This window comes from Macrotis lagotis, chromosome 4, assembly GCF_037893015.1.
Source record: "Macrotis lagotis isolate mMagLag1 chromosome 4, bilby.v1.9.chrom.fasta, whole genome shotgun sequence".
Lineage (NCBI taxonomy): Eukaryota > Metazoa > Chordata > Mammalia > Peramelemorphia > Peramelidae > Macrotis > Macrotis lagotis.
This window is the reverse complement of record NC_133661.1, coordinates 257,292,341-257,436,519: the sequence shown is the minus strand read 5'-3', so window position 1 is coordinate 257,436,519 and position 144,179 is coordinate 257,292,341. Positions and strand designations below refer to the sequence as shown.

Genomic DNA, 144,179 nt, shown 5'->3' with positions numbered 1-144,179 from the left:
TCTCTTCTCCAAACTAAAAATCTCCAGTTTTTTCCAGAAAAGGGTTCTTAACCTTTTTTTTTTGTGGCACAGGACTCTTTTGGCAGTCTGGTAGAATTTTTCCCTCTTGAAATAATGTTTTTAGGGGTGGCTAGGTGGTGCACTGGATAGAGCACCGGCCATGGAGTCAGGAGTACCTGAGTTCAAATATGACCTCAGACACGTAATAATTACCTAGCTGTATGGCCTTGGGCAAGCCACTTAAGCCCATTTTCCTTGCAAAACCTAAATAAATAAATAATGTTTTTAAATACACAAAAAGCATAGGATCAGATTATAGAGGAAACCAGTACTATTGAAATGTTTATTTAAAATTTTTTTTAAGTTCATGGACTACAGGTTTTAAGAATCCCTGTTTTTATAGAATTTTAAAAAATATTGTTCCAAACTGTCTCCTTCTTTCTCCTTCCCTCCCTATCCCACATTAGACCAAGTCACCATTTGACACAGATATTTAACACCTTCGTGTCTCCTTTGAAGAAGAGAAACCACTCTTACAACAAAAATACATAGACAAAGAAAACAAATTCTAATATTGATCTTGTATCTTAAACTGTACTACAACTCACAGTATCCTAGAGTTCTGCTATATTAACACTTAACAAGAACAGTAGTAGTAGTAGTAATACTACTACTAATAATAATAATAACATATGGCACTACATGATTAAGTACTTTAAGATTATTTCATTTGACCTTCCCAATAACCCTGAGAGTTGCTATCAGATTTTACAAAGGAGGCAAACCAGAGCACTTGCTAGGTAGATAAGTGAGACCAAATTTGAACTCGGGTCTTCCTGACCCTAGCCTTACAGTTTTAGTCACTTAGCTACCTTACAGTTGACATCTACTAGAGAAGAAATGAACCTCTAATTATGTCTATAAAAGGTTAAAATGAGACTGTCCACATAAAGCTCATGCCATACTTTTAAATCTTCTTTTACACAGAAGAAGAATGGTAGTTCCACAATTTATTCAGGAAAATAAGTCGCAATAATCTCCTAAAAGTTCTTCCAAGCCATTTTCTTTCATCAAAAGTACACTGTTTTTGTTTTCTGTAACTAAAGGAAGTTATGATTGTACTGTATGGCCTCATTCTAGTATTAAAATTGTCTGTCAGAGGTTATTTCACATTCAGTCTCGTTTCTCTCCAAAGTTATGGGAAGCTAAGTTATAGTTATTTTAGGGAAAAATAAATTCCAGAGGGCAATTCTTGGAATAATTATCATGGAATAATGCATACATGCTTGAGAGAGCTGGTAAATGTTTAACTTGCTAGATAAAATAAATGTATGCATGACATACTTTTAAGTTTAAACTCCTTTTTTAAGTTTAAATAGTCAACAAAATCATAAATCAAGTTCAGATTGATAGCAGTTGCCAGGCACAAGGTAAATGGTCACACTGAAATTTAATCTACCAGGTCCTAGAGATGGCTCTATCTTACCTCTGGGCAAAAAAGGGTTAGTAGAGAAACTGGGATACCTAAGGTGGCAAAGATAAGAGTGTCAGGCCTGGAGTTGGGGGGATCAATCTTCCTGAGTTCAAATATGGTCTCGGACACTTACTAACAGTGGGACCCTGACAAACCCTGTTTGCCTCAGTTTCTTCATCTATAAAATGAGCTAGAGAAGGAAAAGGGAAACCACTCCAGTATTTTTGCCAATAAAACACAAATGAAGTTACCAAGACAGGAACACAACTCAACAACACAAAAGAAACCGAAAATACATTGTTCAACTGTTAATGAACTCTCTAATAGAGATATTCACACTGCAGTAGGGATTGTCAATCTCAACCTCTAATTCACTTAATAACAACAATTTGATATGTTAGGTAAATATATAATTAGAATGATAGGTTTTTAATCTTGCATTTTACTAGCTGTTCTTTGTCTTTTCAATTTTTGGCAATAACAAAATTAATAGAAAAGTGAGACTTGGAAAAGTACAATAGGTGTTTAATAAATATTGCTTGAGTAAAGGTTATAAAAAGTTACATCCTCATTGATTCAAATGAAGGAAAGTCCTGGGGATTACATTCAAATGAGGGGAGGTCTGTGATACCTAGGAAGTCTTAATAAGAGGTGCTAGTTTTATACAGACTAAAGTTCAATCCTAGGGGAAAACGTGAACCCAGAAAGGGGTGAAAGCAGAAGAGGGGTATGTCAGATTTTCTCTGGCCCTGCCTCCAAGTTAATCCAAGAAACTCTCCAAAATAAAGCTTAGATATGGCTCCTATCAATAGTCTTCCTAAAATCTGGTAATAGTATCCCTTTTAGAAAAGGTACTCAATGAACTAAATAATCTAGGTGTTTGATATAACATCGTTTCATGTTCTCTACTAAGAAATTCCATAAGGTGTAAGAGAATCACAGGTATATATTAACAAATGTGTGAAACATCTTCAATGCCCCCATCATGGGCATTATTCTCTCTTTGGAAGATAAAGATAACTTGTGGGACTGCTAAATTGATATTTCACATTCACCTTGTACCTAAACAATCTAAAGAAGTCAAAAAGTCCAGACCTGGTGAGGCAAGGGCAAGATTTCCTTTGATCCTTTAGCTACAGGTCAACTTTACCATGATAATCTCTAAGAAGCAATCTAAATCTGTTGGACAGGTAGCACTTGAGTGAAGAAATCTTAAGGTTAAACACCAAAACTGGAAGCTTCCATTTCTTAGAATTCCCTTCTTGTTGCCTTGGGCTCTTAAAAGGAAATGGAAAGCAGAAGAAGATAGCCAAATGCTCAAGAGTCTATCTCAGCTCTGCCTAGGCCAACACATGTTCTCACTGCCTTGTGATTGTGCTACAAGTTCCTGGTGCTTGGGAGAAGAGGGAAGAAAAATCCCTTTTCTAGAAGTACAATGGAGATCCAACTCTATGAAAAAAGAGAACAGTGGCATGATTTCTACATAATGCCCAGGAGAAAGTTCACAAAGAAGAGTTTAATTATCTTTGTGAGGTGTTCTTGTCATGGAGACCAAATTGAAGTTCTTGGTATCATCCTAGCATGTCTTTCAGCAAGGAGCCAAAAGAAAAATCTCTGGCATCAAAAAGTTTACATTTTACTTGATAGAAATAACATGAATCCAGATAAAGTAAATTCTTAATAAATATATGTAACTAGGGGTGGCTAGGTGGCGCAGTGGATGGAGTACCAGCCCTAGAGTCAGGAGTACCTAAGTTTAAATCAGGCCTCAGACATTTAATAATTACCTAGCTGTGTGGCCTTGGGCAAGCCACTTAACCCCATTTGTCGTGCAAAAACATAAAAAAGAAACCAAAAATAAATACATGTAACTTCTGGGATGTGGAGGTGAGATAAGGAACTATGGATTAGGATAGACCTTATATAAGAGATGACACTTAGAAACTGAGCTTTGCATGGAAACAATGAAAAGACTATCAGACTGCCTTCTGTGGGGAGGGAACTGAGATTAGGGAAAAATTGTAAAATACAAAAAAAAAAAGAAACTGAGCTTTGAAGGAAGCTGGGGATTCTTAAAGGCAGAAGTGAGGAAGAAAGACTTCAGAATGCCAATGCATGGAAACAGAAAAATGGAATAGTCAGTAAGCCGCTTTGGTAGTATAGTATATATCAGCCCTTCAGAGTACAAACCAAAGATGAAAAAATTATAATTAGGAAATATCTAACAAGATGCATGAAAATACAGTAAAACATGAATAAGGCTAACCTATGGTTTTCTAAGTCAGTGTGCCACTGTCAAAGATACTTATGTTTGGTTTAGTGGCCTCTATTTCTATTTGAGTGACAGCCCTGTTATAGGGTATGTGACAGAAAGTAATAATGAGATAAGTCTGGAAAGATAGACTGAAGATAGATTTTGGAGGATTTTAAGTTCCAAACTGAAGAGCTTCTTGAGCAAGGGACTGATGGGGAATATCATGTTGACAGCTGTGTGGAGGATGGAGTGAAAATGGTAGAGATTGGGGGCAGGGAAAACAAAAGATTATTGTAATAGACCAGGCAAGTGAGCAATGATAAGGGACTGAACTAGGGTGAGTGGATGAGAGATGGAGACAAAAAAGTTTATGCAAGTAAATTTGACAAAACTTTGCCAAGTGACTATGGAGCGTGGAGGACAGTAAGGCATCAAGGAAGACTCTAGGGAAGTGAGTGTGTGTGTGTGTGTACATATATATTGGAAGAATGTTGGTATATTTGATAAAAGATTGGAAAAAGGATATGATTTGAGGTAATGATAATTCTACTTTGGACATATTTGAGATTTCTCTGGGACATATCTAGTAGCAGAGCCAGGGTTTGAACTCAGGTTCTCTAAATCCACAATGTCTATAGTCCCTATTCTTGCACACCAAACCCCTTTCCATGACACAGCTTTCTCATCTGTGAAACAGAAGGTTGAATTGGATTATGACAATATTCCCTTCTAGCTCTAAAATTCTCTATATCAACTTTCTTCCCTCTAGTTGTCGAGCATTTGTTGCCCTCCAGGGGGCAAGAAAAAAAAAATACTATATGGGGTAGTATGTGCTTGAAGTAAATGATCGTCTATAAATCAGCTTTAGTTTTATATCTAAAGAAAGTGTTTAAAAGGTGTAGTGTAAGGCAAAGTATTTTTTTCTTTTATTTATTTTTGAATTTCATAATTTTCCCCCTAATCTTGCTTCCCTCCCCCACCCCCACAGAAGGCAGTCTATTCGTCTTTACATTGTTTCCATGATATACATTGATCTAAATTAAATGTGTTGAGAGAGAAATCATATCCTTAGGGAAAAAAATAAAGCATGAGAGATAGCAAAATTATATAATAAGATAAATTTTTTTAAATTAAAGGTAATAGTCTTTGGTCTTTGTTCAAACTCCACAATTCTTTCTCTGGATACAAATGGTATTCTCCATTGCAGACAGCCCAAATTGTCCCTGATTGTTGCACTGATGCAATGAGCAAGTCCATTAGGATTCATCATCACTCCCATATTGTTGTTATGGCATACAATGTTCTTCTGGTTCTGCTCATCTCACTCAGCATCAGTTCATACAAATCCTTCAAGGCTTCTCTGAATTCCCATCCTTCCTGGTTTCTAATAGAACAACAGTGTTCCATCACATACATATACCACAATTTGTTCAGCCATTCCCCAATTGATGGAGATTCACTCAATTTCCAATTCTTTGCCACCACAAACAGGGTTGCTATGAATATTTTTGTACAAGTGATGTTTTTACCCTTTTTCATGATCTCTTCAGGGTACAGAACCAGTAGTGGTATTGCTGGATCAAAGGGTATGCACATTTATATTGCCCTTTGGGCATAATTCTAAATTGTTCTCCAGAAAGGTTGGATGAGTTCACAGCTCTACCAGATTTCCCACATCCCTTCCAACACTGATCATTGTCCTTTCTTGTCATGTTAGCCAGTCTGAGAGATGTGAGGTGGTACCTCATAGATGCTTTAATTTGCATTTCTCTAATATATGATTTAGAACAATTTTTCATTTGACTATGGATCACTTTGATTTCCTCATCTGTAAATGAGGCAAAGTCTTTTAATACAAATTGGTGTATTACCAAACTCCTGGGAGTGAGTTCCAAAACAATTGCACTTAAAATTTTAAAAGTTATGAAATCTTTATTTACTGTATATCTTACTTTTGTATAGAGTATTCCTAAGGAGAATACATAGCCATGTGTCCACTTAAAGCTTTAAAAAAAGACTTTTTTAAAAAGATAGGGTAAATGAAATCTAAGTCAAGTTTTTCTTTTATTTCTCTGGTAAAAGAAAAATACATAATTTAAATGGAATTATTCTCTAAAACCTCAAACTTGGAACCCCACTATTAGGCTATAATATTGTTAAGAGATATAAGTGCAACCTCCCCACCACATGCCTAATAGTTTCCCTACATATTCCCTCCCTAAACTTGTATTCAAGTACCTGTGTTTGTAGCAGAACAATGTCCATTACTAATTTGCCTTCCTATGTAAGTCTTGTCAGTCTATTGATAAATGCATGAATGTAGCATTTTAAAATACTTAGAATGTACAAATCACTATTTTTAAACACTGAAAATATGAATAAAAAGGCAAGAAATCCCTGATCTCAAGGAGCTTATATTCTTATAAGGGAGACGAGGTTTCAACTGTGAGATGGAAAAATCCCTGAATCCTTAAGGTACAATAACAAAACGATTATGTTACCTCTTCTTTAATGTCATTTCCACCAACAAAATCATATGAATTTCTGTTGACAAACCATCTGACAATGCTATGATGGCTGGGCTAGAAGCAGGAATGAATAGTTGGGCTGGGGGGATGTCTTCTATTCCCTTCTTTCTGTTGGTTGCAAATAGTCAGCAACTGTTGCTAATGGTGATGAAGAAGATGGTTCACCTTCTCCACAATGATTTTTTCCTTCCATGATAGCTGTAAGAGATAGACCAGAAGCTGGTCTGCTGATTCATTAATTATTGCTGTTCCAAAGGCTCTTTGGTTCAGAGGTGTTACCAGGTCAGGGTCAGAACAGAAATGATGGTCAAGGTGGTGTGGTGGTAGTAGCTTGACTTGTGTGACATTTGCGGCTTCCTATCTCACCCTCAGGGTGCCTTGCTGCTTCAGTTAAACTGGATTGCCTGCCCCAAGTGCTAATAGGGTGGCAGAGATGACTGGTTAAGGAGTCCCAGTGGAGGCTCTACCCAACATACTTAGAAACCTTCCTCTGGTTCTCTTATTGTTATGTGGATATTGGTGCAATGTTTAGCTATCCCTGTCTTGTTTTTCTAATTTTCCTTTCAAGTTCTACATCTTTTTTTTCTGTTGTACATGTAATACAAGCTTTGGGGATGAGAACATACTATTTTAACAAAAATTTCTGGGAAAACTTGAAAGCAGTTTAGCAGAAATTAGATCCAGATCAATATCTTGTATCATATACCAAGATAAGGTCAAAATGGGTAAATAATTTAGAAATAAAGGATGTCATGAGCAGATCAAGGAAGCATGAAATATTTTGCCTATAAGAACTATACATAAGAATTTATGAGCAAATAAGAGCATTTATGAGATGTAAAAGGGATATTTTGATTACATTAAGTTAAAAGAGTTTGAACAAAGCCCAATGTAGCCAAGAACTAGAAGGAAACTGAGGAAAGAATTTTTACAGCAAGTTTCTCTGACAAAGGAGGGAAGAAGAGAATTGGAAACTCAAAATTTTTTTAAATGAATGTTAGAAAAATGTACATGTAATTGAGAAAAAATAAAAAGAGGGGGAAAAGTTCATGAACCTTCTGAAATCTAGCTATGAATATCTTAGGAGTCTATGATTCTAGATTTAGAACCACTGAATTTGAGGAATGTAAATTAGTCGAAGTTCTACTTCACACTCATCAGATTGGCAAACTTAATAAAAAAGGGAAATGACAGCTTTTGGGGGAATTAAAGAAGATAAGTACACTAATACTCCATTGATGTAGTTAGGAACTGATCCAGCTTTTCTGGAAAGCAATTTGGAACTGTGTCCCTATTTGTTATTCAACTGCATATACTCTTTATCAATTGGTAACTACTATAAACCAAAGAGAGCAAAGAATGAAGAAAATCTCCTATATGTACAAGCTTTTTCCCCCTAGTTTAATATTTCCCTTTTCACTAGATTTGTGCAAAAACTTTTTATATTTTATATAATCAACATTGTCCATTTAATCTTGTATGACCCTCTGTATCTTTTATTTGGTCATGAACTCTTCCTCTTTCCATAGTTTCTCCCTTACTTCTCCAATTCATATCTAGATTATGTATCTGTTTGAAGTTCATCTCAGTGTACAGTATGAGTTATTGATCTAATTGGAATTTCTGCCAGACCGTTGTTCAATTTTTCCAGTCACTTTTGTTAAAGAGTGAACCTTCCCTCAATAACTGGAGTTTTTAGGTTTATCAAAATACAATCATTTGGTATTTTTTACTTTAAGTTTCTCATGTGCATTTTTAATGTTAACTGAGCTTTCAAAATCTTTCTGAGACCTAGTTAAGTGGACATTTGTCTGAGCCCGGTTACATTGTCAAAGTGTGACAATATAAGTATCTCTCTCTGAGAAGGGAGGAATTATGAGAGTTTGGGAAGGTGAGAAGTTACTGAAGCAATTTTTGTAGGCTAGAGGAAGGAGCAGCAGCAGTGAATTGGCAATCTGTATGTAGTTTGACAATTAGGAAGACACAGAGATGCTCCAGGAGGTAACTTTGAATGGAGATTAAAGTAAATGTACTGCAACAGCCAGAGCTCTCTTCCTTTATCTCTTCAAATCAGAGTATGTGACTGTAATGAACTTTTCAAGTATTTAATTCCTTTTCTCTTTCTTGCTATCAGATATTCCTATTACTTTTTTTTTTTAGGTACTCCTATTTCACCCAGACCTGAAGTGTAGTGGCCATCACTCCAGGGCCTAGACCCACTACCAATCAGCATGGAAGTTTCAACCTGATATTTCCTGTCACCCCCAAGGTCTCACCCCATTGATGCCAGGCTTACTAGAGATACCCAGCTGCAGCATGGAATCCCCAACCTCTATCAAGCCTCCAGCTTCAACCTTTATAGTATCAGGGACCCCTGGTCTATGCCACCACTCCTGTCTAGACTTCTCTATTTCTCACATTGTTACTGTTTCCTAGCATCTCAGAAATTATTTCCCTTTTGACATAGTTATGAGCCGTCATAACCGCCGTGTGATTTAAATCAGTTATTAATTTATGAATATCAGGAGTGTAACTGACATTTAAAGAGTTTGAGAGATGTGGTTTCTGGGAACTTAATCATTTTATTAATAAGGCTAGCATGTTATTAATAAAAGAGGTCAGTGGCATTCTCAAATGCCGAAGACCCCACTTGCCAGAGAGTTCACAGTTTATGTGCCCTTGGAAGAACAGTTCTTAAAGAAGGCAATCAACCCTGATTGCTTAACAATTAATGAGAGAATGAATATTACATTAAGAAGTTGCCTTAATTACAATGAGGGTCTTGAAGTATGTGACACTGTGCACTAAAATCTTGGTCAAAGAGACATCAATTTCCAAATCATCTATCTAATAAAAGGGAGAATTCATATTTTCCCAGACCTAGCTGAGTATACACAAAGAATAGGAATCTACCCTTTTGCCTAAAATTGCAATTTCTTTTACTGTCTTTGATCAAATATTAGCCATCCTGGCTAGGTAAATCTTTGAACAATATTTCCCAGACTAGTTGATTTCTGAATGAGGAAGTAGAAAAGGGGAAAAAACTTGGTCCTCATACAATAATTAGTTTTTAATACAAGAAAGAAATGAGCTAGTGAATGACTGGAGATTGGTACAAAAAGGAAGACAGAGGTCTAAAAAAGCTATTATTTTAAATTTTCATTGGTGGCTCTGAGCTATACTAGATTATGATCTTATGATTTTGATCAGTAATACCTTTTGGTTACATTTCCCAAAAGCAGAATTTAAACTGGATCTAGGATTTTTCTTTTGCCACTCAGGTTAATGCCATAAGCCAGGTGGTCTGGTATAGGGAACTTGTGTGTGTTTGTGTATATGAATCATGTTGTCTTCTTTCCATTGTTTTTCCTTGAACATGCTTGGTAGAGTAAGAATATTGACTGAGAAGTAGCTTTGTCAAATGAGAGAACAAAGTCCTGGGTGGTTTGGGAAGACCAAAGATTCTCTGGGGGCCACAGACAGAATCAAATACTCCTCCCTTTTACATTCTACCTAAAAATTTCAGGATTTTCCAAACAGCACACCAAGAGGTTTTTTTGGTTGTTCATCTGTTTCAGTCATGTCTAATTCTTCATGACTCCTTTTTGTGGTTTTCTTGGCAAAGATACTGGAATGGTTTGCCTTTTCCTTCTCCCTCTCATTTTACACATAAAGAAACAAGCAAACAAGGTGAGGTGATTTGGTATATTAGGTTATTTTTTAAAATATTAATCACTTTTAGAAATTCCTATAGTTTTCTGGATTTTTTTTGGTAGTTACCACAATTATTATAGGTCTTAAAAACATCTGGAAGGCCACCCCATATTTAGGGAATACCTTTTTCACTTGGACTTGGCCTAATGCAAGGAAAAGAATGCTTCATTTGTGGTTTAAAAAAAATGATAGCCCAATGGATAAAGCAGCAGCCCTGGAGTTAGGAGGACCTGAGTTCAAATCCAGACTCAGACTTAATAACTAACTGTGACCTTAGGCAAGTCACTTAACCCCATTCCTTTTTTTTTAGGTTTTTTTTTTGCAAGGCAAATGGGGTTAAGTGGCTTGCCCAAGGCCACACAGCTAGGTAATTATTAAGTGTCTGAGACCGGATTTGAACCCAGGTACTCCTGACTCCAGGGCCGGTGCTTTATCCACTGCGCCACCTAGCCGCCCCCTTAACCCCATTCCTTGCAAAACAACAACAACAACAAAATAATTGTGAATTTGTATCTTGGTTCTCTCATGTATGACCTGTATGTGACCCTGAGCAAGGGAAGAAAATAAGCATTCAATAAGCACCTGTGCCAGCCACCATGCCAAGTCTTTTCAGGTATTATCTCATTTGATCCTCACAACAACCCTGGGAAATGTTTGGTTGGTTCTTGTCCTTCATTATTGAAGAAGACTAAAATGACATCACTATGTTTGAGACAAATTATAGTGTATCTGATTATGGCTGATCAGACCAATATGAGCTCAGAATGTTCTACCACAGGTTGGACACAAATAGTTCATGTGAACACCTGGGGTGGGTACTCTAAACTTGCAGATGTCGCATTTCCTTTGAACTACTTCAATTCTGCTTCCTCATAGAGGAAGCTCATGCTGGGCTGTCCTGTGCCAGTGTCTCCCATGCTGTACAATCAGTTCTAAAGTTCTTCAATGAGACCTTCAGGGGTCCTAGTATCGCTTCTTCTGACCCCCTTGTGACCGCTTGCCGTGTGAGAGTTCTCCATAAATTTTTTTTTTTTTTGATGAGCATATGTCTGGCATTCTAACAATGTGTCCATCCAATCTTAGTTGCACTCTTTGTAGTAATGTTTAACTAGAGAAAGGACCTCTGTGTCTGGTTTCTTCTCCTGCCAGGTGATCTTCAGAATCTTTCTAAGACAATTTAAATGGAAGCAATTCAGTTTCCTGACATGGCACTGGCAGACATTATAGCAAGGAGTGCAATACAATGGCTCTGCAAGCCTTCAGTTTGACAGTCAGTCTAATACCTCTTCTCTCCCATACTTTCTTTCGAAGTCTCTCAAATACTGAGCTAGCTCTAGCAATGCATGTGTCAACCTCATTGTCAATTTGAACCTTCCTGGAAAGGACACTGCCAAGGTAAATGAACTTGTCTACAGCACTCAAAACCTCCATTTGCTTATAATCAATGTTCCCACATATGGATAGTGAGGTGCTGGCTGATTGAGCAGCTGGGTTTTCTTGGTATTAATTGTTAGACTAAATGAGAAACATCCTAATAATACCTATTTTCCAGGGTATTAATTTTATCTAACAATTAATACACTGGGAAACAGGTACTATTAGGATCCCCATTTTACAACTGAGGAAACTAAGGCTGAGAAAAGTAAAATGACTTGACCAGGATCACAGAGTTAATAAGGTCAGAACTGAACTCAGAACTTCCTGACACCAGACACAGTGTACTTATTCACTGTATCGCCTAAATGCAAATTATTTACTCTCTCTAAGTCTCGAGTTGTTGGAAATTGGATGAAATTAGCTCCAATGTTGCTTTCATCTGTATGTTCCCATGACTGGTGGATATATACTGTTTCACAGTAACAAACATCTTTAGTAAGTGTTTATCTCCTTTCATGCCTCATTTGATGTGAAAAAACAGTTGAATGACGTTATCTTGTGTTTACAATGTTGTGTATGTATGTATGACATAATGCCAAATTGCTGTTGTCTGCCTTTCCAAAAAAAAAAAACAAACCAAAAAAACAGTATTTTTAAAATTTCATCAATTGTTCTTTGGTTTAAAAATATTTTTTAATCTAAAATTAGAGTAGTATCATATTATATAACTAATCATGGTTGGTATTCCTTTTTTAATATTCTACCCCCATTCTTAGCTTTGCTCCTTGGGTGTAGGCTTTCTGTTTGGTCCATCTGCTCTAGAGAAATATGTTTCCATTCGAACCAGGTAGGAAAATGGCAATAACCCCCTCCTCTCATACCTGCCCAGCTGTCACAGCCACTTTCAGACTACTGACAAACTAATCACCTACATAGAGATCCCAATTTGTGCTACCTTTGTCATTAGAACTTAAGAACTAATAATTTTCTCTTCTTTAGCTCTGTGTCCCCAGTCAGCAAAAAAAAAAAAAAAATGACACTTTGGGGGAGGAGGAAATAATTCAGTGTCAAATTTCTCCCCCTTCTATTGGGTTGTTCCTTTATGGTCTTCCCAGCTGCACTGGTGAAATGGAGTACATTCATCAACAATACAACAATTAATCTTGTTTATCATAAAAGTATCTTAGAAGACAAAGTAGGGGGCAGCTAGGTGATGCAGAGGATAGAGCACCAGTCCTGGTGTCAGGAGGACCTGAGTTCAAATTTGGCCTCAGACATTTAATAAATACCTATCTGTGTGACCTTGTGCAAGTCACTTAACCCCATTGCCTTGCAAAAACAAACAAAAAACAAAAACAAGAAGACAAAGTAAACAAGAAAATAAGGAAACAAACAAAACATGGAGATATCTCTCACATCCTGCTAAAGGCATCAGATGTCTCCCCCTCACCCCCCACAAAGAAAGAGAAGTTTGTAGATGGGAGAAGAAAAAAACTTATTAGCTCTGACATGTTCAAGTAGTGTGTTATCTGCCCATCTCTCTTTATGCATTAGTTGATTATGCTCCCCTGATCCTGAAGTGATGGTGGTTGCTGCCTTTTCTAGTAGCTTCCCCAGCTTTGCATGACTCTTGGCTGCTGTCATGTTCTTCCTACATCTTTTGTCCCCTGTCTTTATATTTTCTTGCTCTTCTTTTCAGGCAATCTATTATGCTTTCCTGTTCTGTGTGCAAACTTGAAACTTATTCTTCTCTCACAGGGTTTTCTGCTGCCCTAATAACTTAGAAGAGGAGGACCTAGTTTATCAATCAGTGTCTGGGCTTTATTAGGCAGAAGGTTAAGGAAGGGCAGTATAAAACAAGTACTGTTCTATGTTGTTTTCAATTATGTCTGATTCTTTGTAACCCATGGACCATAGCATGTCATTTCTGTCCATGCAATACTTGCAAAAAAACAAAAAACAGTGGAGTGGTTTGCCATTTTTTTGCTCCAGTAGACGAAGACAGACAGAAGCTAAGTGACTTATCCAAGTTCACATAGCTAGTGTCTGAGGGTAGATTTGGATACAGGTCTTCCTGACTCAAAGCCCTGTACTCTATCCAGTGAGTCACCTACTGTGAAACTATGGACTGTTTTATGTAGATTGGACTAATTTCCTTTTAAAGAGAAGATATAGCAGCTCCTGTAGTTATTATTTATTTGACTTCCTTGAAGGCAGAGGCAAAAAAAAAAAAAATAGCCCAGCCTAAGGGGACTAAATGTTGTAAATTTAATAGAATTGCCACTGATCTGAAGAGATACATTTTTCTGACTTAGTGTGACAGTTGGTAAATGTGGAAACAGAAGTAAGTAAACAACATTTTATCAGAATGTTATCTTTTTCATCTTAAGTAAAGTTGAATTTATTACATTTTATAACTAGAGTATTTTCAATGTACTCTAATCACTGGACTAGCCTAAGTAAGTGCTTTTGACTTTCCCTGCTATGAGAATCTGGCATATCCTTCAATGGTCAGGGTTATTCCCTAGAAACAGACCAGAGAAAATTTTTCTAGTTTTATGAGTTCTTTATTTTAGAACCAGAAAATTCTACTGTGGAGATATCTATTAGGAAGTATGGAGATCTGTCCATCTACTTTAGCCCATTCAGTTTATCATTTTCTTCAGAGGAATGATATGAGGGCTTTTTGTGTTTTGTTTTTTTTTGCTTTAAGAAAATCGATTAGGCAGTTGTATGGTAGCATCTGTGTGAGTGAAGGCATGGAAATAAAGTCAGGAAAATGTGAAAGTAGAAATTACAAGACTTGACAAGAGATGATATATGTCAAATATAATTCCAAGATTGTGAGCTTGGATGATCAGAAGGTTGGAGTGCCCCCAACGTTAATTGGAAAGTTTCAAAGAGAACTAGGTTGGGGAAAAGGAAGAATAAGTTCTGTTTTGGTCATAGTGATTTTCACATGTCTAATAAGTAATATAAGATTGGAGATCAGAAGAGAAGTAAAGATGAATGAATAGATTTGAAAGTCATCCACATAGAAATGATAATTGAACCAATTGGAAAGGATAAGATCAACATGGAAACAGTATAAAAGGAGAAGAGTAGGAAAATGAGAATTGAAGAAAAGCTATTATGTTAGCATTTAAGAGCTCATTGGGAAATGAATTAGAAGAGAGTCATTTTAGCTAAGTTATAAGGTCATAATTTTGAATGATGAAGGTCTAGGAGAAAATGAGAAGAGAGGAAAGCATGGATTGTTGACAACTCTCTTGAGGATTTTACCTATAAAAGAGAGGAGAGATGTAAAATAATTAGCAGGGATGATAGATAAGTGAAAAACTTTTTTTTTTTGCAAGGCAAATGGGGTTAAGTGGCTTGCCCAAGGCCACAGGACTAGGTAATTATTAAGTGTCTGAGACCAGATTTGAACCCAGGTACTCCTGACTCCAGGACTGGTGCTCTATCCACTGTACCGCCTAGCTGCTCCAAGTGAGAAACTTTTAAGAATGAGAGAGAAATATAGCCATGCTTATAAGCAGTAAGAAAGCAACCAGTAGATTGTGAGAGATTAAAGAAAGAATGGAGATGATAGAAGAGGCAATCTGCTGGAGAAAATGAGATGGAAAAGAATCCCGGTGCCTATTGAATTTGTCTTGGCAAGAAAAAGGGCCATTTTTTCATGTGAGTCCAGTGAAGAAAAGAGAGGGGGAGAAGACATTTGACTGACATTAGATGAAGAAAAAGTGAAAAGAGGGAGGCCTTGGTACATGATCTCAATTTTTTAAAGGAATATGAGACAGCTAAGAGAGCAGGAAGAAAGGAGACAAGGAGAGACGAGAAAGCCTGAAAATGTGACTCAGTGTCTGAGATGTAAAAAGGATTACTTTGCTTTAGTGAGGGTCCATTTGAAATGAAATAATATATATTTGTAATGAATCCAGTCAGCACTGATTCATGATTTTCTCCTTAGTTTTTGCTGGTGCTGTGTGTTGCTCAACTGGAATTTCCACTGAAATGACATCATAGCTGTGTTCTTTGAGAGGTTCAAAGTCCATATTCTATCTACAAACTGCTAAATTCTTCATCTCTCTCTCTCTCTCTCTCTCTCTCTCAACTTTGTAGTCAGACTCCTCCACAATTTCAGCTCTCCCTACAATCCACAGGCAGCAGTGTGATGATGAGTCAGTAAAACCTGAGTTTGAATTCTGCCTCAGACATTTACTATCTGCATGACCTTGAACAAATCACATTCAACCTCAATTTCTTCATCTGTAAAATGGGGATAATAGTACCACCTACCTCACTAGTTTGTTGTAAGAATCAAATAAGATAATCTCTTGTAAAATGTTTTTAAAATGGGGGGCTAGGTGGTACAGTGGATAGAGCACCAGTCCTGGAGTCAGGAGGACCTGAGTTCAAATCTGACCTGAGACACTTAATAATTACCTAGCTGTGTGCCCTTGGGCAAGCCACTTAACCCCATTTGCCTTACAAAAAAAATAAAAAAATGTTTTAAAATGTTAAAGTCTATATAAATACCAGTTATTATTAGTATTAGGAAGTAGCTAGGTGACTCAATGGAAAGAAGAGTCAGGAAGACCTGAGTTCAAATCCAGCCTCAGATACTTACTAACTGTGTGATCCTGGGCAAGTCACTTAACCTCTGTTTGCCTTCATTCACTAGAGAAGGAAATGGCAAACCACTCCAGTACCTTTGCCAAGAAAACAGCACAAAGGTGTCACAAAGAGTTGGATACAATTGAACAACAAATCCTCCTCAGCATCAGCATTTTTTTTAGTTTCCTGACCTTTTCATATGCAGTCATGTCCAAATTTCCTTTACTTTAGCTGAGAATGAGTCAGTAAGGCCAAAAGAAACTTTGCCCCACAACCTTACAACAAATAAATTTTAACAGCACTTGGAAGTTAATTAGACTGGGGTGGAGAGAGGTAGTAAAGTCAAATATGACACTAGAAGTTTCACATAACCATCTTTGTTTGCATGTTGTCTCGACCATTAGACAAGGTGAGCTTCTTGAAATCTGGGACAGTCTTTTTTACCTTTCTTCCCATCAGCATGTAGCACAGTACCTGATTCAATAAAAAGTTTAGTGACTGTCTACCTGATGATCAATGGGTTGGAAAGAAAGATCTAGGGGTTTCCTGTAGATTTGCTTCATAGAAAAGGGATTAAGGGAGAACACTAGTCTAAAATATCCTCCGTTGACTCCTAAACATCAGTAAGTTCTGTATACCAATCATCCTGTAGAACATTTAATTTGGTTAGTAGAATAGACTATGGCTCTAAAATGAATTATTTTTCAAAAGAATTCCAGAGTCCTTTGAATATGACTATTAATGTAATCATCCATGACATTTGTTAACCAGAAATATAATAATTTAGATAGAACCTGCTGTTTTACATTCATCAAAGATTTCAAACCTAGGTCATATCAGACTGAACTTGATCTTTTTTTTTAAGTTTTTTTGTAAGACAATGAGGTTAAGTGGCTTGCCCAAGGCCACACAGCTAGGTAATTATTAAGTGTCTGAGGTCAGATTTGAACTCAGGTACTCCTGACTCCAGGGCCAGTGCTCTATCTACTGCACCACTTAGCCACCCCCTGATCTTTTTTTAAGATTTATTTTTTTTATCAGTAAATCAGAAAAGTATGTAGACACAGACTGCCCACCAAAACATTTGACAAGGTATAGTTTGCTTTTCATGGACAAAAAAATTATATATATATATATATATATACATATATATATATATATTTATATAGGCAAAGGTATGCTGGGTAAATGTTTAACAACCAGCTCTCTGGAAAAACATATATACCTGAAATTTTTAAGTTGAGCTCATTAATAATACTTTTCTCCATCACCTTATGTCTCAACAATCAAAAAAGTAATCAAGTCCTAAGTTTCAGTGTTCAGCAATTTCTGAAGTGTATATGCTCACAATGAAAAATTTAACAATTCTCTTGAGTAAAATCAAGTTCACTGCACATAGTAGGTAACTGACAGTTTAGTAATTTGAATTTGAAACTGATTAAACAAACTGATCTGATTAGTCTTTAATGGGATAGATGAAGCTTTCTATTGGATCTCTTGGGCATCATAATTCCTTTGCCATTCAGATTTTTAATTATTTGAATTGGCATATATAACATGATAGTCAAATTTACTGATGACACAAAGCTGCAAGTGATAATTAAAACTTTGAATTAAGAAGCATAAAAAAGAATCTCAATGGATTAATACAATGAGATGGTTCAAAGATGTTGAAATTAAAAGAGAAATAAAATGAAGCAAGGTCTAGCTAGAAGAAAAATTCTCTGAAGTATTTGTGGAGGTTTTGGCAGACTACAAGTTCATCTTAAAGCTGACAATGTTATGACCTGGAAATCAAAAAAGGAATGTGATTTTAGGCTGCAAGAAAAGAATCAGCCTCCAGTATACCAAATAATAATTTCATTATACTCTATGCTGGCTAGACTTCATCTGGACTGGCATACTTTGGGCAGTATATTGATAAACAAGAGAGTATATAAAGGAAGACAAACTAAAGTTCCTCTATTATTAGTAAATTGTAATTTGTAAATTGTAAATTTGTGAAATCTGTAAATTCACTGAAAGAATTTTAAATATTAAATCTACAGGATATAAAATTTAGAGGGACATTTCAAGTATTTATAATGATGATGATATGCATAATGAAGAAGAATAAGAATAATTCTGTTTAAGCTTAATTAGTGAAAGTTGTAAAAAGACATATTTAGGTACAATGGAAGGTTAGAAGGAATGGGTTAGGAGACAACTGATCGAGTTCCCTCCACTTAATGAAATTATAGCATATAAGGGGTTACAACAACAAACTGTTAAGATAGTGATATTTGCATCTTATAAAAGGCATTAGACCTTAGCTTAGACCATGAATGATCTGTTTGAAAGAAAACAAAACTGAGCAACCCATTCTCAACTTGTAAGAAATATAAAGAAATGCTATACTTTGCTTCTCTTATACTAAGCATGGACAAGTGAGTCCATCAGTTTGATGGAATTAAAAGATGACTTAGTCATTGACTAACTGAAGGACTGGTTGATTCATAGTGGCTTCTAAAAAAGTTAATGGTCTCTGCAGATGCTTTATAAGGAGCAAGTCAATGGAGATATCTAGTAAAAATGGGCATGGTGACAAGGACAGGGAATTTTTTTCATTATCCTCCCCTCCATGGCAGAATCTCATGGAGGGGAGTTCAATTTTGAACACAGCTATGAGGAGGATTCACTCTTTGATTTTTTTCCCTTGAACTTCTTCTAGAGTACAGTGGGGTAGAATTATTCTCCCCACCTCCACCCCCTCAGCAATAGTATTTTGTGGCACAGGGTAACTTGCTCAATATAAAACCCTACACCTAGCAGTGAAGATATCCATAATATCCAGTTGTGGAGCAGAGTTGAACTACAGAGAGAATCAGGCTCGGGGAAATTTCTGAGTGACTTACCCCATAGAAACACTTTGCTCAGGGGAGAGCAGCAAGAGGATGCCATCAGAAGGGAAAGAATATTGGGGGTCTGTAGCACTAGAGATGTGAGTTGCCTTGACCATTTATGTTTATTCCCATCATATATATTCCTATTGTTATTGCATTTATGGAAGAGTGCAACCATGGTTTGTGGAGGGAATGTTTTGTTCATACTGTGTTTTTTATGCTGCTTTATTCATTACCTTTGATTCAAATAAATTATGTCAAAGAATTATAAATAAATGTACCAGATGGAACTTGTGAGTTATAGTTTTTAGGAGTGTGGACCTAAAGAGTGCCTTGAACTTAAGAGTGGACATACCCTGTAGGACTCAATCTATGTGTTCAAGTTATAAGGATAACCCAAGGAGGAGAATGAATAGCCTTGATTTTAGGGAGTTTTCTTACAAACAGAGATATCCATAAGAAGAATGTTTTTCCTTCCAGAGTAGTAAGCTCATCTTCGCTAGTGATTGTTTTTTTTATGTTATTTTACTTTTTTTCAATTATATGCAAAGGAGGTTTTCAATATTCATCTTTTTGTAAGCTTTTGATTTCTACATTTTTTTATCTCCCTCCTCCCCTCCTCCCCTCCTCCCTTGGACAGCAAGTAATCTGATAGGGTTATACATGTATAATCACATTCAACATAATTCCATATTAGTCATATTTTCATTAGTAATTCTTAAGCAGACTGTTTAACCATTTGCTTGAATGTTGTAAATGAGGTTAGACTCAATAAATTCTCATGTCTCTTCTAATTGATATTCTGTGAACTCTAGTTGTCATAGCCTCTTGATTTTACCCTGCATACATACCCACATTATTTTCCTAGAATAGGACAATGAAAGAGATGGAAACCATAGTATTTGTGCTATTTAACTAGTAATAACTTAGTAAAGTTGAGGTAAGCATAAGAACAATGACTTTGGTTTTTAAAATAGAGTCTGTTCTAACTTAAGGACTACACCTGAGTAAACTGAATAAACTTTGCATTTTTTTTGTAGGTGCCAAAGAGCGTTCTGAAATCTATGAAGCATTTGAAAATATCTATCCCATCTTAAAGGGCTTTAAAAAAGCCTAAGGATCGTTTCTTATTGTTCAAAGACCCTTAGAAGAATATTAGTTTGTATATCCACAAAACTTATCCACTAAAGTTAGATTTTTCTATTATTAAAGCTAGCATAATACTGAACCAGTTTGCTAGTTCATGACTATTTACAATATAAGATTAGACTTTGAATGGTTCATTAAAGTATGCTACTGCTGTCATAATAGTCATCTTTTCTGAAACCTAAACGTTTCTTTTTCAATAAATTTGTTTAAAGTGTCTAATGAAAAAACAACTTTCTTGTGCTGTCAGAACATTACTTTTGTATTTTATTTTTTGAACCTGAAAATATAAATTTAAAATAAAATAAAATGTAACTTAGATTTTTGAGGTTCAGGGTTGACGTTTTCTTGTTTAAAAATTCAATGTGCTTGCCTTTTTTGTTGAATATATAATAAACTATAAAAATAAACAGTCTACAAAAATGAGATTTATAGCAATATGTGAAGGGAATGTATGAGTGTTTGTTTTGTCCATGTGGTGTCCACATGAATCCGTCTAGACATGGCTCCTAAGAAGGCAAGATTTCTCTAGAGTCTCCGCCTCCTTCTTCTCTTTTCCAAAGAAGAGACAGATTCTTGTCAGGAAGAGAAATACTCTGGTCACACTATTCTTCCTAGAGTAAGTGGTATATTAAATTTAAATATGTCTGTTCCTTTAAATACTGCTGGTCTAAGGAAAATAATTTTTAGGTTCAAGGTGCACTGTTTCCATCCCTTAGTGGGAAAAGAGTGCCCCCAACTATATATCCAAGATGTAACCCACCCCCTTTTCCTACCACATGCCAATTCCTCAATGAAAACATATAGCAAATACTAAATAAACTCATCCAGATTGGTAGAAAAACAAATCAGAGAAAATATACATAGGAGAATTTGTGTATCAGACAAAACACAGAGTAAATGAGCTCTCCCATTGGGAGCCAGATCTCACCCAAAGGGAAATTGATTAAAGTCTCTGGTAGAGGGAAGAGGGACATTGAAGAAAATCTGGAATTGTGTATCTTCTCCCTAGAAACTGGAAGGCCATACCACCCCCTTCTCTCCCACACACATACAATCTCTCTTTTCTCCAACTCTCTTCTCCTCTGCCCTGCCCTTCATGCAAGCATGAAGCATTGATTAATCAATCTCCACCAAGTAGAAGAGAATCCCATGTAACTGACCTTTTGTTTAGTTTTCACGAGTAAACTTCAGATCAATACAAGAATAATTTATTCACATGATATAACTGAATAGACCTTCAAAGGATTTGTGATTCTAGTCTATTGTAATATCTAATTGATGCTCATGGGGTTTCAGCAATTAGAGGCAGAGATCCTGTTGATGAACAAATATAAGACATGACAATCTAAACTAGAAAATTGAATGTCTTTCAAGGACAAAAACTCTTTACAAAAATTCTAGTAAATAACAAAAGTTGAATAAATCTTTAATTTTTGATAAAAAGGTAAATTAATATTAGTATTGCTAAGGCATATGCAATTATAGTAATTTAAATCTAATTTGATGAAAGAAATTTTTTTTCAAGATTCAACAAAAAGTTTTAAGATAGTCTTAAGTTTTAAATATCAAAGTAGGGGAATTATATGTTTCAATGATTTGTCAGGGACAATGATATGGAAAATATAGATATGCCAAGTCAGCAGAGTTATACTTTTACAATGCTTTTTTTGAGTATATTGGCAATCAAACATGGCATGAAACTTGCTGTCAAGATAAATTGTGGAAGTCATTCTGGTAGTCCAAACTCCATTATGATTTTATTGATTTATAATATTCATTACATGATTTTTTGCTTCCATATAGAAATAGCATAATTCATTTTTTAGTCACTAGAATTTTTCATTCATGATATTCTGATGCAAGGAAATATTGTAATTGGAAACAAATTTTGTAATCCTTTTCTGCACTTAACCTTTATTTTGACCCTGATCCTTTGCAGTCACACCTCCTATTGGCAATCTCTCCAAAACAAGACCCCAGGACCACTCCCAAAATTCCATCTCTCCAGTGGATCCTGAGGGGATATTTAAGGAGAAACAGGAGTGTTTTTTATCTCTTACTGCCCTTATGGCTCCATTAATTAGCCACTGGCATGCCTAGTTAGGTACAGCCAAAATCATGTGGCCTTTAAAGAACTGAATTCAAGGCAATTAGGATTAAGTGACTTGCCCAAGGTCACATAACTAGTCTCATATGTTAAAAATTATATTTAGAGAGATGGCTAGGTGGCACAGTGGATAGAGCACCAGTCCGAGTCAGGAGGACTTGAGTTCAAATGTGATCTCAGACACTTAATAATTACCTAGCTGTGTGACCTTGGGCAAGTCACTTAACCCCATTGCCTTGAAAAAACAAAAAAAAAGGAAAAAAATGATATTTAAAGAAGTTCTTTTCTGGTGTCAGGGACCTGGAGATTGAGGAAATGCCCAGTGGTTGGTGAATGAATAAATTGCAGTATGTGATTGAGATGAATTGCTTTTCTGTTTTGGGAAATGATGACTAGGATGCTCTCAGTAAAAAAACTTACATGAGGGGAGGCTAGGTGGCGTAGTGGATAAAGCATCGGCCCTGGAGTCAGGAGTACCTGGGTTCAATTACCTAGCTGGGTGGCCTTGGGCAAGCCACTTTAACCCCATTTGCCTTGGAAAAAACCTAAAAAACAAACAAAAAAAAAAACATGAGTAAATGCAATGAGAAATGTACTTTATACAGGATGATTAGCTGTGAATGACCTATGCTTTCACAGCATGGCAGTGACACAAGAGAGCTTTGAAGGACTTATAAAGAATACTATCCATCTCAAAGAAAGTCCATGGTGTCTGAATAGAGATTGAAACATGTTTTTTTCACTTTATTTTTCTTGAGGTTTCTTTTTTTTTAGGGGGAGGGGTTATGTTTACTTTTTCAACATGATTATCATAGTAATGTTTTTCATAGCTACACAAATAACTATACCAAGTAGCTTGCTTTCTCAATGAGGGGGTGTGGGGTAGGAGGAGGGGAGAGAATCTGAAACTCAAGGTTTAAGAAGTGATTGTTGAAATTTGTTTTTGCTTGCATGCACTGGAGGGAGGGGGAGAAATAAAATTGAAAAAAAAATTGCCCTTATTACAAAGGACCAACACCATAGCATATTTCTTTGAAACACATGGAAAACCAACTAAGAGACATTCAGTCTTATTGTCTCAAGAGATAGTAAGGTACTTAATTCCTGCTGCCTGGCACTCCTTTCTTCCCTATTGAGAAAGAAAGTATAGTCATTTGATATGCTTTTCTAAGATCTCTCTAAACTGGCTTCCACCTTCCCTTACAAAAGTCCTCTTTGTCTCTATATTAGTGGCATGTCCTATCTTTGGAAATAAGTCCTGAAGGGAGGGAGAGGAGGTACAGCTTGGATTAGTTTATTCAGAGGGGAAAGGAATCTTAGATTCTAGAGTCTAGAAAATGAGCAACTGATGTTTTTTTTTTTTAGATTTTTTTGCAAGGCAAATGGGGTTAAGTGGCTTGCCCAAGGCCACACAGCTAGGTAATTATTAAGTGTCTGAGACCGGATTTGAACCCAGGTACTCCTGACTCCAGGGCCAGTGCTTTATCTACTACACCACCTAGCCACCCCTAGCAACTGATGTTTTTCCAGTTGTTTGAATATGACTGTGTGAATAATGTTTTGTAATTGTGTTTATAAAATTTCTAGGTTTTCTTGGGAGATAGATTGCCCAATATTTTATGATGTTGATAGTTACTTATTTTTTCTTTAAAAAAAAAAGAATTTATTTATTTATTTATTTATTTTGAATTTTACAATTTTTCCCCTAATCTCTCTTCCCTCCTCCCACAGAAGTCAATCTGTTAGTCTTTACATTGTTTCCATGGTATACACTGATCTAAGTTGAATGTGGTGAGAGAGAAATTATATCCTTAAGGGAAAAAAAATAAAGTATAAGAGATAGCAAAATTATATAATAAGATAATGGGTTTTTTAAATTAAAGGTAATAGTCTTTGTTCAAACTCCACAAATCTTTCTCTGGATATAGATGGTATTCTCCATCTCAGATATCCCAAAATTGTGCCTGATTGTTGTTGCATTGATGGAATGAGCAAGCCCATTAAGGTTGATCATCACCCCTATGTTGCTGTTAGAATGTACAATGTTCTTCTGGCTCTGCTCATCTTGCTCAGCATCAGCAAATCCCTCCAAGCTTCCCTGAATTCCTATCCCTCCTGGTTTCTAATAAAACAACAATGTTCCATCACATACATATACCACAGTTTATTGAGTCATTCCCCAATTGTTGGACATTCACTTAATTTCCAATTCTTTGCCACCACAAACAGGGCTGCTATGAATATTTTTCTACAAGTGATGTTTTTACAGACCCAGTAGTGGTATTACTGGATCAAAGGGTATGTACATTTTTTTGCCCTTTGGGCATAATTCCAATTTGCTCTTCAGAAAGGTTGGATGAGTTCACAGCTCCACCAACAAAGTATTAGTGTCCCAGATTTCCCACATCCCTTCCAACATTGATTATTGTCCTTTCTGGTCATATTGGCCAGACTGAGAGGTGTGAGATGGTAGCTCAGAGATGCTTTAATTTGCATTTGTCTAATAATTAGTGATTTCGAGCAATTTTTCATATGACTTTGGATCACTAATCAATCCTCATCTGTAAATTGCTTTTGCCCATCCTTTGACCATTTGTCAATTGGGAAATGGCTTGTTTTTTAAAAATTTGACTCATAATTTAGAAATGAGTCCGTTGTCAGAAATACTAGTTATAAAAATTGTATCCCAATTTCCTACATTTCTTTTGATCCTGGTTACAATGGTTTTGCCTGTTACTCTCCATCTCTTCCTTGGTTATAAACTGCTTCCCTTTCCATAGATCTGACAGGTAAACTATTCCTTGATCTCCTAGTTTGCTTATAATATCCTTTTTTTATGTCTAAATCCTGTATCCATTTTGATCTTATCTTGGTATAGGGTGTGAGGTGTTGGTCTAATCCTAGTTTCTTGACCCTTACTTTAAATGAAATTTCTCTTTCTATCTTTTGCTTCTGAACTTTGCTGGTAATATTATAGAAATGCTGATTTTTGTGGGTATTATTTTATATCCTGCTACTTTGCTGTGACTTTGTTTTTAAAAATATTTTGATAATTGAATTTTGCTATAATTGGTTTCCATTTTATATTATGCAGCTATTCAGGCAGTTTGGCTAGAGTGTAGAAGGGTCATAAAGGGAAATAATAAGATTAATCCTGGAAAGGTAGATGTGAACCAGACTGTGGAAGGTTTTAAAGAGCATGACCCAGGGTGACTAGGTGGTACAGTGGATAGAGCACCAGCCCTGGAGTCAGGAGTACCTGAGTTCAAATCTGGCCTCAGACACTTAATAATTACCTAGCTGTGTGGCCTTGGGCAAGCCACTTAACCCCACTGCCTTGCAATAAATAAATAAACAAATAAATAAATGAATGAATGAATGAATGAATGAATAAACAAATAACTAAATAAATAAACAAGCAGGCAAACAAATAAATAAAAATAAAGAGCATGACCGAGGGATTAATATTTTATTCTAGAAGAGAGAAGTATCAAAAATGTTTAAGCAGGAGAGTGACATTACTAACGTTTTCAAGTTTGAAGGCTTAATTATCACTTGGATTGCATCTGCACCACCAGCATGAATAACTTCCTCTATAGAAGCTAGAGTTACTGGTATTGTAACTCTAAGAGCCAAATGGAATGTTGAGTAATGTAAGGTTGGGTTGGCAGTTTTAAGATTGACAAAAGAGAGAGTTGATGGTGGTTTTTGAGAAACAGGAGAAGACAGACAAGGATTAGGAAAATGCCTTTTTTGGAGAACTATTTAACTCAAAGCAAAAAAACATAAAGAGAATTTCTTGAGGAGACTGGAAAACTTGACTGTAATTGTGTGAGAAGGGAGTTTGAAAGAAAACTAAGACAGGAAAAAAAGGAAAATATCTTTTTTGCTAATAATGTCTTAACTTTTATCTTGTGAAGATGATGAAGAGAATTCCTGAGAACTTAATTACTATCCTGAGTAAACTGTGTTTTTATAAGTTATCTGCAGTTATGAGAGTTTCAGTAACTCTTGGCTGTAATCTTCCCCTAACTAAAATATTGTTAAAAAAAATTAAATGTCTTTGTGTTATTGCTATTATAACGTAATTAAATTATAAATCCAGCAACTAATGTTTATTTAAGCCTAAAAAGTAAGCATTTTAATATGAAATTGTAAAATAGGAAGCTTACTACAGTTTATCAAGTATTAAGAGTTAATAAACTGAGATAGAGGTATTTGGAACTTTTTTTTTTGCTTTTTGCAAGGTAATGGGGTTAAGCGACCTGCCCAAGGTCACACAGCTAGGTAATTATTAAACTCTTGAGACCAATTTGAACTCAGATCCTCCTGACTCCAGGGCCGGTGCTCTATCCACTACACTACCCTAAATATGATTTTTTTAAAGGTTTTTGCAAGGCAAATGGGGTTAAGTGGCTTGCCCAAGGCCATACAGCTAGGTAATTATTACGTGTCTGAGGCCAGATTTGAACCCAGATACTCCTGACTTCAAGGCTGGTGCTTTATCCACTATGCCACCTAGCTGCCCCTAAATATAATTTTTAACATATGACATTAATTATGTGATCTTGGGCAAGTCACTTAATCCGAATTGCCTCGAATTCAGGACTATCTCTGATCTTCCTGATTCATTTCTGGCCACTGAACCTAGATGATTCTAGAGGAGAAAGTGAGGTTGGTGACTTAGCATGGCACCCCTCACTTAAATACAGTTCATGTGCTTGTCATGGCATCACCTCCCTGATGTCAATCTTCTTTGTGAAGGAAAAATAAACATCATCATCAATTTTTGACCTGGATCCATAGAAATTGAATCCCCACAAAGTTTTCTGAGATCTGTTAATTTCTTCCTTGCTCTCCAGACTTTCTCCTTCACCATTCATCCCCACATAGATCTGGATCTGTGGAATCTTTGTTCTCCCAATATCCTTTCTGGTACATTTTTTTCCCTCTAGGGTCAGGAAGTTCCAGGGACAGCTTGCTTTCTCCTCCCCTCTGCCTTTAACACCTAGCCTGGGTTAGATTCCCATTTCTACCCCACTGCCTCTTGTGATCAGTTAATCAAGGCATAGGTTTTGATAAGAGCAAGTAGCCAACATGCAGAGGGGAGAGTCAACCCTTTCTTTTCTCATCCTCCTCACCTCTTCCTCTACTTGTACTGTCTTTTTTTTGGTAATGTAGATGCCTTATTTTTTGGATAGATATTTTTGAAGCTAACATTTATATTTCTTTTGTTTTTTTAAAGGTTTTCAAATTTTTTTCCTGGGTTAGACAAGAAAGTTTAGATTATGATCTTGTATCTTTTGGTTGGTTTGGGTGTTAGGTTTGATTGCATTTGTTTATTTGTTTTTGTTGTAATAAGTTTTTTAAATGGGGGAAAAAAAGCTGTTCATGGATAGTTAATAATATAACAAAAATTACAGTTCCACCTAAATTAAATTACTTATCCAATGCCATACCAATCAAAGTACCAAAAAATTATAGAGCTAGAAAAAGAGTAACAAAATTTATCTGGAGAAACAAAAGATTAAGAATATCAAAGGAATTCATGAAAAAAATGCAAAGAAGGTGGCCCAGCCATACCAGATCTAGAACCAGTCATCACAACTGTTTGGTACTGACTAACAAATAGAGAAGTGGATTAATGGAATAGATTAGGTACAAAAGAAATGTTAGTAAATGACTATAGTAATCTATTGTGATCAAAAATTGCTGGAAAAATTGGAAACAAGTATGGCATAGGCGTAGACCAACATCCCTCACCCTAAATCAAGGTAAGGTTGAAATGGATACAGGATTTAGACTTAAAGGGTCTACCATAAGCTAATTAGAACAAGGAATAGTCTATTTGTCTGAACTGTGGAGAAGGAGAAATTAATGACCAAAACAGAGATAGAGAACATTATAAATAGCAAAATGGATAATTTCAACTACATTAAATTTAACAACTCTTTTTTTTTTTGCAAGGCAATGGAATTAAGTGGCTTGCTGAAGGCCACACAGCTAGGTAATTATTAAGTGTCTGAGGCTGGATTTGAACTCAGGTACTCCTGACTCCAGGGCTGGTGCTCTATCCACTGCAACACCTAGCCACCCCTCAACTACATTAAATTTAAAAGATTTTACACGATAAAATGAATGCAACTAAGATTAGAAAGAATGCAGAAAACTGGGAAACAATTTTCAGGGTTAGTGTTTCTGGTAAAAGCCTCATTTCTAAAATATATAGCGAACTGAATTGAAGTCATTCCCCTGTTGATAAATGGTCAAAGGATATGACCTTCATCTTTCAGATGAAGAACTTAAAGCTATCTATACTCATAAAAAAATGCTCCAAATCATTATTCACTTGAGAAATGCAAATTAAAACTAATCTGAGGTACCATGTCACATCTATCAGATTGACTAAAATGACAAAAAAAAAGAAAATGATCAATGTTGAAGGGGATGAGGGAAAACTGGGACATTAATGCATTGTTGGTGGAGTTATGAACTGATCTAACCGTTCTAGAGAATAATTTGGAACTATGCCTAAAGAGCAATAAAACTAAGCCTACTCTTTGATCAAGCAATTCCAATATGAGTCTATGTGCACTAGCTAACATAAAAAGTCACTTTGGGATGATAGTAATGATTTTCTCTGACTCTCTCTCTGATTTGGCTTCCTTTCCCCTTTATTTAGTTTGAGCTCTTTAGGGATTGGCAACTTTCCTCAGTCTAAAATCATGGCTTTAATTAGATTATCAATTCTAGGAAATTCTATCCCTTCTAACTTCTCCATGATTGGGTTGAGGTCACTTAATAAGGCAGGTATGGCTGATTAGTTCTTTACTCAAAATATTGGAAAAGAATATACAGTAATCCAAATACCTCAAAGCAACCAACACAAGCATCTGTGAATCCTTCCCAAATGAGAGTTTGCCAGCTTCCTTTGTCATTAGGCAAGTTCAAACTTGAAAGCTCAGTTTTTCCTTTCAGCCCAGAGAGCCTTCTGGCAAGCAAGCCAAAATGCAGAATCTCAGTGCAATTTGATTCAAATGCTCAAATTCAAACATCCCTTCCCTGTTGCCCTAGAAAGTGAAGGAATCCGTCGCTCACAAAATCACATTGCTAGGGTGGATGAGGGACCTTAGGTCATCTTTCTTCTTTATTCTCGTCTGTTCAGATCCTTGCCGTTACATACTTTTTTTTTCCAAGTATGCCTCTCAATTCTTGAAGGGTTCCTCTGACATTCACCGCATACTTCCGAGTATAGCTTATGCCCAAAGATATGCCACCTTGCCATTAAGGTCTCATCACGAGAAAAATGCTGAAAGGCAAGGAGAGGCAGGCTTGCATCATTTCCTCCATACACTTCTCTGCCTAAATCCCATGAAATTGTTCTCTCCTCCCCCCCTAAGCCTCGGGCTCAGAATGCTAGGATTTATTCATTTTGTGGAAGCACAGCAAAGAGGAGGAAGGCAGAATGAGGAGTATTATACTCATTTTATCTTGTATGGTTTTTGGTATGTCTGGTGATGGAGAAAGGGTATAGCATAAAAGGCTGTGGAAAACTAACCACACACTCAAAGCTAGCCCTAACCCTTATGTGAAAGATGGTTTTTTAATCTCAGTTTCCACTTTAGGATATAACATTCCCTTTAGTCAGTCTTCAATTCTTTTCTGAGAATAGTTTATTAAACTCCTTGTGAGGGATGGATCAAAGGAGATAAGGAAAATTGTCTGAGAAGCCTCTACCAAGCTTCTGAATTTATTCTATGCTCCAAATTAATTTGTTCTTTGTATTTGGAAAGCTATAAAAATATGTATCAATATCTCATTTGTAATATGTCTGGAAGTGGCAATGGGGAGTGAGGAATAATCCAATTACCCTACTAATACCAATGAGTAAAAGTACAGTCAATGCTAGAAAAGATGGTCAGAGAAGCCGTATCATCAAGAGGGATCCAGACCCTAGTGTGTATAAGAAAGTGGAATGAGCAAGAAAGGAAGAGGTTCAAACTCTTTCCTCTCGTGTATGGTGTAGGCATTTCAGAGAGCACAGTGAAGCATTTGAAGGGAGTTGGGTTGAAGGGGGATTAGGAATAAGAAAGCCATCAGTGGAGAATGGAGAATTGTTGGGGAGCTTGACTGGAAAGGGGGAAAGAGGTGGTTTGTGGAAAGTGCCAAGATGGGAGGCAAGTCAAATACTGAGGAAATGTAGGTGGTCCCTACCTGCCTGGAGTTTGATAAAAGGGCAAGAGAAACCCAAAAATTGTATGAACAGAAATGTAAAATAGACTTTGGAATGAATCATGCTTTATTAGAGAGAAAATGGAATCAACATATTTGGATCTCATTCTCTAACAAGTTCAACAAAAGTAGATCTGCCCAGGCATTCCTTGTAGCCTCAAAGTTCTGTACTGGTCATATCAATGAAACTCTGCTCCTACTTCCATGGAAACTATTTTTCTTTATAGTGAGGTTGTCATTGTGGGATTCAAAGAAAAGCAGAACAGACATCTCTAGCCCCACCATCCTATCCTTCTCCAAGGGAGATTTTTATTTCCATCAGTAGGAAGAGTAGGAAGTTGGAGCTGGATTTCACTATGTTATCTTAAGAGAGGGGGTATACCATGATAAAATTAGACTATTTGTTCCTTTAAAAATTGTTAGTCCAAGAGATTGGGTTAGATTGGGTCCAATTTAACTTCTGATTGTTGTTTCTCATTATTGGGGGGGAGAGAGGGATACCATGTTCTTTATCCAAGATTTTAACCCTCTTTTACCTAATACCAGATCCTAATACAAAGAAGAACAAAGGAGATGAGGAAAATTGTCTGAGAACATACATAATGAATATCAAAGAAACTCATTTATCTAAATCATAGCAACATGGAAATTGAAAAGAGTATACATAGGAGAATATATATCACATAATATAGAATGATGGAGATCTTCTATTGGAAGCAAGATGACTCAACTCAAAGAAGACAGTTCCAGGCCTCACCTAAGTGGAACCCCAAAGTCTCCAGGATCAGGGACATAAAGGAAACTGCCAGTTCCTCTCATGCCTTACCAAGATCTTTTCCTTTAGCAACCATCTTCCCTCTCAAAGCTAGAAGCCAGTGAGACCAAAGTAAACACAAAAAGGCTTGAGTTCTCTTGATTTGCCAACTCCACCCTAACACCCCACTCAGGGCAGGGCATTATCTCCACTAATGAGAACAGAGCTCCATACCATTGGTTTTTGGGAGAGGGGTTACACTTGGTTTCTGCTGGTCTCTGTCTCTCATTCTTCTGCTCAGTCTCCAGCTAAGTTGTTGCCTGGACCTTAGCCTGCTCTTTAGAGCAGATAGCATTTGTGTCTCCATTTTCTCCTCAATATGGTGGCTCATGATACATTAGACATATAGGATTGTGGTGGTGCTGGGCAGCTTGGCTTCCCTTGACTCTTCCCATTGAGATATATATGTAAATTAGATATTGACAACCTCTGGGAGTTTGGTCTTAAAAAATAATATAATTAATCTTAAACATGGTGTTAACCAGGGGTGGCTAAGTGGCGCAGTGGACAGAGCACCAGTCCTGGAGTCAGGAGGACCTGAGTTTAAATGTGGCCTCAGACACTTAATAATTACCTAGCTGTGTGACCTTGGGCAAGTCACTTAACCCCATTGCCTTGCAAAAAAAACCATGGTGTTAACCTTCAGAGCTTGATCTCAAGAAAGAACAAAACAGGTTAACTATTATCTTATTATGTAATTTTGCTATCTCTTTTACTTTATTTTTCTTCCTTAAGGATATGATTTCTCTCTCATATTCAACTTAGATCAATATATACTATGGAAACAATGTAAAGACTAACAGATTGCCTTCTGTGGGGGGGGAGAAGTGAGATTAGGGGAAAAATAGTAAAATTTTAAATAAATAAATGTTTTTTAAAAAGAAAAAAGAACAAAACAGGTTAACATACACATTTATTAGTATTTCTCTAAGCACCTCTAAAAGGTGTGCTTGGGGGTTTGCCTAGAAAAACAGATCTCAAAATGGAGTTTTCACTATTAGAAGTCCATCAAGGGAGGTACAACTCAGAGGAGATAAAATTCAGGATGGGGGTGGGACAGTAAGGAGGTGGACATCAGACATTCCCTTAAAAGGAATGTGTTATCGGTTATACTAAAGACCTCCACTTAGCAAAGTGAACTTCTAGCATGTGGTTGACTCACAATGGCCTTTGTTATATATGGCCTATAATAATAAAAACTTAGCCTGGAATGATTGAAAAGGTTTTATTAACATCCCTGCAGGAACAGACTAGAATTGTGACAATTTCCAGTCTTATATATAATTTGAGAGGCTTTCTCCTCCCCTCTGAGCCAGCTATTGGTCTGAATCTCAGGAATACAATCTAATCTATATGCCTATCTCATACCAGTCCTTAATATGTTCCCCCTCCCTATTCATACGATGCATGTTATGCTGATGAGTCTCAGTTGTCACAGGGTATGTGAGTTACTATGCATGAACCTAATTATGGAAGCAGACTTTCATAAGGTCAGGAACCTGGACTAGTTGGAGCAGGCTTCAGTCTAATCTCAGGTCTGGCATCTTTAGCTCCCTAAAGGTCTCCCTTTAGAGGTTCCCATCTTTAGGTCTCTCAGTTTGGTGAATAATCAGGGTCAATTCCTTATTACCTCTTTCATGTTACTCCCACATTCCTGCACCTAGGCTTTGTGCCTTTCAGACTAATCAATAGCCAAAGACAGACCCCAGTCCTTGTAATGTATATCTTTAATGGCCTCTTCTTGCATCCTGTGGAAACTAAACACTCAGGAATTTCTCACACCCTTGTTACAATGGGGATAAGAGGTTAACACTCTCTCTCTCTCTCTCTCTCTCTCTCTCTATATATATATATATATATATATATATATATATATATATATACATATACATATATATATGTGTGATATATATACATATGTATGTGTGTATGTATGTGATAGCTCATTGGAGATTATATACTGTATCTTCTCATGGAATATAAACTACTAAACAATAGGCTCTATGAACAATGAGTTTTACCCTTTAAAAATATAAATATTTATATGTATATGACATATTTATTTTCTGTGCCTCTAAGAACAGAAGTGATTGAAAGGTCACCTTCACATAAATATTAAAGAGAATCAATCTCTTGGTAATCAGATCAAATGAGCAATTATAAAGGATAAAACTCTAAGCCTCCTCAATTGTAAAGGCAAACCTAATCTTTAAGAAACCTAACCTTCTGGTCTCCCTAGATCCATCAAAATAAGTCCTACCCCCATTTTTGTAAAAGTTTTTCAGCATAATTCATCCTTCTTTAATGGACAAGTACCAAAAGGGCAGCTAGATGACCCAGTGGATAAAGAGCCACCCATTGCTTGTCATAGCATCATCTCCTTGATATTGTAGTCTTTTTTAAGAATGAAGGACAATCCTCATCCTCATCATCACCACCAAAAATCCCATCTACTGAAGACCCCATCTTCTGACTGTGATAACAAATATGCTCCGCAAAAAGGCTTTTTGAGCTCAGTTCTACTGACTGACTGTAGGCCAAGATGAACAATAAACCCTTGAACAATTACCCTAAGCATGTTTGTCTTTTGTTAAAGCCAAACTCTAGGTAACCTTTTCAGCTCTTAGACACAAGTCTTTGACCCACATTGTATTTGTGTTTGTGTGTGTGTGTGTGTGTGTGTGTGTGTGTGTGTGTGTGTGATGTGTCTATGTATGTGAGTTCCTTTTCTTTCTATCCCTGATTGCCTTTTGTAATTTATTCCTCTATTTTGACAATTGGTCTTCCATATATATATGAATAAGTACATATAAATAAGTCAAACCATTGCCTCCATAACTTTGTTTGTCCTTTGTTCTTGAAGAGGACCATAATATTAGGAGGGTGTGTCTAGACTTGCAAGTGATTTGGATTTAAGTGAGGGGGGGCTGTGCAAAGTCACCAGCCTCACTTTCTCTTCTGGGTCCCATAGCAAAGTATTTATCAGGGTGACTGGAGATGGCCTAGGATACAAAGTGAGAGCTTGGCCTTTTTAAATTAGGGTTTTGTTCACATTTCTGCTTGACTGAGCCCATTCAGTGCTTAAGGCTAGGTAATAGAAAAGAGAAGCATTCTATTTTATTCCTCGTTTCTTTACACACAGATAGTATAACTGTCAACTACTACTATGCTCTGAACTTGAAATAGTTGCATTTCAGTAGTAAATGGGCTAGTCTCTCATGGATATAAAGAGAATTAACCCAGAGGAGGTCTATAAAGTACACATCTTCAGAGTCAGGTGATTACTGCTGTTTATTATTATTATTTTTTTTATTACAAGACAACCTTTGTTACTCTTCTTCTACCCTTCTTTTCCAAAATATGAACTCTTAAGAAAAGATGACTTTCTCCTCCTGGCCCAAGGAGGTCAATGCCCAAATCACTAACTCAAGAAATGTTGAATTCAAATTCCCCCATTTTCATCTTCCTTCAATGCCCTGGTGATCCTGGGTTCTCAAAGGCTATCAGAAAAGTATTAGTTATGTCAGCATCTACCAAGTGGGAAAGACATAGAGTATAGTATTAGCAGAAAAGATTAATCTCCAAATAAATGAGAATTAGGTGGCTAATCTGAAGGTGGAAGGAGGTACACATGGTGATAGAATAAGGTGAAAAGGGATTGAGATCTGCATTGGTGCCCAAATTGGACTCATCACTTTGTAATACCTAGTCTATACCTCTCATTTTATAGACAAGGAAACTGATTATTAAAATAAAAACAAACACTTGCCATACAGAGCTTTGTGTGTAAGTGGGAAGGTGAAGATTGGAGAAGACTAGTAGTAGTGGAGATAGAGGATATTATGAAACAAAATGAATAATCATAAGTGATCATACTCTTGTATGGCTGAGAATTCCTGCCATGACTGCTCATTGCTATAACTTATGTAAACAATCCTATCTTGGTGAGTCAAGAAGGGCTCAAAGGTACTATTTAGGAAGCAACTGATGTTGAACTCATGTTAACACCATGATTGTTGGCTAGCCCACTGGTATGAACTTTACCTCTGATCTTATGCAGCTTGCAACAGTTTGGTTTTTTCCTTCCTTGTTGTTGCTCAATTTTTTCAATCTTGTTCAATTCTTTGTGGCCTCATTTGGGATTTTCTGGGCAAAGATACCAGAGAGGTTTGTCATTTCCTTCTCCTGCTCACTTTACAGATGAGGAAACTGAGACAAACAGGGTTAAGTGACTTATTCAGGGTCACATAACTAGTAAGGTGGAGGTGGTGGAATTGAACTCAAGTCTTTGATTACAGTGCTGACACTCTATTCATTGCATCATCTAGCTGTCCCTCTCGCACATCTTTATGGAATTTTTTACCATAGCCCCTTTCATGGTGGCATTTCTCCAGAGGATATCAACATAATTCCACTGAGCCTGAAATTCCTTACTACCTTACCTATAGGCTAGTCCACTTATTACTATATGAACCCACATTTATTTTAGCCTCCAAACTTCCCACCTCTTTAAAAGTTTTTGTTGTAGTCATCAGACTATAAATAGAAATGTTATCAATTTTTTTTTTAAAAATCCTTACTTCTTCCCAGCATAACTTGAACCTCAGAGCCCATTTTTATGGGATAATCCTCACGGGTTGAGATTTATTATTCAATGCTCCATGCCTACATAGTTGGTATAAGTTTGAGAAAGGAGAGATCTTAGTCTTCTGGCTTCTAGCTTTTTTTTTTTAGGTTGTTGCAAGGCAAACGGGGTTAAGTGCCTTGCCCAAGGCCACATAGCTAGGTAATTATTAAGTGTCTGAGACCGGATTTGAACCCAGGTACTCCTGACTCCAGGGCCAGTGCTTTATCCACTACATCACCTAGCCTCCCTAGGCTTCTAGCTTTTAAAGCAAGTGTGTCCAACCTATGACCCTGGGGCCACTGGTAGCCCTCAAAGCCCATTCATGCAGCATTATTACATTTTATTATTATACTCATTGGTAATATGGGTTATATTGTCATAAATAAATAAATATTCTATTTTGAACTTGATAAGCTTTTGTAGGGTGATGCAGTCCAGAAGAGCTTTTTTAGAGAAAGGAGGTATGGTTCCTCTTTTTAGGTCTCTCTTGAAAGAAGAAGATGACTTGGGGAAGAAGTCAACAAGTAGAGGAGCCATCAACCTCTATTATGTCCATATTCTCAACTTGCTATACTAGAGACTTCAGAGAATTTCCCCTTGGCTAAGATAAAAGACTGTCTCTTGACTAGGCAGTCTTGAGAGAACTCTCCCAAAAAAAGCTCCAAGAGGAGAGTTCATTCGTTCTGGATTGTATGGTATATATTTTCCTGTGTATACATTCTCTGACTTCTATTTTGCTCTCGACTTGGATAGATGGGTTTACTTACCATTTGCTATATGTGGTGTTGTAAAACTGGCATCTGATAGGAATGGAGCCAAACCTTGACTTCATTGTTTGGGTACTTCTCCATTAAGGGGTTGTGATCAAGAGCACAGCCTAAACCTGAAAATTATTTCCCCTGAACAAAACATATTTAAGGGAAAAAACAGATATAGTTCTAGCCCATTACTTCCTTTCACTGAGGGCAGTGGAGTGGCCAGTCACTAGTTACAATCTCTTGCTTAACTTCCTGGAAGGAATTAAAGTTTTCCTTGGAGAAGGGAGGATAAAAAAGACTATTTTTGCCTCCCTAGGAGCCACATCTAGAGAGGCCTATGTGAACACAACCAAAACCTATTTGGCAAAACACAACATAGTCCCATCACAATACCCTTCACACTAGCTTAATTTTTGGATTGAGAACAAAGTTTGAAATGATAAGGAATGGACAACAGTTATATATCATTCCCTTTGAACTCCTTTTTCCCCTCCCTCCTATTCTCTCATTCAGCGATTAGATCATTTTCTACATGTCTTAAGTTTCTGTTTGCTACCAGAATTAGCATCTTTCTTATTTCCTATATGCTCTCCAAATATTATTTGATTTCCTACTCTTCTAGATAAATTTCAAATAATGTGCCTGTAGCCTTGAAGTATCTTTCACAAAATCCCATTTCAGGGGCACAGAATAACTGTGGTTATATTTCTCAATTATATGGCAAATTCCTTATCCCAGTACTTTCCCACCTACCTATATACTTATCATCCTCTCCTATTCCTATTTGTGCACTGTTATCAAACATCAAATCAAATGTTGATTTTATTTGGAGGATCTTGTCAAATTCTTCATTGTATTCCTCTATAACAGATGTTACACATAAGTTGCAAATATCTTCAAGATGTTTGTTTTGGTTATCCTTATCTTGAGCAAGGCAAGACTAGATGACCAAAAGGCTCTAGCAATGTTTTTTGTTGTTGTTGAGGTTGCTTTAGGGTATATGATGAAACTATTTTCCTCTCCTTTGTTTTTCTTTCTAAGGAAAACCTGTTAGTCCTCCTTCAGTCTAGCTCTCACTTCCTTTTACCTTGTTTTTGTTTATCACATGCCTACAAATATTGAAATATTTCAGCTCTTCCAATAGTAATGAAATTGCTGGTGCTCTGTTCTCCATTTCTATCAACATTATTGTAGACATTACTATAGGCATTTTTCATTTTCTTTTGTATCCAAACTTCTGTCTAATTTGCTCTACATCATGCAGCAAATAAAATGGTACCACTGATAAGACCACAATGTCTCTTACAATTCTATTCATTGCAAAATTCTGACAAGTTTTTGCCATGTATAGCAGCAGGTAATGCCAATGGCTAAAGTGTATCCTAAAAAGATATATAATTCATCTGGGAAGCCTTAAAAACAGGGTAGATGTTAAACTCTATGGTTTTGGACCCTTCTGCTGTAAAGGAGAATGACATAGATAAGAGGTTATTGGTTGGTTTGAGAATCTTTTTTAAGTTCTCTTTTTAGCCCATATACTTCTTCTATCTGTGCACTACTTACTGGCAAAAAAAATCTAACTGTCCTAATAAAAATTCATTTTGCTAAATTAGCCCCCTCTAAAGAACAGTCTTTTAACTGTGGAGAAAGGATTTAAGAAACCTAAAACTTAAATAATAATAATAGACAACATTAATATAACATTTTAAAGTTTGCAAAGTGCTTTACAAATGAAATTTAATGTCTCATTTGATCCTCATAATAGCCCTGTAAATGCTGTTATCATTATATCCATTTTACAAAACTGAGGGGAAACTGAGCAGTTAAATGACTTGCCTAGGGTTGCAGAGCTAATTCATCTTTTTTTAAAAAAAATTTTTATTTATTTTTCCAACCATATGCAAAGATAGTTTTCAACAATCTTTTTTTGCAAGATTTTGAGTTTTACATTTTTCTCCCTCCTTCCCATGACAGAAAGTAATCTAATATAATTATACATGTATAACTATGTGAAACATATCCATATTAATCATGTTATAAAAGAATCAAATTGTCATGAGAAAAAAATTAGAAAGAAAAAATAATACAAAAGACAACTTTTAAAAATTGAGGACAGTAAGCTTTGGTCTGCATTTAAACTACATAGTTTCTTCAATGGATATGTATCTTAGTTTCTATCACAAGTCTTTTAGAATTGTGTTTGACCATTGTATTGCTGAAATGAACAGTCCCTCAGTGTTGAACATCACCCAGAGTTGTACACCCAAAGTGTGTGCAATGTTCTGGTTCTGGGGCTAATTACTCTTTTCTTTTTTAAGAAAGATTTTATTTATTTTGAGTTTTACAAATTTTCCCCCATTCTTGTTTCCCTCCCCCCACCCTCCACAGGAGGCATTCTGTTAGTCTTTACATTGGTTCCATGTCATACTTTGGTCTCAGTTGAATGTGATGACAGAGAAATCATATCCTTAAGGAAGAAAAATAAAGTATGAGATAGTAAAATTACATAATAATATGACACTTTTCCCCCTAATCTGAAGTATCTTTGGTCTTTGTTCAGAGTCCAGATTGGGGCTACATTTTTTTTTTTAGGTTTTTGCTAGTCAATGGGGTTAAGTGGCTTGCCCAAGGCCACACAGCTAGGTGATTATTGTGTCTGAGGCCGGATTTGAACCCAGGTACTCCTGAGTCCAGAGCAGGTGCTCTATCCACTGTGCCACCTAGCCATCCAAGGGGCTAATTATTCTTAAAGCAGGTCTTTCCTACTCAAAGTCCAGTGCTCTAGCCACCGTTTCTTAATTTGATAGAATTCAGGTTTTCTCATCACTTTTAGTCAGATTTTTCTTTTGATTGTCTATTCATATGACTTCCTGTTGTTCTGGTCAAATTTTAATCAATAATGGAACTGAAAGAACCTTCAGGTGGCTAAAGAACCACAAGGATAAATTAAAAAAACAAACCTGGGGCGGCTAGGTGGCGCATGGATAGAGCACCGGCCTTGGAGTCAGGAGTACCTGGGTTCAAATCCGACCTCAGACACTTAATAATCACCTAGCGGTGTGGCCTTGGGCAAGCCACTGAACCCATTGCCTTGCAAAAAACAAAAAAAAACAAAACAAAAAAAACCCAAAACCTTTCCGTAGCTTCTTGGAAAGTCTGTGGAAGGATTAACAATAGACAAGGCCTCTGCTCGAGTTTCTGCCCCCCGCCCTGCAGTCGCTATTATTATCCCGTTTGGGGGAGGAGGGAAGTGCAGGGGTCACGGCCGCAGTAACACGCCTGGGCTCCCAGATGGGGTCATCTGTCAACGCCGCCTAAAAATAGCTCCGGGTCTCCGGCGGCGCGGGGGCGGGCCGGGCGGAGGCCACGCCCACCGCTTCCCCTCGCCATCCCCGCCCCTTTCCGCCCAGCCTTCCCCGGGGCCCCCCTCCGCCCAGGATGCACCTGGTTGAAAACAAAGTCCCACGTGACTGGCCGTGCTCCGATGCCATCATGGCGTCTCCCAGTGGGAAAGGTTCCCGGGCGTTGGAGGCTCCCGGCTGCGGCTGCCGGCCGCCCTCCCGGGGCCTGGTGGATTCGGTGGAGGACGCGGAGGGGCTGTACGTGGCGGTTGAGCGCTGTCCCCTGTGCAACACCACCCGCCGGCGTCTGACCTGCGCCAAGTGCGTCCAGACCGGCGACTTCGTTTTCTTCGACGGCCGGGACGGCGAAAGGTAGCGATCGCCGCGGCCGCGGCCCCTGGGGCCTCCGCCGTTTTCGTCTGCCCCCGACCCTAACCCGTTCCAATCCTGTGCCCCCCGCTCCCACTCCGCTCTCCCCGCCGAGAACTTGGGGGAGGGCGGCTGCGCGTCGCTGTGTACGTGTGGCCGAGAGGCTGGCGTGTGGCCGGCGGCGCCGGGACTCCCCTCCCTCCTCTCGCGGACGCCCCCTGCGCTGGGACTCGTGGAAGCCCCCCGAGGTCGGGGGGAGGTTGGCTGGCGAAGGCGCCCCCTCATCCTGACTTCTCTGCACCGGATACCCCGGGGGCTGGGAGCACTCCTGCCCCCTCCACCTCCTCCCTTTGTTCTCCGAAAGCTTTTTCTTTAGGTTTTTGCCAGGCGATGGGGTTAAGGGGCTTGCCCAAGGCCACACAGCTAGGTCATTATTAAGTGTCGGATTTGAACTCAGGACCTCTTAACTCCAGGGTCGGTGCTCTGTCCACTGCGCCACCCAGCCGCCCCCAAAGCTTTTTCTTGACTTTTTTTTTTCCCTACAGAGGGATTAGAAATGTTGGCGGTAGAACTCAGGCGGTTGGCTGAGGATCAGTGACCCGTGTCAGGCAACATAAACCAGAATTCCAAATCAGTACTGTGTGAACACAGTGGTTTTTTCCTTTCTTTTACCTCTTCTGCCTTTTATCCATTCTAATTCCTCTGGACAAAAAAGGAGTGCACTTCTTAGCCCATTGGGGCAGTAGCACCCCCATCAGTTGAAAATAATGTTAAGCCTACAACCCCCACATCTGTATAAGAGGCACCATGTATTGAGGGTGTTGGACCTTGACCTGAAATTTGAATGCTGCCTCAGACACTCACTAGCCATGACTCTGAGCACGTCGCCTAACCTCCACTGGCCTCAATTTTCTCATCTGCAAAGTGGTATTAAACATTGACATGCATGTCATTGATTTGTTGTATCAAAGAAGATAACAGGTAAAGTGCTTTCAAACATCTTAGCATTACAGAAATGCCAGTCGTTCATTTTTTCTAAATTATATTCCTGTGCTATTGTGCTAACCTACATAATAAATCACTGTAAAAATTTATAAGGATGGGATGAATTTCAATTCAGTGATTTTTTTAAAAATTATTTTATTATGTTAAGAGCAAATTTTTTTTTGGTTTGGTTTTTTTGGCAAAGTAATGGGGTTAAGTGGCTTGTCCAAGTTCACATAGATAGGTAATTATTAAGTGTCTGAGACCTGATTTGAACTCAGGTCCTCCTGACTCCAGGGCCTGCGCTCTATCCACTGCACCACCTAGCCGCAGAGCAAAATTTTTTAACTAAAGATGAGCATTTTTATATGTGACATGAGAAATTTTTTTAATCCCAGAAGCTTAACTTTTAAGTCGTACTAATTGTTATGGCTTCATGCTGTTAAGAACTAATTTGTTAATGACAGATATAAATCCATATTTTGAATATTCTGAGTAGTTTTTAATATTTTGGGGGCACTGGTTTCTTCTCAGATCTAATTAGATCATCATTTCTTAATTTCTTAATATGACTGACATTAGAATTAGAAGTTTTTCTTCGATTTTTTTTCAGTTTGTGCTTGTATTTATTATTATTATTATTATTTTAAGGTTTTTTTTGTAAGGCAGTGGGGTTAAGTGGCTTGCCCAAGGCCACACAGCTAGGTAATTATTAAGTGTCTGAGGCCAGATTTGAACTCAGGTACTCCCGATTCCAGGGCCAGTGCTCTATCCACTGCCCCACCTAGCCACCCCTATTATTATTATTATTACTGTTTTTTAAGATTTTGTTTATTTTAAGTTTTACAATTTTTTCCCTAATCTTACTTCCCACCCCTCCACAGGAGGCAATTTGGCAGTCTTTACATTGTTTCCATGGTATGCATTAATCCAAATTGAATGTGATGAGAGAGAAATCATATCTTTAAGGAAGAAGCAAAGTAAAAGAGATAGTAAGATCAGACAATAAGATATCATTTTTTTCCCTAAATTAAAGATAATAGTCCTTGGTCTTTGTTCAAATTCCACAGTTCTTTCTCTGGATACAGATGGTATTCTCCATCACAGATACCCCCAAATTGTCCCTGATTGTTGCATTGATGGAATGAGCAAGGTCATCAAGGTTGATCTTCACCCCCATGTTGCTGTTAGGGTGCCCAATGTTTTTCTGGTTCTGCTCATCTCACTCAGCATCAGTTCATGCAGATCCCTCTAGGCTTCCCTGAATTCCCATCCCTCCTGGTTTCTAAGAGAACATGATATACATATACCACAGTTTGTTAAGCCATTCCCCATTTGAAGGACATTTACTTGATTTCTAATTCTTTGCCACCACAAACAGGGCAGCTGTGAATATTTTTAGACAAGTGATGTTTTTACCCTTTTTCATCATAGCTCCAGGGTATAGGCCCAGTAGTGGTATTGCTGGATCAAAGGGTATTGTGTTGTTGTTATTGTTATTATTATTATTATTATCTTTCATTGTTCTTTGAGATATTTTTAAGCTGCTTGCCCATTTTTGTGTGATTTACTGGATTAATAAAATAAGGTCATAATATCTCTTAATCGATCACACACAAACTGAATACATTGCAATACACTGAAAGAAAATTAACAAAGTAGAGCCCTACTGTCCACCTTTTTGAGTCTTGAAATTTCTACTCTTCCCTTATGGGGTCACCTTGTCCAGTGTGAGTGAAGGCACCAATATCTATTGATCTTAGATCCTAGTAATGCATGATTTATTTACTTTATGAAATAAAAACATATATAATGGTTCTCTACTCTGTTAAGTTTATATATCACACTTTGGGTATGTTCAAGTGCTACAAAAACCTTATGAATAGAATGTAAGAAGTTTGCATACAACAATAGATTCTCTAAAAATAATTTTTATTTGATATCTAAAATGCTAGTTGAAACTTTTTTGGTTCCTGTTATTCCTCTAATATTGTTTACATTCAGGTCATTTTAACAGTCAACAAAAAAGCAGTGTGCTGGGTACTGGGGATGGAAAGAAACATATATGACAAATTAATGCAAAAAAATTCCTGGGAAGAAGGGGCATTGGCATTTGGAGGAAAAGAAAAGCTATGTATATAACAAGGACAGATAGGTTATACAGTAGATATACAGTAGATATAGTGCTATATAGTGCTATATAGATATAGATCTGAGTTCAAATTCTGCCTCAGATACCAGCTTTGTGACCCTGGACAAGTAGAAACTATGTAATTGGAAAATAAATAAAAATTTATAAAAAAAAAATTAAAGAAGAAAAAAGGTGAATGTCAGACAAAAAAAGTTATTGTTGAGGTAGGAATGGCAAGATTTTCCAGCTGATGGGGTTCTTGTGTGTGTCTCTCTGTCTGTCTAGAGAGACATTTAGGAATTGAGGGGGACCCTAAAGTTGTAATTCTGGAAGACAAAAGAATGGTGATACCAGCCTTTGAAGGAAATAGAGATTTGGTGGAAAGTTTAATGAATTCAATTTTGGACAAGTGGGACAATATTTGCTTCTTAGTGAATGTATAACAGGCATAGCATGATGTCATTATTTGTAATAATGGTTTTAACCCATCTAATTCTTTTTTTAAAAAAAAATATTTAAGGCAATGGGGTTAAGTGACTGAGGTCACACAGCTAGGTAATTAAATGTCTGAGGCCAAATTTGAACTCAGGTCCTCTAAACTCCAGGGCCCATGCTCTATTCACTGTGCCACTTAACTGCCCAACCCATTTAATTTTTAGCAATATCTTGTTGGAGTAATTTAGACTCTGCACATAGATTTGAAGAGTTATATATATATATATATACATTTAAAAGACTAGACTGGTTATTTCATTAAAACATAGTAATGCTTATGGAACACTATTAAATATTAGAATGTGTTACAATATAAAAATTTTTTAAAATTTGAAAACATGCTCTGCTTCTCTGTTTAAATAAGCAAGAACAGATGAATCTGTTGGGATTTCCCTGACACATGAAGTATGACCATAAGGTAATATCATTGACTTGACAAGTCATCTCCTAAAGTGAGTCTTATTCATTTTTGGTAAAAATAATAAGACCTTAAAACAGAGATGGCAATCCCAAGAGATAGTAAGATCAGACAATAAGATAACAGGTTTTTTTTTCTAAATTAAAGATAATAGTCCTTGGTCTTCGTTCAAATTCCACAGTTTTTTCTCTGCATACAGAAAATTGGGAAATTGGATTTTTTAAAAATTCTATTTGATACATATGAAGCACCTACTTTTTTGCAAAAAAAAATACTACTATGCTAAGTACTAGCAATACAAAGATAGCAACAATAATAATAACAAGCACAAATTTTATATAGCACTTTAAGATTACAAATACCTATACTTTATTAAAGATAAAGCAAATTTGCCCTTCAGGATTTGATGGTATAATAATGGTATATTAGAATTTTTTTTAACCTTTTTATGTATGTTTTATAATGGGGATCCTTTACCTTTATAGAATTATGTTCTTAAAAAAATGCAGGAAATGGGTGTTGAAAAGTTCTCAATTTGGGAATTAAAACACTAAGACATCCATGCCAAATCAGAGCCCAGATTGTTTAAAAGACAGATAAGGATCTGTAAGACACTGTTTTCCTTGTGTAAGTTAATAAGGAGTTAATGACATTTTACTGTATTTGCAAAAACTGAGGAAATCTATTGAATATGGAGATTTTCTTGCTATAATAACAATTATATGGAAGGAATTCTAGGGGGTTTAAAAATTTTTAGATTTTTATTTATTTTGATATTTCCTATTAGAGCATAGAATGTATGGTGCATTCTGCCCTGGCCTTTTTCCTATCTTTTTTCTGAAATGAAACTATTTTTCATTTCCTAACAACATTGGGATAATCAGGACTTTACTATTCTGGAAATTGAGTTTTGAAGAGAGGTGCATGGTAGACCTTATTTGTGATAAGCTAAAGTTTAGAAGTAGATATGTTACCTAGAATTATATTTGTTTTTAATTTGTATGGTTCACAAGCAGCCAAGTTACCCTAGTATTCTCTCTTTTTAAAAAACACATTTTATAATTTTTAGTTATGAAAAAAAATCTACCCTCTCCTGTCCACCCACCCCCTTTTGAGAAACCCTTGTTACAAACATTTATATTCAAGCAAAACAAATTTCCACATTGACCATATTTTTTTTTTTTTTTGCAAGGCAAGTGGGGTTAAGTAGCTTGCCCAAGGCTACACAGCTAGGTAATTATTAAGTGTCTGAGATGGGATTTGAACCCAGGTACTCCTCCTGACTCCAGGGCTGGTGTTTTATCCACTGCGCCACCTAGCCACCCCAACATTGACCATATTTAAAAAAAGAAGATGTTGAGGGGCAGCTCTATGGACCAGAGTTCAAATGTAACCTCAGACACATAATTACCTAGCTCTGTGACATTGGGCAAATCACTTAACCTCATTGCCTTGCAAAAAAAAAAAAGGTGTCATTCTAACTCGTACCAAAGGTGAATAGCCTGTTTAAAAATTTGAAGTCTTGAGTGGTCAGTAATTCTTATTTCTTTCAAAGTTGTTTGTCTTTACCTTTTTTGTTGTTATTGTCCTTGTGGTTCTTCTTGTACTGTATATACTGTATCAATTTATGCAAGTCTTGCCAGGTTTCCTTGACTTTTTCTTTCACTTTTGTTTTTTGTTTTTTGTAAGGCAACAGGGTTAAGTGGCTTGCCCAAGGCCACACAGCTAGGTAATTATTAAGTGTCTGAGGCTGGATTTGAACTGAGGTCCTCCTGACTCCAGGGCTGGTGCTCCATCCACTGTGCCACCTAGCTGCTCCATCCTTTATCACTTCTAATACAACTCTTTTTCATCACATTCATAATAATCACTTCTTCAGCCATTCTCCAATTGATAGGTACTCATAAAATTTTCATTCTTTGCCCCTCCAAAATGAACTATTTTTGCACTCTGCCTTTAATTTATCTATTTTTCTAATGCCCATTTCCTCCCTTTCCTTACTATTTCCCTCTTGAATAAAATATATTGTGTGTGTGTGTGTGTGTGTGTGTTTGTGTGTTTGTGTGTGTGTGTGTGTCTGTGGATTCTTTCCTCTTGGCAAGTTCAGAAGAGAGGGAGATTCAAATGTCAGATGCTCCCCCTATTTCCTTCACCCTCCTTGCATAGATATCCACTTATGCACCCTGATTATGTGAAATAATTTACCCTAACCTCCCTTTCCCTTTCCCCTTCTTTACCCATATGTTCCTCTTACCTCTTTCTATTCTTAGTATTATGAAGGCCTAACAGAACCACTGCCAGACCTTGTCTAATTAGACCATTGATGATTATACAACTCATTCAATCAATCCAAAGGGCCTACTATGTTCCATGTGCTAAATGCTGGGATACAGAAATCAATAAAGGCAGTTCCTGCTTTCAAAGAGCTTATTATATTCTAATGAGGGAGATAATATGCAAACAAAAATATTTAAAAGAAAGTTATATATAGGGTAAATAAGAAATAATTAGGCACTAAAATTTGGATGGAGTTGGGGAAGCTTCCAGGAAAAGATGGGATGTTGTAACTTAAAGGAAAGAGGTCAGTACTTGGAGCAGAGAAGGGTGAGAATTTCAGGCCAGAGAAAATACCCAGAGTAGTGGGATGGACTTTCTTTTTTGTGGAACAACCAAGGCCAATGTCACTGGATCAAAAAGTACAAGGGAGTAAGGTGTAAGAAGGTTGGAAAGATAGTAGGAAACTAAGTTATGAAAGGTTTGAATACTAAAGTATTTTGTATTTGCTTCTGGAAGTAATAGGAACTGGAGTTTGTTGAGTTGGGGAACTGGGGCAGTGTGATTGAAATTGTGTTTGAGATGTCTAAAAGGCAGTTGAAGATAAAAAGTTGGAGTCCCTCTAGAATTTGGATCAGGAAAGGTAGATTCAAGAATCATTAGCAGAGAGATGGTAATTAAATCCATAGGGGTTGATGAGATCACTAAGTGAATTAGTGTTGAGGAAGAAGAGGCCCAGGACCAAACACTTGAGGGACATGTTCAGTTAGAGGACTGGAAGAGGATTTAGCCAAGGGATTAGAAAAGGTCAGATAGGTCAGAGAAGAACCAGAAGAGAATGGTGCCTGGAAAACCAAAGAGAAGAGAACATCAAGGAGAAAAAAAGTGCCAAAGGATGCAGAAAGGTTAGGGAAAATGAGGATTGAGAAAAGTCTTAGAGATAGTAAAAGAGATAGAAAATGATGGTTATTGGGCCTGGAAGGATCAAATAAGCATTTTTATTTAGGATGGGGAGAGATGAGCATATTTTTAGGCAAGAGGGAAGGAGCTCAGTAGATAGGGAGAGATGAAAACTAAGTGGAAAAAAATGAAGATGACAGGGGCCAGGAGGGCAAAGGATGGAATGGGATCACTTGAACAAGGAAAAGTGGTCAGCCTTGGTAGGGAGTAAGGCAGCTTCCTATGAAATAGGAATAAAGGAGGAGATAGAGACAGAAGGCATATGAGTGATAGGAAATGACAAAGAGGGGAGAAAAGGGAAGACAATGATTCTTAAGTTTATTTTTCAGATCACTTGTTTTTGTTTTGAGATAATTTATATTTTCTTTATTCATTGTTTTAATTTAGTTAGTATCATTGACTTTTGTTTGGTTCATTTTAATTTTCAGGGAGGGTTTTTTTGTTTGTTTTTTTTTTTTTAGGATTTTTTGCAAGGCAAATGGGGTTAAGTGGCTTGCCCAAGGCCACACAGCTAGGTAATTATTAAGTGTCTGAGACCGGATTTGAACCCAGGTACTCCTGACTCCAGGGCCAGTGCTTTATCCACTGTGCCACCTAGCCATGCCCCCTCCAGCATATTTCTTGACTCTGATTTTCATATTATATCTGGATTCTGACCTTCTGGATTAGTTCTGTTGGCTGATTTTGGGGGGGATATTAACTGTTGTATTCTAGAATTTCAAAGGCTTGAATTCAAACTGTAAACCTACAAACTTTCACTGCTTCCAAAGTGATCTGATCTCAGGCAAAATCCGGTGGTTGTCTCCTGGTCTGCATGTTGCAAGTTCTTAATCTGGTTTTGGTTTTCAGCTACATTAAACCACCTCTGGACTCAGCTCCTAATTAGCCAGCTGGAACAGACCTACAGCCTGTCCTTCAAGATTCCTGTCCTATCCTTTGAGATTCCTTCAGACTGCATTGCAACTGAGGTCTTACTTTGTTCCCAGGCTTGATGCCACACTGCTGCTTCTTGCTTCTGAGCTTGTTCCTCTCATGCTCCAGTGCATAGGGGCCATGACCACTTCTGGGCACGGGTAACCCCAGTGTGCCCCAGAACTGATTAGCGGGTGACAGTTTCAATTGGCACCTATTTCCATTGGTGCCCTTGTATGGGTCTGGGACCTCTTCTTAACCAGGTGGACAGACTCTCCCTGTCAGGAAGTACTCCACTCAGCAAGATCCTGGCCAGACTCTGATCCTGTTGCAGTTCTCCCTGACCCCAGGGTCTGAAGTGCTCTCTATCTATCTTGTGTCAATCTGAGATATAAGTACGATTCATTGTAACTTTTTCTTGGATTTCTCCATCAGGATTTGGTTTAGTGCAGTTTCTAGATCTGTTTGGAAGAGGTTTGTTGTGGAGTTGTTGTTTTGTTGATGGACATCTCTTGGGTAAATTGACTAATCAGTAACTTTAGTTTTTCTTATTTTTTTTTTTTTGGCTTTTTAAAAAAATTGTATTCCAAATTTGCTCCTGAAATTACCTTATAGCAGAAGTCAATTTCTAATTTATTTCTACAACAAAATGTCAGTAACTTAAAAATAAGTTTTATTGATTTAGAAAAAAGTCGCTGACATTTACTGGTAATATTCTTTTTCTCAAAGAACCTCTTAAGTAACAAAGTACAGTTAAATAAAATACGCTGACACATTAATCATAGCTGACAGCATATGCCTCATTCTGTACCTGGTTTTTTTTTGTTTCTTTTTTTTACTATCTTCCACATAGCTGTCAAAGTTTAGATCCTGAGAGGAGGAAAGTTTATCTCTTCATTCATCCTTGGGTCAAGATTGAGCAGTGCTTTAATGTTATTTCCCTTTACATTATTTTGTTCATCTAATTATATAATTCTTCCCCCCTTTTCCCCCCTCTGAATTAGTCAAGTAGATTCTCCCTGAACCACACCTCTCCTTCATGCTGTTCATTAGAATTTTTGTGTCTTTTTTTATGCCCCTTTCCAGAGAGGATTTTGCTCACTCTTCATTATCCATTCTCTTTCTTCTTTAGACCCTCATTCTCTGATTCATGAATCCTAGAATTATCGGTCTTTAGTTTTTGTATTCCTAATGTAATCAAAATTTCTAAGTTATCTTATCCCTCTCTCCTTTAGGTGGTTTCTGCCCTTGTCTTACAGATTTTGTCCCAAGTATTCCTCTTTTCTATTGTGCCTCATTCCCAGAAGATTATCAGAGAGGACTGTGCCCCATGGTAGAGTCACTCATCTATCAGGTCCCCAATTATACAGTCCTGACATGATCTATACCTTTACCTAGTTACCTTTAGTCCACTATAAATCTGCTCCCTGGGTCTGTGTTCTCCCTCTCCCCCAGACAGCTTTGCCCCCAAGAGTTCTAAATCCCCTACCTTCCATAATGGGACAAGTGAACTTGTCAAGCATCATTTCCCAGACCACATTCAGCACAAGTTTCCCATCTCCCTTCACCCATAGAAGTATTCACCAATTTTTCAATCTTTTCCCTTCTACTTATCACCCACTCCTATGTAGGTCCTCTTTTTGAAACAATAGAGGTCACCTTCTCTGAAATACTAGCCCTCAGTTTGACCCCAGCACATCATACATTTCTCTTTAATCTTCTGTTCTTCTTTTTCCTCTCTCCCATTTCATGTACCCTCTCATTTTGTAATTTAATCCCACCCAAATTTTTTGATTCATCTATAGGCAGAGTGTTCTGTATACAGTGGCACAGACCCAACTTTTCGCTGTTAACTTCCACTCAGCTTCCTCCTTCACCCGTTTTCCTGATAGAAGTCTCTTATTGAGCTCTTTTGTAATCAGTTTGTTGCTATCAAGGTTCTTGTCTTCTGCATTTATTCATTCCTCCTTCATTTCTGTTGTTTAGGATGTTCAAAAATCAAATAATTTCTTCAGTTCTGCCTTTTTAAAATGTGTCAAATACATCTTTATTATTGAATGTTTATCTTTTTTTTTTCATTTAATGTTAAGCTCAAATTTTTAGGCTAGGTCATTTTAGGATGCATGTGAAGCTCCATTATTTTTCAGAAAAATGTTGCTCCATTCATCTGTGTTTTCTGATGGGCTCAGGATACTCTTGTGTTGTTTGATTTTACTTTCATTTGTATTTGAAGCTTTTTCTTCTGGTAATTTTCAGAATCTGTTATTGAACTGTTAAATTTAACCCGTGTCTTTGAGTTTCCACCCTTCTTCTTTCTTTCTTTCTTTCTTTCTTTCTTTCTTTCTTTCTTTCTTTCTTTCTTTCTTTCTTTTTTTGTTTTTGTTTTTGCAAGGCAGATGTGGTTAAGTGGCTTGCCCAAGGCCACACAGCTAGGTAATTAAGTGTCTGAGACTGGATTTGAACCCAGGTACTCCTGACTCCAGAGCCGGTGCTCTATCCACTGCGCCACCTAGCCGCCCCTTCTTTTTTCTTTCAATTGGAATTTCATTTTCTAATTTCACAAGTTCTGGGCAGTTCTCTTCTATTATGTTGTTAGGATTTTTTGTCTTGTAATTATATGGGAAAGCTGTGATCCTCAAGGTGTCTCCACACATCTTGTCTTCAAGATCAACGTTTTGGGGCGGCTAGGTGGCGCAGTGTATAGAGCACCGGCCCTGGACTCAGGAGTACCTGAGTACTCAAATCCGGCCTCAGATGCAATAATTACCTAGCTGTGTGGCCTTGGGCAAGCCAGTTAACCCCATTTGCCTTGCAAAAAAAAAAAAACTAAAAAAAAATAAATATATTTTACTTGCATAGTGAATAAATTTTAAAAAAAAATTTTGTTCTCTATTTCTAGATTGTCCTTTATTTTTGTATCCTTGAACTCTCAACCTATCCCCTCTCTTGTTTCTTTGGTATAGCTTGCAATTTCAATTTTTCTGTTCTATCTTAACCATCTCTCCTTTTAGGTGGTTTCTGCCCTTGTCTTACAGATTTTGTCCCAAGTATTCCTCTTTTCCATTGTGCCTCATTCTGCTCTAAGGATTCTCATTTCTCTTTTGAACCTCTCACAAGCAGTATGTTGTGGTTCCATGTTCTCACATTCAACAGGGTTCTTTTATCTCATCAAGTATTAGATCATTTTCCTTTGTTTTTACAGTATTTATTTATAGACCTGGAGGCCATATTTCCTTCTTTGGTTAATATTTTCCTATTAATTTATCTGCTTAGGTTCAAAGTCTTTGACTCTGCTTCTTCCTCAGATCTTTATTAATTTCACTCACTTCCTTTTCTCCTTGTTTTTCCCTGTTTTTCACTTTTTGACTCGGTCCCCTCTGATGGGTGGTTTCTTTTGGGGCTGGATCTTATGGAATCTCAGTCTTCTCCCACACCAGCCTGTGTTTTGTTTGGGGAGTAGGTTTAAGAAGTCCAGAGTCATTATGAAGACTTAAAGGAGGGCCTTTTCTCTCTATGAAAGATGACTCTGCTTTGCAGAGAAGTTAATAAAAACAATTTTAATTAAAAAAAAAGACTAAAGGAGTAAAGCCAGTAGAGATGGCTACTCTGGGAACCTTCTCTAAATGGTGGTTTGGGGAGGAACTTTCTATTTTGCCCTTCAATCTGAGGACTCACGGGGCAGATGCTTTTGAAGTGTGAGTGCCAAAACTGATGTGGTCTTTCAGGATCTAGAAGATCCTGAAGACATGATGAAGTCTAAAGAAGTACAGCCTGGTGGGAAATATTTATAGTTTGCCTAATATTGCAGACTCAATCATGCCTAGCTAGTTATTATTTATAATTTTTAATGTGTTGTTTTAGATTCTTTGCTAATATTTATTCAGTATTACAACATGACTATTGCTTGGGAGTTTTACTTCATCTGCTTTATCTTCTCCTTTGGTATGGATAATAGTATCACATATCTCATATTCAGGTAGTAATGCCCCTCCCCTGTCTCTGTCTCTCTTTCTCTTGCTTATTTTTTGAAAGTTTCATAGAGTTCAACTATAAATTTATAATGTCCTTGGATCTTTTCTTTAAACATTCTTTTATAACTTATTTATTTTCTTATTTTTCCAATTTGTGTTTATATTTTGGGACACCAGTGGTCATGAATGTTTGTTTCTGCTGTCTGTAGAGTGAAATGGAGTATCTTATCTTGACTAGATGAAAGCACATTGACTAGTTTCTCTACCTTTAGTTGAGATACAGTGTGGAACAGTGGAAAGAACTGGTTGGGGAATCCAAGGCACTGTCTATCACTGTTTAAGTAATCTTAGGCTTTTTCTTTGGGCTATGGTTTCATCATTAAAATGTGGCAGTTGAATTGTAATGACTTTGGGCTGTGGTTTCATCATTAAAATGTGGCAGTTGAATTGTAATGACTTTTTAATGCAATGTCCTTTTTTTTAGAAAGATTTTATTTATTTTGAGTTTTACAATTTTTCACCCATTCTTGCTTCCCTCCCCCCACCCCCCACAGAAGGCATTCTGTTAGTCTTTACATTGGTTCCATATTATACATTGATCTCAGTTGAATGTGAGGACAGAGAAAACATATCCTCAAGGAAGAAAAATAAAGTATGAGATAGTAAAATTACATAATAGCATAACTTTTTTTTTCTAATTTGACAGTAATAGTCTTTGGTCTTTGTTCAAAGTCCATAATGCTTTCTCTGGATGCAGATGGTTGTAGTGTCCTTTTAAAGGCTCTTCAAGCTCTAAAAGTATGAAATCTTTTGACCTTCAGTCTTTTCTTAGTTGAATGCTGATTTTTTTTCCATACATATGCATTTCATTGCTCTCTTTTAGGAAAACTTCGAATTCTGTAGTTTTTAAGAATGACTGTTACTTCTAGGAAACAAAAATTGTAGCTCTTAAAATCCAGTGGCTGTGAGGACTATGGTGCTGTTGATGTTGGTAAGTTAAGCCTTTCAAGGATCAATCAGACCCACAAAGATACAGAATCAGTTGCACAAGAAAATATGACCAAAAATGAAAAAATGATTCCAAAAACTAACACATTCTTGCTACAGAGCATCTCAGTTAGCCAAACAACAATCTTCAGAGGAACTAGCACCTAGAAGAGTTGTTAGTGATTCCTCTACAGATTGGCTTAGATGTCATGAATTTGTAAGAACTCTGGAGAAAACCTTTCTAAAACAAAAACTCTGGTGTATGGGCATGACAATACAAAAACCAAAATACTGAAAATTGAAATAAGGGAATTTTTATTGATTAAATTCCCCTTGTCATTCAAGGCTATATCAAAAGCATCAAAAGACCAAATGAGTATGTGCCTTCATTAGACTTTAAAATATCCACCCACCTCCAGAAAAGTCTTAGGATTTTTTTTTACTAGACCCAAAAGTTTTATTTTCATTGAAGAGATGAAAAACTCAATAAATATGTAAGTATATTGAAAAAGCATAATTCTTTGAGAATTACAGAAATTCCTAAATGACGATGACATACTACAGTATGACCTGATATCATTCCATCATGAAAAGCTAAGATGGATATAAACATGCTTCAGACCCTTAAAAACACAAAAGATTTAAACTACATAAAAAACTTGTTAGTTACAAAAGCAAAGTTAGAAGTTTTTTAAATTGACATATTTAACAGTAAGATGAGAAGATGTGATAAAGTATAAGTTCTTGTTGAATTAAACAAAGAATATGTATCAAAATTTTGTGAATTCAGTGCCAAATCATGAAAAATAAGAGATTGAAACACAAGAACACTTTTAATTTTAAGCATATAAAAAGTTGTAAGATTTACTAAATTAATGAATTTAATTATTTTATTTTATTATCTTATTTGACCCAGTTATTTTATATACTGCTATAAGCTATCAGTTTTGTTGGCATATTTTGAGCAGCAGAATAGTTGTTGAAAATTTTCTGTTGTGAATTATCCTTAATTTTAACAATTTGCTTTTTTCTCAGATTAACTATTTTATTATTGAGTTATTAACTCCTAATTTTTTAATTCAGTGGTTTTTTTGATTTGTTCCTTTTTTATTATGTTCCCATTTCTCTGATCTGTTCTTTCTCTCTTTTGTTGATAAAAATGTTTTGAAAGAGAAATTTCCTTCTAAGGACTGTTTTGGCTGCATCATAAAAGTTTTGTTTACTTTTTCATCATCATCTTTTGGGGGAGGGGATGAAATTATCTATTGTCTGAAAGAGGTATATTGTAATCTTCAACCATTGTAGTTTTGCTGTCCAGTTTTTCAACTAATTTGATTAAATATCTCTATCAGAATTTACCATACTTCCCCATGTGTAAGACATACCTTAATTTTAGGGGCCGACATTTGAAAAAATATTACATAAAATTATTGAACTCAAGTTTATTCATCATGAAATTCTGACTTTCAGGCATCTTTTGGGTAAGTCTGGTGTGTGGATGCATGTTCACTCTACTCCTTTTCATGAACCTGAAGCACCATTTGTGTTCTGCTTTGAAATCAGTCACTCCTTTTCATCAGCAATTCTTCTTTCCTCCTGCTGAACCATCTTTGTGGATACAGGAATTACACTGACCCTTTGCTCTTCCATCCATCTCTTCACTTCCCTCTCTAACTCAGGCCCTTTTGCTGGTCTTCTACTGGGGCGTCTTCTGTAGGGTTTCTTCCCAGAGCCAAGCTTGGATTGTTTTCTCAGTTGAAGGGGGACCACACTGACCTTCAACAGCAATTTCCATTCACTTTTGCAGACTGGATCACTTTGAACTTGAATTCAGCACTGTCTGAAAATCTTTTCTGAGCCATTTCTGGGCAAAACATGGCAAAATGTAACCTAATATACCAGTAACACTTGGGGTGGCTAGGTGGCACAGTGTATAGAGCACTGGCCTTGGAGTCAGGAGTTCAAATTTGGCCTCAGACACTTAATAATTACCTAGCTGTGTGGCCTTGGGCAAGCCACTTAACCCCATTGCTTTGCCAAAAAAAAAACCCTAAAAAAATAATAATATAAGGGTAACAAATGTGAATCAATGAGCGCAAAGACTATAAGTGGAGAAAAAGCAGAAAATGAAAGTAAAAAAAATCTATAACCATGATCACAAAAACAAGCGGGGCCGAGGGAGAGTGAGAAATGCAAGTAAAAAAATTTGTAACTACTGTATGAGACACTCACAGTTTTTAGACCCCAAATTTTTCAAAAGAGTGCGTCTTAGACATGGGGAAATATGGTAGTTTTCTTGGTGCATTTGTCTTAAATACTGGATAATGATTTCATTGTGCTTAGTGCCTTGAAGCATTATGTTGTTTTTCTGCTTATCTCTTTTAATTGTGTTTGCCTTTACTGTATTACCTTGTCTAAGATCTTGGGTTAATAGATTTAGTACTGGAGGAAGTCTTAGAGACTATCCAGTTTATGGGGAAACTAAATCACAGAGTGGTTAAGTGGCTTCCCCAGGCTCACACAAACTAATAAGTGTCTGAAGTGGGATTTGAAAGCACATCCTTCTGATTCCAGATCCATTATACTATTCACTACTCCATATTGCCTCTTGTGATTGCTTTCCTCCTTGTTTTTAAAAAATTCATCTTTGGGGGAGGGAGAAGGGGAGATTTGACAATGGCTCAAGCCTTGATATCTCAGAATATATTAAGATGGTACAGGAAGGAGTTCATAAAAGTAGACAGGGAAATTATTGTGTGGTTCTCTAGTGATGGGCAATGCTCTGAGGGTGTTCATGACCACTGGGAATTTTTAAAAAATCACCTAAAGCATAATGAATTCTGTTCTGGTATTTCATTTTTACTTTATGTGAGTCTTTGTTTAAACCATTAGTGAGTGAATGAGTGGAAAGGCATTTAAAGCTTTCTTACTGTGTTTTTGACATTGTGCTAGACATTGTTCATTATAGATAGGAGCAAACACAGCCCTTGCTCTCAAGGAGATCATATACTAATAAGAAAGACAACATATGCAGTAAGGAGAAGGGGTAGTAGCTAGGAGAGATGCATGGCAGTCTAGTTTAGAAATATCCAGAAAGTTGGCAGTGGCTTGGATTCTGGACAAGATAGTACAAATGTCCATTTTCCAGTAGGAGAAAGATGAATAGAGTGGAATTAGTATGGTTTGGAAATGACCAGGAAGTATATTTCTTGAAAATTATGTATTGTTTGATTTTGCCTCTTCCCATTTTATGGATGAATTCTTTTCATAGGATATGATTATCTTTTGTGCATTTCCCTTCATCAGATCCTCTTATACTTTCTTCTTTTTTTTAAAAGCCTCTGTTCCTCCTCTTTGCAAAAGGAGGCAGTAAAAAAATTGCACAGTAGTAATCTATAAATGATATAGTTTTCATTTCTCTGTATCTTTTCTCTTGTACTAGCTCGGACCCCAATTACTAATACTTGGCATTCTTTTAAATCTCCTTCCCCACTTCCCTCCCGTCCCCAGGGATCTTAAAGATTCAGCCTTTCAAATTGAAGTTTGGTTTGTGACTTTTCCCTTTCTTATAACTACCCAGTCCCCAGGGAGGAAGGGTATGTGAGAGGTGGGGAGGGAGTGTTTTTCCCAGTTGAATTTAATGCATTTCTGTTACAAACTTTGTATTTATTCAGCTCTCTTGTCTGGTTCAAGATCCACCTTTCTTTCATATAATCTTGGGCAGTTCAATTATGAGAAATAAGTTCTTCCCCAGTAAATTTTTTCTTTTTCTAAAACCAGCTTTCCCTATCCCCCATCCCTTCCTCCCCATTTTTGCCTTTAACTCTCAAGTTTGAAGACCTTAAGATTCTGTCACATCACTTGCCTTTCTGTGGATATATGTATTTCTTTTTCTTGTCTTGTATGTTTGTGTTTGCAAGATTATAATATACTTTATCTGGTCTTTAATCAGCAAAAATCTGCATTCTCTCCCTCCTGAGAATTTTTATTTAACATTTTAAAAAAACATCTTGAATTCTGTTTTCTCTGCTTCCCAATAACTCCTCCCCTATCCATTGAGAAGGCAAGCAGGATAACCATTATATATGTGGTTGTGTAAAATAAGCCCTAGTTAAGAATGAAAGAGCTCCTACACAACATGTATAGCTAAATAAGCAGGGCAAATTTCCACATTGATTATGTCTAAAAAGTCTAATTCTATATTCTTGAATTCTGTAATTCTATCAGGAGGTTAAAAAGCATGTTTCATCATTAGTCTTCTGAAATTGTGTTTAGTTCCTAGTTCTTTCCAAGTTGTCTTTATCATGTTGTTCTTTGTTCATCTAGTTCTTCTCATCCCAGTCAATCAGTAAATATTTATTTATTTGTTTTATTAAATGCCTTCTGTATACTATACACTGTACCAAGTGCTGGGAAGACAAGAAGAAACTAAAATATAAGATAGCACCTGTGTTCAAGGAGCTTACACCTTGGGACTTAAAGGAAGTCAGGAAAGTCAGTAATCAGAGCACAGAAGAAGGAACATTTTTACCCCTAAGAGGCAACCCAGAAAAGAGAGGTAGAATATGGGGTTGATGAAACAGTCTACTGTGTCAGTATCACCAGACAAAGAGTACCTATTTTTGGGGGGTGGGGGAGTAAGGTGTCAAAAGACTGGAAAAGTAGAAGAAAGTTAGATTATGAAGGACTTTAGTGCCAAATAGCATTTTGTATTTTGTCCTGGAGTCAAGAGGAAGCCACTGGAGTTTATTGAATAGTAGCAGTGATATGGTTGACCCTGTGCTTAGGAAGATCACCTTATTGACCAAATGGAGTCTAGACTGGAGTGAGGAGAGACTTGAGGCAGGAAGATTTACCAGTAGACTTTTGTAATAATTGAAGCTTGAAGTGATGAGGGTCCTCACCAGAGTGTGGCGATGAAGAGAGGAGGTGGTGTATTTAAGAGATGTTGCAGAAGTAAAATCAATCAGCTGGGAGTGAAAGATAGTGAAGTATTCAGGATGACCCCAAATGTGGGAGATTGGGCTGGCAGCAGAAGGTGGAAATTTCCTTGTGCTGTAACAAATAGAAATGATTACTTTGGAGCAGATGGATGCCCAGCCTGGCCCCTGGTAAACTGTACATAGGGGACATAGTGCACCCAGCAGGAGATTCAAGGCTCTAGCACACCCCTGGTCTAAGGTCTTCATTCTGCATCAGTTTGTACAGATCTTACACTTTTTTCTGAAATCATCCGCCTTCATCATTTCTTGCATTACAGTAGTGTTCTATCACATTTATATAGTATAACATGTTCAGTCGTTCCCCATTTAAAGGAAACCCCTTCAGATTACCATTTTTTAACCTCAAAAAAAGATTCTTCCCCTTTCCTTTCTATTTCTCTTTTGAATGAAATATATTTCTGTATCTAGTTTTTTTGTGTATTCTTATATGAGAATGAGGGTAAAGTGCTAGCCCCACTTCTTTATACCCCCATCTCCTTGTTTGTAGTGATATCTTTTTTTTTTAGGTTTTTTTTGCAAGGCAGATGGGGTTAAGTGGCTTGCCCAAGGCTACACGGCTAAGTAATTATTAAGTGTCTGAGATCAGATTTGAACCCAGGTACTCCTGACTCCAAGGCTGGTACTTTATCCACTATGCCACCTAGTTGCCCCTTGTAGTGATATCTTTTTGAGCCCTTCTCCATCCCCTTGCCCCATTATATAAAAGAATTTTTCCTAATCTTCCTTTTCTCCCTCACCTCTAGTGTATTCCTCTTCCCCTCTCTTTTCAGCCCTCTCTTAATATTAAAAATCAATATCAACCATTCCCAGCACTTGTCCAATTAGATTCTTTCTTTGACCCCTGAAAAGGTTGAGAAGGAAACATCTATTATTTCTATTTAAATAAAAACATTATCCTTGTTTAGTCCCTTATGACTGTTCACCGTATTTGCCTTTTTGTTTGTTTCTTTTCTGTGTTTGAACTTCAGAATTTCTATACAACATTAGTCTTTGTATCTGGAATTTTTGGAAGTCTTCTATTTAATTAAAAATCTTTTTTTCCCCCTTGTAGACTGAGCTTTGTTGGGTGAATTATTCCTGGCAGGAAACCTATATTCTTAGCCTTCTTGAATATCTTCATTCTTTTCATAGGGGTGACTACTAAATCATGTGTGGTCCTGACTGTATCTCCTCTCTATTTGAATTCTTTCTGATCATAATATTTTCTCTTTTCTCTGAAAGTTCTGGATTTTTGCCTTAATGTTCCTGGGGATTTTCATTTTGTGGTTTCTTTCAGGATGTGGCCATAGTATTCTTTCTATTTGTGATGTGGTTTTTAAGAGATCTGGCCAGTTTTCTTTTGATGTCTTGAAATACAATATTGAGACTCTTATTTTTGGTTACAGAGTTCAGATGACCCAAAGATTAATTATCCTTTTCGCTTCAGTTTCTTTTCCAGGTCAGTTTTTATGAGGCACTTTAAATTTTCTTTTTATTATGTCTTTTTTATTTTAATTTTTTTTGTCTGATGTTATCTTGCTTCTGTTGGGTTCACTTAAAGGGAGTTGGTTGCTTAGACACAGTTTTATGCCAAGCTATTAATTTCTCTCCACCTCTTTTTCCCATAGTTCTCATTCTTTTCCATCTTTTCCCCTCTAGCATTCTTATTTCATTATAAAAAATTTTTATCTAACTCTTGGTTCATTGTATTCCTGACTTTTAGTGAAATTTGTGTCAAAACTTTTTTTTTTCTTTGAAGCCTGCTTATATATATTTTGAGACCCATTCTTCAGAGTTGCCCCTATAAGCATAATAGTTTTTGTGGCTGAATCCTCCTTTTTTGGTTTGTTTTGCTCATTCTTCTATCTACTTCCTGGCTACATAGCTTATGTTAGGGCCAATCTCTGCACATTTAGGGAAGAGAATGTTTGGACTGGTCTCGCTGCTGCTGTTGCTGCTTTCCAGGATCTGAAACCTGGAAACTTTCAGTGTTCTCAGATGGTATGATCTCAGAGCTGTCCCCCTGGTCTGAATTCTGCAAATTCCTGACCCGGGTTTGGTTCTAATAAATAGCAGACCATTGCTGGACTCAGCCCTACAGCCAGCAGGGAGACCCCTGGTGAGGAGCGATAGGACTGCAGACTGTCCTTTGGGCAGGAATTCCAGCCCTGATTTTTCCTCCACAGGCTTTAGACTGGAACTGAGATTTGCCTCTGCTTCTGGAGTCTGGGCCACCCAGCTGCTGCTTGCTTCTGAGTTCGACCCAGCTCATGAACTGCTCTCTCCCCAGGAATACCACCTGGGACAGGTCTCCTCAATCTGTCTTGGGTCTGGGACCCAAGTAGGGAGGGAAGGAGAAAGCATCTGTTCCTGGCTTTATCTCTAGGTATAGTTCTGGGTCCACTGTCCTTAATATGCAAGTTCCCCTGTTTCCTACCCACTGTAATAACTTTGTCTCGGCTTTCACCATCAGGATTCGTTGGATATGTTTTCAGGTTCTGGGAGGTTGGGGAGGTCTGAGCTTAACACTGACAGTTTTTTACTTTTTATATAAATGATGCAGTATACATTCTTAGAAGGCTCAGAGCAGCACATCAAAACGTGGCGGATTTAATTAAGCTTGTGGTATGCAGTCTTAAGATGGATTCAGGAGAATTAGTGTAAAAGAGGTCATCACCAACTTGGGTGACTAGAAGAGGAAGTGATCAACATTGTGGGCCTTACAGGGATGTTTCAAAGGTCAAGGTTTGAGCAAAGAAGAATGTCACTACAATCATTCAGTCAGCATTTATTAAGTACCCACTGTATGCCAGCACATGCAAGCAAACAGATAAGGAGGCAAGCTCTGGAAGCAGGAGAGGCCAAGAAAGGCTTCCTGCAGAAGGCAGATTTTATTTAGAATTTAAAAGAAACCACAGAGACCAGGAGTTGGAGGGAGATCATGCAGGGACAAGACCCAGAGTTGGAGGGTCTTGTAAATGGAACAGCCAGGAGCCCTGGCAGTTATTCCAGGATCATCAAGTGCTAAGATAGGCAGTACTTCTTCACATCAGAGCAATTTGTGGGGATGTAGTGACAAAAGTGAAACTACACACATCTATGTAGTTCTGTACAAGTAGATTCGAGGAGATTTTGAGAACAAGTTACTAGGAAGGAATCAAAAAGGCTTCATTTAGAAGGTTTAAGTCTTGAAAAGCCTTAAAAGAAAGTGGGTATTCTAAAAGGTGAACCTGGGGTGGGTGAGTGAATTCCAGTATAAAAGCATGGAGATGGGAGCTAGGATGTTCATTTGAGGAGTGATAAGAGGGCCAGTTAGGTTAGACTCGAATGAACCTGGGCAAGGGTATAATAATGTGATAGTGATGGTTGGGACCAGGTGGGTAACAGCTTTAAATGACAAACAAGGAAAGGTGAGGAGATCTTGGGTTTTTGCAAGGCAAATGGGTTAAGTGGCTTGCCCAAGGCCACACAGCTAGGTAATTATTAAGTGTCTGAGACTGGATTTGAACCCAGGTACTCCTGAATCCAGGGCGGGTGCTTTATCCACTATGCCACCTAGCCACCCGGGGTGAGGAGATCTTGAAACACAGAGGTGGTTATATGAGTATAAAAAAAAAGAAGAAGAAATGGATTGAATCCAAAAGAGGTGATGGATGTAGAAATGAGTGAGAGGGGAGTTGAGTATTATACCATGGTTACAGGCACAGACAGATGGTGGTAATCTGGTTGGGAATAGAAGTATTCTGAAGAATTTCCTGCTGCTCCCTCATAGCCAACCTCAGATAGAAAACCTAAGTCCACAGTGCCCTGAACCCTCTTGGGCTCAACGTGTTCCCTGACAAAAGGCTACTTGCATCTTTAATTCTCCCCAGAGCAAGCACTTCCATCTGAACCAGCACAAGGCATCTTCTCCCTCCTTCTGCCAACTCAGTCTCCCGGCTATTATGTGGAGAACCTCTAATGCAAAGAACACCCTCCCTTTAACTTTAGGCCTCCCAACTCTGCAGCATCTCTCCTTTGTCATACCCTTCACATCCCAGTGGCTCTGAACTCCTTTGGATCATCATCCAAACCCCATTCCGCACCCCCACCACCCAATTCCTCATTCCCATCTCCCTCAACCCTCCCACCCCAATGCTTCATTATTACCTGTGGAATAGACTACAAGCTTTCCTTCATTTTACATCTATCCTTCTCCCACTACTTAGCTCATACTGAAATCTGGCTTCCCTCAATGACATCCCCCTTGGCCAACCATTCCAGAATTAACTGTACCGTCACACTCATCCTTGACTCACTAGTTAAGACTAGGGAGTTAGTATATTCCTTGTTTTCCATTGCCACTTCCAGATTATCCCCTTCCTTCCTTCCTTCAATAACCTCTCTTCCTTTGCAGTTCATACTATAAATATCTACCAATCACTGAAAGTCCTGATAGCACTTGTCTTTAGATACCTCCCTTCTTGCTTTGCTGGTCAAGTCCCTTCCTTCCTCAGTGAGTTTGGTACCTGGCTTATAATTTTCCTCTCTCCCCCAACTCCTGCCCTCAAACATATTGATTCTCCCTTAAATATCCTAACCATTCAATTCCTCAACTTATTCTGTTCTCATGAGCTACTTTTCTAGCCCCCCGCCCCAGTCACACCAAAAGGTTGTCATACCCTCAATCTTACCATCACTCAAAAATATACCTTCTCCATGTTCAAGAATTCAGAAATCCTCTTATCCTACCATCATCTATTGACCTTTCCCTTCTTGCTCTGCCTTCCCTTACAAAACCTTGCTTTTTATCCATTTCTCTAAAGCCTTGAATCTTCATTTCTTTCCCAGGCTATCTCCTCTGCACTATCCACTCTCTTCTCTTTCCTCCATCTTAACCATGTGAAACAATTCACCTCTACAGTATCTTCTCTTGAATCCTTAGCCCCTTTATCATATTGCTGAATATGCCCAGCCAAGCCTCAGCTTGGGATCACTCCCACCCTTCATTGCCTTGTCTTCTGCTAAATGAAAGGAGAGAAACCACATGGCCATTCTGACTGGATTCATTACAGATTGAAGTTACATAACCTCAACTGGGCCTTCACTGCTGCTTGGCAATATGATACCTCCTCCCCCATCATCTCATTCTCTACCTCTGGTCTTCCAGCTGTTTCATTTCCCTCAAACCTCTTATGGTTCTCCTTCCACCCCAACCCCCACTCTTTTAACTGAGAAGCTTGCTTCACATTTTATAGGAAAAAAGGAAAAAAACTGAGACCATTCACTGTGAACTCCCTCTTTTCCCCTCTCCCCCATCTATCATTCAGATGCCTTCTCAATCTACCTTCATCCTTTTTTTCACATAAATTGTCTTTGCTCCTTCCCAAGGCTAGCTACTCTCCTTGTTCAAGTGATTCCTTAACATCTCATCTTCTCACCAAACTGTCATCTCCACTCATTTATTTTCACTCAAATGACTTGTTTTCTATTACCTACAAACATATCCATGCCTCCTCTTCCATCCCTGCTAATTATTGTCCTATTTCTCTTCTGCTCTTTGTAACTAAACTCTTTGAAAAGACCATCCATAATAGGTACCTTCACTTTCTCTCCTCTTGCTGTCTTCTCAACTCCTTAAAATCTGACTTCCAACCTTATCATACCACTAAAACAGCCCTTTCCAAAGTTATCAGTGATCTCTTAGTTGCCAAATCCAGTGACCTTTTGTCAGTCCTCATTTTCCTTTATCTCTCTGCAGCCTTTGATACTCTTTCCTCTTCTCTCTAGTTCTGCATCACTCTTCTGGTTCTTCTCCCTCTTCTCTGACTACTCCTGTATCTCTTTTGCTGGATCCTCCTCCAGATTACGCCCTTATATTTAGACTTCCTTCAGGATCCCTCAGAGTTTTACCTTGGGTTCTTTTCCCCATGTATGCTACTTCATTTTGTAATTTCATTAGCTCCCATGGATAAATTCAATTCTATGCTGATGATTCTCAAATCTATCTTGCCTGTCCCAATCTCTCTGCAGACCTCCGTTCTTACACAGATGTCTTTCAGAGTTCTTAAACTGAATTCCACTAAACATCTTAAACTCGTTATGTACAAACCAGAACTTTCCCCCTAAATCCTCCTCCTCTTTTCCACCTTCCTATTACTGTAGAGTTCAACACCATTTTCCCATCCCTTAGGTTTGAAACCTAGAAGTCATCCTGGTCTCCTCACTGCCTTTCACCCCTCATATCTTCATATCCAAGCAATTGCCAAGGCCTGTTCTCTTTCAGAAGTCCTCTGCTCTGACACTGCCCCCACTGGAGTGCCAAGCCCCCTTCATCTCAGACATCTGCCTCAGGTCTCTTCCTTTATATTCCATCCTTCATTCAGCCACCAAAATGATGTTCCTAAAGTACAGGTCTGATGTCACTTTTCTCTACTCAGTAAACTCCAGAAGTTTCCTGTTGCCCCCAGGTGCAAATACCAAATGCTCTGCTTACATTCAACACCCTTCATGGGGGGGAAGGGAGGGCTGAGCCAAGATTGTGAAGTGGAAGCTGTTCCTCGATCACTCCAAATGCCTTCAAATATCTTTAACCAGTGACTCTAACCAAAGTCTTGAGTGGCAGAACCCACAGTAAGACTGGATGAAACAAATGTGCCGTCCAAGACAACTTTAGATCTGTGGGAAAGGGCTGTTACATTGGGGTTGGAAAGGGCCACAGCACAGCCCTGGTGGTGCTGGAGCAAAGCAGTTCCAGGTGATTGGGTATGTGGCAGGGGGGGTGGGGCACGTTTCCAGACCTCTCAACCCATGGATAGCCAAGGACAAAAAGTCAAAAGCTTCTATATCCAAAGCCTCCAAGAAAAATATGAATTGATCTCAGACTATGTGGGAGAACTCAAAAGATTGTGAATATAAAATAAGGCAGGTAGAGGAAAAATTGGAAGAGAAATGAGAATGATGCAAGAAAATCATGAAAGTTAAGTCAGCAGCTTGGTCAAGGAGATACAAAAAACACATTGAAGAAAATAACAGTTGTTTTTTGTTTTTTAGGTTTTTGCAAGGCAAATGGGGTTAAGTGGCTTGCCCAAGGCCACACAGCTAGGTAATTATTATTAAATGTCTGAGACTGGATTTGAACCCAGGTACTCCTGACTCCAAGGCTGGTGCTTTATCCACTATGCCACCTCCGCTCCAGAAAATTACATCTTAAAAATCATTTTAGAGCAAATGGAAATAGTCTTCCAGAAGACAAATGAGAAGAATGACTTTTTAAGGCACCACTTTTTTTCATGATTCAAAGTGGTGACTGTAGGTGCAGGCATTTTGCAAAGTGTATAACAAGATGAATCAGCAAAAATCCCAAATTCTACAATAATTAGCTTATTGCATTAAGAAATGACCCCCTGGTTTTTGAACATTGCATTGTTGATTAATCTGGGGTTAGTGTTAAGGAGTATGTTATACCAGAGGGTTGGTTCCTGTTTATTCATTTTTAATGGTGAGGACACCTGAGTTGTGCAAGCACAGAAAAACAATTAGAGGAATGCGAGGGGCAGCAGGGTACATCAGGCACCAAAGTGGGAGCGGTCTATCAGGAGTTCAGTTCAACAAACATTTATTAAGCACTTACTTTGTGCAAGGGCAGAAACAGAAAACAGTCCCTGAGGAGGGTGGAGATACTTGTATGTACACAGATAAATGATCACAGGCTCATTTGAGAAAAGCAGGAACACAAGAGGATTGAGCAACAAGGCCAAAATGAGCTTTGAAAGAAGCCAAGGCTTCTGAGGGAGGGAAGAAGGTGAATACAGAATGTTGAGTTTGGGGAATATCAGGAGACTGTTCTGATTGAAATATAGAATACCTGATGGAAAAGAATGTGAAGTAATTCTTGAGAGGTAGCTTAGGGCCAGATTATCAAGGGCTTTAATGCCAAGCTCTAATCTTTTATTTTGTCCTAGAAGCAGTATGGAACTCCACTGATTATTTCTGAGTAAGAGACTGACTTGTTTAGATTTGTGCTTTAGGAAGCGGCTTTTGTGGAATATAGTTTGGAAGCAGGGGGAGTAATAATAAGAACAATGTTAGCATTTATATAGTGCTTAAAAGTTTACAAAATGTTTTGTAAATATGCATTTTACTCGTATAACCCTGAAAGATAGGTGCATATTATTATTCCATTTTGCACAAGAAGAAATTGAAGCAAATAAAAGTTTAATGACTTTCCTAGCATCATACAGCTAGTTAGTAGGTGAGGCTAGATTTGAACTCAAGTTTTTTCTTCAATTCCAAGTCCAACATTGCATGTGCTACACTGCTTAGTACCCTTAAAATAGTAAAGATACTTCAAAAAGTACTTGAAGTGCATTTACTTGGAGGGTTCATTGAAAAACTTGAACAAGAGTTATACAGACTGAGAAGGGGTGTGATTGGTGTAGTTTGTACTAGTGGAAAAAGTACCTCCGTGAATTAAATAATATGTTCATTATATTATCAAGTATTTAATATATCCCTGTACCAGGGTTGGGGTGCCAATCCCCCTTCATCTCAGACATCTGCCTCAGGTCTCTCTCCTTTATATTCCATCCTTCATTCAGCCACCAAAATGATGTTCCTAAAGTACAGGTCTGATCATGTCACTTTTCTCTACTCCAGTAAACTCCCTGAAAATGGTTGTAAAAACCATAAAAACTGGGGACAGTGTGCCCTCTACCTTGGAAGCAGAGCCTCACCTGAACAAGGAGCTAAAATCGGGTTATAGGCTAGGGAAATGAGCAAACAATGGAAGAAAAAAATCTGACCATGGACAATTACTTTGGTCTCATGGAGGATTAAAATACACACTTATAAGATGACAAAGTTAAAAGCTTCTATATCCAAAGCCTCCAAGAAAATTATGAATTGATCTTAGACTATGGGAGAACTCAAAAGATTGTGAATATCAAATAAGGGAGGTAGAGGAAAAATTGGAAGAGAAATGAGAACGATGCAGGAAAATCATAAAAATTAAGTCAGCAGCTTGGTCAAGGAGATATAAAAAAACACATTGAAGAAAATAACATTTTAATGTTATGGAAATGCCAAAAAAATTTTCTTAAATAATGTTGTTTTCCTTAGTTCCTGTTTCCAAAAGACTTTATTTAGTTGTGTTCCATTCTTCATGACCTTATTTGGGGTTTTCTTAGGAAAAATACTGGGGTGGTTTGCAGCTCCTTTTACAGTTGAGGAAACTGAGTTAAATGACTTGGACAGGGTCATATAGCTACTAAGTATCTGAGATCAGATTTGAACTTACAGAGATGACTCTCCCTGACTCCAGGCCTGTCACTAGTTAGATTGTATACAAACGAGGACAGGAATTCATTAATATAGAAAACTATTGGATAAAGAAATTCCCTTGTGAGAGTAGCCTACAGTGAGGATAAGTGACATACCAGGGCCAAAAGACTTATCTTCTTGGTTTATAGGTTGATTCTCTCCTCATATTATCTTGTATACAATTACAGAAATTATTGAAATTATCATAATGGTATTATTATTATTATTATTAACTGGATCCAATCCTAGTTACTTGGTAATTATCCTCTCTAGTTCTTGTGTGTATCACAAGTCTTTTTTCCTGACTTCTTTTTTTTTTTTTAAGATTTTTCAAGGCAGTGGGTTTAAGTGGCTTGCCCAGGGCCACACGGCTAGGTAATTATTAAGTGTCTGAGGTCGGATTTGAACCCAGGTACTCCTGACTCCAAGGCCGGTGCTTTATCCACTGGGCCACCTAGCCGCCCCTCAGACTATTTTTTAATATCATTATTTTTAACGTAATATATTTTAAGATCTTGGAGAGCTGGGAACAAAGTGCTTTTATTTTAGATTTCAACCACTGAGATTTTATATCATGTTGGCCACAAATTGAATCATAGAATCATAGAGTTCAGAATGAATTTTGAATCATTCAAGATGTCTTATCTTCTAAACTTATCATGTATAATATCTTGTTTATGCCTTTACTAGATAACAGTTTAGGTGCCCTAAGGCTGATAGAACAGACACATACATACATACATACATACATACATACATACATTTATTCATTCATTCATTCATTCATTTATTTATTTATTTATGTGGTGCTTTGAAATTTTTAAGGCATAGTTTTCTAGGGAAAGGATATTTACCAGGGTTCATTGTGTGCCATGAAATTTCCTCCTAAATTTCCTCCTAAAAATCTGACTTTTATAAAATGCTTAAATACATCCTGTTCAATGATTAACTAATGACCTCTGACATTTTTTCTCTTTTTTTTGGATTGATATTTATTTTTCTAATTACATATTATGAAATTTTTTCAACATTCATCCACTTGCATATTTTTAAGTTATACAGTTTTCTTCCATCCTCCCTTCTCACTCCCTTCCACTCAGGAGTGAACAGTCTAGTAAACATTGTATATGATACTCTTTTCTAAAAGAACTTAGTTTAAAAATGTAGCTTCAATTTAGCATTGCCTCTTTTTAGACTGGTGCATCAGGAACATATGAGATCAAATATCAAATGCTTTGCAAATACTTATAATTAAAACAGTACATAAGTGTGAATGATTATTATTGATTATTAAGCTTAATTATGTAAAAAATATTTTTTTGGCTGACTTATGTGACTTGAAAACATAAAATGGAATCCTTTCTTCAATCTAGATTACCCTTCTTATTTGGTGTGCCTACTATAGAAAGGAATTGAATTTAAAAGTTTATTTGAACTTAAATCTTTTTTTTAATGGAAAATTAAACCCTTATAAAACTAAATGTGAGATATAGTAGTGTTTTGTGGATCATACTATTAAAAATTTAGTTACTTTTAATAAACAGATTTTTCTAAGACAACTGATTATCAACTTTTGTTGTTTTATTCTTTTTTTGTTTGGGGATTTTGGGGGGTTTTTTGCAAGGCAATGGGATTAAGTGATTTGCTCAAGGTCACTCAGCTAGGTAATTAAGTGTCTGAGGTCACATTTGAACTCAGGTCCTGACTCCAGGGCCGATACTCTATCCACTGTGCCACCTGACCGCCCCTGATTATCAGCTCTTAACAAATTCACCTTTCTTATTAAACTTTTATATAAACTAAAACAATTGTTTTTTTGTTTCTCACAGGTTTGTAGACAAGAAAGAGAGATTAAGCCATCTTAAAAGCAAGCAGGATGAATTCCGAAAAGAGTAAGTTGTTTATGTTCAGAATATTCATTTGCCACATTAATATCATGGTCTTGTCTATATATGTTACATGATATGCAAATATGTCTTTTGAATATGCTTTTTCAAAGTTGGGAAAAGGGGTCAAAATATGGTACTCTCTAAAGACATGAACTAGGAGAAAGATAGGACATCTAGGAAATTTTGGAATCATATCTAACTGGTAGAAAGAATGGTAAACATTTAGTAACAGGTCTCAAAATGATTTGGAGGTGGTTAAACAAAAGCTAATGGTAGTTAGAGCATCTCTTATTGAAATTAATCATTCTAAACTATTTTTATAGTATTTTCTCATACTAATTTCATACATGAAGCCTTTTCTTCAGTTAAATCAGTCTACTAAAAAGTTCTTAACTTTGGGGTTCTGATCTTATTTTCAATAATACTTTTATAACTATTTCAAGATGAATGGTTTCCATTATAATCCTATACGTTTTATTTTATGGGACCTTTAGGTTCATCGTGCCTAGATCAGGAAGACTTAAATTTAAAAGTGAAAAAAATATGCTTCAATCTGCATTCAGAGTCATCAATGTCAGTATGATTCATTGTATTGATCAGAGGAGCCAAGTCTTTCATAGTTTATTTTCTTTACAGTATCCTGGTTATTGTATAAAGTCTAGTTCTGCTCACTTTGCATCAGCTCCTACAAATCTTTTCAGGTTTTCCTGAAAGCATCCTGCTCACCTTTTCTTTCTTTCTTTCTTTCTTTCTTTCTTTCTTTCTTTCTTTCTTTCTTTCTTTCTTTCTTTCTTTTTCTGAATTACTTTGAAAATTTTTCTTTAGTCATACAAAACATTTTTATAGTAGTCATGTTGCGAAAGAAAACATTAAAAATAATCTTTTACTCAATGAGTTTTTAATTTTTTTATTCTCATTTTGTAAAAATGGTTTTTTTTACATTAATAAAATATTCTTGTTTAAGAGTAAACAAAACAGCCCTCCTCCCCATGAATATAGACTTGCTTGGGCAATAAAGTAAAGGGGAGAGAAAAAAATTAAAATTAAAAAAAATAATAATAGTAATAATAATAGGTATGGCCAGGTGGCACAATGGACAAAGCACCAGCCCCGGAGCCAGAAGGACCTGAGCCCACATCCAGCCCCGTAGACCCAACAATCACCCAGCCGTGTGACATGCAAGCCACCCGATCCCCACTGCGCTGCAAAAACCAAAAAGAAGGAAAAAAAAGACCCAAAATAAAATAAAATAGTAATCATAGTAGGGGTGGCAGACAGAGCATTGGCCCCATTTGCTCAGCACCCTACCCCAAATGATGATAATAAAAAATGTGCTTCAGTCTTTGTTCCAACACCAACAACTCTGTCATGGGTGGATCGCATTCTTTATGGTAAGTCCATCGCAAAAGTTGCTTCCATATTTTTCCAACGTTGCCATTGCTGATTGCAACTCCCTCCTTTCATATTTCTTCACTACCACGTACTGTATTTTCTCTCTCCTTTCACTCTGACTCTGCTGTAGGGTCGCTGAGTGGCGCAGCAGACAGATCCCTGGTCCTGGGGCCAAGAAGCCCTGAGACCCCATACCACCCCTTAGGCTCAGCATCCACCTGGCCCTATGGTCCTGGACAGGCCTTCCAATCCCAGCCTCTTGCAAGCAGTAAAAAAGAAAATGTGTTATATCTGACCACTCTCCCCCCATGGTCCATCCTGTCCTCCTTTATTCACATCCCCACCCCTTCCCCCTGCTTCCCGCTCCTTACTCCAGATGTCTATACCCCATTGAGTATATTTGCTGTTTCCTCTCCTAGTCACCTCTAATGAGAGCAAAGGTTCCCTCATTCCCCCTTGCCTCCCCCCTTCCATATCATTGTAATAGCTCATTGTAATAAAGAAAAATTTTGTTATATGAAATATCTTGGCCTATTCACCCTCTCCTTTTTCTTTCTCCCATTACATTTCTCTTTTATCTATTGACTCCATTTTTACACCATATTTTATCTTCAAATTCAGCTTTCTCCAGTGCTTCAACTATAAAAGCTCCACTCTACCTGCTCTTTTAACTGAGAAGGTTCATATGAGTATTATCAGTGTCATTTTTCTATACAGGAATACATGCAGTTCATCATCATTAAGTCCCTCATATTTTCCCCTTCTCCTCCAATCTCTATGCTTCACCTGAGTCCTGTATCTGAAGATCAAACCTTCTGTTCAGCTCTGGCCATTCCAACAGGAACATTTGAAAGTCCCATCTTTTTCCCTGGAAGAGGACATTCAGCCTTGCTGGGTAGTTCATTCTTGGCTGCATTCTAAGCTCTTTTGCCTTCCGGTATATTATATTCCAAGCCCTACGAGCTTCCAATGTAGCTTCTGCTAAGTCCTGTGTGATCCTGACTGCAGCTAGATGATATTTGAACTGTGTCCTTCTGGCTGCTTGTAATATTTTCTCTTTGACTTGGGAGTTCTGGAACTTGGCTATAATATTCTTAGGGGTTGGTTTTTTGGAATCTCTTTCTCGGGGGGATCGGTGGATTCTCTCCATTTCTATTTTGCCCTCTGCTTCTAGGGCAATCAGGGCAATTTTCCTGTAGTAATTCTCTGAAAATGATGTCAAGGCTCTTTTCCTGATCATGACTTTCAGGTATTCCAATAATTTTTAAATTATCTTTCCTAAGTCTGTTTTCCATATCAGTTGTTTTTTCAATGATATGTTTCACATATTCTTCTAATTTTTCATTATTTTGGTTTTGAAGTATTGAGTCCTGATTTCTTGTAAATTTAGCAATCTCCCTGAGTTCTATTCTTTATCTGAAGGATTTGTTTTCCTCAGAGAGCTTTCTTATCTGGCCAATTCTGCTTTTTAAAGCATTCTTCTCCTCAGTAACTTTTTGAACTATTTTATCCATTTGACCTAAAGCTGGTTTTTAGCATGCTGTTTTCTTCAGCATTTTTTTTGGATTTCCTTGACTGAGCTGCTGACTTCATTTTCATGTTTTTCCTGCATCTCTATCATTCCTTTTCCAAGTTTTTCTTCTAACTCCCTCATTTGATTTTCAAAGTCTTTTTTGAGCTCTGTCATAGCCTGAGCCCAATTTCTGTTTTTCTTGGTGTCTTTAAGATGCAGGAGCTTGTGCTTCCTCATCTTCAGCCTGAGTGTTTTGATCCTTCTTAGGCTCATATGCAAAATATTTCTCAATAGTCTTCCTCTTGTTTCCTCTGCTTGCTCATTTTCCCACCCTAAGCCAGTTTTTGGGGGTGCTTCCTGATCTTTTGGGACACTCCCACAAGGGTCTCAGTGTGTGAGGCTCTGTCCTCCCTCCTGGTCTGTGAATGACCATAAGCGCCCCCCTCTGCCATGGAGCTGAATGTGGTCAGAGCCCCAGAGTCCTGTTCCAGAGGCAGAGGACAGAGCTCTGCAGTCTCTCTTCACTCCCCTCCCTCAGCTCAATGGGCTCATGCCCTGGGGGCTCCTGCTTACCGGTTCCACCTGCTTCTGGTTTCTGGATCTGGACTGCCTTGGCCAAGCTGCTGCTTGCTGTGCGCCCTGAGGGCTGGGCTTCACATGCTCACTCTGGCAGAGGATCCCCCCCTTCCCCTAAGTTGTGCCCAGTGCTCCCCGGGGCATAGCTCAGGAAACTCCCCCGCTGCTGTGACCCAGGGCTCCCAGCGCCCTGGGGCTGCCTCCGGGAGGCTGAAGTTCTTTGCTCTGGCAGGCCACCCCTCCAACCGGGGAGCAGAGCCTTTCTGCTCTTTTCCAGGTTACCTTGAGTAGGCGAACTGCCTCACTGGATCCCTCTGTGGGTTCTGTCTCTCGAAAATTTAGTTAGAGTCCTTAATTTAAGTTTTATGAGAGAGAGCCTAAGACACGATGCCTTCTTGTCGCCATCTTGGCTCTTCCCCCCCCCCCCCATTGCAGTATCTTTGCCAAGAAATCCCTAATGTGTTCACATGGAATTGGACACAGTTGAAAGGGCTGAACAACAAAATTTTATTTCATGCATTAAAAGCATTGTTTTAAGAAGAGCCCCATAGTCTTCACCAGGGATCCATGACACAAAAAAAAATTAAGAATTTCTGACTCTTCAAGCAATAGTTCAGTTTATTCATCTTTGTAACTTTGCTTGTTTTTCCCCTATCATCCTTTACCTGTCCAAAGCCTATCCATTCTTCAAGGATCAAGTTGAGTGTTTCTTTCTTAATGGTACATTCCTAGACTATTCCAGTCCAATGATATCTTCCTTTTTCTAATTTCAGAAAGCTATTGCAGTCTCTAACACACTCATTTCAGGAAATTGTAGATCATTTATGATCCTGATATTTCCTTCATGAGGAAGTGCTGATTGTTTTGATACCATATTGTATTATCACTTGTCTTCTTTACTAGATTTGGCTTGTGATGACTTTTGGCTGCAAAATTAAACCAGTCTTCAAATATCACAGTTTGTCACTATTCCTTATATTGCAGAGATTATGCTTGCTGAAGATATTCTCAAGGAAATTACAAAAAAGGAGTAAAAATGTTTTGAATGATGATGCCATCTCTAGAATATGAATATAGCATCCCAGAGTAATTAATTTGAAAAAATCTGATTTTTTTATCTTTTATGCCAATTTATGTGTTAGTTTATATTATTATATTATTTATACTATTTATTAATGTGTTTATTATTATAAATTATTAATAATTTCATATTGTTATGACATCTATAATACTTGTTAACTGATTAGCTTTTCATTTCTTTATGCCTCCTGTTCTCAACTGGATTGTAATCTTCTTTGAAGATGATTGTGATCTTTTAAACCTATTTATGACATCTCCCTGAAAATCTGACACATTGCCTTACATACATAAACTGCTCAGTAAATTAATGGAAGAAAGGGTACATAGCAGGTCAAAGAGTATTAGTATAGAGGGTTATTTAAATGTTTACATATGAGGAACAGAGACAGAGAGAGAGAGAGAAAGAACACGAACGTATAATAAGAGAAAGTTGGGGAAGAGCTGAGGACTGCAAAGAATTTGTAGAAGACATTGATCCAGGAGATGAAGGTCTGAATCTGTTTAATGTTCTCATCTCCACTTGGGGAGGGGGGGGGGATGGAAATGAGCCATATGAAAAAATTGTTATTCTTTCAAAGCATCTTCTTTGTATTGGTGAAATAATTTTTCATAGTTGATTTTAATATTTGTTTTTCTCCTTTATAGTGTGCTTAAGGCCATTATGGAAGGAAAGTGGATAACAGATCAGTTGGTGAGTTTTGGAAATTTAAAAAGAATTTTATTTTATTAAAAACAATTTTGAAATTTTATTTAATTTTTGATTCTTTAAATTCGAGGTTCATATTTCAAGATTTTTTCTTTTTAAAATATTCATATTTTCTACAAGGAAGTCAACTTTGTTTATCACTAAATTTTTTTCTTATATATTTGAATATTTAGTAAAAAGTAAAACATTCACAAAAAACTTTAGTATTGCTTCTGGAATAGAGTTTATCACAATTTTTCTTCCTGAGTGTTTATTTTGAGCTACTTTTCAAATATTTTTCTACCTTCAGTTGAAAAAGTGTTTTTTCCATTCTTAACAGAGAGAATTAGACAATTTAATTACATTCTGGACCTTTTTTACTATAATTCCTTGTAACCAAAAGTTTTTTTTAAAAAAAATGTAAAATTGCATTTTGCAAATATTTAAATTTTTGCTATTTCTCATTACTATCCCAAAATTATTTTTCTAAGTATAAAATACTTGTTGATTGTTTTTAGTGTAGAGCTGTCTTTTAAGAATATTTTAATGGATCTATGATTATTCATGTCTGGCTTTTTAATTCAGAAGGTGGCAACTCAGGTGCAGTAAAGTTTATTTGACTGTAATAGAGTAGCTGGAAAATTTTAACACTTCCCAGAAATAGCTTAGACTTGTTCCATTTGGAGAGAGTTTCATTGTAGGAAAGTTATATTTAATCCACTTGTTTAATGGGGTGGCTAGGTGGCATAGTGGATAAAGTACTGGCCCTGGAGTCAGGAGTACCTGGGTTCAAATCCAGTCTCAGACACTTAATAATTACCTAGCTGTGTGGCCTTGGGCAAGCCACTTGACCCCATTTGCCTTGCAAAAACCTAAAAAAAAAAAGAAAGAAAGAAAGAAAGAAACATTTCCAAGTTAAAGAGATTTTTGGTCATATGACATGTATTCTCTGTCAAATTTGAACTTCTCAGATATTTATTGTGTGTTATTCTTTCAGAGATGGAAAATAATGTCCTGTAAGTTGAGAATTGAACAACTGAAACAAACAATATGTAAAGGAAATGAAGAAATGACAAGAAGTAAGAATTTTGACTGATAATTATATCACAATTGACTTTATATTAAGAAACAAATTCAAGTGGTATTTTCTCCTTCCTTTATTGCTAAAGTGGATATTTTGGATATTTTAGTTGATGTGATCATAATGGCAATGAGTTGAATTGAAAAGAAGCTTAAAAGCCATCTAGTCTAATTCATACCTGATTAGAAATGTTCTTATATCCCTCAAAAGTGATATGTAAAATTAAGAAATGAAAAGAAATAACATTTTGATCCCAGTAATTACATCAAAATTGACTTGAAAGGAACAAATTCAAGTGACATATATTTATTTCTTGGGTTTTTGTTTTTTTGGTAAAGTGTTTGATTGGAAATTTTAATGTAAGTTGCAATGGCAATATAACAACATAAAAATAAAAATAGAAGATTATCTAATGATGTGTTGCTTTTCTGGATTTAAAAATGATTTTGCAGTTATGTTCTTTATTCCTTTGGCATCAAGTTTTGTCTAGTTGGTAGTAGTTCTGTCGGGTGGCAAAGAGTCATGGCCCTTGCTCATAATCAGTTTGCAACAGTTGCAGTAGTTCTCTTTTACCATAATTTTATTGTCCTTGGATTTCTGTAGACCTTTAGATTGTTATTTAAGACTCAGCATCTGGTTCCGCATAACATGGGAATTGTCCATTGAGGTTGATCTTGGATAATCACTTGTTAGGGTCCTTGTAGGCAAGATTTCTTTCAGGTACAAATTGAATTAGATAATCTCTCAAGTACCTCCCAAGTGTGAAATGTTTTGGTGTGCTTTTTTTTTTAATTTAAGGCAGTAGGATTAAGTGACTTGCCCAAGGTCACACAGCTAGACAGTTAAGTGTCTGAGGTTGGATTTGAACTCGGGTCCTCTTGACTCCAGGACTGGTACTCTATCCACTGCATCACCTAGCTGGCCCCCATGAAATGTTTTTATAAAGTAGGTCATAATGTAAGGTTTACAGGGAAATTTCAAGTATCTTAAAAGAGTACTGTGCTTGGCAGACCGGTCACCCCAGTGTGATCCTCCTCAATTTTATATCTATACTTCATGGGCGTCATGCAAAATGGCACATATTCCACAACCTAATCCTAGAAAGTTGCCTGTAATACCAAGATTAAGTAACTTGCCCAGAATCCCTTGGACACTTTGACACCACGTGTCAAGGAATTTGGAAATTTTTAGCATTTAAACCCAAATGTAAGATTGGCTCTTTATCACTTCTCTGAGTATTGGATAGGTCAAAGGTATTTATCATTTGGTATATGGAAAAAAAGGGAAAAAACATCGTTAATAAGATTGAATAACCATGTTGAAAAAGAAGAAAGAATTTAATTACTACCAATGTTCAAATTGTACATAATCAGTTATGAAGGTAGTTCATATGATATTAGGATAGCTGCTGTGTTGTTATAAAAAGAAATCAAGGTAGTTATCAGAAAGATGACAAAGGACAATGAATTTTAAAATTGGGCAAAGTTAAGATCATAAGAATAAACTAAATAGCTTAAAAAGCAAAAGAGTAGGGGGCAGCTAGGTGGCACAGTGGATAAAGCACCGGCCCTGGAGTCAGGAGTACCTGGGTTCAAATCCAGTCTCAGACATGTAATAATCACTTAGCTGTGTGGCCTTGGGCAAGTCACTTAACCCCATTTGCCTTGTAAAAAAAAAACCTAAAATCAAAAACAACAAAACAAAAAAAAAGCAAAAGAATAAAATAAGAACAGAAAATCACAACATTTGGAGTTATGTAACTTGAATAAGAATGTTGTTGACAAATCCAAAAGGAAGTATAAAAGTAATTCAGTTGAAACATCTTCCATCAAGTTCTGACTTACGTTCAAGGCAACAGAAATCTGAATTGAACTAAAAATGAGAATTCAGTGATCCCAAAATAGAAGTGATTTTCATTCAGTGTGTATTTTTTAAATCTCCTTCAGGTTCAAGGAGTTTTACTAGTTAGTTTGAGATTGAGTTGAAAATCCTTCTGATTCTTGTTGAGTTGAGAATAGTTGAGAATTCCTCTGATTCTTATTATTTGACCATTAATTTGATAGCATTTATGGAACTCTTAAGACTATGAATTAGATAAGGTACTGATCTGCTACAGTGAAGGAACTTGTTTCAGTCATGTCTTACTCTTTGTGACTCTATTTGGGGTTTTCTTGGCAAAGATACTAGAGTGGTTTGCCTTTTTCTTCTCCTCATTTTACAGATAAGAAAACTGAGGCAATCAGGGTTAAGTGGCTTGCCCAAGGCCACACAGCTAGTAAATGTCTGAGGTCAGATTTGAACTCAGAAATATGTGTCTTCCTGACCCCAGACCCAACACTCTGTATACTGTATTACCTAGCTCCCCATCTCAGAGCTGTCACAATCCCAAAGTATTCAGGATAAAACATGTTTTTTACCTCCATATAAAGAGCTGATATGCTCAGTGCTTATTGAAGTCTGTTTTCTTCTCTTTATTTGTTTTCTTTCCTCCTTTATTTTTCTTTAAAACTTGCTGGAGGAGTTCATAGAATCCAATTGAACATAAATGAAACCTCAAAGTCTAATCTGTATATGAATAGGAATCTACCAAATTATTATTGAGCAGGGCCCACTGCCCCCACTTTTTGAATTTGTCCATGAAATTTTTGGGTTTTTCCTTAACCTTGACCCTAAATCTACCTTTCTAAAATTCCCTCTTTTTTCTTAGGTCTGCTTTCCTGCTGCCAATACAAATCTGTTCTTTTTCTCCCCTTCACATTGATTCAGATTCTTAAAAACAATTATCATGTCCATGTTCAAATCTTCTCTAGGTTACATACACATCCCTAAGACCTTTTACCATTCTGGAATTTTTTATTGATATTCCTTGATCTCTCGGAAATATAGAAGATCCGTCAAGCATTGTTACTTTCTTTATCTTAAATTATTGATGAGACTTTTGTATTCATTTTTTTTAAAGGTTTTTGCAAGGCAAACAGGGTTGAGTGGCTTGCCCAAGGCCACACAGCTAGGTGATTATTAAGTGTTTGAGACTGAATTTGAACCCAGGTACTCCTGACTCCAGGGCCGGTGCTTTATCCACTACGTTTATCCACTACGCCACCTAGCCTCCCCTTTTGTATTCTCTTTGAGAATTTCCTACTCATCTTTCTTTAGTTTGATTTATCTTCTTGTATTTTAGGCTTTACCAAAGTTTTTCCTCTTGAAATCTTTAGTATTTCACAATTTGGATATGTACCCCTGATGATGCCCCAGTTCTCTCTGTTCTGAGTTGGATACCCCAACCTTTTCTACCATGAGTTCATTGAGCTCCCAAGATTTTCGTTTTGGAAAAATTTGTTTTGAACAAGCTCTGTGTATCCTGTGACCGACATGTTTTCATCCTAAGTTCACTGCTCCACCCACCCCAGTCACATCCTTGATCCTTGTATTCAGCCCGAAGTTTCCTCAAGTATCCTAAGTCCAAATGCTCCCCTAACTACATGCTTGCATTTATGAAAAACCTGTTTGTTTACCTCTCCTCATTCAAGGCTTCCACCCCAATTGCTAGGGTCTTTTCTCTGGCTGCTTCTCCACCTCTCCACCTCTTGGCTCTCAGTCTCTCTCAGCTAACATCCCACCTTCTACAGGAAGCCTTTCCCAATCTTTTTCCTTCTCTTGTACAGATTTGTTTCTAAATCATTTCCTCCCTTAGAATGTTAGCTCTGAGGGCAGGGTCTGTCTTCTGCTTCTTTTTTTCTAATATTGGTTCAGTCTTTGTCTTTTGTTGTGTTCAGTAGGACTTCTGTTTCTTATGAAAAAAAAAATTTTGGTTTTTGCAAGGCAGTGGAATTAAGTGACTTACCTAAAGTCACGCAGATAGGTAATTATTAAGTGTCTGAATCTGAATTTGAACTCAAGTTCTCCTAACTCTGGGCTGGTGCTCTGTCTACTAGGACACCTTACTGCCCCTTCCCTATGAAAATTTATAACTCACTGAGCCATATATTTGGTTTCCTTAGTGTCCTGAGATATGGTTTATCTAGCTTTCCATTTCCTGTTGAACTGTATTTGTTGCCTCTTTTCTGTCTGCAGGTCATTCTCCTCGGCAGAAAAAAAAAAAAGAAACAAAATAAAGTTGAATAGTTATATCTTTTCTCTGTCATCAGGTATCATAATACACCAGATGGCAGTATTTTCCCTTGAATGACCTTATTTAACTCTTGTTCTCAATGTTTTTTCCCCAATTTTTAAAATTCTTAACTTAATAAACATCAAATTAAATGGGCATTTTCACATATATATATATATATATATAGAGAGAGAGAGAGAGAGAGAGAGAGAGAGAGAGAGATTATAGTAGAAGAGGAAAATTACACATAAAACTACAGATTTATATTACTGCTTCCTTTTTATTTTTTCCTTTTCTTTTTAAAATAAATTTTTACTAGTGTCTTTTTTTAACTATCAAAATATTTCCCAGATTTTGGGGGAGGGGGAATAAATAAAAAAGAAAAAATCACCAAAACTATTCAACACATCAAAAAATGCATTTGATGATGATTATGATAATAGCAACATTTTTAGAGCACTTTCAGGCACTCTACAACTCTTTGCAAATGTCATCTTATCTAATCCTCACAAAAAACCTGAGAGAGAGATGAGTAAACTAAGACAAATGGGTTCAGTGACTTGCCCAGGGTCACTAGCTAGTAGTGTCTAAATTCTGATTTGAACTCAGGTCTTCCTGACTTCAGGCCTAGAACTCTATCTAGAAGCTTTTGGGAAGGGGGTGGGATAGGTATATGTTTTCTCATCTCTTTTCATCTGCTTATTCCTTTGAAAAATTAACTTTGTATTTGGTGAATATGGAAACTTTCTTATCAGTGGCATCTTTGAGATATAACTCCAGTCAAAAAAGTATTACTCTTTTAGTGACTTTATTTGCATAATTCTAAATTGCTTTCTGAAATGACTGTACAGATTCATGCTCCACTAACAATGCATCTATATGCCTATCTTCTCATATACACTGCAACATTGACTATTGCCATCTTTTATCATCTTTGCCAATTCCAGAAGTGTGAAGTGAATCCTCAGTCTTGTTTAATTTGCATATTTTTGTTATTAACATTTTGAAGCATCCTTTCATATAGTTGAGCTTACAGTTCTTCTAAGAACTGTCTTTTTCATATCCTTTGAACACCTCTTTATTGAAAAATAACTTTTGGTCTTATATTTTTCTCTTAATTTTCTTATTTGTAGAAAAATTCAACTCCTAGTTTTCTTATAATTTTTATCCTTTTCTTGGGCCTTTCTTCTGTTCCCTCCTCTGCATTTTAAAAAAGAAAATTCTGGGATCCTTTTTTCTTTCTCCCATCCTTCCTTCTGTCCTCTCTGTCTGTTCCTCTCCTCCTTCTACCTAACTCCTTTGGGAGGAAAATAAAGTCCTTGTAACAAATAGGCATAGTCAAGATTTGTGTGTGTGTGTGTGTGTGTGTGTGTGTGTGTGTGTGTGTGTCTCTATGATATATAGATAAACACAAGTACATACAAAAATAATTTATAACAATTCTCTTTGTAATAGCAAAGAACTGGAAACTAAAAGAGTATCCTTCTATTGGGGAATTGCTAAACAAATTAGTATATCTGAATGGAAAATTATTATCTCTTAAGAATGACAAAATTAGGGATGGCTAGGTGGCGCAGTGGACAGAGCACTGACCCTGGAGTCAGGAGTACCTGAGTTCAAATCTGGCCTCAGACACTTAATAATTACCAGCTGTGTGGTCTTGGGCAAATCACATAACCCCATTGCCTTGCAAAAAAACAAAACAAAAAAAAAGAATGACAAAATGAATGGTTCAAAGAAACCTGCAGAATGAAATGAGCAGAATGAGAACAATTATAAAGAAAAACTTGAAAGCTCTTATCAGTGCCATGACCAACTACAATTCCAAAAGTCTAATTAAGTGTGCTATCTCTATTGACAGAAAGGTTATGTCTTTGGAAATAATTAGTACAGTAATTTGTTTTACTTGATTGTGCATATTACAGCAGCTCTTTTTCTTCTCCCCAAAGTCCATTTTGACTGACCTTCACTTTTCATTGCAAGGCTCGGGTCATTCTTCTGATCCATAATGCTCTTGACAGTCTTTACAGAAAGCTTCCATGATTTTATGTTCAGTCCTAGTAACCACCCTTTTTCTTTTCTTTTTCTTTTATTATTATTATTATTTTAGGTTTTTGCAAGGCAAATGGGGTTGTGGCTTGCCCAAGGCCACACAGCTAGGTAATTATTAAGTGTCTGAGACCAGATTTGAACCCAGGTACTCTTGACTCCGCCAGTGCTTTATCCACTATGCCACCTAGCCGCCCCAACCACCCTTTTTCCATCATCTATTTTGTACTTTGAAAATCTGTTGGTCAATGAGTTTCTCATGTATTTCTGTCCATCTCTTTGACTAGCACCTTCCTTTCTGATTCAGAATTGTTCATTCCATCAGAATTTCATTCTTGAGATCTGCTCATCTTTTTTAGCACTAAACTTCCCTATCTAAAATTTAGGCCTAGGGATTCTATTTATCCTTTTTGTGAACTCACTGCAATCTATTCTCCAAGAACTTAGGGTGCATATCAGATTGTACTTGGAATTTCTTTTTTTGTCTTTCACAAAAATCTAAATTACCTCTTTCTAAGACTCTCATTATTTCTACTTTTGTGGGGTTTTTGTTGTTTTTTGCAAGGCAGTGGGGTTAAGTGACTTGGCCAAGTTCCCACAAGCTAAGCAACTATTAAGTGTCTGAGGCCAGATTTGAATTCAGGTACTCCTGACTCCAGGGCCAGTGCTCTATTCACTGCACCACCTAGCCTCCCCTATTTCTACTTTTGCAACTAGTTTCTCCTTTTTTTTTTTTGCCACAATTAGGTTTAGATTTACTGTTCCTTCTTTTTACTTCCTTCCCCTTTTAATGAATAAAAATATCAGCAAGTCAAGAATTTTTTAGCTGCTCTGTTTTTGAAAAAGAGAGAGAACTCTGATAATTATCTAGATAGTGAGCCCTGAGCCTCTTCCCTCTTCCATCATTATTATTTCCTCTTGCTGGATTTTTAAAAAATATCTTAAAGCTACTGAGTGAGATGAGCAGAACCAGAAGAACATCGTACATCCAAATAGCAGCATTGGGGTCATGATCAACTCTATGGACTTACTCATTCTATCAGTGCAACATCAGGGACAATTTTAGGGTATCTGCAATTGAGAATACCATCTGAATCCCAAAAAAGAATTGTGGAGTTTAAGCAAAGACCAAAGACCATTAATTTTTTTTACAGTATCTTATTATGTAATTTTTCTATCTCTTATATTTTTTTCCCTTAAAGATATAATTTCTTTCTCAACACATTCAGTTTTGATCAATGTATAGCATGGAAACAATGTAAAGACTATCAGACTGCCTTTTGAGGGGAATGGGGGGAGGGAGGTGAGACTAGGGGGAAAATTGTAAGATTAAAAAAAATTTAAAAAGAAGCAAAAATAAATGTCAAAGCCAATTGCTCATGGTTAGGTCAAGCTAATATAATAAAAATGACAATTCTACCAAGTTAAATTATTTAATCACTGCCATACCAATCAAACTACCAAATAACTATTTTACCAAACTAAAAAAAATAACAAAATTCAAACAGAGCAGCAAAAGGTCAAAAATATCAAAGAAATTGTTGAAAAAAAATGTAAGTAAGGTGGCTTAGCTCTAAAACTATACATCAAAACTGCCTGATACTGGTTAAGAAGTAAAGTAATATGTATACCCTAACAACAACATGGGAATGGTGATCAACCTTAATGGACTTACTCATAAACAGGACAACAGTCAGGCACAGTTTTGGGATATCTGAAATGGAGAATGCCATATGTATCCTGAGAAAGAATTGTGGAATTTGAACAAAGACCAAAGACTTTCTATGTATCTTTAATTTAAAAAGAAATTGTCTTGATAAGCCACTTAACCCCATTGCCTTGCAAAAACTAAAAAAAAAATAAATATAAAAATAAATTGTCTTATTATGTAATTCTCCTATATTTCATACTATATGTTTCTTCCTTAAGGATATGATTTCTCTCTCATTACATTCAACTTAGATCAATGAATACTATGGGAATGATGTAAAGACTAACAAACTGCCTTCTGTGGGGGGTGGAGGCAGGGAAGCAAGATTGGGGGAAAATTTGTAAAACTCAAAATCAATAAAACCTTTCTAAAAAAAGTAATGGATCAGTGGATCAAGATAGGTTCAAAACAAGATATGACTACAGTAATCTACTGTTTGACAAACCCAAAGACATTAGTTTTTGGTACAAAAACTCACTGTTTGATAAAAATTGTTGGAAAACTAGAAAATAGTATGACAAAAATTGGGCATAAACTTACATCACACCCCATACCAAAATAAGGTCAAAATGGGTACAGAATTTAGACATAAGAGTGATTACCATAGACCAATTAACTGAATCAAGAAGTAGTCATCTGGGGCGGCTAGGTGGCTCAGTGAATAGAGCACCGGCTTTGGAGTCAGGAGTACCTGGGTTCAAATCAGACACTTGATAATTACCTAGCTGTGTGGCCCTGGGCAAGCCACATAACCCCATTGCCTTGAAAAATCTTTTTAAAAAAAAAAGGTACTCATCTGTCAGATCTATGGAAAGAGGAGAAATTTATGACCAAGCAAGAAATGGGAGTCCATTATAAATTTCAAAATGGATGTTTTTGACCATATTAATTTATTCTTTCTTTTTTCCTTTTTTTTTTTCTTTTTTGGTTTTTGAAAGGCAATGGGGTTAAGTAACTTGCCCAAGGTCATATAGCTTGGTAGTTTGTTTTTTTTTTAATTTCTTTAAGGTGTTAAGTGACTTCACACAGCTAGGTAATTATTAACTGTCTGAGATCAGATTTGAACTCAGGTCCTCCTGACTCCAGGGTCAATGTTCTATTCAATGCACCACCTAGCTACCCCAGCTATATTAAATTAAAAAGGTTTTCCACTAACAAAATCAATGCAGCCAAGATTAGAAGGAAAACAAAAAGCTGGGAAACAATTTTCATAGCTAGGGGTTCTGATAAAGGTCTCGTTTCTAAAAATATGAAGAAATTAAAGCTATATGTAATCATATGAAAAAATGCTCCAAATCATCACTGATTAGAGAGCAAAATAACTACTAGGTTCTACCTCATACCTGTCATACTAGCTAAGATGACAGAATATTGGAGAGGTTGGGAAGATTGGGACATTAATGCATTGATTTATCTAACCATTCTGGATAACAATATGGAACTATGCCCAAAGAGCACACCCTTTGACCCAGCAATACCAATACTAAGCCTATGTTCAGAAGAAGTCTAATCCAGAAAAAAATGGGAGATGTCCCACATGTCCCAAAATATTCATAGCAGCTCTTTTTGTAGTGGCAAAGAATTTGGAAATTGAGAGGGTGCCCATCAATTGGGGAAGGGCTGAAGCTATGGTATATGAATATTAAGGAGTACTATTGCTTTATAAGAAATCATGAGTGGTTGAATTCTAGAAAAGCATAGGATGAATTACAGGAACTGATTCAAAGTATAGGGAGCAGAACCAGGAGAACATTGTACACATTAACAACCTTGATAGATGCATCTCCTCTCAGCAGTTCAGAGAGCTAGGGCAACCCTAGGAGACCTTCTGTGGATAATGCTGAGTAAGAAAAGCAAAACAAAGGGAAAAACCCTACAGAATCCAAATAAACACTACCTTCACTTTTTAAAAAATTTCCCCTAAGGGCAGCTGGGTGGTTCAGTGGATAGAGCACCAGCTTTGCAGTCAGGAGGACTTGAGTTCAAATTTGGTCTCAGACCTTTAGTAATTACCTAGCTGGGTGACTTTGGGCAAGTCATTTAACCCCATTGCCTTGCAAAAACAAAACAAAATAAAGTGACTAAAAATTTCTCTTATGTTTTTCTTTTCTATCATATGATTTTTTTCTTTTCCCTTTATCCTAATTCCTCTCTCAGAAAATGACAAATTTATAAACAAGTTAAACACAAATGTGTACAATATTCACAGTTTGCCACTGAGGGGAACAAGGGTGGAAAGGGAGGGTGGAAGGAAATTTTGTAATTTAAATATATGTATATGCATGTGGATGGATGTTGAAAAACTTAAGATGTAATTGGAAAAAAGTATATCAATGTCAATAAAATATTTTTAAAATAAAATAAAGTAGGGGCGGCTAGGTGGTGCAGTGGATCCATATGTAATCTCTCACATCATTTTTTTAACAAATGTTTTATTTTTAGTTTGTCCAATTACATGCAAAGACAGTTTTCACTATTTATCTTTTTGTGAGCTTTTGAGTTTCTCATTTTTCTACCACCTTTCCTTCTCTTCCCATTTCCCCTTGACAGTGAACAATCTGATATAGGTTGTACATGCACAACCATGTTTAACATTTCCATATTAGTCATGTTGTGAAAAAAGAATTAGAACTAAGGGGAGAAAAAAACCATGATAAAGAAAGAAATAAAATGAAGAAGTTTTAAAAAGTGAACATAGTAAGCTTTGCTCTGTATTCAGACTCTCTATTTATTCACACATATTTTTCAGATGTGGATGGCATTTTCCATAGCAGGTCTCAGAATTGCTGAGAGGAGCTGCATCCATCTTATTCAATCATTTCACAATGTTGCTGTTAATGTGATTCTGCTCATTACATTTAGCATCAGTTCATGAAAGTCTTTTTCTTTTTTCTTTTATTTATTTTAAAATTTATTTATTTTGAATTTTACAATTTTTTCCCTAATCTTGCCTCTCCCCCGCCCCCCGACAGAAGGCAGTCTGTTAGTCTTTTTTTTTTTTTTAAGGTTTTTGCAACACAGTGGGGCTAAATGGCTTGCCCAAGGCCACATAGCTAGCTGATTATTAAGTGTCTGAGTTTGAATTTGAACTCAGGTACTCCTGACTCCAGGGTCGGTGCTCTATCCACTGCGCCACCTAGCTGCCCCAAGTCTGTTAGTCTTTACATTGTTTCCATGGTATAAATTGATCTCAGTTGAATGTGATGAAGAGAAATCATATCCTTAAGGGGAAAAAGATAAAGTATAAGAGATAGCAAAATTACCTAATAAGATAACAATTTTTTTTTTAAATTAAAAATAATAGTCTTTGGTCTTTGTTCAAACTCCACAATTCTTTCTCTGGATATAGATAGTATTCTCCATCACAGATAGCCTCAAATTGTCCCTGATTCTTGGACTGATTAAACGACCAAGCCCATTAAGGTTGATCATCACCCCCCATGTTGCTGTCAGGGTGTAAAGTGTTTTTCTGGTTCTGCTCATCTCACTAAGCATCAGTTCATGCAGATCCCTCCAGGTACTACAGTTTAAGTCATTCCCCAATTGATGGGCATTCACTCAATTTCCAATTCTTTGCCACCATAAACAGGGCTGCTGTGAATATTTTTGTACAAGTTATGTTTTGTTTTCATATCTCTTCAGGGTATAAACCCAGTAGTGGTATTACTGGATTAAAAGGTATGCACATTTTTGTTGCCCTTTGTGTATAATTCCAAATTGCTCTCCAGAAAGATTGGATGAGTTCACAGCTCCACCAACAATGTATTAGTGTTCCAGATTTCCCTTCCATCATTGATCATTGTCCTTTCTGGTCATGTTGGCCAGTCTGAGAGGTGTGAAGTGGTACCTCAGAGATGCTATAATTTGCATTTCTCTAATAATTAGTGATTTAGAGCAACTTTCTGCATGACTATGGATCGCTTTGATTTCTTCATATGTAAATTGTCTCTGCAGATCCTTTGACCATTTGTCACTCATAGTTTTGGGGGGTTTTTTCCAGAGGGAGTCAGTTATATTGAAATAGATTATCAAAATAAGTTTTGTTTATTAAAGATTTTATTTATTTTGAGTTTTACAGTTTTTCCCCTAATCTTACTTCCCTCCCTCCACTCCCCACAGAAGGCAATTTGCCAGTCTTTACATTGTTTCCATGGTATATACACTGATCCAAATTGAATGTGATGAGAGAGAAATCATATCCTCAGGGAAGGAACATAAAGCATAAGAAATAGCAAGATCAGACAATAAGATATCAGATTTTTGTTGTGTTTTTTTTCCTAAATTTAAGGCAATAGTCCTTGGTCTTTATTCAAACTTCACAATTCTTTCCTCTGGATACAGATATTCTCCATTGCAGACAGCCCCAAATTGTCCCTGATTGTTGCACTGATAGAATGAGCAAGTCCATGAAGGTTGATCATCACCCCCATGTTGCTGTTTGGGTGTTTTTCTGGTTCTGCTGATCTCACTCAGCATCAGTTCATGCAAATCCCTCCAGGCTTCCCTGAAATCCTGTCCCTCCTGGTTTCTAATAGAACAATAGTGTTCCATGACATACATATACCACAGTTTGCTAAGCCATTCCCCAAGAAGGACATTTACTTGATTTCCAACTCTTTGCCACCACAAACAGGGGTGCTATGACTATTTTTGTACAAGTGATGTTTTTACCCTTTTTCATCATCTCTTAAGGGTATAGAACCCAGTAGTGGTATTGGTGTGTCAAAGGGTATGCACATTTTTGTTGCCCTTTGGGCATAGTTCCAAATTTCTCTCCAGAAAGATTGGATGAGTTCACAGCTCCACCAACAGTGTAATAGTGTCCCAGATTTCCCACATCCCTTCCAACAATGATCATTATCCTTTCTGGTCATATTGGCCAGTCTGAGAGGTGGGAGGTGGTACCTCAGAGAAGCTTTAATTTGCATTTCTCTAATAAGTAATGATTTAGAGCAGTTTTTCATGGATTGCTTTGATCTCCTCATCTGTAAATTGCCTTTGCATATATCCTTTGACCATTTGTCAATTGGGGAATGACTTTTTTTTAAATATGACTCAGTTCTCTGTATTTAGAAATGAGTCCTTTGTCAGAAACATTAGTTGTAAGATTGTTTCCCAGTTGACTACATTTCTTTTGACTTGGTTATGGTGGTTTTATTTATGCAAAAGCTTTTTGATCTAATGTAATTGAAATCATCTAGTTTGTTTTTAGTGATGTTCTCCAACTCTTCCTTAGTCATAAACTGTTCCCCTTTCCATAGATCTGACAGTTAAACTAGTCCTTGATCTTCTAATTTGCTTATAGTATTGTTTTTTATGTCTATGTCCTGTAACCATTTGGATCTTATCTTGGTAAAGGGTGTAAGGTGTTGGTCTAATCTAAGTTTCTTCCATACTAACTTCCAATTTTCCCAGCAGTTTTTATCAAAGAGAGAGTTTTTATCCCAGTAGCTGTACTCTTTGGGTTTATCATATAGCAGATTACTATAATCCTCTCCTGCTTTTACACCTAGTCTATTCCACTGGTCCACCACTCTATTTTTTAGCCAATACCAAACAGTTTTGATGACTGATGCTTTATGATATAATTTTAGATCAGGTAGGGCTAATCCCCCTTCTTTTGCATTTTTTTTTTCATTAAATCCCTGGAAATTCTTGACTTTTAATTTCTCCATATGAATTTACTTACAACTTTTTTTTTTAAGGTTTTTGCAAGGCAGTGAGGTTAAGTGCCTTACCCAAGGCCAAGGTAATTATTAAGTGTCTGTAGATTTGAATTCATGTACTCCTGACTCCAGGGCCGGTTCTCTATCCACTGCGCCATCTAGCCACCCCCTTCTTACTTACAACTTTTTTAAAACTCATTAAAGTAATTTTTTGGAATTTTATTTGGTAGGGCACTGAACTGGTAGTTTAGTTTTGGTAGAATTGCCATTTTTATTATATTAACTCGACCTATCCATGAGCAGTTTATGTTTGCCCAGTTATTTAAATCTGATTTAATTTGTGTGAGAAGTGTTTTATAATTGTTTTCTTTTTTCTTTTTTTTTCTTTTTTTCTTTTAGATTTTTGCAAGGCAAATGGGGTTAAATGGCTTGCCCAAGGCCACACAGCTAGGTTATTATTAACTGTGTGAGACCGGATTTGAACCCAGGTACTCAAGGCCGGTGCTTTATCCACTACGCCACCTAGCTGCCCCTATAATTGTTTTCAAAAAGTTTCTGAGTCTGCCTTGGCAAATAGACTGCCAGGTATTTTATATTGTCTGAGGTTACTTTGAATGGGATTTCTCTTTCTAGCTCATCCTGCTGTATCTTGCTAGTCATATATAGAAATGTTGAGAGTTTATTTTATATCCTACAACTTTGCTAAAGTTGCTACTTGTTTCCAGTAGTTTTTTGGATGAATTCTTTGGATTCTCTAGGTATACCATCATGTCATCTGCAAAGAATGAGAGTTTTGTCTCTTCCTTCCCTATTTTAATTCCTTCAATTTCTTTTTCTTCTCTAATTGCTGAAGCTAACATTTCTGATGTGATATTGAATAGTAGTGGTGATAATGGGTACCTTTCTTTCACCCCTGATTTTATTGGGAATGCCTTTAGCCTGTCCCCATTGAGTATAATGCTTGTTGATGGTTTCAGATAGATACTGCTTATTATTCTAAGGAACAGTTCATTTATTCCTATACTCTCTAGTGTTTTTAGTAGGAATGGGTGCTGTATTTTGTCAAAAGCTTTTTCAGCATCTATTGATAATGATCATATAATTTCTGTTAGGTTTGTTGTTGATATCATTGATTATACTAACAGTTTTACTAATATTGAACCAACCCAGCATTCCTGGGATGAATCCTACTTGGTCAAAATGTATCATCCTAGTGATAACTTGTAATTGTTTCGCTAAGATTTTATTTAAGATTTTTGCATCTATATTCATCAGGGAGATAGGTCTATAATTTTCTTTTTCTGTTTTGACTCTTCCTGGTTTAGGTATCAGCACCATATTGGTTTCAGAGAAAGAGTTAGACAGAGTTCCATCTTTCCCTATTTTTTCCAAAGAGTTTATATAGAATTGGAACCAATTGTTCCTTAAATGTTTGGTAGAATTCACTTATGAATCCATCAGGCCCTGGAGATTTTTTCTTAGGGAGTTCAGTGATGGCTTGTTGAATTTCTTTTTCTGAGATAAGGTTGTTTAGGTATTTAATCTCCTCTTCATTTAACCTGGGCAACTTATTTTTTGTAAATATTCATCCATTTCACTTAGATTGTCAGATTTATTGGCATAGAGTTGGGCAACATAATTCAAAATTATTACTTTAATTTCCTCCTCATTGGTGGTGAGTTCACCTTTTTCATTTATGATACTGGCAATTTGGTTTGCTTCTTTTTTTTTTAATCAAATTGACCAGAGGTTTATCAATTTTTTGGCTTTTATTTATTAATTCAACAGTTTTTTGCTTTTGATCTTATTAATTTGTCCTTCAATTTTTTAGAATTTCTAATTTGGTATTTAATTGGGGATTTTTAATTTGCTCTTTCTCTAATTTTTTTAGTTGCATATTTAGTTTATTGATTTCCTCTGTCTCTTAATTTATTCATGTAAGCAATTAAGCATTTAACGATATAATATATCCCCTGATAGCCACTTTGAGTGAATCCCATAGATTTTGGTATGTTGTTTCATTATTGTCATTATCTAGGATAAAATAATTCTATAATTTGTTGTTTGATCCACTCATTCTTTAAAAGGAGGCTATTCAGTTTCCAGTTATTTCTGGGTCTATAATTCCCTGGCCCAGTATTGAATATGATTTTTATTGCATTATGATCTGAGAAAATGTATTCACTATTTCTGCCTTTCTGCAGTTGATCATTCGGTTTTTATGTCCTAGTATATGGTCATTTAAGTTCCATGTACTGCAGAGAAAAAGGTATATTCCTCTCTGTCCCCATTCAATTTCCTCCATAAGCCTGCCATATCTAATTTTTCTAACAATCTATTTACCTCCTTAACTTCTTTCTTATTTATTTTATGATTTGATTTATCTAGATCTAAGAGCAGGAGATTGAAGTCTCCCACTAGTAGAGTTTTGCTGTCTATGTCTTTCTGTTGTTCTTTCAGATTCTCCTCTAAGAATTTGGATTCTGTCCCATTGGGTGCATATGTATTCAGTATTGAAAATCACTTTATTGTCTATGGTACCTTTTAGGAGGATATAGTTTCCTTCCTTATTTCTTTTAAAGCATCTATTTTTGCAGCTGCTTTGTCTGAGATAAGGATTGTTACCCCTGCTTTTTTCACTCCAGCTGAAGCAAAATATATTTTGCTCCAACCTTTTACCTTTACTCTATATGTATCTCTGTGCTTCAGATGAGTTTCTTATAAGCAGCATATTGTAGGATTCTGGTTTTTAATCCCCCTCTGCTATTCACTTAAGTTTTAAGGGAGAGTTCATCCCATTCACATTCAAAGTTATAATTACTAACTCTTTATTGCTCTCAATGCTATCTTCCCTCTGTTTGTATTTTCCCCCTTCCCCCTTTATCTGTTTTCCCCAGTATTTTGTTTCTGAATACCACCCCCTTCGGTGTGTTTGCAGTCCTACATCCACCCACCTTTTCTTTCCCCTTTCCCTTTTCCCTTTCCTTCCTTCTGTTATTTCCCCCTTTTCTTCCCCTCCCTTTCTCCATCCCCCTCCCCTTTTCCCCTTTTAATACTTGAAAAGTAAGATTTTTTTTGTGTGTTAACTGAGTTTGTATGTAAGTTAACTTTAAGCCAAGTCTGATGAGAAGATTCATGTGTTCCTCTTCGCCTCCCTTCTTCCCCTCCATTACCGTAGGTCTTTTATACCTCTTAATGTAATGAGATTTTTCTGGGTTTTGTGGATTAGATTTCTGTTAAGAGGTTTGTTTCATGTCATAGATGATGAAAGATCAGAAGACTTTAGAACTGTGCCTGTCTTCCCTCCATCTTCTTGACTGGAAGTCCTCCAAAATCCACTCATAATAGTACTCCTTAACATTTGCTATCTCTCCACTTTACTGTAAATTATACCAGTAATGCTGATGGCTCTTTCAGGTTCAGCTTCCAGCTATTTAAATCTTAAATATTTTATTAGACTCTTGTTTTAACTTAAGCACTGTGTATATGAGTCATAAAACATGTTGTATTGCACTAGTGTTCCAGTGGTTCTTTCCTAAGTCATGTCTAAAAGTGAAAACTTACTTTTTATGGAAATGGTGTTCAGTAAATGTTTTTTGGATAAATGACTAATTGAATAAAATATAAGTTCTTGGATTGGGTCAGTACAACCTTTTGAACCCATAAAGTTTCTGAGTATAATAATACCTAATCATCATGTATAACAATGTTTCCAGGAGAAAATGTGTCCTGAATTTTAATTTTGGGTTACTGCTTCTTGACAACACGATGGTTGGGAGATAGCGAGATTTGAAGTTAAAGTCTTGATTAGCTAACTCTGTTAGCTTGGGCAAGTCACTAACTTCCCTGTGCCTCTGGATTTGAGAACCTCTGATTTTTTTTATAGCTCTAAATCTAAGATCCTGTGATCTCTCCCTCTGAACTCTGCGTGGCAGGAACTAGTGGGATGAAAGAATAGGGGCCACACTTAGTAGGGAGAGCAAGAAAGGTAGAAATGCAACTCTTGTCTGATACAGTGATAAAGAATGAAGATATAAATGAGCAGATGATATTAAGGAGCAACAAATCCCCTTTCCCTACATTGCAAATTAGATAATATGAATTTGTGACTTTCTAAGTCAATATGCAGAAGTTGGTTTTCTATTTGAATTTGACACCATTTCTGTAGATCTTGTAACTTGTTGAAGAAAGGGAAAAGGAGAGGCTTCTGCAGTCATCTCAGCTGTGATGGACATTATAAGAGAAATATATGTGTAAGTGTCTGTATACATATATATGTGTGCATGCATATATGTATGAAATATAGCTTATTTGATTAATGGTATTTATAGGTGGATACAGTCATCTAACTTTGAATACCATACTTGGGCAAAACCTTATAAACTCAAAGAAATTACCCATTTGCTTGAAATTATGTTTCATGAGTCTTTGCTCTGCAATGCAAAAGACATTGGAGAGCAAATGAGAGTCACAGTGGAGGAAGTAAACCCTTAACAATTGCTTCCTTTTTAAAAACTCCTTCCTAGAATTCATTGATCAAGCAGGTAAGGCTCAGTGTTCTTAATAAGGGACTTGGTAGGATAGAGATGAGGAGGAGGGTGACAAGCCCCAAGAAATGACTGAAACATTTTTGGAGGCTTATCTTATCCTTAATTTTTAGAGAATAATTGCTGGATGTCATTGTTCTTTCAGATTCCGAGGGTCTTCTGAAAACTAAAGAAAAGAATCAGAAGCTGTTCTGTCGAGCACAGCGACACCAGGAGAAGAAGGAAAAAATCCAGAGGCACAATCGCAAGCTTGGAGATCTGGTGGAAAAGAAGCATGATGAGCTAAGAAGTCACTATGAACAACTTGCAGACCTTCGACGCTCTCATATTCTAGAACTCACCTCTGTCATTTTTCCCATTGAAGAAGTGAAAACTGGCATAAGGTAGATTAATCCTTCTTCCTTCCTTCCTTTTCTGCCTTTGTTCATAGGATTTTAAATTTATAGCTGGAATGGACCTTAGAACTTATCTATTCAGATGCCTTACACTTTACAGATGAGAAAATTGAGGCCCAGAGAGTTCAGGTGACTTGTGTAGTATCATACAAGTGACAGCACCAGGGCATTGAACCCAGGCCCTGTGACTGATTCTAAAAGAAGAATTGTTTCAGTTAGTAGTGGGGTTTTTTTGTTTTGTTTTGTTTTTAGTTTTTGCAAGGCAGTGGGGTTAAGTGGCTTGCCCAAGGCCACACAACTAGGTATTTATTAAGTGTCTGAGGCCAGATTTGAACTCAGGTACTCCTGACTCCAGAGCCGGTACTCTATCCACTGTGCCATCTAGCTGCCCCCTAGTTAGTAGTGTTTTTAACTGAAGTTTTGCTTCCCAGGTATTATTTTTAGTTGACGTCACCCTTAGTAAGTGGAATTTCCAGACTTTTCCTGTAACTCTTGAATATGTAAATATTAAAGTTTTGCTGAGTATCATTTAATTTTTTTCTTGATGACTTGGGGGGGGTCATAATAATACTTCAGCTTCAAAATCAACTCAGTTCTGTTCATTCTTTTTTTTTTTTTTAAGGTTTTTTGCAAGGCAAATGGGGTTAAGTGGCTTGCCCAAGGCCACACAGCTAGGTAATTATTAAGTGTCTGAGACCGGATTTGAACCCAGGTACTCCTGACTCCAGGGCTGGTGCTTTATCCACTACGCCACCTAACTGCCCCAGTTCTGTTCATTCTTGCAGCAATCTATAACCTAAACATTACCTCCAGTCAAATATGTCAGTTTCCTTTGCCCACGTCTCACTTTATTTTCCTCCAACAGATTCAATGTGAATTTATGCAAAATGCATAGGTGATCATGTTGCCAGATGATTGGTGTTGTTAATTAAGATTTAAGTGTTCTCACAAGTGAAAGAATTCACATTTTAGCCCTGGAGTAGGATTTATACATATTAAAACCTTTTCTCCTCCTGGAGGAGAAGCAGCTTGAGGACAGTTAAATAGCAGAGGACCAGGCCAGGTGCCTGAGGGAAAAGAAAGTGAAAAGAAAAGTAGTGAGGAGACCTGACTAAGAGGGAAAGGACAGATAGCCATAAGGGCTGGCTTAGTCTGGTCACATGGCATAGAGACCCATGGTTCTTCAGCGCGCCTAGACTATAGGAGCACTTGGCACAAGCAGGAGAGAGAAAGACAGAGAGAGTGCTATCCTTGGAGGGTTGAAGGTAGGGTGAAGAAGAAATGACTTAAATGCTCTGACTTAAATGTACTTCTGGAGTGAGTTAGACAAGGGTGGTGCTTGGGGAGTGGTTCAGCACTTGGCTCCAGGTATTCTCAATTAGGCAAGCTATGTGCAGGTCTTTCCTGTCCTTAGGTGCATGACTTTGAAGTCCAACACTTCATTTCCTGTGGAAGATGAGTGTCGAAGTAGTGCAAACTTGACCTATCAATGTCCGGGGTCAGGTAGACTGGAAACTGGAGGAAGGGGAGTGAACTGCGGTCGCTTCCACCTTAACAAATTCACATTTAACAGTGGTGTTGCTTTGAACTACAGGGAACCCCATAGGTTATATTTTTCCTTTTACAAAATTTGTTTCTAATCACATCATCTCCTATGTCCATAACTTCCTGCATCAATCAATTATGAATACATTCTACTCAGGGACTTGGAAATCAAATCCTCTTTTGCTAATAGGTTCTAAAGCTTCTTTCTAACTGCTGATTTACAATGTCTCCCCAGTTTTCTCAGCTTCCTTCCCTCTTTTTTTTTACTTTGATCTGTTTCGTGAGAAAAATATAGGCGAAGTTGTGGATTTAGATAAGATTTGACTTCAAAGCCAAACTCTATCTCTGAAGGCAAGTCACTTTTTCCCTCTATCCTTTACCTTCATATCTGCAAAATGAGCAAGTTGAATCCAACTGAGTTTTAAGATCCCTTTTCCAGCTATAGATATAGGATTCTATGATCCACTCACACCTATTTTCCCATGCTGTGAACATCCTGAGGTTGACTTTTTGGATAGAATTGAGATTCAGCATCTCTTAAAATAAAAGTTCTTGTATATTGCTTTACCTATAACTTCTTCCTGTTAACAATTCCTTTTTTCAAGACTAACCCCAACTTCTTCCCAATCTTAATAGGGGAATCTTTCATTATTCAAATTCTAATTTTGAACATCTTCATAAATTTATACATGAAATTCGTAGCATAAGTTGACTTGGGCAGTATAGCATAATTTAGGTTGTACTTTGTTCATGATTTCTAGCATTTTTGATGCTTTCTTTTCTTAAAAATAGTACTCTACAACAGAAAAGGTTTGAGTATAGGTAAATCCAGTAGCTAAATATTCAACTAGCAGACTTATGTTTTCTCTCTCTTTTTAAAATACTTATGTGAATCTAAAATTTGATAGCATATCCAAAAGTTGAAACAGTAGGAAATAAATACCATGGAACTTGAAATAATTCTTTATAACTCAAAGATTGAAAAGTGATTTTTTTTGGTAAATGCTTAAATGTTCCAACGTAATATTTATTTATTTATCAAAATAATATTTTATTCTTTTCCCCAAGTATATGTAAAAAACAATTTTTAACATTCATTTTTTAAAATTTTGAGTTCAACAAAGATGGCAAATGATTTGATATAAGTTATACACATGCACCCTGGAGTCAGGAGTACCTGGGTTCAAATCTGGTCTCAGACACCTAGCTGTATGCCCTTGGACAAGCCACTTAACCCCATTTGCCTTGCAAAAAAAAAACCTAAAAATAAAATAAGTTATACACATGCAGCTATTTAAAACCTATTTCCATTTTAATTATCCAGCATGTGCTTTTCCCAATTTTCAGGGACCCTGCAGATTTTGCTTCAGAGAGTGATACTGCCATGACCTCCAGCACTGTGAGCAAGCTTGCAGAGGCCAGGAGGACTACTTACCTCTCTGGGAGATGGGTTTGTGATGACCACAATGGAGATACAAGCATTAGCATTGCTGGACCATGGATTAGTCTACCTAACAATGGAGATTATTCTGCTTACTACAACTGGGTAGAAGAGAAAAAAACAACACAGGGACCTGGTAAGAACAAAACTGTTTTCTCTTGGAAAAACTTAAAAAAATTCCAGACTTTACTTTGAAGAAAATGTGTATTTTTGTTATGTAGCTTTTGCTCTGACAAGGTAGTGAAATTATGAAGCAGGCCAAAATGGAGCCAAAACTACATTGAGGCTGTCTTTATTAATTTCTTAATTCTTTTTAAAAGTCCTGCAATCTCTTCAGTAGGCAAAAAAAAAATTCTTGAACACTTGGGTGGTCACAGTGAGTGGGTTTTTTGTTTGTTTTTAAAGAAAGAGCTCAGTATTTGAAATTCAGTGTGTTGTTATCCTTCATTTCCTATTCTTATTAAAAGTATAGTAAAAGGGGGCAGCCAGGTGGCATAGTGGATATAAAGCACTGGCCCTGGAGTCAGGAGTACCTGGGTTCAAATGCAGCCTCAGACACTTAATAATGACCTAGCTGTGTGGCCTTGGGCAAGCCACTTAACCCCATTTGCCTTGCAAAAAAAAAAGGGTAGAGTAAAAGGCAATTAGACCCTTCTTTTCCCCAAGTATAGTTCTAAGGTAATATCATGGAGGAAAGTGCTGGATCTGGAGTCAGGAAAATATGAGTTCAAATCCTGCCCCACAGACACAGAGTGAGATAGTTTGATGGGTTAAAAATATTAGAAAGCCTCAAAGAAAAGGAAGGGGATTGCAGATAAAGCCAGTAATTGCCAGAGCCTGCCCATAATGTGCTGATACCTTTGCCTTGTGGCTTCATGGGGCTCTTGGAATTGCCTCCTACAATAATAACAAGAATGAGAATTGCTGACATTTATAGTGTTTTTTAGACTTACAAAGTGTTTGCCATGGACCTGAGAGAGAGAGGTGCTCCTTTTATCTGTTTGATGGGGAAACAAGTCATGAGAAGTTAAGTTTAAATGGTGGCCAGACAGGATTCAAACTCAGGTGTTCCCAACTCCAAATTCAAGAACTATGCTGGAGGAGCAACCTAGTGGCATTTCTCTGCATGCCCTCAATGCTAGCCCCAAATGATAGATCACAGAAAATGTCATAAATTCACTTCGAGCTTACCTTTATCTTTGCCTTGAGTAAAAAGGTGAAGTGACTAGAACACTGGGTGTGGGGTCAGGAAAACCTGAGTTCATATCCTGCCTCAGGCACTAGCTATGTGACCCCAGGCAAGTCACTTCACCCCAATTTGTCTCATTTTCCTCATCTGTGAATGGGAGTAATAATATTACCTACCTCCCAGAGTTATTGTGAAGATAGATGAGGGAATGATTGTAAAGTATTTAACATAGTCTCTGGCACATAGTAAGCTCCATATAAATGTTTAAGTTATTAAAAAGGAATAAAAATGGGGGCGGCTAAGTGGCACAGTGGATAGAGCACTGGCCCTGAAGTCAGGAGCCTGAGTTCAAGTCCAGCCTCAGACACTTAATAATTACCTAGCTATGTGGCCTTGGGCAAGTCACTTAACCCCATTTGCCTTGCAAAAACCTAAAAAAAAAAATAAAATAAAAATGGCCACTCTTCGTCTTCTAAGAAAGGACTTTCTCCTTATCTCAGGGGCACTTAAGAGTCCTGAGAATATGGCCCTTGTGCCCAAATTGTTTAATTCTATAAAGTAAAAAATCAAAACTTTACCTGCCTTACAAGGTTGTTGTGAATATCATGTGAAATATATAAAATACTTTGCAAACCTCAAAATAAGTACTTTTAGTGTGTAGCCTTTACTGGTCATCTCAATGACTGGTGCCCTCCCTCTCAAACTGTCTTTTATATATTCATTCTACGTAGGATGTCCCAAAAGTCTTTAGTGTAGTTTTAAGGCCTCAAGCTAATTTTGTATATGGTTGCATATATCATTGTTGTTTCCTCCATTAGAATATAAGCTCCTGAATATTATTCATTCATTGTATTTATATCCCCTGGACCTGCCCAGTACAGTGCTTGGAATATAGCCATACTTAATCAAAGAATCAGGCCCATTAAACTTTTATACCAGTCATTCAGTAATATCTATTAACTAATAATCAATCCCTTGGGCAGCATGAGTAATGGTTACCCTGACATCCACTTCAAATCCTTTTGTTGTTCCATCATTTCAGCCATGCATGACACTTCATGACCCCATTGAGATGTTCTTGGCAAAGATATTGAGTGGTTTGCCATTTCCTTCGATAGTTTATTTTATAGATGAGGAAACAAAGGTAAACAAGGCTGAGTGACTTACCCAGGGTCCCACAGGCCCAGCACTATTCACTGAGCCACCAAGCTACCTGTGCATGCCCTCACCTCCACCTGCTGCAAATCCTGTGTGAGTCTGTTTAGATCAACTTCATTGTGCTGCTCCCTAGCTAGGGAGATCCAGATCTGAACCTAAGCAAACCAGCCTGATGAATGGAACCATTTTCTGCAGTCACATGATTGTTACGGGTTAAGCAGTAAGACCCAAGCATCAGTATTGTGATGATAAGTTAGAAGTCATGAATGCCAGATGTATCAACTTATGCTTTTCCCCTCCTATCATCTTCTTTACACTTTAGATATGGAACATAATAACCCTGCCTACACCATCAGTGCTGCCCTGTGCTATGCAACTCAGCTTGTCAACATTTTGTCTCATATACTTGATGTAAATCTTCCTAAAAAATTATGTAACAGGCAAGTAATTTGAGTTTGGATGACGTCTGATACACTTATTTGTTATGGGTCACATAAGTTTCAATGTTGTAGCCTCTTGTATTTAATCCATGCAAGTAAGATTATAAATTTTCATTTCATTTACCCTGAATGTGGTCTAAGAAATTGTGAAATGGTGTTCTAGAATTATGAAGCTGGTCCTGTACACCTCCTACACATAAAAGACCTAATGATGATCTGGATAGTTTTCTGCTTAAGAAAAAAATAACATGCCTTAAAAGTAGAAAACAATAAGTTACTATAAATTAGAGACAGACTTTGTTCAGGGTAAGTAGCTTCTGAAAAGTAAGAATTCAAAAAAATTTTTAAAAAATGTTTAAGGAACAGAAAATATAGTTCTGAGGAAAGGAGAAAAGGTATGTGCAGTATTGAACTTTTGACAGAACTGTGATATTTTTCTGATTGAACCAAAATAGCTATTTTGTTTTGAGAAAGGTGCTGTGCCTATACTTGTCCTTTCTGTTTTACAGTGAGTTTTGTGGAGAGAATCTTAGCCGGCGGAAATTTACTCGTGCAGTCAAGAAGTTGAATGCAAACATTCTTTACCTCTGCTTTTCTCAGGTACAGAAATTGTGTTTGAGGGATAACCTCTGACATTGGGGGTAGTCAAATTCATGGATACTCACATTTCTTCTTTGTATTGCTTTTTCTAGCATGTAAATTTAGACCTATTGCACCCACTACATACACTCAGGAATCTAATGTACCTGGTCAGCCCAGACACTGAACACTTGGGCAGGTAAGAAATGATGCTCCCTTTCACTCATATGCCAAGGTCTGTCCCTGTTTGTATAATCAGTTTTGCCAGTTTGAGAAGACTAATTAAACTGAAATGTCTGCTGCTGCAGAACACTCAATCTCTTCTCATCCCTCTACATAATTACTAATAGCAGTCAGAGTCTAACCTTGCATTACAATAATCCAAGAAAAATAACTTTGTTTAGAAGTGACCTAAGCCTTGAGCCACAAAGAAAGAGTGAGAATCTAGAACTAGCCTCATTCTTATATTTTCTCTTTGGAAGATGCCTAATCTCATATTGCAGCCTCTTCATCCATAAAGTGATGGTGTGACTCAAAATGTCATTAGATTTTAATAAGTAATTATTTTTTCAGAAGAGCTGGAATGGTTAGTTTTTGGCCTTTGAAAACTAATACCCAACAAAAGCATAATATTTGATAATTTTATCTAAATTTTCCTGTGTTTTTTTTTAATTTCATGGTTAACTGTATGGAAATATTGAAAAGTGAAAAATCCCTCGAAGACTTGAAATCTTTTTTGTCCTCTGTTCCTTAGCTAAGGTAGAACATACCTCCAGATAGAATTTTTTTTTTAAAAAACTTGAGAAAATGGGGGCAGCAGGTGGCACATTGGATAGAGCTCCAGCCCTGGAGTCAGGAGTACCTGGGTTCAAATTTGGCCCCAGACACTTAATAATTACCTAGCTGTGTGGCCTTTGGGCAAGCCATTTAACACCATTTGCCTTGCCAAAAAAAATCTTAAAAAAAAAAACTTGAGAAGACTAAAATCTTTATCTATTAGATCTTAAAACCTAGAAAGACTACCTGAATTTTTTTGCATTCATTAAATAAGAAATTAAAATAAAATAAATCAAATGTCTAAGTATTAAAATACTTAAACATTTTTACCTTATAACACATCATGTATAAAGAAATTAGAACAGTGACAAAGGATTATTGAAATTTTTAAACAACATATTTACTTTCATATCATCCCTCACACATTACCCTAGCTAAAGTCAACCCCCCCCCCATATGTACCCTTCATCTTGTTCCTTCCTATCTTGCAACCTTCCTGTCTCCCTCTCTTTTTATTGACTTCTTCCCTATTTGTTACCTATAAATTTGGGATCTGTTTTCCATTCTGAAAAAAAAAAACATTATATCCTACTTCAAGCCATCATCCTAAATCTCCCTATTTTCACTGCCAAATTCCTTTTTAAAAAAGGAGGGACAGCTAGGTGATGCAGTAAATAGAACACCAGCCCTCTCAGATAACAAACAAATATAAGATGATATGGTGAAAACTGTATTACACAGTCCTGTCTAATTTCCCATATCTCATAAGTAAGTCACCCCTAGAAGGAGTTGTGCTAAGTAAGGGTCATCTATCCCTTGTTCCCACAGGTCTGGACCCTTTGAAGTCAGCGCAGATCTTGAGGATTCCATGGAATTTCTGGATCCTGCAGCTGCTGGAGAAACAGATGAAAGTGGGGACGAGCACATAAGTGATGAAGAGACTGACTTAGGAACAGACTGGGAGAACCTGCCAAGCCCCAGGTTTTGTGACATCCCTTCCCAGCCAGTGGAGGTACTGCAGAGCCATAGCACCCAGGTGTCCCAGCCTGTGGCTAGCAGTAGTGCAGGGGGGATGATTTCTTCAGCTGCAGCCTCAGTGACATCCTGGTTCAAGGCTTACACAGGACATCGCTAGCGAGCATCAAAAAGACTATGATAGATTTCTCTCCTACAATGTGTAGTTTTACCTATTCAGTTAAGTAGTGCCTGGAACAAAAAATAAATAAACTAATTTTTTTAAAAGCAGAATTCAACAAACATTTATTAAACATTTTTATTTACAAAGATTGACTGTGATGATAACATTTTGTAAATTAGGTAAATTGACCCTTATGACCTATTTCACAACCTATATATCTTGGGTAAGCATTGAAGATGATGAATCTTGAACAAGTGGCCAGTTCTTTTGTACTGAAGGATAAATTGGGGCTTTTATCACAGGAGAAAAGGAATTTTGGAAATTTGAAAGCATTGTTTCTGTTTTATTCACAATACTGAGGATAGTAGTTCTCAGAACTCTAGTTTTAAAAAGTAATAATCAGAACATTGTTATCTTCTCATTAATATGTAGAGAAATGACTGTATTCACACACATTTTAAAGATATTCTTTATTGATAAAAACTCACAACTTAAACATTTTTAATGTAATTGCTAGCTTTTGTGTCCACATATTTTGTACAAAGAGCCAATGTGTCTGAAATATTGATTTCTTTTGGAGTATGGATATCCTAGGTTACCTTTTTTTTCCTTAATTGAAATGAGTTCATCTGTGCTGCTTCCTCACATTATCAGAAATTTTATGTAACAGAATTGTTGTCTTTCTTTTACTACCCACACACCAAAGAAACACTGGATTTATTTTCTTTAGGACCCATAGCCACAGACAGAAGAGACATTTGCAATAATGTTCTAGATTTTTGAAAAATCTGTTTTGTTTTATATGTAGTTATTTGAGCTCAACTGGCTAGCTAAGAAGTGAATTCCTGCTGGCCTCACTACTGTGTTTTTTCAAGTCCAAGTTCATTTTCTGTTAGTAGTGGATCTGCCTAGTTTGTGCACTAGCTAAATGGCCCCTTAATTAGGTGATTACTCTGACGGTTTCTTCCACTGCAAGATTCATTTTTCAATGATCTAACTCAATGGCAAGTGCTCCAAGAAGAGCCATCCCACTTGCCAGTTTCTTAGAAATCTTGATTGCTTTGAAGATGTTACTTTTGCTCAGTGAGACTTCAGAAATTCAAAGTTTGTCCTTGAGAACACTGAGACATTTTTTTTTCCCCAGTGGGATTTGTCTTATTCTCCCCATGACAATCTGTCAAGGAGCCTTTATTGACAAATGTGTATGTAGTTTTTAGATTTTTTTTAATATACAAGGTGGGGAAAATTCCCATAAAAATACCTGGCTTCATTGTCGTCTTTTTTATTTGTCTAATGTGATTAGGCCAAGAAGCCTCAGAATTAATTTTGAGGCTTGCTCTTCCCATTTCTGTTCTTTCAAGGGGGGGGGGATATATATAGTGCTTTTTGCCTCCATACAAGAGGATAAAATGCATGATTTTTTCCTAATGTTGATGTAATTACCACTTGGTAGAAAAATCTAAGGTGGGGTTTAATTCACTTCTGTCTAAAAGATCAGTCTCAGTGACCCTTTTGAGATTGTCATTCTAGGGAGCTCTGGGTGTTATTATAAAGGGGGTTTATCTACCTTTGCTTTATATCAGAATGCCATAATTTGGGATGGGTTTTTTGTTTCTTCCCATAGAAAATAAAATGGCAAGGGTAGACTTAAAAAACAAAACCAAAAAACCAAAGACATTTAAATCTTCTTAGATGGGAGTCAAAAAGCTTTCAGACAAGAGACAGCTAATTAGGACCAGAATGGAGGATCAGTTTGGAAAGGAAGTTGACTCTAGTTTAGTACATTGTTTAATCCAATAGTCAGTAATCATAGTACTCTCAATTAAGTCTACAATGAGACCATGAAGGAGATATAGCTTTAGGAAACTGATTTATCTTATACCCCTATCAGCAAAACTTAAAAAAAGAGTTTTTTGTTGTTACTGTTAACTAGAAGCACTTTACATAGTTAATAGATGATTGATCCTGTGGTGTTCATTGCACCTACTCGTTAGGCTCTCATTTCTGAGATTGTTTCTCCCCATTATTTTGCATTGACCCTACCATGTAAGCATTTTCTTACATACACATTTTAACCACTGGGGGGTTTTTCCACCCTTCTTCCTGCTACTCTAAATCTTGTCTTATGAGGTGCAAAAAAAAAAAAATTTGTTAAACAGTTTATTAAAAATTGAAGCTGGTATTTTTTAAAACGAAAAGCCATAGAACTTGGTATGTGTCATGTTTTCCATTTTAAAATCATTTATTGAAACAATGTAATAGTAAAATCCAGACACCAAAAAGGTTGTTTGAAATGGGCTGTGTTTGAGAAATTTTTTTGTAATAGAATATATAATTTTTAAAATGTTTTGCACATGTGTAAGTTAACAGGGAATAAAAATGGAGTGTCAATATCTAGTGTGATTGACTGGTTCATTGAGAAGTGCTTATAAGAAAAGAACACTAAATGACTTTTTTTATTGAAAAACCCTAGTCTGAAAGCTCTTTGCAATGTCATAATATAGAAATTGCCATTTACTTTACAACTTCCAAACTAAGTACAAATAAGCATGTTTTCTAAACTCATAATACTGTAATAAATATAAACACTATTCTACCTAGGTATCTGTCCTTTTTCAAGTCCTATTTTTCTACTGAAATATGATGGGCAGTAAAGATTAGAATAAAATTTGATAACTTTATAGTAATTTGTTTAAGGATTAATCATGCATAATTAAGAAAAAAACAGCTTCAAAGCCCTTTTTTAGAAAGGAGTTGTCAGAACAATTGTGGAAGACCTAAGTTATTTCCCTGAGGATGCATGAACCTTGAAACCTGGGCAATTCCACATAGGCTAAAATTTGAAAGGCCTGGAGAGGGAAAACTAGAAATATGTCCTTATTAAATTTTCCTGAAAACAGATACAATAAACTTTCAAAATCGATGGTGATTGAAATATAGCTTGTGGGAATTTGAACACCCAATCCTAATTAAGGGCATGATTACAAAAATGATGCTTGTCAGGGACAACGCTATTACATAAGGGGGAGAAGTGGGCAAAATCAAAGGCAGGAAAAAATGAGCACCCAAAATATAAGTAGATGTTGTAGTTGGCCCAAGAAGCCAGTGAGCAAAATTAAATATTAGTGGGAGCACGACACCCACCACATCCAGACTGGCAGGGGATTACCTTGGGCAATTCCTATTTGTCTGCAGCTATAAGAACTGGTATAGGGTTGCTCTAAGCTCTCCCCTCAGCTGTCTCCCCAAAACATCACATGAAAACTTCTTTGCTGACTTTCAGTTAAAATGGCAAAGTTGGGAAGAAGAGCCCAGTTCTCCCACATATAACCAAGAAAACCCCTAAAAAGGGCACTGGGTTGGGGGGGGCAGCTAGGTGGTGCAGTAGATAGAGTACTAGTCCTGGAGTCAGGTGGACCTGAGTTCAAATTTGACCTCAGACAATAATTGCCTAGCTGAGTGACTTTGGGCAAGTCACTTAACCCCATTGCCTTGCAAAAAGCAAAACCAATAAAAAGGGCACCTGGTTGAATAAGGTTCAAGAAATCCAAAGAGAATTCACCATTCACATCCTTGGGGGGGGGGGGGGAGTTATAACTCAGCAACAACAGTCAAAATCTAGAAATTCCAGGTCAAAGAAAAAAACACCTGAAGACAGCAAGAATTCAAATACCATGAAGCCACAGGCAGGATCAGCTAGCAGCCAGCACCATAAAGGTGTTTGAGATGCAAGAGAAGGCAAAGGATTAAAAAGCAAATGGTCAAAACCCAACTTACACAGCAAAACTGAATGTAATCCTACAGGGGGAAAGAGATCTTTAATGAAACAGGTAATTTCAAGACCAAAGTTGCAAAGAAATTTTGAAATTCAAACACAATTAAGAAACAAAAAGGTTGGGGCAGCTAGGTGGAGTAGTGGATAAAGCACGGCCCTGGAGTCAGGAGCACCTGGGTTCAAATCCAGTCTCAGACACTTGATAATTACCTAGCTGTGTGGCCTTGGGCAAGCCACTTAACCCCATTTGCCTTGCAAAAACCTAAAAACAAAAACAAACAGAAACAAAAAGGTAAACAAAACTGAGCAATGAAGAAAGAGGGGGGTGGGGAGGCAGGTGGCAAAATTGGATAGAGAGTTAGACATTAATGCATGACCTTGGACAAGTCACTTGTTTCATTTCCTCTATAAAATGAGCTGGAGAAGGAAATGGCCAACCATTCCACTATCTTTGCCAAGAAAACCCCAAATGGAGTCACTTACAATCACAATTACAAAGGACTAAAGTATAAACTACTTTTATTTTAACATGTCAATCAAAAATTGTTAAGAGTCTAGTCAGGTCCTGTGTAAAGATATAAATATGAAAAGAAAAGTGTCTGTCTCAAATCTGATGGTTACAATATAATGGGGGAAAGGCAAAATACAAAAGGAAGTTGGAAAAGCATGGGAGGGGTTACTGGGGAAGGTACCCAACATGAGGCACGATAAAAAGTCAAATCCCAAAGCAGGGCAGCCAGGTGAGAAATGATAGGCCTGAGCTAAGTGTTTGGAGCGCATGCCCCTACCCTCCAATCTGAGAGAGTACCAAGGTGAATTTGAATTTTACAGAATGCCGAGGCTCAATAATGAGTTTCCAGGGATGGGGCAGTGAAGTTGGTCAGGCAAGTCCAGGGCAATGCAGCCTTCTAACCAGCCAGATGAGCAACCGAGAGAATCTGAACTCAGTCATTAACAGAAGACAGAGAATCTGATCAGACAGAAGGGCTGGGGGGTAGTTATATCTTATTTATTTTACAAGAAGAATGGAAGGTTAGGGGAGATTATCTCATAATCAGAATGTCAAAGTCTATACCAAAAAGGAAAGGGGGGGCTAGTTTTGGTTAACACTTGAACCTCATTCTCATCTTCTAGTAATCAGTAGAAGGAAGAATATCACAAACACAACAAATTGGGTAAAGACATTTCATTCAGCAAGAAACAGGAATAAGGGGGGGGGGGTTAAGAGAGGAATTAATACTAAGCTGTTGAGTCCCTTTCTGGATTCCCTCAATCTTTCCCCAGGCAAGCACTGAAGGAAGACAAGCTCTCCCTTTGTACACCAAGGTCTCCATCTATTCACCAAAACACAAGTGGTTAAATATCCCTCTCAGTCTCTAATCCACTCCCACAGCATTTACTATAGTGACTTGACCTAGGTCACACTGTTAGGAAGTATCTGAGACCAGTTTTGAACTCAGGTCTTCCTGACTCCAAGCCCAACTGTACCCCATGGTGCCACCTACTGCAGAATAACATATGGACAAGCATACAATCATATACAGATGAAATCATATATATGCAACATATAAAACATGAGTATCTAACATTTTATAATTATTTTAGATACAGTCAGTGTAGAAAGCTGTTTTGCTTTGACTGTTCACAGCAGAGGTTTTGTTTTTATTTCATTTTCAATTGGGGAATGGGTAGGTGGGAGGGGTGGGGGAGATTTTTGCAGGTTAAAATAAAAGAAAACAACTTAAGAGTATGAAAAAAACACATAAAGAAAATGTAAGGTATCTATTACCAAAAACCCAAACAAGGAAAACAGGTGAAGAGGTCATTTAAGAATCAAGAGACATTCTAAAAACCAAGAACAACAACAAAAAAACTCAAACCAAAAAACAAACCTGGATACCATGTCAATAAATCATTTTTTTAAAATTCAGCTATTAGAAATAGAGGGCAAAGAGAAAACAATCCAGAATCAATTACTAGAGGCAAAACTGGTGGAGTGGGGGAGTCAGAGGGTCAGGAGGAAGACATAACAAAATTCAGAGCTTGTGGGTCAGCTAGAAACCAAGTTCAGTTAGTAAAGAACCATATTACTTTCAGGCAACTACTATTAAAGAGAGAAAACTTTTCAATCTTTTCATATTCTGTGAGGTTGAAGAGAAAGCGTTAACAATCAAGAATGATGTACCCTGCAGGGCTGACTATAATCCTACAAGGAAAAATAAATGAATTTTTTTTTAATTTTTAAATTTTATGAATTTTTAATAGAAGACTTAATCAAAAGATTAGATTTTAGAAGAAACTTGAAAATGCAAATGTAGGAGATAAATATTTCAGAAATTTGAAATTTGAAAAAAATTTGAAAAAAAAAATTCCTCAAATCCAGAGGAAGATATCAGTGTTCCTTTGGAATTCCATTATCTTCAAGGGCCACCCAAGGAGTTAAATGAGACAAATACAGGGTTTTGGGGGTGGTTATTTTGTCTTGATGGCCTAAGAGTAAAAAAGATAAGGGGCAGCTAGGTGGTGCAGTGGATAGAACACTAGCCCTGGAGTCAAGATGACCTGAGTTCAAATCCAACCTCAGACACTCAATAATTAGCTAGTTAATAACTACCTGGCTATATGATCTTGGGCAAGTCACTTAACTCCATTGTCTTGCCAAAAAAAAAAGTAAAAAGGAGATGAAAAGGAATACACTAGGGGAAAAAGGCTGAAAGGTGACAAACTATTTCTCATAATTAGGATGCATGAAGAGAATATGCCACTATGGAAGAAGGGGCCAAAGGAACTGCCATCACAAGAATCTCATTTATCTGAACTAGACAAAGGAGGGTTGAAATACAGAATTTGTTATAAAAACACATTAAATTCAACATTGTTACCAGGTGAACACTGGCAGAAGAGAATTCAAGAGAGAGGATAGAATAATGGAGAGAAAAAGAGTTAAAATCTCAGAGAAAGCACAAGAATATGAAAGGAAGTTCTCTGAGGTTCTTCTTTGTTTAGGTCTAGAAAGACATCTCCAGGTCTAAAGGCAACAGTCCTTGGGGATTAGTCAAGAGCAGCCTTGAAAGAATGGTCATCTGGGAGACACCTAGGGACACCATCTTCTACATGTACTGAGACACACAGATGTTAACATCTCAAGGGTTAAATTCCAAGTGAAAATTAGATGGCAAAAAAGAATACCCTTTTAAGATGTTCTCCACTAGCAAGAGGTCAGTCATTTATTCAAAGAATCTCAGCTTGTAGTCACTGACTACTCCAGAACTCCAGAACGGACCAATTCTTATTTATTTCTTCAAGATTCCTTTTGCATTTTTAATACTCAAAAACACTCCAAGTCAAAACCAGACCAGTTCTTGAAGGTTTTAACATGATGGGAAAAAATGATCCTTAAAGAAGGGAAAGAAGTCAACTTAAGAGATTTAATTTCCATTTTAAACATTTAGCAAATTAAAAAAAAAACTACTACAGCTAAGAAGTGGAGAAAAGACCAAAAGTTCATCTTGCCTTCATAATTAAAGTAAATGCTACAATTTGTTAAAGGTCATTGAAAATAAAGACAACAAGGCTGAGTGCTAGAGTGTGGTAAAGAGCCATCATGATGGCCACCCAAGGAGAATCCCAAGTGCAGTTCAAACTTGAAGTTGGGGATCCAATTCATGTGTTTGTCATGGCAACACCTCCCTGATGTCATGGTCTTTTTCAAGAATGAAAGACAAAGGGGCGGCTAGGTGGCACAATGGATAAATCACCTGGGTTCAAATCCAGTCTCAGACACTTAATAATTTAATTACCTAGCTGTGTGGCCTCGGGCAAGCCACTTAACCCCTGTTGCCTTGCAAAAAAAAAACCTAAAAAAAAAATGAAGGACAAGGGGCAGCTAAGGTGCTGCAGTGGATAGAGCACAAACCAGCCTTGGAGTCAGGAGGAACTGAGTTCAAAACTGGCCTCAGACACAATAATTACCTAGCTGTGCAACCTCAGACAAGTCACTTAAAAACCACATTGCCTTAAATAAAAAAAATTTTAAATGAAGGACAAAAAAACATTGGAAATAAGCTGGACTGTTAACTTCAACTTTGAGGAGTTTCAAATTCATTGTAGGAAAAGTATTCTTGTTGGAAAGGAAGCCTATCAAGACAAAACTCATTGATCAGGTTGTGATGAACATCATCAAAAAAGAGTAAGAAAATAGAGTATATTCAGGTTTGTCAATCTAAATTGAAACCTTGGAATGAATTTTATATTTCACTAGAATAAAAGTGAAGCATTAAATTTATTTTGCGTAGTTTCTCCATTTAGTTGTTGATTTTCATTAATGTAGATTAAATAATTTAAACAGATTTTAGAAATAACCAATAACATGCCTGCAAGTAAACGTTTCTTTTACACACAATTCAGCTGCAGCCTCCAGCCATAAGACCCTAAGGGGACCACTGTCTGGTCCTGGAAGTTGAGCAGGGTCAGACCTAGTTAGTCCTGGGATGGGAGACCACCAGGGAATGGAGGATGCTGTAAGAGCCTTGGTCTTGGAGTCATACATATTAATTCTGCTGCAGCAGATGGTCTGGTGCAGTAGAAGTGGAGGCTAAGATCTGGGTTTAAATCCCAACTCGGCCATTTATAAGGTGTATGATTTTGGGAAAATCACAATCTTTTCTGGTCTACTTTTTTCATCTACAAAATGAAATTAAATGAACCCAAAGACCTCTTTTAGCTCTCAATCTATGACCCTATGACCAACAAATCACCAAGTATTTAAAGGTATTTTAAAAATCTTCTCCCTTGCCCTTTTCTTGCTTCTGAATTTAGCACCTTTCCCCACCAAAATGAGCTGCATAAATTTTCATAAAGTCAATCCTCAACATTCACACCAAAATTATTACTAACTTTATTTTCACTTTCCTGGTGACAACCACAACCTGTGGCTATACACAGCAGAGAAAAAAAATGAGAGGTACAAAAAGTTTATGCCTACAAAAAAGGAGTATTCATAAAAGTATTTGTGAATCTGCTCCAGAGTGCACTGAAGAAACCTCTCAAGAGTGTGATAAGAAACTGGAAAAAACCCCAGCAAAATGAATAAATGTTTGTGGCTAAATGAGAGGGTGGTTACCAACATGGTATCAATCCATGGCAACCAATGGTGGAACATTGACCCAAGTATGTGCTCATCAGGGAATCATGAAACTAAAAGGTAGATTAAAGATGGCAAACTCCCTTTCCTTTCTTCCCTTTCTCCAGCCTGTTACTGTCTGGGGTTCCCTCTACCCCCTCCGACATTTCATGAGCTATTTCATGGTTTCTCTTTTTAAAAATGCATATTATCAGAAGTCATGTTTCACTTTCAGTAATGTCTAGCATTAATTTTTGGTAGTCACAGGAATCTAACTCCCAGTTTCACGTTTCCTACAGCTATGGTTTCCCATTCACTATAGCAATCTCTCCATTTTTTCCTTTGACACCATTTTCTATGAATATTACTCCTATGAAAGTTGACTGAGAGGGATGGAGCAAAGATGGTGACAAGAGAGCAATGGCTCTTAGGCGCTCTCTCAAAACTTCAATACTAAGGCCTCTAACTAAACTTTCAAGAGACAGAACCCACAGAGGGACCCAGTGAGGCAGCTCTCCTACTCAAGGTAACCTGGAAAAGAGCAGAAAGGCTCTGCTCCCCGGGGTCTGAGGGGCGGCCCACCAGAGCCAAAGAACTTCAGCCTCCCAGAGGCAGCCCCAGGGCACCGGGAGCCGCAGCTCACAGCAGCGGGGGAGTCTCCTGAGCTGCACCCCGGGGAGCACTGGCACAAAGTGGGGGAACAGTGGGGGACCTCTGCCAGAGCGAGCACCTGAAGCCCAGCCCTCAGGGCACACAGCAAGCAGCTTGGCCAGCACAGCGCAAATCCAGGAACAGAAGCAGGTGGAGCCCCCAGGGCATAAGCCTATTGAGCTGAGGGAGGGGAGTATAGAGAGACTGCTGAGCTCTGTCCTCTGTCCCTGGAACAGGACTCTGGGGTTCTGAACACATTCAGATCCTGATTGTAGTCTAGGCCCCCCCATAGAACAGCAGGGCCCCCCCCACCTCGGCCCTGTGGCAAAGGGGGGTGCTTATGGTCATTCACAGACCAGGAGGGAGGACAGAGCCTCACACACTGAGACCCTTGTGGGAGTGTCCCAAAGCTCAGATAGCACCCCAAAACCAGGCCCAGGCTGGGAAAAATGAGCAAGCAGAGAAACAAGAGGAAGAGAAATATTTTGCCTATGAGCCCAAGAAGGATCAAAATACTCAGTCTGAAGATGAGGAAGCACAAGCTCCTGCATCTAAAGACTCCAAGAAAAACAGAAATTGGGCTCAGGCTATGCCAGAGATCAAAAAAGACTTTGAAAATCAAATGAGGGAGTTGGAAGAAAAACTGGGAAAAGGAGAGATGCAGGAAAAACATGAAAATGAAGTCAGCAGCTTAGTCAGGGAAATCTAAAAAAATGCTGAATAGCATGCTAAAAACCAGCTTAGGTCAAATGGATAAAACAGTTCAAAAAGTTATTGAGGAAAAGAATGCTTTAAAAAGCAAAATTGGCCAGATGGAAAAAGAGATAAGAAAACTCTCTGAGAACAAATCCTTCAGACAAAGAATAGAATTCAGGGAGATTGATGAATTTACCAGAAATCAGGAATCAATACTTCAAAACCAAAAAAAAATGAAAAATTAGAAGAAAATGTGAAATATCTCATTGAAAAAAACAACTGATATGGAAAACAGACTTAGGAAGGTTAATTTAAAAATTATTGGAATACCTGAAAGTCATGATCAGGAAGAGCCTTGACATCATTTTCAAAGAATTACTACAGGAAAATTGTCCTGATATTCTAGAAGCAGAGGGCAAAATAGAAATGGAGAGAATCCACCGATCCCCCCAAGAGATCCCAAAAAAACCAACCCCTAGGAATATTATAGCCAAGTTCCAGAACTCCCAAGTCAAAGAGAAAATATTACAAGCAGCCAGAAGGACACAGTTCAAATATCATCTAGCTGCAGTCAGGATCACACAGGACTTAGCAGCAACTACATTGGAAGCTCGTAGGGCTTGGAATACAATATAGCGGAAGGCAAAAGAGCTTAGAATGCAGCCAAGAATGAACTACCCAGCAAGGCTGAATGGCCTCTTCCAGGGAAAAAGATGGTCTTCCAATGAACCAGGGAAATTTCAAATGTTCCTTTTGGAATGGCCAGAGCTGAACAGAAGGTTTGATCTTCAGATACAGGACTCAGGTGAAGCATGGAGATTGGAGGAGAGGGGGGAAATATGAGGGACTTAATGAGGATGAACTGCATGTATTCCTGCATAGAAAAATGACACTGATTAATACTCATATGAACTTTCTCAGTTAATAGAGCAGGTAGAGCTTTTATAGTTGAAGCACAGGAGAAAGCTGAATTTGAAGATAAAATATGGTGTAAAAATGGAGTCAATAGAAAAAAAGGGAAATGTAATGGGAGAAAGAAAAAGGAGAGGGGGAAATAGGCCAAGATATTTCATATAAGTTTTTTCTTTATTACAATGAGCTATTACAGTGATATGGAAGGGGGGAGGCAAGGGGGAATGAGGGAATCTTCGCTTTCATCAGAGGTGACTAGGAGAGGAAACAGCATATATACTCAATGGGGTATAGACAACTGGAGTAAGAAGGGGGGGCAGGGGGAAGGCGGGGGATGAGTGATGGAGAGGATGGACCATGGGGGCAAAGTGGTCAGATATAACACATTTTCATTTTTACTTCTTGCAAGGGGCTAGGATTGGATGGCCTGTCTGGGACCATAGGGTCAGGTGGATGCTGGGCCCAAGGGGTGGTGGGGGGCTTGGGGCCTCTTGGCCCCAGGTCCAGGGATCTGTCTGCTGCGTCACTCAGCGACCCTACAGCAGAGTCAGAGTGAAAGTAGAGAGAAAATATAGTACATGGTAGTGGAGAAATAAGAAAGGAGGGAGTTGCGATCAGCAATGGCAACGTTGGAAAAATATGGAAGTAAGTTTTGTGATGGACTTACCATAAAGAATGTGATCCACCCGCAACAGAGTCGGTGGTGTTGGAACACAGACTGAAGCACAATTTTTTATTACTATTATTTGGGGGAGGTGCAGGACAAATGGGGCTGGGTGGCCTGCCTGGGGCCAAATAGCAGGGTGATCTTTGGGTGTCTGAGGCTGGATTTGGACCCAGGTGCTCCTGGCTCAAGGGCTAATGCTCTGTCCACCACCCTGCCACCCCTACTATTATTACTATTTTTATTTTGGGTCTTTTTTTCTTTTTTCGGTTTTTGCAGGGCAGGGGGGTTAGGGTGGCTTGCATGTCACACAACTGGGTAATTGTTGGGTGTATGGGGCCGGATATGGGCTCGGGTGCTCCTGGCTCCAGGGCTGGGGCTCCATCCACTGTGCCACCTGGACATACCTACAATTATTACTATCATTTTTTTATTTTAATTTTTTTCTCTCCCCTTTATCACTCAAGCAAGTCTATATTTTTGGGGGGAGGGGGTACTGTTTACTCTTAAACAAGAATATTTTATTAATGTATAAAAATTATTTGTACGAAAAGAGAATATTAAAAAAATATTTTTTTTTAAAAGAAAGTTGACTGACTGAAAATGAAGAACAATTATAGACCACAGTCTCAGTTTTTATACAAGCCACAACTGGGTGAAGAGTGTGGTCTATCTACATTTATATAGTATAAAATAATTAAGGTTTTATTTTTGTACAATCAACTCCTACATCTCCCAAGGATATTTGATGAGGAAACTGAAATCCTGTAAAAGGACTTGCCCAAAGTCATAGTTGAATAAATCACTGAGTTGGGATTCAGTTTCAAGTCTTCTGACTCTTGAGTTTGTTATTCTTTCCTCCCATTTGAAATCTTTTTCTTCTTCTTGCCACAACTGCCTCCCATTCAAAATGATGAAAAAAAAGTCTACGTAAAACTCAGATCCTATTTAGAATCTTTATTTTATTGAAGTTAAAAAATTATAACCAGACAATATGGATAAAGTAAACAATTTTATAATTTGACTATACAGTACTCTTTTTATTCACTGATTTTCACTAACAACAACTGTTCTTGTCTAATTTTAAAGTTATCCAGTTAAGCCATTATCTTGGGATTTTTCTTAACAAGCTAAGCTCTCAGTATTTAGAGTTTCTTCCCAAAAATACTCATATATTATATTGGAAACATTCATATTTTATTCAGGAACATTTGTGTCTTTATACAGGATATACAAATCTCAGACAAGATACTTGGGCACACAACTTGAGCTGCAATGCTTTCCAAGTTGCATTATAGTGATTAAGTTGTTCAGCCAGCTGTTGAAAATGTCTAACAGTTTTTAATAATGCTATTTACAAAGAGCTCAAAGTGCTCATCCTACCAAATAAAGGCCACACTCTGGTTTCACAGCCTGTGAAAACAAAACAATTATATACACTGTAAACAACACGGGCATGACATTCATGTGTTAACCACAAATAACAACCTCAGAGAATCAAGCATACAATGATGAGTGATTTTTTTTAAAAAACCATAAACCAGAATTTGTACACCTGAATGAGTGTCATCCACTTCAAAGTAGTCCCCTTAAGGAGACTATATACTTATTACCCTAATCTGCATTTGGTTTAATTTTCTCCAGTCATCAGTGCCTGTCATTCAAACCATTTGCAACTCAAACATTCCCTACTTATTCTATCATTCTATTCTTACCCCACTAGCCTCTCTAAAAAAACATGGATGCCATCAAGAAAGCAGTTCACTGAGGTTAGAAAAATATGATTGTATAGTTTAAAAATAAAATCACTCAATTCTGTAGAGCTAAACCTCTACACACAGGCTCTAATCGTCCTCATCAGCTCTCATTTTCTTATGGACACTACAGCTTTAACCATGCAGGTCAGGAACCCAATGATTGTCATGGAGACCCAGCTTACAGCCAGGAACAGCTTTCTGAGACCGGTGACAGCACATCCAGTATCCAGGGCCATATGGCAAGGCTTGACAGTAGGGCTTTGGATGCCACCGACAGAGTGACACATCCCCTTTCACATACTTTTTTTTGCACTTCTTACAGGGATCTTCTTTATAGCGTGGGTCTCGGACCCAGAGAGAATCTGCCGGCCTAATGTTGTAATATTCAATGATGAATTTAAAATAGCAGCAAGTGCATTTAAGAGCTACCAAACTCTTGGTGGGAAGAAACCTGAATATTTTCACCATTATATGATGGGGCAAGAAGGCCATGTACTGTGGAGGCTCCAGCAGCTGCTGAATTTTAAACCTAGTCTCCAAAAAGTCATGAGACACCTGCTTCTTCAAAGAGGAACCTTCCAGAGCCTGCAATGCACTGCCCACAGTACTTTCCACAGTAGAATTAGCCAGTGCACAGGGCTCCACCACTGACACACTTTTCCCCCTAAGTTCTGTATCATCTTCACAGGAATCCTCACTTGGGAGGGATCTTGGGGAATCTCTTGTGCTTTCATCTAATTTGGAACAATTTTTTTCAGGTTGATTAGGCTGAAGAAAGAACAGCATCCCTGGGAGTGGATCTTCACAAAGGCTGACTCTAGAATCCTGGTTTTTCTCCACCTTGGACACAGAAATACTAATACAGACGGACTCTCTCATCCTATGATCCAGATTCTGGCTAGGAAATGGCACAATTTTCTTACTCATACAATCAATAGTTATACCTTTGCTTTGCATAGTATCAGAGGGTAACTCGGAAGGTTGGGGACAGGTGAGGGGAAGAAAAGACGACCCACTGAGCTCTTCAGTCATTTCCACATCGCACCTACTCCTTGTTTTCACAGCAGTCTCATGACTTGGTTCCAATGCCACGCTGTCCATATGGAAATCCATGCTGGTTGATGAGGATGAGGAGGCACACTGCCAAGCCTGGGTACCCTGTACAGGAGGGCCATGATCAGCATGGCCAGAGGCAGGTTCTCTGGTTGAGGCCACAGTGGGACTGACATGGGTGTTTGGAACCTCTGCCGAGCCTTTCTCTCCTTTGCTCTCTTCCTCTCGAGTCCCGTTTGCAAGCAGTACTCGACCCACGTGCCTCCGGAAGCTGTTGTTTCTAGAAAGGCCTCCTCCTGTCTCCCGCTCCCTCTGCTGTTTCAAGCACTCAGACTCCAGCCTGGCCACCATGTCCAGCACATGCACCGTCTCCCCTGGGTGGGGCCCTCCCAGGGAGCTTCCTCTCGGGGGAGGCTCCTCACAGGCTCCAAGCACACAGAACAGATCAGAGGCCGGAGATGCCTCTTTAGACTGCCGAGTGAACCGCAGAGAGTCAGAAGGGTCTGTGCAGTTTTTGGTACAGGTGGCCAGCAGGGCCCTTGCCCTCTGCTCCAGGAAAGCAACCATCTCGATAACAGAAGCAGGCCTTCCTGGAGAGAATCCATTTCCATTCTCACTCGTGTAATGCGAAGAACAGCGGTCAATCTCAGAAGTGAAAGGCTCAGTCTGGTAAGATCCAATATTGCTTTCTTTCATCCTTTCTAACTGCATCTTAACTTTATTAAGATCCACTGATTTCTTCCTTCGCTTGGTGGCTCTTCCATCAATATCCCAAGTACTTTTAATTTTCATCGAGCCTGGCCGGTTGCTGCATTGATGAGCTGCAAAGAAAGCAATTTTCTCCTTAGTATTGCCAGGTTTTACAACAGCCCAGATACACAAAGGTTCTTCTTCTTCCCCTTGTTGGATCGTCATGGGTGGAGTATTCTTATCTTTAACACTCAGGCTTTCAGCAGGGCTTTTTCCACTCATGTTACACATAATATTTGATGAAGGAATCCCAGAAGGATTAAGAGGATGCTTTAATGACCGTGGTGAAGGAAGGACACTTAAATCTTGTCTAGTTGTTTGTAAATTTTTCTTCATATATAGGCCTTTGTCAGTTCAAAAGAGTTCACAGAGTTTTATCACCAATTTCCAAAGGTCAGTCTTTCTTCTGCAGTTTGAGATATGGCTTCACACTTATACCAGATGCCCTACAGGGAAAGAAATTTAAGAGTAGTTAAATGATTTCCTTCTAGAACGATGAGATAAGAAAATAATAATAACCTGAACTTTTATGTTATGTAATGAAATGTCATTGAGTTATAAGACAGAGTATGAAGAAACCAGAGAAACATGAAAAGATTCATCAGCTTACAGGATGAAGTTAACACAATCAGAAAATATGCACAAATGACTACAATGATATAAGTTAAAATAAAGAATGAGTGATTATTATGGCTAGGTTTTCTTCCTGAAAAGTGATAAGAGAATGGGCAGGGAAAATATAAATAACAACAGAATTGCTTGATGGCTGGTTTTGTTGAAACTGCTTTTTTTCTCCTTTATTTTTTATTTTTGATATAAGAGATGGAAAAGAGAGGTATTTATTCATGAAAGTAATGTCAAAACAAAAATATTAAAGTAAGTTTTCCAGAATGAGTTTGTTTTCAGCAAAGTGTGACAGTCTCGGGGTGGAGCCAAGATGGCGACATGAAGGGATGAGTCTTAGGAGCTCTCTGATGAAAACTCATAAACTAAGGACTCTAACTAAACTTTCGAGAGACAGAACCCACAAAGGGAACCAGTGAGGCAGTTCTCCTACTCAAGGTAACCTGGAAAAGAGCAGAAAGGCTCTGCTCCCCAGGGTCGGGTTGGAGCGGCAGCCGCCGGAGGGATGGCCCCCCAGAGCGAAAGAACTTCAGCCTCCCAGAGGCAGCCCCAGGGCGCTGGGAGCCACTCACAGCAGCAGGGGAGTCCCCTGAGCTGTACCCTGGGGAGCACGGGGCACAAAGTGGGGGAACAGCCAGGGACCTCTGCCAGCACGTGGAGCCCAGCCCTCAGGGCACACAGCAAGCAGCTTGGTCTTTCCCCAGCCCTGATCCAGGAAACAGAAGCAGTCAGAGCCTGTAAGCAGGAGCCTCCAGGGCATGAGCCCATTGAGCTGAGGGAGGGGAGTGAAGACAGACTGCAGAGTTCTTCTGTCCTCTGCCTCTGGAACAGGACTCTGGGGCTCTGACCACATTCAGATCTTGATTGCAGTCTAGCCCCCCCCCCCCATAGAACAGCACCAGCCCCCCCACCTCAGCCCAGTGGCAGAGAGGGGAGTGCATATGGTCATTCACAGAACAAGGGAGGACAAAGCTTCACACACTGAGACCCTTGTGGGAGTGTCCCAAAAGCTCAGGAAGCACACCAAAACCAGGCCCAGGCTGGGAAACTGAGCAAGCAGAGAAACAAAAGGAAGACTATTGAGAAATATTTTGCAAATGAGCCCAAGAAGGATCAAAATACTCAGTCTGAAGATGAGGAAGCACAAGCTCCTGCATCTAAAGACTCCAAGAAAAACAGAAATTGGGCTCAGGCTATGACAGAGCTCAAAAAAGACTATGAAAATCAAATGAGGGAGCTGGAAGAAAAACTGGGAAAAGAAAGGAGAGATGCAGGAAAAACATGAAAATGAAGTCTGCAGCTAAGTCAAGGAAATCCAAAAAAATGCTGAAGAAAATAGCATGCTAAAAACCAGCTTGGGTCAAATGGATAAAACAGTTCAAAAAGTTATTGAGGAAAAGAATGCTTTAAAAAGCAAAATTGGCCAGATGGAAAAAGAGATAAGAAAACTATCTGAGGAGAACAAATCCTTCAGACAAAGAATAGAATTCAGGGAGATTGATGAATTTACCAGAAATCAGGAATCAATACTTCAAAACTAAAAAAATGAAAAAATTAGATGAAAATGTGAAATATCTCATTGAAAAAACAACTGATATGGAAAATAGACTTAGGAAAGATAATTTGAAAATTATTGGAATACCTGAAAGTCATGATCAGGAAAACAGCCTTGACATCATTTTCAAAGAATTACTACAGGAAAATTGCCCTGATATTCTAGAAGCAGGGGTCAAAATAGAAATGGAGAGAATCCACTGATCCCCCAGAGAAAGAGATCCCAAAAAACCAACCCCTAGGAATATTATAGCCAAGTTCCAGAACTCCCAAGTCAAAGAGAAAATATTACAAGCAGCCAGAAGGACACAGTTCAAATATCGTGGAGCTGCAGTCAGGATCACACAGGATTTAGCAGCAACTACATTGGAAGCTCATAGGGCTTGGAATACAATAAACCGGAAGGCAAAAGAGCTTAGAATGCAGCCAAGAATGAACTACCCAGCAAGGCTGAATGGCCTCTTCCAGGGAAAAAGATGGACTTTCAATGAACCAGGGGAATTTCAAAGGTTCTTTTTGGAATGGCCAGAGCTGAACAGAAGGTTTGATCTTCAGATACAGGACTCAGGTGAAGCACGGAGATTGGAGGAGAGGGGGGGCGGAAATATGAGGAACTTAATGAGGATGAACTGCATGTATAGAAAAATGAACCTTCTCAGTTAATAGAGCAGGTAGAGGGAGCTTTTATAGTTGAAGCACAGGAGAAAGCTGAATTTGAAGATAAAATATGATGTAAAAATGGAGTCAATAGAAAAAAAGGGAAATGTAATGGGAGAAAGAAAAAGGAGAGGGGGAACAGTCCAAGATATTTCACATAATAAGATATCTTTTTATTACAATGAGCTATTGCAATGATATGGAAGGGGGGGAGGCAAGGGGCAATGAGGGAACCTTTGCTCTCATCAGAGATGGCTAGGAGAGGAAACAGCAAATATACTCAATGGGGTATAAACATCTGGAGGAAGAAGGAGGGGGGGGAGTAGGGGGAAGGGGTGGGGATGTGAATAAAGGAGGAGAGGATGGACCACGGGGGGGGGGGGGGCAGAGTGGTCAGATATAACACATTTTCTTTTTTACTTCTTGCAAGGGGCTGGGATTGGAAAGCCTGCCCAGGACCATAGGGCCAGGTGGATTCTGGGCCTAAGGGGTGGTATGGGGTCTCAGGGCTTCTTGGCCCCAGGACCAGGGATCTGTCTGCCACACCACTCAGCGACCCTAAAGCAGAGTCAGAGTGAAAGGAGAGAGAAAATATAGTACATGCTAGTGGAGAAATAAGAAAGGAGTGAGTTGCAATCAGCAATGGCAACATTGGAAAAATATGGAAGTAACTTTTGTGATGGATTTATCATAAAGAATGTGATCCACCCATGACAGAATTGTTGGTGTTGGAACAAAGACTGAAGCACATTTTTTGTTATTATTATTTGGGGGAGGGTGCAGGGCAAGTGGGGCTGGGTGGCCTGCCTGGGGTCACATAGCAGGGTGATCTTTGGGTGTTTGAGGCCAGATTTGGACCCAAGTGCTCCTGGCTCAAGGGCCAATGCTCTGTCTGACACCCAGCCACCCCTACTATTATTACTATTTTATTTTATTTTGGGTCTTGTTTTTTTTCTTCTTTTTGGTTTTTGCAGGGCAGTGGGGGTTGGGTGGCTGGCATGTCACGCATGTCACATGGCTGGGTGATTGTTGGGTCTATGGGGCTGGATGTGGGTTCGGGTGCTCGTGGCTCCAGGGCTGGTGCTTCGTCCATTGCGCCACCTGGCCATACCTACAATTATTACTATTTTTTTTAATTTTAATTTTTTTTCTCTCCCCTTTACTTTTTTCGCCCAAGCAAGTCTATCTGTATTCATGGGGGGAGGGGTATTTTGTTTACTTGTAAATAAGAATATTTTATTAATGTAAAAAAAATTTGTACAAAATGAGAATAAAAAATAAATTTAAAGAGGTCCATTACCAAAAAAAAAAAGTCTGACAGTCTCAAAAGTACCAAATCAGACTCAGACCTCAGCTGAATAACAACATTTACCCCCAAGATGAGGGAAATATCAAACAGCCAGTGTAGAGAGGAAATTTCTCAAGTATCTGCATAAACGGCAAAAGTTCCTCCTTTCTTAATATCTCCTCAAGATATACTGTATATTATAGAAGACAAAACTGCACAAAAGTTACAGCAGTACTGGATACTCCTAAACAGAAACTTCAAGACTAGTGAAACCTATTAGAAGTTCTCATTCTTTGGCTTTCAGAAATACTAATTTTATTCCCTCATGTAAACATTCACTACATCTAAATCTGGTTTTGTTTTGCACTGAGCCTTTCCTGTTGCCAGTTTTATAGAAGTAATACAAATTTCATCTTGTATTCCCAGGTGGGTAGAAATGGTAGAAAGACTTTAACCAGTTTTTTCTTAAAAGCACTAACCCCAGGGGCAGCTAGGTGGCGCAGTGGATAGAGCACTGGCCTTGGAATCAGGAGTACCTGAGTTCAAATCTGGCCTCAGACACTTAATAATTACCTAGCTGTGGGGCGGCTAGGTTGCCCAGTGGATAGAGCACCTGTCCTGGAGTCAGGAGTACTTGAGTTCAAATCCAGCCTCAGACACCTAGCTGTGTGGCCTTGGGCAAGCCACTTAACCCCATTGCCTTGAAAAAAAAAATCTAAAAAGAATTTTTAAAAAAAAGCACTAACACCCCCCCCCCCCAATGAAGCTGGCTCAGGGATTAAAGGCCCAGATGGTCACCCAAAGACCTGATTCCCTGATGCCCTCAGGACAAGAGGGAGGGGGCATAGGGAACAGGGACTCATGCTCCTGTCCAGGACTCCACGAATAACGACAGCTCATGGAAGCTATACCCAGCTCAGCTGATACCATAAACTTGCAAAGTATACTTTCCTGGGGCGGCTAGGTGGCACAGTGGATAAAGTACCGGCCTGGAGTCAGGAGTACCTGGGTTCAAATCTTGTCTCAGACACTTAATAATTACCTGTGTGGCCTTGGGCAAGCCACTTAACCCCATTTGCCTTGCAAAAAAACCTAAAAAAAACTTGCCATGACTAAGTAAACTCCCCTTGTCCACTATCAATTCTGCCAGATGTTCAAACCTTGGCTGGCTTGAGTAAGACCCAAGCTCCCACATCATGTTTCAAATTAAAGGCAGAGCCAAGATGGTGGAAAGCAGCCAGGAAATTGCTGGAGCTCCCCCCACCCTCAGTTTCCCTTGGAAATAAAGGTAAAACAAGCCTCTAAATGGACTGTGAAATCAAGAAGACACACAGACACACACAGAAAAACAAACCGGGAGTGAAACAACTTTCCAGCTTTCGATAGCTTAGGAGGACTTCAGGAGAGGTCAGTCTCACGTGGGTATATTGGGAACGCAGTCCCCAGCATAGACCAGCAAGCGAGGCTTCCACCTATGGGCACAAGCCAGCTGCGAGGCTTCCAGCCCCGTGTGGAGGCAAACTGCCATTCTCAGAATTCTAGGTGGAACTAGGCTAGGTCACCTGGCATTGTGGGCAAGCCACAAGCCCCGGAACATAAAGCCAGTGATCTATGCATGAAGCTTGGGGTGATGCCTTCTCACTGCCATCCCTCCATATCTGTTGCATCAAATAACGTAAAATTTTATTATAATTTGACTTTGAAATAAAAATTCCCATCTTAAATATCTATTTTCTTTGCTTTGTAGATTTTAAAAAATCCACATCAAGGCATTTTTATATTCCAGTCCCGATGTTAGCCAACCTTAAGAAAATTAAGAAAAATTTCATTCCCAGACTCTAATGCCTTTCAACTACACTATTCAAAGATCTCAAAACATAGGCCCTTAGCTTTTGTTTTTGATCTTTTATACACTATCTTAAAGGGAAAAGTCTAAGAATGGGATGGATGAGACACAATAAGTCCTTCTGGTGTTGGCTAACCTTAAGTAAATTAGGAAAATTTCACTCCCAACTCTTTTAACTTTTAATTATACTGCTCAAAAATTCTAGAAGCTGAGGAAACAACTAACAGTTTGCTCCCCACCAATCATCTTAGAATACCCCAGATGACAGACTGTTTTTAATGATGGAATATTTTCTATATTAAAGAGACAGGTAGAAAGTTATATTTGAAGAACTTCTCACCATCATATCATCTTAAACTGGACCCAGATTTGGAGGATGCAGTACAGCAGCACATTAAAAGCTTCATTTTCATTCATAGAAATATGAAGAAACATATTTTTCAAGCTTAAAATATTTCCTAATCTTTGTCCTAAGGGTTATGGAAAATGATAACCAAATTTAGAATAAGGAGTGTCTCATCCAACCCAGGGATTAAGAGTTATGACCCACCTAAATGAAATGTTTTCTCTAACTCCATCTTGAAAGAATTAGGGAATTGATCAGAGGGAGAAAGTCCTTTTGAACCTGTAAAAGAAGAATTGTATAATTTTAGAAATTAAGTTATTTTCCCGGTTCAAACTATACTGTGTCAGATTTCTCAGAAGATGAGGGTGGAGTCAAGTGAACATTTCTCTACAAGTAGAAAAATATTAACATTTAAAACAATGTTAAACTTAAAAAAAAATTGTTTCTGACAGATATGCCTAAGTGAAAAGGATAGTATCAACATTTTTTTCCTACTACAGGAACAACCCTCTCATGCCTCCAAACTGGCAGCAAACAATATTCTCCAAGAAATCTCTTTTGGACACGTAAATTTTGTGCATGAACCTTCTCTAGCTAATGTGGATAATGAGTTTAAAACCAGCATTATCATCACTCATCTGAAAGGTCAATATGTTATCAAATATAGAAATTGGGAGTAAAAAAGAGAAACTGGTCCGTGCACAGAGGCGCCACTCCCTTCCTCCTCCGCCACAGTGACATTGGGCACCAAGCCGCCAGCGCAGCCCAAGCCCCACAGCCGAGCCCGCAAGCCACCGCCACCACCACCACCATGCTCCGCACTATCATCAGTCAAGCCAAGAGGCATCCGAGCCTGATCCCCCTGTTCGTGTTCCTAGGAGCCGGGGCTACTGGGGCCTCCTTGTACATGCTGCACCTGGTGCTCTTCAACCGACGTCAGTTGGAACAGAAAGAATAACTCAGAACCATGGAACAAGCTGAATCCCATTGATCAGTACAAGTTCTACTCAGTAAATGTGTATTACAGCAAATTGAAGAAAGAAGGCCCAGAATTCTAAGTGAAAAGGAGGCATTCAGCTGCTGTAAATGAAGGTCTTCCAAAAGCCACCCACACAATTCTACACACAATTATGAAATGTTTGATTTTTTCCCCTCATATGTTGCATGTAATCATGTTGGGTTTAACTGATGAATAAAAATTGTGAAACTTGAAAAAAAAAGGAGAAACTGATTCACTATCCATAATTTAAAATTTCTTAAAATCAAAAAGTCCTCATTGCAAATGCTGAGATAAATAGCTGTATTTACCTCCTGATCTCGCCTCCACCCTGTTTTCTCCTTCTTTATTCTGGTCTTCAAATATGAAGTAGCTATTCTCCCTACCAAGGCCAACTTTTGTATGTATCCTTGACTGCATTTCTACCCCCCTAATCTAAAATTTAATCTCTCCCAATTTACTAGTAGTGTTTTCCCCATTGGCTACAGACAAACATAGGTCTCCTTTATTGTTTTTAAAAAAAAAACACTTGAAACAAAAAGTATCTGAGATTCAGTACTTAAAAGGGACTTCAGAGACCATTTAATCAGTCCCCTTTGGGTGTATTCTCAGAACTCAGCAGTGTTTTTCCGTTAGGAGTTTAACAAATGCTTATTGATTGATTAATGAGATGTGATAATTTTTATACCTTACTTTAAAAGTCCAAATAAGAGAAATTCAAATCTAAGTCAGAGCTGAAAGTCTTAACATGAAAAAGAGAATTCATGGCTACCAATTCTAGCATGGTGAAACCAATACCATTTCACACAACATGCTGTACATTATACATACCTGCATTGTCTGCAGTCACAGCAAATGTCCATATGCTAATCAACTAAATAGTGGTTGTTCTAAATTGTTGCCCATTAAAAAGGCAAGGAAGATTTCCTAGAAAATGGGGGAAAAAAATTTTAACTCAGGAAAATAAACATTAAAGCACAAAAAAAAAAATTCCCTTTTATCATCCTTGCAGTTAGAAATAATGCAGAGTTAAGAGGGCTACAGAAATAACATTGCTTTTTTCTTATCAGAAACTAAAGAGAAAGAAGACTACTACTGTATTTCAGTAAAGGGTCTCAATTCTCCAGTATCTGAAGTCAACAGTTCATAAATGTAGTCCTACCATACCATCAACAGCTTTCAGTTAATTAGGGAGAAAAAATTTATTTCCCAGAATTAATGGAACAAAATGCTTACTAAGTCCTGAAAATTAACCATTACTCTAGCAATTCTTTCTAATAACAAAGATGTGGATTTATATTCTAAGCTTAAGACAACAGATAAATGACCACTTGGAGGATCTTCAAAAAGCACTAAGATTATAATTAAATAGGTGTCTAGATTAATAGTTATCAAAAAACGTAATTCTTCAACCTACAAAACTAAATAAGACCTTACTACTATTTTTAAGTGTCTTGCCCAAACTCACACAGCTAGGTAATGTGTCTGAGATTGGATTTGAACTCAGATCCTCCTGACTCCAGGGCCAGTGCTCTATCCACTGTGCCACCTAGCTGCCCCACCTTCCTACTATTTATTCATCAATTCTAAACACTAGAATTTATTTTTTTTTAACATCACCTTAATTTCAATATATATTTATTCTCCATTGCTATATTTGGTATCAGAAAAAGAGCAAGTAAAAAAATAATTCAGCACAACCAAATCATTAACATTATCTGACAACATAAACAATATTTTAAACCCTTAATCCCAATCATTTGCATTTTTCCAACTCTTTTCTGAGGCCAAATTTAGTTGCTCTAATTACAGAGATCATTTATGCATTTTTGGTTTCCTTTTTCTCCCTTCTCATGCTGTTACAATCACTGGATATTTTTGCATCCTTCATTCTAATCTGGCTAGACATGCTTCTCTGAATTCTTATTTGTCATTTCTTATGGGTCAGTAATAGTTCATGAACCACAACTTACTTCTCCAAATAATTACCTTCAAGCTTTTTGCTACCAGAAAATGTTATTATCATTTTGCTAGTATGAACCTTTTTGCCTTTGATATCAGTGAGAACTCTGGGTCAATGAAAGCTGATATTTTAGTCACTTCAAAAATTTCACCATGACTACAATCACTTTCTGTAATCATAGTCCATCAATAATTTGTGTGCCCATCTTTCCAAAATATCTCCAACATTGATTATTTTCTATTGTGTCATCTTTGTCAATTTCAGAATGTGAGGGTAAAAACAATCATTCTGTGTATTATTTTTAGTGATCTAAAGTAATCTTTGATGCTATTATTAGTCTGTAATCACTTCTTTTGAGAACTATTTGTACATATCATTGGATCATTAGTCCAATGATAAATGACTGGTCTTATATTTCTCTTTAACTCTATTCATCTTAACCATTAGACCTAGTAGTATCTGGTGCAAAGATTCTGTTGATCATTTCCCTTCTGTTTTAGCCTCATCAATTTTAATGAAAAACACTTTGAAACTTCACGTAGGGGCAGCTAGGTGGCGCAGTGGATAAAGCACCGGCTCTGGAATCAGGAGTACCTGGGTTCAAATGAGATCTCAGACACTTAATAATTACCTAGCTGTGTGGCCTTGGGCAAGCTACTTAACCCCATTTGCCTTGCAAAAAACCTAAAAAAAAAAAACCCCCACAAAAAAACCACTTCATGTAACGAAGATTATCTTTTATATGTTTTATGACCCCCTCTATAGCTTGTCATAAACATGATACTTACACAATCTGTCTCTCAGTATGACTTGTTAGACAATGGTCTAAAGCTAAATACTTTTAGATTGCTTTTCAGTTTTCTCAGATCTTATTGTGGAAAAGTAAAAAGCTCTATTCTGGTTCAAATAAAAATAATATTAAGAAAATAAAAAAAATACCCTTTCCAGACTTTCTGGTTCGAAGACTGATGTCAAGGACAAAAGGCCTTTATTGAAGAAGTAGACAAAGTATCCCATAACACTTACTGAAACAGTTTGCACTGTGACCAACCTTTCCCTATTTTCAAAGATCTGTTCAACAAAAGAACTAAATTCTGGAATATTAATCAAAAATGTATTTTAATAAATCTTTTCCTTGTTGAATTTCCTATGTTAATTACCTCAAATAGTGTTAGGGAGAAAAATCTATTAGGTGGGGTTAAGAGGGAAAGAAGTGAGAGAATAATGCCAGTTAAAGTAAAAAAATGGCTTGGATATTAGGTTAATATCTAACTAAATAGAAATTGTTCCTGAGAGACATGCCTAACATTCAGAGAAGGATATTCAATAATTTTTTTCTCATATAATGTCACAGAATTGTTCCCCAAGTATTTTATATTACCAAGCTTATCAAACATCTGGTTGTTAATTTCAATAAATTTTGATCCATCCTATCAGGTGTGTTCCACTGATCTACTTTATTATTATTTTTTTAACTAATACCAAACTGTGCACAATTTACATACTATATCATTTCTGTGTGTGTGTGTGTGTGTTTGGTTTTTCAGGAGACAGTACTGAACTAAAATACAAATCCTGAGCATTATATATAATCAAATTTCCTAAACCCATATACCTTTAGTAGCTTTATTCAAATTCAAGCCCTGATAGTATGTGATCTTGAACAAGTGACTTAACACCTCAGTTTCCTCACCTGTAAAATGAGTGATGGACTTCCAGCTTTAAATCTATATTTTATGAACCTTCCATTTCTGAAAAGGAAGGGAAAACATATAAAGTAAATACTCTTCTGTCTTGCAACATGATAGATGATACCCCCTCCCTCCCCACACCAATTCTAAAAAACAAAAACTTTTCTCTGAATATCCTCTCAAGTTTTCAACCTATATTCCTTTTCATTGCAAAACTCTTAGAAAAAGCATTCTATATGAATAACTTCCCCTTTCTCACACCTCCTACTCACTTTGTGAAATCTGGCTTCTAACCACAATATGCAACAGAAATTGTTCTCTCAAAGGTTACCAATGATCTTTTTAATTATCAAGTTCAATGACACTTTCTCATTTCCATTTCTTCTCAACCCCTCTGCAACAAATGAAGTATAAGAAATGCTTACTGACTGATAGCTCATCCCCGTCTCCTTCTAGACATATTCCCTCCCTAAGACTGCATGTAGCTATTCTCTCTCAAATTCTTTCCTCTTAAATATAACTGTCTTTCCCAGTTTCCTTTCCTAAATCATCAGTATCCCACCTCCAAACCCCTTGTGTGATCATATGACAGAGTTCTGTTCTAGGTCTCTTTTCTACACACTCCACAATCTCACCAGGTCCCATAGGTTCACACTCATAATTATGACATAGGCAGTTCTCAATAAATCTATAAATCAGCAAGCATTTATTGGGTACCTACAACATGGAGACACAAAAATAAAAACCAAATAACTGTACCTGCCTTTAAAAGAAACAAAATACTCTATTGGGGAAACAACACATTCATACAAGTATATTTTAAAATATATTAAATTTTTACAAGGAAATGGGAGTACACTAGCAGCTATGGGAAAATCAGGAAAGACTTCATGTAACAAGTGGCACTTAGGCTGACTTTTTAAATAAAAGATTCTTAGAGGCATAGAGGACAGCCACTAAACAAGTATGTAGATGGAAGTTCCATGAAACATCTTGCTTTGTGAGACAAAGCCAAGACTAGTTTGGCTGAACATTAGAATGCAGAAAGGGCAATAATGTACACTAAAGCCATAAAGGTAAGCTTTCAAAGGTTTGAAGGTCTTGGAATGCCAGGAGATTTTATTTAATCCTTGAAGTAAGTCACTGAAGGTTCTTGAGCAAAGGGATGACCTGGCAAAGGCCTGAATACTCAAGGCAGCTACATGAATGATGGTTTGGAGAAGAAAGAGATCTAAAGGAAGCTGCCAAAAGAGGAATGAGGATCTGTACACCACCACTATATCCTTTGTATCTCCACTCACATGATACACTCCATGGTCCAGTTAAACTAGCCTACTTGCTGTTCCCACTGATTCCAGCTCTCTCCTCCTCTCCCCTTCTACCTCCATCTCAGAGAATCCCTAGCTCCCCAGAGATCAATTCAAACCCCTTAAAGAAAGGCTAATTCCCAAATTCTACCTTCTATAGAAAGTTATCCTACTCCTTATAATTGCTAGTGCCCTCTAGCTCTCATTATCCAAACTATTCTGTATTTAATTTTTTTTTTTAGGTTTTTGCAAGGCAAATGGGGTTAAGTGGCTTATCCAAGGCCACGCAGCTAGGTAATTAGTGTCTGAGACCAGATTTGAACCCAGGTACTCCTGACTCCAAGGCCGGTGCTTTATCCACTATGCCACCTAGCCTCCCCTGTATTTAATTTTTATATTTTATATAGTTACTTTTCTGTGTCCCTCATTAGTAAAATAGCTTTCTTTAAGGATAAGGACTACTTACTTGACTATTTTCAAACAGGATAGAAAATATAACTAAAAGGATAACCTAGTAGACAGCAAGGACAATAGTTCAACTGCTTTCTTGATCAAACAGAAGATTCTAGGTACACAATAAAGCAATGTCACTTACATTTGTGAACTGAAGGAAAAGAAAAACAATTCTTATTCAAAGTTGGGGCTCAATCCACTGAATGACTTTGCTTAATAACTTAAGTTTATCTCCTTTTGGGATGGTACTTCCACAAAGACTCTCTGGGCCTTTTCAGAAAAGGGAAATCTCATTCAACTCCAGGTTTCTTCCTTACTCTACCAAAAACAGAGGAAATAATTAACAACTCAGAGATATTTTCTCATAAGGGGTCATTCACAAGTCTTTTTTTTTTAGGTTTTTGGAAGGCAAATGGGGTTAAGTGACTTGCCCAAGGCCACAAGGCTAGGTAATTATTAAGTGTCTGAGACCGGATTTGAACCCAGGTACTCCTGACTCTGGGGCAGGTGCTTAATCCACTACACCACCTAGCCGCCTCCTATCACATGTCTTAAAAAAAAAACCCAGTTCAAGAGTCAATCAACAACAATCTTCATAGCTATAGACAAGCCAGGGCTAAAATGCAAGGTGTTAATACACTTCAGAAACTTCATCAGTGCTTCATTAATCAAACTCATTCTCAGAGCAAAAAGCCTTTTTGCTCCAGGACACACTATGTATGATTACTTTCTGATGAAGTGAAAGCAAACTGCCTTGATTTAACAAAGGAGTATTTTTTCTAGTACATAAGTACCAGATATTCCCACTAGACAGAAAACTGAAATTTGAAAATTGCCATTAAATAAAACTTTTAAGTAAACCAAAGATCACTAGGTTTAGCAGAAAAAGGACCAGGACTGGAATCAGGAAGACTCATCTTTCTAAACTCACATTTGGCCTGTGAGACTATGGCCAAGTTATTTAACCCTATTTGCCTCAGTTTTCCTCATCTGTAAAATGAGCCAGAGAAAGAAATGGCAAACCATTCCAGAATCATTGCCAAGAAAACTCCCTCCAAGATAAGGTCATTAGGAGTCAGACACTACTGAAAGGACTAACAACAACATAAGTAAACCCAAAGTTAACTACCATAATGAGGTTACTCAACTTCATGGCACAGTGGATAGAGTACATTGACCTTGAAGTCAGGAAGACCTTAGTTCAATTTCAGCTTCAGATACTTATGATCTTGGCTAAGTCACTTAACCTTGATTACCTTGCATCCAGGGCTATCTGTAGCTGCTCTGATTTATATCTGACCACTGGATCCAGATGGTTCTAGAGAAAAAGGTACAGCTGATGACTTAGTATAGCACCTCTCTCATTCATGAGCATGTCAAGCATCAACTTCCTAATGTCATGGTCTTTTTTTTTTTTGCAAGGCAATGGGGTTAAGTGGCTTGCCCAAGGCCACACAGCTAGGTAATTACTAAGTGTCTGAGGTCGGATTTGAACTCAGTTACTCCTGATTCCAGGTCTGGTGCTCTATCCACTGCACCACCTAGATGCCCCTGTCATGATCTTCTTTGAGAATAGTGGACAAAAAAAAATCATCACTAAACTCAAAGGGGTAAGTTTTTTAAAAACTGATTTCACAAAATTACATAACAAGTGAACTAAGTAATTTTTTTAATACTTTTGAATTTAGTGGCTACTGACTACAAGAAATCCAATGGCTAGAAGAAGTGGAAAGTGGTAGAAAACTCATGTAAGTCTCACAATAGTGCAGTCAGGTGAGTTCTAAGTTAGTGGTAATGAGATGTTCTGAAATTAATTGTTGTGCTCTGTAAGATCAACAGGCTACAGCTTTTCTATTCCATTATCAGTCATTGGGGCAGCTAGGTGGCACAGTGGATAGAGCACCGGCCCCGGAGTCAGGAGGACCTGAATTCAAATATGGCCTCAGACACTTAATAATTACCTAGCTGTGTGGCCTTGGGCAAGCCACTTAACCCCATTGCATTGCAAAAACACTTAAAAAAATATCAATTGTCAGTCATCAATGAGATGCTAGAAAATTGGAAAAAAAAGTCTGGTTCTAGCTGCTAAAAGTAATTCAAATTTAAAAGAGTCAAGCTGTTGATCTATATTGGTGGAACGTTTCCCTTAAAAGGAGTTTCTTACAGTAACATCACTGGTCTAGAATCATTGGCCCATATTTTAAACATCAGAATCACTAATCCTTCCTGTTTTACTAATGAGTAAGTGAAGTAGTTTTGATGCAATGAAGTCAATGAAAGGTGTTCAAAAGTTAAACAACAATGGCCTGGCAAGATTCTTGGCAATCTATTCTCAATGAATCAGATATGGATCTAGAAGGGCCCTTGGAGGCCTCTTAACTAAACCCAGTCATTTTACAAGGGTGAGGCCCAAAGGTTACATTCTTGACCTAATCAAAGAGGTTCAGAAGGGCTTTGAACCTAAGTCTTTTGATTCTAAATCCAGTGCTCTTTCTACTTTATCAAACTGCCTCTAAATCCTAGGATTCTTGCAGAAGATCTGTTAATAAAACATAGTGGAATCTGAGGTAACATAAAACAATTGTATAAATAGTATATACAAAATGTCTGGCCATCTGGGTAGAAAACCAAAGTGATAGTTTACCTTCACTAGAGGTCTTCAAGCTAAGATTCTATATGCTCAAAGGAATCAGAGGGGTGAGAAACATATGTTCTCTTCCTTTTATTTCTTTTGAATTGAAGAGGCTTTTCCAAGCACCTAAAGAGGTTATAAGCTATGAGAATTTTGTAAAATGAAATGTTAAAAAAAGAAACCACAGGAGACTCAAGTAGCTCATATCAAAAATGTAAACTAGGTCCATGTTCATTAGACAGAGATAGTTACTAGCATTACACAATACCTTATGATTGGCTTAAAGAATCAGATATACTTAGGTATAGAATAATAAATTAATCTATCAGTGGAAAGAACTCTGGTCTAGCCCCTGAAATGAATCTTTCTCCTCCTTCCCTAGGTGCCCGGCTAAGTTTGGGAGATACCAAAATTTCATCGTAAGTTATACAAGCAAATGAAGGTAGGTTTCACAGTAATAATAGCCAATGAAATATAGGAAGTACCTACAGATGGATGTAGAACACATATGGGAACATTTTCAGGGACTGAGATCCCCTGGTTCTGGCTACTGATTCTCAAAGTCCAGCAAAGAGCTATACCTAAGGAGAACTTCAGGGGGACTGTTTGTTGTTTAGTTTTGCAATTGTGTCCAAGTCTTCATAACTTCTTATAGGGTTTTCTTGGCAAAGATATTGGCATATGGGGCGGCTAGGTGGCGTAGTGGATAACGCACCAGCCTTGGAGTCAGGGGTACCTGGGTTCAAATCCGGTCTCAGACACTTAATAATTACCTAGCTGTGTGGCCTTGGGCAAGCCACTTAACCCCATTTGCCTTGCAAAAACCTAAAAAAAAAAAAAAAAAGATATTGGCATAGTTTGCCATTTTCTTCTCTAGTCCAGTTTGTAGATGAGAAAAAAGAAGCAAACACAGTTAAGTGTCATTGCTCAGGATCCTACAACTATTAAGTGTCTGAGGCTGGATTTGACCTCAGGTCTTCCTAAATCTAGGTTTGGCACTCCTATCTACTTGCCACCTAGCTGAATTCTTGAAACCCATGCCTTCATCAACACAGTACTTTAAATTTGAAACTATTCCCCCAGAGATCTTTTCTGTGCAAAGGATGAGGGGGTAAGAGTACCCCTGGTTTGGGATAAAAGTTAAATACTAATTTTTCTTCCTATACCATCTTAGTAAATGCCTTTTCTAAAAGCTAATTGAAGGTTGCTAGACCATCTTAATGGGAGAGAACATTAATACCAAAATACAAACTTTTCAGAATAACACAAATCTGAAGATAATGAACTTTTACCTCCCATACAATTCTGAGACTCTATTTAGTAAATGCAGCAAGGAATATTTTTAAAACATTTAAAAATTTTTTTTAAAAGATATCAATCTTAGATTTTCACAGTAACCACATTTCCCAAAGTATCTCTCTTCCCACCTCCCAGAAAGCAAATAGTTATAAAAAAAAAAGTTTCATAAAGCTAACCTCCATATTGAAAAAGTCTGATTACTAGTTTACCTGTCAGATCTATGGAAAGGGGAGTAGTTTATGACTAAGGAAGAGTTGGAGAACATCACCAAAAACAAACTAGATGATTTCAATTACATTAAATTAAAAAGCTTTTGCACAGATAAAACCAATGTAACCAAGATCAAAAGAAATGTAGTATATTAGGAAACAATCTTTACTACTAATGATTCTGACAAAGGACTCATTTCTAAAATATACAGAAAACTGAGTCACATTTTTTTAAAAAAAAGCCATTCCCCAATTGCCAAATAGTCAAAGGATATGCAAAGGCAATTTACAGATGAGGAGATCAAAGCAATCCAGTCATATGAAAAATTGCTCTAAATCATTAATTATTAGAGAAATGCAAATTAAAGCTTCTCTGAAGTACCACCTCACACCTCTCAGATTGGCCAGTATGACCAGGAAGGACAATGATCATTGTTGGAAGGGTTGTGGGAAATCTGGGACAATATAACACTGTTGGTGGAGCTGTGAACTCATCCAACTTTTCTGGAGAGCAATTTGGAACTACGCCCAAAGAGCAACAAAAATGTGCATACCCTTTGACCCAGCAATACCACTACTGGGTCTATACCTTGAAGAGATGATGAAAAAGGGTAAAAACATCACTTGTACAAAAATATTTATAGCAGCCCTGGTTTGTGGTGGCAAAGAAATGGAAATCAAGTAAATGTCCTTCAATTGGGGAATGGCTTAGCAAACTGTGGTATATGTATGTCATGGAATATTACTGTTCTATTAGAAACCAGGAGGGATGGGATTTCAGGGAAGCCTGGAGGCATTTGCATGAACTGATGCTGAGTGAGATGAGCAGAACCAGAAAAACACTGTAAACACTAACAGCAACATGGGAGTGATGTTCAACCTTGAAGGACTTGCTCATTCCATCAGTGCAACAATCGGGAACAATTTTGGGCTGTCTGCAAAGGAGAGTGCCATCTGTACCCAGATAAAGAGCAGTGGAGTTTGAACAAAGTTCAAGGATTATTCCCTTTAATTTAGAAAAAAAAAAAAAACCTAGATATCTTATGGTCTGATCTTGTTATCTCTTAGACTTTTTGTCTCTTCCTTAAGGATATGATTTCTCTCTCATCACACTCAATTTGGATCAATGTACACATGGAAACAAAGTAAAGACTGATAGATTGTTTTCCATGAGGGGGTGGGGGGAGGGAAGTAAGATTGAGGGGGAAACTGTAAAACTCAAATAATATCTTTAATTAAAAAAAAGGAAAAAAAAGAAAAAGTCTGATTATATATATATATATAATATTCCATTCCTATAGTTCCACCCACTTCTACAACAAGGAAGTACATTTTTTTAAAGGCCTGTTAACTCAAAACCCTGCCCAGACAGGCCCCCAGAGCCAGATTCTTTTCTTTGATATTAGGCATTTTTGAATGAAAGTGAAATCAATTTGTCTCCCTAAGATTCTCCAAAATGACTCTACCTGAAATACCCCAAATCTTATGTGTTATTTCATGGAAAAATGGAATTCAAGACCTTGACAAAGATTTGAGATCTAAAAAAACTTACTCATCTCAGTGAATTCTCTTTCTTGCAAGAAAATAAGTAAATGTAATAATCTTCAGTAGACAAATTACATTATAAGACACACTTCTATTCATGATTCTAGGAACAAAGTTATCCCAAAGAGAATGGGATATATTTTACAAAGGAACTGAATATCAAGAATAGAACATGAAAGTTTCAAAGAATTTTGGTAGTCTCAACAAAAACAAGAAACATCTATATCAAACATCACAAAAGTAATTTAGTTGTGTCCACCTGAATGAATATGATGGGAACAAGGAAAAAATCCAAAACTTTATGTATATTTATGGTATACAAAATCTGAAGGATCACATGCAACCCCATCATTAAAAATAGGAAAAGAGAGTCCAAGAGAGGTTAAGCAATTTAACAGTGAACACCCAGTTAGCATGCTAAAATCCAATCAAGTGCTCTTTCTACTAATATGGGTCAGGAAAGACAAACATTCTAAAATGGATCCACTTCAGAGTTCCATCTAGTCTTGAGGGCCTTCATTGCTCTCAGGTTTTTTATTCTTTACTAATCAGCTCTGCCACACCAGTCAATAATCCCTTCACTGAAGATTTCTCAGCAAAAGAAAAAAGCCTCCTTCCTCACCAAGAAAACAGAGACCATCACTGTAACTTTGGCTTATCTCCTATATCACAATGTCATCTCCCATTTTCTTTTCCTTTGTTCCAATCTCTGATAAAAGGTAGGAATCCCCCCCCCACCGCCTTTTTTTGCAGACAAGTCCCCCTAACTGAACTCTTCATGATTTTCCTTTAAGTTTATTCTGGGAACTTCAATCTCTCTGAAGTTGTGGGATCCTTTTTTGCTGCCTACAAATGTGTCCGGATCTGTCCTATCCTTAAAAAAAAAAACCAACTTTGATTTGTTACTATTATCTCCTCAAGGTATTCCCCTCTATGTCTAAGTCAAACTCTTAGAAAGAGTCAACCTACACTCATTGCTTCCAACTCTTTTTTAATATTCTCAAAGCATATCACTTGGACTTCTATTAGTCAAATTCTTGGTTACCTTTTTAATTTTGATTACTCTATCAGTATGATGCTCCATCATAAAAATCTGACCAATTATTCATTTCAAAAAATACTCATTAAGTACTTACTGGGTACAAGACACTGCTAATGCACTAGAGTTACAAAAGATATGTGATGAGTCCCTAAAAGAATTCTCAAATAAGGTTTCTCATAGGAGACAGCAGCTGAACTGAGTCCTGAAGAGAAGGATTCTGAAAATTATGGAGGAAGACATTCTAGTCAAATCCAGAGAGGCAGGGGACACAATGTAAGTTTAAGGAGCAACTAGTAAGACAGTTGAGCTAGGATTGGGAAATAGAAAAGGCTAGAGGCTGAATGTGAAAGAGGTCTTTAAATAACAGAATGAAAAGCTTGCATTTTATCCTAGAAACTAAAAGGAACCACTGAAGGCTCCTGAGTAAGGGAGTGACATGATAGGACCTATCTCTTAAAAACAGTTAACTTGATACCTTTACAGATTAGAAAATGGAGAAAAACTAGGCTATTACAAAAGCTGAGGGGGAAGTGAAAGGACTTGAAGTATAATATTGGTCATATGAAGGGAGGAATATTATTAGTTACAGGGGTAGAAGTGTCATGATTCACCTGGTGAATATCAGATGTGGCAGCTGTAAATACAGCTTGAGTTCAACAAAAATACCATATAAATCCCCAATTGCAATCCAATTCAACTTGTTCTCCTAGTCAATTGTCCAAATGAAGTACCTGTAAAACAAAACAAACATGTATTAGGCACCTACTATGTGCAAGATATGTTCATACCAATAAAAACTTAAGAAACTACTCATAAAACTGCACATCCCAATCTGGGCAGTATATATATTTTTATTTAGACCAATCTTTCATTGATAAATGACATTTCAGTAAATAAAATGTTTAATTTTAAAACTATTGTTTAGATAAATCTTCCAAATTCAGTATCAAATGCATGACTAATGAAAAGCAAATAGCAGCAAATAAAGTTATATGTTCCTAAAACAAAAATGAATTGCTATTAATAAGCTATAAATGAACTCTCAAAGAAGAATTCCCGGTACAAATGGGAAATTTTAGTGTTTGAATTTCAGGATTACAGACACAAAACCAGATTTTCTGTGGTATAAATAGTCTTGACAGGTAAACCAAGGGAAAAAGAACATAGCTAAAGAAAACAATCAATAAATATCCCAATGAACATCAATGCCAAAAACTTAAATATCAAGCAAAGAGACTACAGCATAACTATAACAACATATTAAAATCATACACTGTGATCATATTGGAGTTATACTATGAAAGTAGAATTGACTCATAAAGGAAAATTATAGGTATATTACATCAACATATGCTAAAGAAGTTTTTTTACAAAATCATCTAAAAAAGCATGGTCATAATTGAACATACTCTTAATATGGTAAATGGTACTCATCTAAAACTAAGAGTCATCATCATAAGAAATGAAAAAAAAAACTTAGAGGCCTTTGCCATGAAACAGGGTAAAGAAATCAAGAAAGAAAAATGAGGAAATAAGCATAGGTAAAGAAGAAACAAATCTTAACTTTTGCAAAAGATAGCCAGCCCTGGGCAGGTCACCTAAACCTGTTTGCCTCAGCTTCCTCATCCAAAAAATGAGCTGGAGAAGGAAATGGCAAATCACTCCTGTATCTTTGCCAAGAAAATCCCAAATGGGGGTCACAACAGCATATCAATATAATAAAAATCAAGAGTTGTACTACCTAAGCTACTTTACATTTTTAGATCTATACCAAACTACCAAAGGATTATTAATTTAGGATTAAGATTTTAAAAAGTTTAAAAAATAATAATAAATTCATGTGGACTAAGTGTTAACATACTATTTATTGCCAGAGGACAAAAGCAACCCTGTGTCAGTTTTTTCTATAAGCTAAAAATAGCACTGGGTTTCTTAAATACAACAAAACTTCATTTTAAAACATAAAAGCCATTCTTAGATTATATAAAACTAACTCATGAGCTAGAGGATCAAAAGATCAAGAAGAAAATAATGGAAGAACAATGGAGGGCACCTACCAGTATCAGATTTCAAACTACTTTATGGCAATTAACATCTAAATGATTTGGTACTGGCTAAAAAAATGAAATTCAATGAGCAAAACAAGTAAATACACAACATAAAAAGTAAACAACATAGTAACATAGTTGTAGTCAACAAATCCAAAACCTCTACTAATGGGGGAAAGGACACATTGACTCAACAAGTCTGGGAGAACTGAAATGCAGCCTAGCATAAACTAGATTTGAACCAACAACTCAATAGTTTCCAAAAGAATATGACCTCAATATGAAAAGTCACATGATAAACAAATTACAAGATCAAAAAAGAAAATACCTATCATACCTGTGGGTAGCTCAGGATATTTATGATCATATAATGTTCTATTCCTTTCCCCCCTAATATTTTTTTTAATTTTTATTTAAGGCAATGGGGTTAAGTGACTTGCCAAGATCACACAGCTAGGCAATTATTAAGTGTCTTGAATCTGGACTTGAACTCAGGTCCTCCTGAGTCCAGGGCCAGTGTTCTATCCACTGCACCACTTAGGTGCCCCCTCCCCTATTATTTTTACTCTAAAATCTGGGAAGGAATATTACTTCACTACCTTGTCTCTACTGTTATTCTTTGTAATTCTTCCATATTTACTTTATAGACACTTTACAGTGGCACAATAAACTGGCACCAAAATCAAGAAAGAGATCTTTAAGGATACTGATTATTGGTTTCATTTCAACAAAAAAATTTTAAGCAAATCACATACTAGACTCTTTAAAAAGAATAAAAAGAAAATTATCCCTTTCATAGTTTTAAAGTCCTACAAAAACTCATTAAGTCCTGAAGCTTTTTCTGTACCATACAGTACCTAATAGTCATAATGATAACCTTGTTCCTCTTTCAACCAAAAAAGGCAACTTGAAACACTAATAATTTTTCTCCTTTTTTGTCCTTAGCTTGGATGACTCAAAAAATGTTGAATTTCACACCTTTTTTATATTCAAGAAGCCAGTGGGAGAGATAGCCCTTTTTGAACGTACCCATCTATGGTAAGAAAACTCTAGGTATCTTTAAATAAATTCATTTTTAATAAGTCCAAGATGGATATTTACAGAGGGGTTTAGTAGAATTCCTCCTAGATTCAGAAGTTGTTCATTCATAGAGACTATCTCATTCTATCCTCTAAGACTTGCACTTGATATAGTCATTGAAGATCCTTTCATTTTGTAGAAATATATGTCTTAAGTAATCACTGCACCAAGTGTGACACCAAGGATTCTTAACCTAGAATCAAGGAGTGTATGGACAAATTTCTGGGAGTCTTGTGAACTTATATGGGGAGGGGAAAAAAAATTACATCTTTATTTCATTTTAGCTGATTTCCTTTGCAATAAATATAATTTATTCTCATTCTGAAAAGTTGTAAAAAAGGTACATTAAACAAAAAAGGTTAAAAAACCCTCATGTAACCTTATTTTCAGCTCCTCTGCTTTTTACTGTTTTGAGACAATTTCAAATTCAGCCACCATCTTCCAAAATAATATAAATATTAGTTCATATTCTAATTGACTTGTCCTTGACTACCTGTCTCATTTGCCAAGGACATCTGTGTTCCTGGTTTAAAATTTGATCAAAGAAATGGCAATAATCCAACATTATCATATTTCATATAATGTGAAAGTTAAAAAGTACCTCAGCTCAACCATTTAATCCAACCCACAACTCAAAACAGACCTAAATGGAATAGTTACTTTCTTTTGACTTTATATGTGAATAAGGACTAGCCTACTGCCTACTGCTAGGCCCTAGCTGATAAAAGTGACTACAGTTGATACCAACAAAAGCTGCTATGTCTCCAAATAACTGGTTTGATCAACTATATTTAATATTTAGGATGCAAAGTTAACAAACTGCCAGTTTAGCAAACTTCATATAAATCAAGTGTAAGGATAGCAATCCTTGTGATTTATGGAGGGAGTAAGGAGTTCCAAGTTCAGACCACCTGCTCACTGAGGCTCTTCTCTTAGTCTCTGTGAACCTGCCCAGAAGGATTAGATAAGGAGATCCAAAAATCACCATCTCTTGACTAGTGTAAATGCCTGATGGATGTGCCCCTGACTTGTGATCAGGATCTCTTCAACAATAAACCCTCTCGGGATGGCTAGGTGGTGCAGTGGATAGAGCACCAACCCTGGAGTCAGGAGTACCTGAGTTCAAATCTGGCCTCAGACACTTAATACTTACCTAGCTGTGTGGCCTTGGGCAAACGACTTAACCCCATTTGCCTTTGCAAAAACCTAAAAACAAAACAAAAAAAAATAAACCATCTCACTTTTTGGTTTTGTGCCTGGGTCTCCCTCGCTTGTCTAGGCTAGATGTGCAGCAGTCATTGATTCACTTCTGGTCCAGAAGAAGAAAACTGATGCTCCTTCTGAGCTGGGCTGAATTTCCTTTTGAGACTTTGGCAGTCTCTAGCTACCAAGAGGCTCATCATATTGGTACCAAACAGTGCAAAAATCTGATGGCTTAAATTCAGTGCAACTCAACTCTCCAGAGCTCAGCCAATCAATCAGCTGCCTACATAGCAGGAACTCTAGGCATGAGAACTAAAACAACTTTGAGTTTGTTTCCTAGAAGGCTACTGCTGTAATAAAAGCTGGAACTACTAATACAAGTGCAGTCCCTGCCTTCAAACTTGGGGTAGGTGGAGAAAGTCTATGGAAAAGAGTCAGAGCTTGCATGAATTGATGATGGTGAAATGAACAGAAGCAAGAGCATACATGCACAGAAGAAGAACTGTCAATGATTTAGCTATTCTCAAAATAACACCAAAGGACTAAAGAGGAAGCATATATACCATACTCTCCAGAAAGAAGGGAACATGTATGACAAATACTAGTTTTCACCTTTCATTTTTAATCTTCAGAATCTTCTTGTATAAAATGACTACTATGGAAAGGTTTTATATAATTGCACAAGTTTAATCTCTCTTATTGTCTCAGGTGGGGGCAGGGGAGAGAAGGAGGTATAGAATTTGGAACTGAAAACTTTAAAAAGAGTTAATAGTGCAGTCAGAAGAGAAATGAAGACATCTTTGACCTGGCCTACCTACCACTATCTTCTAACTGAAAAGTTCAAAGATACAGAATGAAAAATTGATATTTTTTTTAAACTTGGATAATGTGAGAATCTGTTTTGTTTGAACATACCTATTTTCTACAAGAAATTTCTTTTTTCTCCTAATTTGGTGGGATGTGCAGAAATAAAAACAAAGAGATTACAGATAGGGTTCATTCTCCTAAAAATGAAAACCTAAGAAAGGTAAGAAGCAATCAACAAACAAGTAGTTTTGAAAGTTACATATCAAATTTATTGTATACTTTTAAAAAAGCAATCTCAATTAAACAGCTTTCTTCAACTATTTAAAAATGTTAGGAATACTCATTTTATATTCATTGCAGCTCTTTTAGAAGTAGCAAAGTATTGGAAATTGTGGTATATGTATGTGAAGTTCTATTGTTCTATAAGAAATCATGAGGGATGGGATTTCAGAAAAGCTTGGAAAGATGTGCATGAATTGATGCTGAGGGAAATGAGCAGAACTAGAAGACATTAAATACACTAACAACAACAGTGAGTGATGATCAACCTTGATGGACTTCCTCATTCCAACAGTGCAATAATCAGGGACAATTTTAAGAGATTTGCGATAGAGAATACCCATCTGTACCTAAAGAAGGAACTGTGGAGTTTAAAGGAAGATCAAAGCTTATTATCTTAATTTTTTTTTATTTAGGTTTTTGCAAGGTAAATGGGGTTAAATCGCTTGCCCAAGGCCACACAGCTAGGTAATTATTAAGTGTCTGAGGCCAGATTTGGATTTGAACTCAGGTATTCCTGACTCCAGGGTTGGTGCTCTGTCCACTGTGCCACCTAGCTGCCCCTATCTTAAAGTTTTAAATAATTTTGCTATCTCTAATATTTTCTTTCTTCTTTATGGATATGATTCTTCTCTCACAACACGTCCAATTTTGTTCTATGCTTATCATGGATGCAGAGGGGGAGGGAAAGACAAAAATTGAAAAACTCAAAACCTTGCAAAAAAACAAGACTGGTAGAATGAGAAAATATGAAGAATAAAGAATGACACAAAAATACTCATTTTATTTTATTAAATTGAGAATAAAAATTAAAATAAACATAAGCAAAGAGGAAATAAATTACTTTCTGCAGATGACATGATTTACATAAAGAAACCCAAGAGTTTAACTGAAAAATTAGCAGAAACCTTTAATAACTTCAATTAAAACAGCAGGAGATAAAATAACTAGAAAAATAACCAATTTCATTTAAAAGAACCAAAAAATCAAGAAGTCACAGAAACAATTAAAAGAAAAGAGGGCCTGCCTGGCAGTACCAGAAGTAAAATTACACTACAAAGAAGCCATAATCAATCTGATACTAGTTCAGAAATAGAAAAAGCTGATAACTGGAACAGATTGAGTACCCAAGATCCACAGCTAATTGAACATTCAATTGAATTGAAGCATTCAAAAAAATCCAAAGATGCCAATTACTGAGTTAAAGATTCTCTGATCAGGGTAGCTATGTGGCGCAGTGGATAGAGAACCAGCCTTGGAGTCAGTAGTACCTGAGTTCAAATCTGGCCTCAGATACTTAATAATTACCT

General features: G+C 37.4%; 2 protein-coding genes and 1 pseudogene across 3 annotated transcripts; 2 read left to right on the top strand and 1 right to left on the bottom strand.

Moving 5' to 3' along the window:
- Positions 1 to 39,900: 39,900 nt before the first annotated feature.
- On the top strand, positions 39,901 to 105,227 carry ATG14 (autophagy related 14). Of its 2 annotated transcripts, XM_074235871.1 has the most exons (10): positions 39,901 to 40,246; positions 69,487 to 69,549; positions 74,753 to 74,798; positions 75,790 to 75,871; positions 94,103 to 94,340; positions 97,245 to 97,474; positions 100,008 to 100,125; positions 100,635 to 100,725; positions 100,818 to 100,903; positions 102,310 to 105,227. In XM_074235871.1, the coding sequence occupies exons 1-10, from the start codon at positions 39,972 to 39,974 to the stop codon at positions 102,614 to 102,616; spliced, it is 1,536 nt and encodes a 511-aa protein (XP_074091972.1). In that variant the 5' UTR covers positions 39,901 to 39,971; the 3' UTR covers positions 102,617 to 105,227. The 2 variants fall into 2 exon arrangements, with proteins under 2 accessions (XP_074091972.1, XP_074091973.1); XM_074235872.1 differs by lacking the exons at positions 39,901 to 40,246; positions 69,487 to 69,549 and adding an exon at positions 70,696 to 70,937 and having other exon boundaries at positions 102,310 to 105,225.
- Positions 105,228 to 115,381: 10,154 nt separating this feature from the next.
- FBXO34 (F-box protein 34) lies at positions 115,382 to 143,712 on the bottom strand. Its single transcript, XM_074235870.1, has 6 exons — positions 141,734 to 143,712; positions 138,064 to 138,183; positions 128,968 to 129,025; positions 126,143 to 126,238; positions 124,519 to 124,593; positions 115,382 to 118,445 (listed from the first exon to the last, which is right to left on the bottom strand). Exon 6 carries the CDS (start codon positions 118,333 to 118,335, stop codon positions 116,329 to 116,331), a length of 2,007 nt encoding a protein of 668 aa, XP_074091971.1. The 5' UTR covers positions 118,336 to 118,445; positions 124,519 to 124,593; positions 126,143 to 126,238; positions 128,968 to 129,025; positions 138,064 to 138,183; positions 141,734 to 143,712; the 3' UTR covers positions 115,382 to 116,328.
- On the top strand, positions 125,126 to 125,457 carry LOC141522425 (cytochrome c oxidase subunit NDUFA4 pseudogene; annotated as a pseudogene).
- Positions 143,713 to 144,179: the final 467 nt, after the last annotated feature.

Excerpts from the sequence above, each read along its gene's own strand:
- FBXO34 (XM_074235870.1), bottom strand. The coding sequence starts at position 118,335 with ATGAAGAAAAATTTACAAACAACTAGACAAGATTTAAGTGTCCTTCCT.
- ATG14 (XM_074235871.1), top strand. The coding sequence starts at position 39,972 with ATGCACCTGGTTGAAAACAAAGTCCCACGTGACTGGCCGTGCTCCGAT. Across the intron at positions 100,726-100,817 it reads TTTACCTCTGCTTTTCTCAG|CATGTAAATTTAGACCTATT; the intron begins GTACAGAAATTG and ends TGCTTTTTCTAG. Across the intron at positions 100,904-102,309 it reads GACACTGAACACTTGGGCAG|GTCTGGACCCTTTGAAGTCA; the intron begins GTAAGAAATGAT and ends TTGTTCCCACAG.